At 37.9% G+C, this 139,741-nt stretch overlaps 17 protein-coding genes across 39 annotated transcripts; 5 read left to right on the forward strand and 12 right to left on the reverse strand.

Annotated features, from left to right (window-relative positions):
• Positions 1–7,544: 7,544 nt before the first annotated feature.
• LOC113775002 (protein TRANSPARENT TESTA 9-like) lies at positions 7,545–16,900 on the forward strand. Of its 20 annotated transcripts, none has more exons than XM_027319698.1 (20): positions 7,546–7,910; positions 8,415–8,466; positions 8,577–8,653; positions 8,748–8,881; positions 9,419–9,515; positions 9,621–9,678; positions 10,303–10,411; positions 10,514–10,634; positions 10,721–10,907; positions 11,548–11,882; positions 12,682–12,770; positions 12,849–12,895; positions 13,128–13,175; positions 13,381–13,521; positions 14,633–14,738; positions 14,935–15,012; positions 15,116–15,185; positions 15,382–15,425; positions 15,676–15,749; positions 15,856–15,947. In XM_027319698.1, exons 1-19 carry the CDS (start codon positions 7,858–7,860, stop codon positions 15,741–15,743), a joined length of 1,914 nt encoding a protein of 637 aa, XP_027175499.1. In that variant the 5' UTR covers positions 7,546–7,857; the 3' UTR covers positions 15,744–15,749; positions 15,856–15,947. The 20 variants fall into 20 exon arrangements, 19 of the variants coding, with proteins under 19 accessions (XP_027175498.1, XP_027175501.1, XP_027175499.1 ...); XM_027319691.1 differs by lacking the exon at positions 15,382–15,425 and adding an exon at positions 16,438–16,900 and having other exon boundaries at positions 7,559–7,910; positions 14,935–15,009; positions 15,136–15,185; positions 15,676–15,739; positions 15,856–16,022; XM_027319689.1 differs by lacking the exon at positions 15,382–15,425 and adding an exon at positions 16,438–16,900 and having other exon boundaries at positions 7,561–7,910; positions 15,856–16,022.
• A 5,472-nt stretch (positions 16,901–22,372) lies between these two features.
• On the forward strand, positions 22,373–25,971 carry LOC113773040 (protein SMAX1-LIKE 3). Its single transcript, XM_027317561.1, has 3 exons — positions 22,373–23,918; positions 24,303–24,516; positions 24,648–25,971. Exons 1-3 carry the CDS (start codon positions 22,720–22,722, stop codon positions 25,695–25,697), a joined length of 2,463 nt encoding a protein of 820 aa, XP_027173362.1. The 5' UTR covers positions 22,373–22,719; the 3' UTR covers positions 25,698–25,971.
• A 4,959-nt stretch (positions 25,972–30,930) lies between these two features.
• Positions 30,931–36,029, forward strand: LOC113772815 (U3 small nucleolar ribonucleoprotein protein IMP4). The gene is made up of 9 exons (XM_027317296.1): positions 30,931–31,098; positions 31,207–31,290; positions 32,184–32,293; positions 32,376–32,426; positions 33,300–33,443; positions 33,531–33,620; positions 34,215–34,321; positions 35,158–35,242; positions 35,505–36,029. The coding sequence occupies exons 1-9, from the start codon at positions 30,987–30,989 to the stop codon at positions 35,601–35,603; spliced, it is 882 nt and encodes a 293-aa protein (XP_027173097.1). The 5' UTR covers positions 30,931–30,986; the 3' UTR covers positions 35,604–36,029.
• A 1,570-nt stretch (positions 36,030–37,599) lies between these two features.
• On the forward strand, positions 37,600–38,747 carry LOC113776141. Its single transcript, XM_027321237.1, has one exon. It carries the CDS (start codon positions 37,701–37,703, stop codon positions 38,397–38,399), a length of 699 nt encoding a protein of 232 aa, XP_027177038.1. The 5' UTR covers positions 37,600–37,700; the 3' UTR covers positions 38,400–38,747.
• A 4,812-nt stretch (positions 38,748–43,559) lies between these two features.
• Positions 43,560–44,993, reverse strand: LOC113775098 (NDR1/HIN1-like protein 3). The gene has a single exon (XM_027319838.1). The coding sequence runs from the start codon at positions 44,571–44,573 to the stop codon at positions 43,872–43,874; it is 702 nt and encodes a 233-aa protein (XP_027175639.1). The 5' UTR covers positions 44,574–44,993; the 3' UTR covers positions 43,560–43,871.
• Positions 44,994–51,415: 6,422 nt separating this feature from the next.
• On the reverse strand, positions 51,416–52,500 carry LOC113775772 (NDR1/HIN1-like protein 1). Its single transcript, XM_027320781.1, has one exon. It carries the CDS (start codon positions 52,365–52,367, stop codon positions 51,741–51,743), a length of 627 nt encoding a protein of 208 aa, XP_027176582.1. The 5' UTR covers positions 52,368–52,500; the 3' UTR covers positions 51,416–51,740.
• Positions 52,501–58,763: 6,263 nt separating this feature from the next.
• On the reverse strand, positions 58,764–59,546 carry LOC113776394. The gene has a single exon (XM_027321537.1). It carries the CDS (start codon positions 59,544–59,546, stop codon positions 58,764–58,766), a length of 783 nt encoding a protein of 260 aa, XP_027177338.1.
• Positions 59,547–60,579: 1,033 nt separating this feature from the next.
• On the reverse strand, positions 60,580–62,574 carry LOC113775547. Its single transcript, XM_027320477.1, has 3 exons — positions 62,519–62,574; positions 61,318–62,204; positions 60,580–60,929 (listed from the first exon to the last, which is right to left on the reverse strand). The coding sequence occupies exon 2, from the start codon at positions 62,170–62,172 to the stop codon at positions 61,324–61,326; it is 849 nt and encodes a 282-aa protein (XP_027176278.1). The 5' UTR covers positions 62,173–62,204; positions 62,519–62,574; the 3' UTR covers positions 60,580–60,929; positions 61,318–61,323.
• A 1,183-nt stretch (positions 62,575–63,757) lies between these two features.
• Positions 63,758–71,837, reverse strand: LOC113776395 (exocyst complex component EXO70A1-like). The gene is made up of 12 exons (XM_027321539.1): positions 71,808–71,837; positions 69,259–69,459; positions 68,920–69,015; positions 68,370–68,575; positions 67,767–68,009; positions 66,356–66,494; positions 66,052–66,264; positions 65,219–65,424; positions 64,811–65,008; positions 64,635–64,734; positions 64,223–64,470; positions 63,758–64,077 (listed from the first exon to the last, which is right to left on the reverse strand). Exons 1-12 carry the CDS (start codon positions 71,835–71,837, stop codon positions 63,960–63,962), a joined length of 1,998 nt encoding a protein of 665 aa, XP_027177340.1. The 3' UTR covers positions 63,758–63,959.
• Positions 71,838–72,865: 1,028 nt separating this feature from the next.
• LOC113775741 lies at positions 72,866–75,402 on the reverse strand. Its single transcript, XM_027320736.1, has 4 exons — positions 75,050–75,402; positions 74,748–74,939; positions 74,396–74,639; positions 72,866–73,283 (listed from the first exon to the last, which is right to left on the reverse strand). The coding sequence occupies exons 1-4, from the start codon at positions 75,338–75,340 to the stop codon at positions 73,156–73,158; spliced, it is 855 nt and encodes a 284-aa protein (XP_027176537.1). The 5' UTR covers positions 75,341–75,402; the 3' UTR covers positions 72,866–73,155.
• A 4,152-nt stretch (positions 75,403–79,554) lies between these two features.
• On the reverse strand, positions 79,555–84,344 carry LOC113776320 (protein CHROMOSOME TRANSMISSION FIDELITY 7-like). 2 transcript variants are annotated; one of them, XM_027321451.1, is made up of 7 exons: positions 84,126–84,344; positions 83,280–83,538; positions 83,092–83,187; positions 82,926–82,994; positions 82,262–82,608; positions 80,665–80,828; positions 79,555–79,573 (listed from the first exon to the last, which is right to left on the reverse strand). In XM_027321451.1, the coding sequence occupies exons 1-6, from the start codon at positions 84,284–84,286 to the stop codon at positions 80,699–80,701; spliced, it is 1,062 nt and encodes a 353-aa protein (XP_027177252.1). In that variant the 5' UTR covers positions 84,287–84,344; the 3' UTR covers positions 79,555–79,573; positions 80,665–80,698. The 2 variants fall into 2 exon arrangements, with proteins under 2 accessions (XP_027177252.1, XP_027177250.1); XM_027321449.1 differs by lacking the exon at positions 79,555–79,573 and having other exon boundaries at positions 80,651–80,828.
• A 1,889-nt stretch (positions 84,345–86,233) lies between these two features.
• LOC113775449 (coatomer subunit beta-1) lies at positions 86,234–92,251 on the forward strand. Of its 2 annotated transcripts, none has more exons than XM_027320335.1 (6): positions 86,234–86,407; positions 86,957–89,154; positions 89,848–90,357; positions 90,920–91,005; positions 91,343–91,585; positions 91,890–92,251. In XM_027320335.1, exons 2-5 carry the CDS (start codon positions 87,109–87,111, stop codon positions 91,545–91,547), a joined length of 2,847 nt encoding a protein of 948 aa, XP_027176136.1. In that variant the 5' UTR covers positions 86,234–86,407; positions 86,957–87,108; the 3' UTR covers positions 91,548–91,585; positions 91,890–92,251. The 2 variants fall into 2 exon arrangements, with proteins under 2 accessions (XP_027176136.1, XP_027176135.1); XM_027320334.1 differs by having other exon boundaries at positions 87,091–89,154.
• A 567-nt stretch (positions 92,252–92,818) lies between these two features.
• Positions 92,819–105,901, reverse strand: LOC113775809 (testis-expressed protein 10). 2 transcript variants are annotated; one of them, XM_027320827.1, is made up of 20 exons: positions 105,714–105,901; positions 105,523–105,595; positions 105,038–105,160; positions 104,314–104,483; positions 103,571–103,720; positions 102,635–102,781; positions 101,984–102,044; positions 100,554–100,879; positions 100,221–100,352; positions 99,466–99,582; positions 99,177–99,263; positions 98,786–98,908; positions 98,526–98,646; positions 98,319–98,444; positions 97,458–97,592; positions 96,363–96,508; positions 96,046–96,186; positions 94,724–95,044; positions 94,296–94,428; positions 92,819–93,554 (listed from the first exon to the last, which is right to left on the reverse strand). In XM_027320827.1, the coding sequence occupies exons 1-19, from the start codon at positions 105,771–105,773 to the stop codon at positions 94,333–94,335; spliced, it is 2,655 nt and encodes an 884-aa protein (XP_027176628.1). In that variant the 5' UTR covers positions 105,774–105,901; the 3' UTR covers positions 92,819–93,554; positions 94,296–94,332. The 2 variants fall into 2 exon arrangements, with proteins under 2 accessions (XP_027176628.1, XP_027176629.1); XM_027320828.1 differs by lacking the exon at positions 92,819–93,554 and adding an exon at positions 93,569–94,169.
• A 3,879-nt stretch (positions 105,902–109,780) lies between these two features.
• LOC113776401 lies at positions 109,781–110,383 on the reverse strand. Its single transcript, XM_027321548.1, has one exon. The coding sequence runs from the start codon at positions 110,381–110,383 to the stop codon at positions 109,781–109,783; it is 603 nt and encodes a 200-aa protein (XP_027177349.1).
• A 1,984-nt stretch (positions 110,384–112,367) lies between these two features.
• On the reverse strand, positions 112,368–116,277 carry LOC113773294 (receptor protein kinase TMK1-like). The gene is made up of 2 exons (XM_027317906.1): positions 113,450–116,277; positions 112,368–113,034 (listed from the first exon to the last, which is right to left on the reverse strand). Exons 1-2 carry the CDS (start codon positions 115,788–115,790, stop codon positions 112,526–112,528), a joined length of 2,850 nt encoding a protein of 949 aa, XP_027173707.1. The 5' UTR covers positions 115,791–116,277; the 3' UTR covers positions 112,368–112,525.
• A 7,202-nt stretch (positions 116,278–123,479) lies between these two features.
• LOC113774563 lies at positions 123,480–125,645 on the reverse strand. The gene is made up of 3 exons (XM_027319107.1): positions 125,502–125,645; positions 125,301–125,374; positions 123,480–124,530 (listed from the first exon to the last, which is right to left on the reverse strand). The coding sequence occupies exons 1-3, from the start codon at positions 125,519–125,521 to the stop codon at positions 123,845–123,847; spliced, it is 780 nt and encodes a 259-aa protein (XP_027174908.1). The 5' UTR covers positions 125,522–125,645; the 3' UTR covers positions 123,480–123,844.
• A 4,411-nt stretch (positions 125,646–130,056) lies between these two features.
• On the reverse strand, positions 130,057–131,742 carry LOC113775219. Its single transcript, XM_027320003.1, has 3 exons — positions 131,591–131,742; positions 131,390–131,463; positions 130,057–130,619 (listed from the first exon to the last, which is right to left on the reverse strand). The coding sequence occupies exons 1-3, from the start codon at positions 131,608–131,610 to the stop codon at positions 130,057–130,059; spliced, it is 657 nt and encodes a 218-aa protein (XP_027175804.1). The 5' UTR covers positions 131,611–131,742.
• Between the last annotated feature and the right edge of the window lie 7,999 nt (positions 131,743–139,741).

Raw genomic sequence — 139,741 nt, forward strand, 5'->3', positions numbered from 1 at the left:
TAGTCATTAGTTAATTTTACACGTTGTCCTACTTTTCTATACGGTCCTCGGCAGAAAGTAACAATGATTAGCTCTAGAATCTACTCAGGCCCTTGTTTGATAATTTCATTTAGTACTTAAATTTGATGGATTCAGATCGTAACAAGTTCAGACGCGTTTGATAACAAAAAATTAAACATCTGAATTAATTAAATGACACTGAATTTCGTAATGAAAACTTGCTCTAAAAAATAAGTAATAAGCTACTCACTTATCACTGAATGTGATATACATTTAAATGTATTAGATTTAATACTTTACAATTCAATAATTTAATGGATTCAGATTTCAGTTTTAAATTGAGTGTGTTTGGATTGTAAATGATTTGAGATAATTTTGTGAAAAAAGTACTGTAATACTTTTTTGATAGGATGTATGTGAGATAAAAAAATGATTGAAAAGTATATTGATGATGCAAGCAAGTCAGTGTGTGTAAATAAGGTGTAAATAAAGTGTAATTTTTTATAATCCAAACACTTATTGTTTGGATTAGCTGTTTTTTTGGGTGATTTTGAAAAATTTTACTGTAGCAGAGTTTTTAGAGTATATTTTGGAATATTTTTTAAATATTTAAAAAAAATTAGACTACTTTTTTGAGTATCTTTTAGACTACTTTTTAGGGTACCTTTTAGAGTACTTTTTTAGACTAGTAACTAGTTTTTGAAAAACTCCTAGATCCAAACAGAGCGATAACGATTATTTAACAACAATAATTAGCCAAGATAGAAATATTCCCAATTGACAACTAGTTATTGGTTTGGAAACTTATAAATATCAAACCTTAATGATTTTGTATAGGTATTATTTAAGATAAGCTTGCAAAGAATAATCAAGCATAATAAAATTTTATTAATTTGACACACATTCCACATAATTATTGCCATGTCATTAAACATATAGATAAAGAGGGGAAGCCCCCTGCCACGTAGGATGGTTGTCCGCCCATGTGTGGCGTGGGGATTGGTCAGTGGTGATGATGTGGAGTTGAAGTTGGACCGGTTTGTCTCCTTTTTTTTTTTTTGCCCTTTGATCAACCAAACGGCGTCGTATGTGGATGAATCTTCAACCATTTTTTCCTCCGCTTTCTTTCTCTCTCTTTCATTCAAGTGCAGAAGCATTTGTCCATGTCAACAACTCTTGAAGACCAGTTCTTATTGCTATTATCCTCTGGACAAAATTCCCTCTTCTTTCTTTTTGTCTTTTATTCAAAACATAGCAACATCAATCAATATCAAGAGCACTTGAAGACCGGTTCCTGTATAAAACTCCATTTTTTCCATGAGACCCAGAGGTCTTCCCTCAATTTCTGGCATTTGATTGTACTTGGAAGAGATTGCAATCTCAATTGGAAGGTCTAGATTTTTTTCTTCTTCTGAGGAGTGGGTGCTTAGGATTTGATGGACGATGGGCTCGAGACAGAAAATGGCTGGTAATCTTCTTCCCCTTCCATTCCCGGTTCTCCCTCTTGTTCTTCTTCATCTTCCTCCCTCCCTCAAGTAGTCAGGGGTAATTTTTTCTGTTTTTCTGAAATTTTTCCTGATATTTCTATTTTCTTGGCTAAAACCAGCAAATCTTTTTTTTCCCATCTCCTTCGTGTCCTTTTGTGAAACAATGAGGAAGGCGAAGGTCAATATTTCATCTCTGCTATCTGGTGCGAATTTCTTGAATGCAGATATGGTACTTTTCTTCCCCTTTCTTTTCATGATTAATGTCTCCATTTCATTTCTGTTTTATAGTTGATTTTTTATTTTTAATTAGAAGAAAAACTTTTAATATGGTCTGTGATGATGAATAATTGATGATTAGCTGGCTTTTAGATATTTATTTACTTGGTGTTTTGTTGTTCCCTTTTTCGTTCTTGCCTTTCTTGGATTTTTCTGGAGTTGGGAGAAAAAATGGCCACCCGTGAAAAACAACTGGTAAGGAAAAACATAAGTTTTGTTGTATCATTCTAATTTAATTTTTTCCCTTCCACTCCCAATTTAGGATTTGATGGACGATTTTTTTTCCTTTTTTTTTTTGTTCTTTTGGTGTTACTTTTCTGAGTATATTATTAGTTGTTGTTACAGGAAGGAATACGAAGACTTGAAGTTGACATCTCTAAGAAGTAGTTAAAACTGGTAATATTTATTTGTGTTCTACTATTTATGCTATAAACCATAGTCTTTTTCTATAAACAGTTTCTCTCACCTAATTTAGCATTTTTTTGTTTATTGAGGTTTTTGTCAGAGAAAGGATAAAGGTAAAAGTGATTGGAAGAATCAGCAAATTTCTTCCAGTGTTTTGTGTTTTGGGGTTTATTGTCTTTGTCAGAGTAAATTAGATATGAGTATCTTTTTCTTCTCTATCTTCTTTTTTTTCCTTGGCTGGTGAACATGATGAATCTGTTATTTAAACTACCTGGTATTCTTGGTAATGCCAAGATTTGGGAAGTTGTATGATGAAACCTTTATTTCATAGTCGATTTTTCTGGTTTTGTGGTTTTAATGTGCAAAGTGAAATCATTATTATGACTAAATTCCTTGAAGATGTTTTCACCAGTTCATGATTCATGAGATACATAGTTATATGAATTAGGTAAATGATGTTTCAAAAGCAAAATCCATGTAATCTACTATGAAGATACTGTCTTTGCTCTTTTAAATTATTGAAGAAACTTGGCTTGATCTTTGGCTGGAAAAAATATGTTCAGAAAATAGTATCCCTGTGCTTCATAGTATTGACCTTTGATGTTGGACCCAATTTTGCATTTTTAGAAAAAAAGAAAAATTGAAAAATACTGCATAGAAACTTCTCTAGAATTTACTTCCATATGTATATACAGTATTTTGTTCCTTTTGGGAAAATTTCATCAGTGAGATTATTTTTATTGTTTGATTTTTGTTGGTAAGACTTGTTTTTATACTCTCTCAGTAGATTTCTTCTCTTGTTTCTGTTATTGCTATTTTTTTTTTATGAATTCTTCTTTCTTCTAAGCAACTTTAAAGGTTCTTTTCTCTATTTGAATATGTTATTATTGGGGTGCATCTAATCCTGATCCTATTTCTGTAGCAGGAAATAACCATACTTCGAGTTTTGTTACCGGTGGATCTGCTCAATTGCATGGTGCTACCTAGACAAGTGCCTCACCCTGCTCTTCAGTATCAATTAATGATATTTCCGCCAGCCCTAGGCGTGCCTTCAAATGCTGAATGGAATGGGTATCAGGTAGTTTGTTTCTGACATCACTTCTCTATTTTACACTGCATTTGTCTGCTTGATGGCATTTATTGTAAGATTCATGTGTTTAATGTCCATCTGATGTTCAAATTGTGGTGGTATCTGACAGATGGTGTTATCTTTGCTTGCTGAACACCGTATATGAATTTCATTTGATACATTAGATGTCACAAATGCATTTGAAAATCTGTCACTGTTTCCAATTTGTGCTTGTCAACGTGTAAGGTTTAACATATGGGGTAATAGTGTAGTGAACAAGTGCATTTTTAGTTATAAATGAGGTGAAGAAACTAATTTTTATCTTTTTGTGCCACGGAAGACTATCTTTTTACTCACCTCTACTGTGATGAAGATCTTCAGATGCTGTGTTTTTTTTTTTTTTCAGGACTTTGAAGTTAACAGTGATTGTTGTTCTCTGTATCTCTTTTGAAAATTGATAGGAGGCTCTCGTTCCCATACTGCATACAAAGTCATCGTTAACTGCTTTGTTGTTCCTTTTTTTTATTGGTATATATGCATAAGCAAGAAATAGTGCTTTTAAAGTGGATTTATTCCGGATGTATTTGATCTCCTTTAAAAAAATGTTCCTATGGCATGAAAAGAGAAATCTATCATTAAATAAAAGGGGCTTGCCGACGGTTAGCTCTGCATGCGCTCCGGAGGCCAGGTCTTGTCCCCTATTTGTAACTTGTGATTTGTGCTAATAATATTGAAGTATTGTTTTAAAAAAAAAGGGGTTTGCAGAAACGTTTCAAACAATTAGAGATTAATGTGGAGAGAGGTAAGAGAAAATTATTGAGCTCAATTTGCAAAGAGGAAATAAATCTTGATTTTTGTTTGAAACACGATGAACCTCAGATTATGTACATGCAACCAACCAAAAATAAATAAATACATAAAACAGAGAGAGAAAACAGTCAATAGATTCATAACTTTCATCATGCATGTGAAATTAGTTGGTAAAGTGAAGGTTTTAATTATTGCGCGAAGTATTTCCATTGTAAATATAAGCTGCTAGATGCTTGTTACTGCCTATGAAGCTCAAGTTTTTATATTTAGTTTTAGCTCTCTAGTACCAGTTTTTATTGCTTACTTCCTGTAATAATGTCCGCACTTGATTTTTTTTAAGACTGATGTTCCTCCAACATTATCTGGAGGGTTGTTTTAACTTCCTTGCAAGGATGTCTCTTGAAATGGATTATGTTTGGAATAGATGTGTTTCCATCTGTTTATATGAATATGTTATTATTAAGGTACATCCTATAGTGGTTTTTTTTCTCACAAAAAAAAACATGTTATATCTTTGTGTTTGTTTTCCTAAAAATTTTTCTAAACTTCTCAATCACTATACGGAATGCAAGTCATGGTTTTCTTTTCTTTTTTTATCTCTCTCTTATAAAGATTTAGCTGACTTTTTCAACATATTTTTTTAGTAGATTATGTTGGACTTGGAGAGATGGCTGTGTTTTTCATTTTCTTTCTTCAAGTGGAAGAAGATGAAGAAGAGTGAAGATTAAATGATTGTGATTTTAATGGATGTTCCAACATTATTTTATTCACGAAGTGATTATTAACTTAATAATTTTTTTACAGTTTCTTTTTTTTCCCTCTTCTAAAACTCGCTTCTTGTTTTAATGGCAGTTATGTGATAGAAGAATAATGAACAGAAACTATTGGTAGGTTTTTCCTTTTAGTTATTTCATGTCTTTTCTTCCATGCAAAATGTTTGTTAAACTCCTAGCTCACAAAGGGCATTTCTTATGGTTCCCTGGGTTTTTAAGAACTAGAGAAGTAAGCATTTTTCATGTTTGTTTCTTTCTTTTGTCTCTTGTGCTTCAATTATTTTTTTCCTAAACATCTGGTCAAGTAGAAAAAATGGAACAAGGCTTCCTTTTATGTGTATGTGCGGTTAAAAAGTAAATGATTATTTTGAGCAAGATAATGAACAAATGATAAATTGTGAGATTGGCATTTAATGGATGGGAAGATGTCTGGCTGGATTTATCTCATGTCAGAGTGTTCCAATCCTTTCTATCAAAAAAAAAAAAAAAACTATTCCCTCTTCTTTCTATGCAACAAACAATTTTTCCCTCTTTGCTGGTAGGTGAAATACAAATTCCTGTATCTGCAACAAAAAGGTTGGGCTCAATGTTGAGAAAACTAATTGATTCCCATTTAAAAATTTTTCCTAGCTCAATCCTCTCCTACTCGAGGCTTCTGTCTCAAAAAATCATTCTGTTCTTATCTTTCTTTCTTTCTCTCTAAAAATCACTAGATTCTCCATTCCTGTTTTATGTGTACTTTTTTCTCTTGATTAAATTTTCAACTATAATTTTCTACTACCTTTACCCCCATTCCATAGGTATTTCATAGGTAATTTTCTTTTATTTTTTTTGGATTTGGATCAACATTGTTTGATTCAATCCTGGAATGTCATGCTTGCTTTGCTAAGCATGCTATCTACAGAACTTATTCAATGCTTGGCTTAAAACCTTAGGTTGTTAACAGTTGAAGTAGTTAATTTCAAATCATGTGAAGTGTGTGAAGTATATCCCAATTAATCGTGATTAACAAACTAATACTGACTGTGACAATCAGGGAATAGTGTACTTGATGAATCTACTTTGAAACCGGTGTTCTTAATAATATTGAGATTAGCAAAACCTTATAACCAACATTGGACTAATTTTGAGATTTTACAAAAAAAAGATAAAATGGACAGCAACTCATAGAAACTTATTTATTATTTGCCTTCCCTATATATATATAGAGTTTTGCGTTCCTTTTCAGGGGTTTTTAATGGTCACATGTACTTGTGTTTTCTTTCTATGGGAATAGAACATATATCAAAAGTTTGGTTAAACAAGTTGTTGCAAAAGACTCAACAATCCATGCAAACCCTGTGAATATTGAATAGGAGCAATGTTGAAATTAATTGAAGACCAATTTTTTAGATGAATATTGCCTTTACTGTTTTTCTTTACACTTGTGAATATTGCCTTCACTATTTTTCTTTACACCTGAAAATTTTATAGATTCTTGATGCTGGAGTAATATGGACTTTATTGGAAATAAAAGCTGAATTACATGACCTTATTTAGAGTTGCATGTATTTTGGCTTTTGGGTTGGAGTATGTCATTAGAATATAAAGACATCCTCTCTGGTGAAGTTTCTGCTTCATTTTTACGTTTTAGGATCTTCCTAGCCTATTTGATTGCATGATCATTTTATTTCCTTTTTCACCTTATCTTCCATTGGCATTTTGTGTAAATTGCACAGCTTCATGGTCAAGTTGTAGAAAAGTTTACTTGCATACCATCTCCAGGGATCTAGCACATCTAATACTTTCACTTTGGTAAGAACTCAGGTTATCAAGCAAGACACTTTAGCTTACCTGTAAGAATCTTTTCATTTCTGGACTTTGACAACTACTGTACCCAAAACAAAGTACCCAAAAAAAAAAGAAAAGTTTCTTGCTTGTGAAATGGGTTGATAAATAGAAGGGGTAACGAATTTTGTACGAGACTATTAGTAACCAAAAGTGCAGATGTTTGTTGAATTTGTCCTGTCATTATTGGCATCATTCAAGGTTCTTGATTTATTTTGAACTTGGTTTTATAGCAGTAAACTAATTTTGATGGGTTATATCTTACTTTCTTTCTTGTTATAATACATGGCAGGTTCTCAGTAGTTTCTTTCAAAAGTTGCTCATTCACTTCTGGGACGAGTACAAATGACAGAAAGTTGTTATTTTTGATTAAGTTAAAATATGTATTTATCGGAATCATGGAAGTTAAAGTTCATGTTTCGAGATTCTACAATACTAATTTTAGTGTTTTATCTATTTATTATGAATTCCTTGACTGTGAACAAGTGTCAAAGTTTACATTGTTAGACAAATTGTAAATGCAACTTTTACAATTGCAATAATATTTTTTTCAATAGAAAATTTATCTTTAGAGCGCAATAATTAGGTAAGATTAAAATTTCTCACCGTTCAATTTTTTGATCCTTGGTTGCGTTACAGACATTTTGTAAAAAAGGCATAATTGGGCATGTAAATTTTAGAATTGTCTACTCATTAAAGATGCGTACATGTTATCACTCCACAAAGGCAGTGCTTACAAAAAAAAAAAAAGAAAAAAAGAAAAAAAAGAAGCAGCTGTCGGTTTATTGTGATGGGAGCAAAAGAGTACGATGCTTCCAAATTGGATTTCAACCGTCAACTCCAACTTCACTGGTCATATCATCCGTCCAGCATTCGAATTCGATCACCCAAATAAACCATCCGGTCCACCTTTTTAATTACAGTTATCATGAATGGGAATGAAGTTTAGAAAACAAAAAAAAAAGAAGAAGAATGATTGAAAGTTAGTTGAGGTTGCCAAAATTTTGCAAACCTACCAGACAAACAACCTCCACCTTCCAATTTAATTGTGGCGCCCCGCCCCGCCCAGCCCCCAATACGTATTGCTACTCCCTACAGCATTCTTGCTCCGGGACTATTTCCAAGTGCAGCGCGCACGCATTGTAAAACCCGTTCTTTCTTTCTTAATTCCGGGTATAGTAGTGCCTCAATACTGTTCCTGCTATCTACGATGTGGCGGTCACTTTGGCCTACAATCGACCGCTTCTCTCTTCACCACTTCAGGTTTGCTCCATTTTTTTTCGGTTACATTACTTTTTAACCTTTTTGTTTTTGTGGGAGCAAAAGTTTTTGTTCTAAAATCCTGAACTAATTACAAAATAACCCATTTACAGTCAAATTTCTTCTTTCTACTTTTTCCTTGGGCCCGGAGAGGGGGGGGGGGGGGCGGTGTTGGTTGTGAATCAGTGTACAGAGTGGAAGTGAAAATTTGTTGCAACGATGCAAATTAATCAGGGTTTAAAGCTTTGTCTTCATGGTGAAAATTTATCTTGTAGGTAGATTTTTATTACATGATACACAGAGGAAAATTATATCATAAGGCGGGGAAACATTTTTCTTTTTGATTAAGGCTGGCAGCATCCTCGACATGCATTTCAGCCATATAAAACTGCTGGCTTTAACATGACCTCCTTTTGGGTTGAAAATTTTTGTGTTTCTACTACATTTATTCTTGTTCTACTATCTCCCTTGTTTAACTGTCTTGTGTGATCCAATTTTGGAATTTAGATATATTGTAAACCAACTGCGGGAAATCAGAGTCGTTGACAAGCGCAACCGGGTATAGAATCAATTCATTTCCCACTTCGATTTATCAAATTTGCCTAATGATCTGTTTTCTGCGGTCTGATATCAGCAACCCTTCTCTCTTGCATGATCCTCTTCCTCCAGGAAGTAGTTTTGGATTTGCTTCAATCAATTGTGGAAATAGTTACCTATGGTGATCGGCATGATCCAGCGATTTTCGAGTTAGAAACATTGCATCGCCCTACTTTTCTAGATCCTCTTAATGTGAATATGTTGTGACACATCCAACTTGAGTTTCCTTTTCTCTTCTTATAGATGTTTCATGGAATTTCAAGTTTTAGCAGAGTTTGTTCGTATACTAAAGATTGGTGGGAATTCAGGAATTGAGGCAGCACTCTTGCAGTATTTGAGCATAATGATCCAGAACGTGGAAAATGAACATGCCATCTGTAAGCCTTTGAAACTCGCATCCGACACCAGATCAAAGATTGTATTACTTGTAATTTTTTATCCAAGGAAAGTTGAAGGATAGAGGCAAGACATCCAGCTGCCTTGCATGGGTTGGGATAGCATCTAAACAGTTCTAAATGTAGAATGGAATATGAAAACAATCACATGCTCAACAACGGCGAAGATTGATATTACTTCAAAGCTTAATGACCCCCAACTGTCATGTCAGTCACACATAGTTTCTATTACTAACGTCAGAAACATTAATGTGCTCTTGCCTGGCTCTCGTGTAGTGCTACAATAATGTGCCCTGGATCTTATCTTTTGTGAGAACATGATCATTCGAGCCTACATATGCATCTTATTGGGGGGTTTCAAATGTATGTGAATTCAAAAAGTCTTGTGTTAAGCCATAGGCTATTTTCACTTCTAAGTAACTGTATTTTCTTTTCTTTTCTAAAGCATTCTTTTGTGCTTACTTCTTCAAATGTTGCTTGTACAATTCTTTGGTGTCTTTTCTAATGTAAACGATGCAGACTATTGTTTCAGCAATGGCTATATCAACAGCGTAATATCACATCATTATGAGTTCGATGGGGGAGATCTAATTCCTTATTATGTATCCTTTCTGAGGTTGTGTGCCTTACTGTTCTTACTGTCAGTTATTTAGTCTCATTTTCCCTGGCTTAAGTTTATGCCCAAGTAATTAATTTTTATTTTTTGTGTAATTTGATCCAGAACAGTTAGTGGGAAAATAGGTAGAGACACAATCTGTCTTCTCGTAAAGGTTCACCAGGTAGATTGAAGCTTAAAATTTCAATGAACTTTATTAGAAAAGACTATCTTTATCCATTCCCTTTTTGTTTGTTCAAGTACTTTACCCTGATACTTTTGACCGAACTGGTCCAAAGCTCCTTGTTTCTTACAAGTATTTATTGCAAAAAGAAGTATGCATTTAGCCAGGCTGTATCCTGCTCTAAAAGAACTTGAAATGCTCAGAAATGAAACGGATTTTTTTTTTGGGCGTTGTTTGATAAAATTCCCTTATTTTATGAGTTGTTGAATGTTCACAGGACCTTAGCATTTAGGAATAAAAGCTCTTGCAGCTATCCATAACGATTTGCAGTTAACATGTTAACATAATGTTAGATTATTTAGATAACACCTGCCAATTTTATTTTGGAATTGGGAGACATTTGTTTTGAGGATAGAAATTTTAAATGATTGGTGCAGTCTAGACTAAGCTAATTGGGAAGAATTAGGTCTAACCAATGTCATCTAGTTCCACTAGGTCTGCCCTGTAATAATGCTGTTATTGTGCTCTACTATTGATAAAAATGTGTGTTGTCTTTATATAGATTACCTAGAATAATGTGCTTTTTGTTAGTTACTCTGTTTTGATTTTTACCCACTTTGACAGGACACTGCAATCTCATTGCCGTTGTATGATGAGGCTCTTAAATTTGCTAACCATGGGGAAAAGATGATACAGATAGCAGTTCGTGCACTGACCCTTAACATTTATAGTGGTACTCTACTATTATAAAATGTACTTTATTTTAAATATATTGTACTTTTAGTAGGTTGTATCCAAATAATAGTGATTCTAAGCTATTTATTCAATGATGCAGTTGCTGATGAGATGGTCTATCAATTTCTAACAACTCCGACTGCTTCTGCATACTTTTCTAGCTTGATTCTGAATTTAAAAAATAAGTGCTTGCATGTTGATGCTATCATCAATGGGGTAAAGTATGTTTCTGTTCCTTTAAATGTTCATTTGCTTTTTCCAACAGCAGTTATCCGCCTCTTGAGAGCTTGTCATAACTATGATGCAGGGAGAGTTTCCATGAAAAGAAAAGAGAACTTCTTTCAGAAACTGATAGAATTTTGGATGACTTCTATTACCTGAAGGACATACTGTGCATTCCTGAGCAGCGCTTGAACAAACTTGTTACAGAGAACATTGTTAACATGCTTATTTTGCCGATGTTGCTTACTCTACTAAACAATAGGCTAAGCAATGTGAGATATTATTCAGTTTGGCTTTGTTATTTTGATATTTTGTCTCCTCAATCTACTGGACTTCATCAGAGGTGCATTTTTTGGCTCATAATTTTTGGGGAAAACTATTTTCCAGAGGATCAATGTAGTTTCTAATAAATAATGAAGAGGATGAGCATATAAAGTCTCTCGCCACTGACATTGGTTAGAAGAAACACTTGAAGAATTTTAACTAGTAAGCAATTAAAGTTATGGAGGGATTGTAGTACTATTAGTTCTCTCTCTCTCTTTCTGGGTAAGTGGGAGGTCTTGAACTCAAGATCTCCTACTTACAATCCTTCCCACCTTATCACCCACCCAACCCTCCCCTCCGTAGTACTATTACCCGTTGTTATGCTTTTATGTAGCGAAAATAATTTATTATCATTCCATCCCAGCGCATGTTATTATTCTTGCAGATATTCATTTGCATTTCCTTCAGTGCTGTTCCTTCTGCACTCTATCTGAAACCATCAAAATCAATTTTCATCCAAACAAATATTTCTTTGTGGTTCAGAAAGGCATTTACAAACGTGGAGTCATTTGTATATGTGCACAATAAAGTTTGATATTTAAGTGTTTTACGAGAATAATATCTCAACCTTTTTCATTATTCCTTCAGGACACTGGTCTATCTGCAATCACTTGTCTCTATGTTCTTTGTCGTCTTCTTCAAGTTTTTGATGGAACGAATTTGGTTAATGTTATCGGCAGTGCTGTTCTATTTTCTTTTATGCCTCCAAATGTGACAGATGCTGCTGAGTCTGTTGTATCTGCTAGACTTGAGCAGGTGAATGGTCTTGCAGTCTGTTATCAGGAAGGGGAAGAAATGGTAGATCTTCAGCATGAGGGGGCAGAAAACTTCATGATGAACTATGTTCTTAAGCATTCATTGGAGTTCACAGAACTGAGCTCTTGTTTTGACAGTTCACCGCTGGAGAATTCGGAAAATGAATGGTTAGTGGTGGGTTTTAATGTGAATCCCTTTTTTTTTGCACTGTACATGGAATCATGTATTGGATTTTGAAAGTAATCTGTTAATCTTGATACCACCAGTTAAATTATTTATTTAAGGTGCATAATAAAATTAATTTAGAGCTTTAGAAAGCTTTCAAAAGGTCTAGAATAAAAAGGTGCAATTATTACAGCTGTTACAGATGCATGGCGTATCACCATATCTGGGCAAAAAGTTTGGTGGTCATAGAAGTGACAAACTAAGTGGCATCATTCACAAACATTTGGAAGCCATAATGATCAGCTGAATAGTAGATTATGAAGGACTTTGCATTTGTTCTTCTATCTGTGTGTAATACATAGTGTTTTATTTCTGCTGTTTGCTTCATATGCAAGTTCATTTTGATGCTTAAAATTGCCTCTACTTATTGATCTTATATTATATGTGAAACAAGGGGGCTTGCGGATCAGGTTTTCTTGAGATCCTGGATGGCTTTTATCCTTATCTATGTCGTTTTTCATTACTATATGTTTGGTACCTTCTCTCTTCTTTTCTATCTGTTTTGAGTTCTGTACAATAAAAGCGGCTCCTTGTGAAACTGAATAATATGATGCAAAATTCTTGGAGAGGATGACAATAGATGCGGTTAATTGCCTAATTTTAACAGTGAATAAGATGTTCAGTGCATTTCATTTTTTTTATCTGCAATTAATTTGAGCCTTATAATTATTTTTCTGATGCAGAAATTTCCATTAGGCTTGTCCTGACGGTAACAAGATTTGTATTTGGAACATTTTGCAGGGGTGGAATATTTAGTTGTATTTTCTCCCGTAATCACAGTCTAATGCTAGGTTCTTTGATGTTATTGTTTACAGTGGCTGACAGTAAAGGTAGTTTTATTTTTTCATCTTTTCTTATATGTATGACTGCTCTGCTAGTTTATTATTATTATTTTTCTTTTCCTGCAGATCTTCATTACCAGTTGGCTGCAAAGATAGGATTTTCTCAAGTAAAGGTAATGGTTTTATATTCCCTGTTACGGTTAGAGAACAAAAGTCATATGTTCCTGTTTTGTTTTATCATTTGCTTACTTTTAAGGAGGGCATGCCTCAATATTGGAGATTCTTTGTAGGTTTTGTGATCATGTGTGACATTGAATGTCATATCCCTATTATTTTGGCGTTTAGCAAAAAGTTGGATTGTAATATTTAGGGAATTGATTCCTTGCTTTTATATTTAATTCCCAGACTGCTTCAGAGATGATTGGAAGCACTGTTGCAGGACACATACAGAAGGTATTTTTTGCCCAAGTTGCATTTCACCAATCAGTTTAATATATTGTCCTGCTTGTGATAGTGAATTCCAAGAGCGCAGCAAGCTGTTGGATATGGGAAGTTTCTGCCTCATGATTTGCTAAATGCATGAACTTGCAATCTTCCTAATCAAGTTAGTTTCTCTTTGGCATCGCCCGCTATTATGATGCTTTTATTGATTGTGCAGATTGTGAATCAATTATTGAAGGTTTTGGCGAGTGAACCACCATTGTCAGTACCAATATTGTTGCATGCAGCTTGGTTTTTGCGAAAGTTGTTGGTTTTTCTGGACCAGAAGTTAGAGGACAATGATTGTCACCTCTTCAAGGTTTGGTTTGAATTTCTTGTAATGTTTCCTCAGTCTCTATCATATTACAGTTATTAGTTGGAAAACTTTTCCTTTTGAGATGTTCCTGAAATACTGGTACATATCTCGAGTTGGACGAACTAGGTAATCGCTAGTGTTTGTATACTGCAAGCCATATTGACAGTTGGTGAATGGAGTTTATAGGGAATAAATAGAGATTCTGCACCTCCACTCAGTTTGCAAAAGTTTCGTATTAATGGTGGTCAAAATTCATGTCTATTGGCGGTGAATAACAACATCAGCATGTTTATATATAATGTCCTGAGGCTTTTGCAACTGCTGGGTGATTAACTGGTTCTGTGCTCATAAATTTAGCATTTTGTGCCCCCCCCCCAAAAAAAAAAAACTACATCTATCTGTGAAATTTGCATTCCCGTGTAGTTTGAATAACTCATAGAAGATAATCAAATAATTTCAGTCCTTTGATCTGAATAATTCAACACAATTGGATGCAATAAAATTGTACAGTTATCTGAGATATTCAACTATTGGTTTGATATGACAAATAATGCTCAATCTAGTCTTATGGGTATTGAAAATGAGTATGTGCAGGATGCTAACTCTATAACTTGTTTTTTCTTGCAACTTAGGTGACAATTAATTGACGAGTAATTTGCACCTCAAGTAATCCAGGTCGTTAGGGCTTCTATGCTTTGGTTATCTCTAGGGGATGTTAAGTCACAATATTCTGTGATGAGGCAGGATTTATTTTCATCCATATTGCATTTTTTTTAAAGAATTCATGGATCATTATCACAGCTTCATTGCAAAGCTTTCTAATGACTGTAGACAAAAGTGAATGGAATTTAAGGATATAGTTTTTACCATGCACAAAAATTTGGGTAACAATTCAGGTTGGATGACCTGCATTCCTTGATGGACTAGCCCCTAGTTGCCTAACAGTCCCATGGAACTATAAGATTGAGACATTGTGTGATATGTAGTCATTGGTTGCATAATCATTGTATGATGAGGGAGACATTTCATTGCCTAAAATTCCTTGCAAATGTACGACTTATAATTTTATCTCAAACTTTCTAATGAGAATTTTGTTTCTGAGGTACGCTGACAGACCTCATATGAGGGCTCTTGTGGACGTCTTTATGAAGAATTTGATCGATGCTGGTTTGACTATATTCCAGATGTGTTAAAAAGCGAATGGGCCAACTGTAAAACAGGTATGCAGTGTTTGTTTCAAATTTTGCCAGCAAAGAAGAAAAGGCTTTCTGGAAATTTGGGTCATCATCCTGCCTTGTGATTTGTATCAAGGAATTTGATTTGGTCCTTCTGGTGGTGTACGATTTTACCATTTTGTTTTCTCATAATGGGCTATGTAATCTTTTTTGAGCATTTGTTTGCCTTGTGAGGCTACAGCACTCGAAGAATCATCACAGTCCAAGGATCCTTTCTTTCTTCTAGAACTTGCATCTATTCAAAATCCTCCCAGTGGTAGTATGGCGTTTCTTCTACTCTCTTCCTTCCTTCTTTTATTCATATTTCTTTTGTTTTATCTCTGCTGTCTGCTTTTAAAAAGTATAGTCTTACCACCTGCTAGTTTTCTATTTAACATCTCAGGCAATACCGGTCCTGCTTTTGATTGGCAACGGATGGTTGATTGTGTCAAGGTTAACAATTATCTTTTGAACTCTAATCATGGGAATTACCTAACAGATTTAATCCTTCACCATTATGGTGTTTGGTTTTCAGAGTATGTGAAATTGAATAGGTGATGTTTAATTTGGGAGGAAATGCCTGATAGTAATATTGATACAAGTACCTACCAAGGAGGCTAAATAATGATGACTGGTACTGTTTTTTCAGTGATTTCCGGACCTTGTGGGATGGGAAGTTCGATAGAACTTTAGGTACATGATATTCAGTCTCTTTATAGAGCCAAGTTTAGGAGTATGTCAGCCTTCTGTTTCATCTGTGCCATTTGGGTGTGAATCAGACAATTTTTTTTTGTGTCAGTTGTCACAGAAACCACAAAAATGATACTTGACTAATTTTCACTGGCTTGTAAACTTGATAGGTTTTTGTTCTCCATCTTCAACTGAAGCCATTTATTTTTGGGGGTGATCCTTTTGATAATCCTTTAGCAAATTTGAAAAACAGCTACTTGGCTCAATCGGGGAAAAGATATCCTTCGGATCTTTCATTGGCAAGCTTCGGTTCAGAGGTAGCTTTAGGTTGGTTATCCATCCTGTGGAGGTGTTACTTAGCATTCACTCAAATATGCATAATCATGTTCTTAATTGGAGTTTTTATCTTTATATTTTGCTTAAACATTCACAGGTTCTGGAATCCCCTGTAAAATTGCATTTTCTGGAGCTGGGACAAGAGATATTTATGTGATACCAATTGCAAGGGAAATATCTGGTAAATTGCTACTTGTGGAACGACATCCGTTACACTCTAGAAAAGGAGTTGTAATTGCCATTGCTCCATTGGCTGGATTGGATGTAAGTCCTTACCCCCACGTTATTTTGAAAGTCTCTTTCATCGTATTGACCTTTGGGCATCATATAAATGCTCAAAATGATTATAAAACTCGCTGAATCATTCAAAATTATGCCAAATGCGTAAATCTTCCGAGTTTCTCTGATCGAATTTTAATTACTGTTACTAAGATATTAATTGGTAGACACTTCTTGGATAATATATAACTGTAGCACATATCTCCGCTTAGAACCACTGCAGACCTGGCCTGTTGACATGAACAGGTCATTATGCGGGAACCCAGTGAGTATGATCTGGGAGATGTGCTGATGCAATGTGTGAAATGTCAATGTCATCTACTTGTTTTGTGGGTGACTTGGAAAGGTTGTTTGGTCCAAAATTTTCATCTAACACTCATTTCTTCCCCTGTTCGAATAGCCCAAGATAGACGAGGAGCATCCTACATGGTTGCTAGTGCATCTTAGAGACTTTGAGCCAAGACTCCGATCAGATGAAACCAAAACACTCGACTCCCATACATCACTCCCTGAACAAGGAAGATGGATACTTGGATTTTTGAGCGCCAAAGATTGCAAGGCTGCTTTCTCGGTGATACTCGAGGAAACTAGAAAACAGAGGTCCTTTGTGGAGAACTTGGTTGCTCCGGTACTGGAAGAGAAATTGTTCAAATAGTCGTCAACAAAATGCTAGGGCAGTTTGAATGCCGAGTAACAGCTCCTATAACCCACAACACATTAATAATACCCTGTACATCTCCTCCTTGTTCTTGTTGATGAAGCTAATTAGATTATAAGCACGCCTTGTGGTTTTCTATTCCCTCCATGTATTATATCTGCCTCTCTAGCAGCAATGACAAAAACAACACAACGTATTGATAAAAGCTACAGACTCTGCTACAGGATTTTATTTTTTATTTTTGGGGCAAATCATTAAATACCTCGGCTAGGTGACCCAATCATTTAAAGGAATGCATAGAGTCCGAAGAAAGGCAATTTGGTCATCTTTTGCAAGGACATCACGATGAGAATAGAAATATTTGCATCAACAGAACATAAAAATTGCATCATGATGCATATCATAGAAAAGATGACCTGCTCTTGTTTGCCACAAAATCTGGGTTATACAAGCATTCCAATCAAGATTTCTGGAAAAGAGCAAGAAATTATTTGAACATTATATGAAATGAATAGCAAAGAAGTTTAGTTCTATGTGCTCATAAATCCTAGTTAGCTGCCAATAAGAGCAAACGAGAATAAGGAGTTATGGGCTCATGTCAACCTTATCATTAGTAGTTAAAGAGCAGGGCGGGCTTACTTTTTTGTTCATACTAAAAGTGAAATGCTTGCATGTATACGAATATTCAGTTAAAATCAACAATGCTGTAAGTTCCTTGGGATGGGGAGTTGGACATTTTATTATCTAATAGTACTGAATCAGAGTGAACTTTTTTGCTTCGTTGATACAGATATATTAAACACCCAAAAAGAAAAAAAAGAAAAAGAAAAATTCTACTTGTCAATATGTAAACCTTGTTTTCTGTTGGTGTTTTTGCTCATGAGTTTCAGCATTTTTGCTGTACTTTAGATGGAACTCATCTGCCTTGGCATGTTGCGTTGAAAAAAGGACATGATATGATATAGAGCTTAATTCGGGGTACAAGGATAACTATCGCAGTTTATTTTCTCAAGTAGTAGTAGTTTGTAGTAAGTACTTTCGTAATTCTAATTCTCTAAGAAAATTGCATGGTCTGAAACAAACTTTTGCAAAAGGAGTATGTGGTACGCAGTGGCATCAGCTTTGACAAAGCTGTATCATGTCAAAATTAGAGCAACTTTTTCTCCTGCTACCTTTAAAAATCTTTGGCCCGCCAGCGAAATACTACTACTATTTAGTACTCTTTTTTTTTTTTTTTTTTTTTTGTCGACACGGGCTGTCCGGGTCAATCCTTACGGGGCCTGATTAATCCCCTGCGGGACTCGAACCCTGGACAAGCCAAGAAGGTCACCATACTCTAAGGAGGGGGAGCGGACCGCTCGAGCTACCCCGCGGGGGCAAAAACCAGTCACGTAGAGTGGCAAGTTGTGAGAGGCAGGGGTTGAATCCCTGAACTCCAGCATCCCCAAAGAAGGGGATGACCACCGGACCAAATGGCCAGTGGCTACTACTATTTATTACTCTCTGCTACGAGAAAGGAGGGGGAGGCTATTGTGAAAAAAAAAAAAAAAAAAGTGCTCTCTGCCTCTCAAAATTGCTTTCACCACATGGCCGTGTACAGACCAAAGACGTATATTCGAAGCCCAAGAGCATAAACGTAATACTATCAATCCTTTCTCATTTCAATTTAACTATGGGTTGCATGTTGCATGATAGTGTCTTTGCCTCGAGCAGAAAGAAAATTAATATGATTAAAAAAGCTACTCCGTCCGTTTGATAGTTCTGTTTTCCTTTTTCGTCTGTCCCAAATTGTAGTCTACTTTCTAATTGAAAAATGCAGTTATTTTTTAATTTATCTAAAATACCCTTATTCAATGTAGATTGTTATTAATATAAACTACCTTATTTAACATTGATTGTTAACCTACCCCATTTAATACATTTAGATTTTTCAAAACATATTGATATATGAAAAGCCAGCTTTGTTATTCTTTCAAGAAAAAAATGTGAAATAATATAAAATGAGGATTAATTCTTTCTTGATCATCAATTCAAGTTCCTATAAACCATCAATTCAAGTTTTCATGAATAATTATACTCTATTTAATGTAAGAGTATTTTAGAAAAATAGCAATATAAATTTATTGTTCCAACAAAGATAACTACTTTTTCTTAAATTATATGAAAAAAAAACTAGAACCGTCAAAATGGACAGGGGGAGTATTAATTATTAGACTCTTCCAATTAACGAGTTTTGGTCCCTCCAATGCTCAACAGACATCATATCAAAGAATTGGTTTCCATGCTGCTTTGTCAACTCGCATAATTATGTGCCTCTACATCTGTCATTAAACAACCACAGGGACTACTTGACACTATATAGGACCATAGTTTTCCGAACATCGAAATTAAATCTGGTGGGAGCAATGTCATAAATGACAAATAAGTTATTAATGGTGCGAAGTAAAATAAACCCCGACCAAACAAAACCTTATTAATTAGGGTTGATGCAGCCTAATAGCCGGAAAAATAGACCGTGCATATTAATGAACTAGATGGTAGTAAACAAACAAACAAGAAGGGATGGATAGCTACCGTAGCATTCGCAAGGAAGCAACTTGTTACAGAAAGGAAAAGATTAAAAAAAGAAAGAACAAACCAATTTAATCTTACGATGGCCCAAAAAAGAAAGTGAAAACAAACTGTCGTGCATGGTGGCTTTTTCAGCAGTTACCCGATTATACAACTTTAGCCGTTATAGGTGATGAAAAGAGTGCTACGTTAACAGTATGGGAAAGAATAATCCTCTGTTTGATTCAAACACTCACTTTTCCAATGTTGTAGAATAGTTTTACGTCAAATTATTTGTTTCTTTGGTATGTCTTTTTAGGCCATTAAAGATGGAAGAAGCTTTTTGACTGCAACTGATCAGAATACCAATGCTTTAATAAAAGGGACGTCTTTGTAATTTGTCGTGTATTTGTACTAGTATTTGGTGGATGGATGCAAGTCGCAGCTTGCCAATGCATGCACAAATATTTCTGCTCTTTCTTTCTTGAAAGTTCTCAGGCTTTTTTTTTTTTTTTTTTCCATCTGTGGTGGGGAGGGCAAGAATAAAGATAGTTGCTGATGGTAACGAAACCTAATATGTATGTTATCATATAAAGCAAGCTCGTAGAAATTATTGGGAATTGGGGGTCGGGACTTGTAGTACATTCCCAACCATGATGAGAAGGGCCCTGGTCATGTAATATTTACTCCTGTCATGAGCGATGTTATGACCATCAGCTTCTAGGGTGCCGTTAAAGAAACATTCTTAGGGTTTTTCTTTTTCGTGTCCACATGGTTCTTTTCTAGGACAGGGCCAAAACATAAGGGAAGAGCAAACAAAAAGAAATCAAATCGAAATGTCTTTTTTATGTTTTTCGCCCCCAAATTTGATTGGCAGATCTCCATATTTGGATAAATCTATGGCTAAGTTAGTTTGCTTTTCTTTTGAATCACTTTTAGTTCAAAGAGACAAAAGAGCTAAAGTGAGCTGAATAAACATTAGTAGTATGTCAGGGTTTTTGTGCAAATAAAAGCCAAATATGATTGAGGAATGAAAGGGAGATCTCTCGTTTGTTGTGTACAAGAATATTGTTTGCTTTGTCTATAGGGGTTTGATTCGGGGGTCGTTTGACTCCCAAGATAAGGTGGTGGTGGTGGTGGGCATTGGACAGTGAGTGGTGTTGTTCATTCGCTCTCCTTTCTATGCCAACATAAGCACGCTGATAAATATTGAGGCCACTAACTTCTTGCATGTCATGGGAGGGAAGGGAGAAAGCAAAGATAGCCCCCACAAATTCTTCTAAGAATCTGAGCCAAAAAAATGAAGAAGAAGAAGGAAAAAGAGAGAGAGGGAGGGGGTGGGGGGAAGCTTTGTTGCAGCTGTTCAATTTTCAAGGCATCGCATTTCAATTCTTTTGGTTTCGTCCAAGGCATTACATTTCAATTCTTTCTTCCATAGCTCATTGCCTTTTACTATGTGTTTTCAATTCTGTGAGGCACTTTCGTATTGTTTATTCAAGAAACGTAGCCTTGCGAGAAGATCGATCTAAATCATTATGCAACAAGAATCGCAACTACCGTTTAACATTTGTGGTTTTGATTTCTAGTTTCGGTAACAATGAAAGTCTAACTGCATGGCTACTGCTATCAATACCTAAATAATCTAATCTGTATTTGAAATTTATAGAATAGTATAAACCTTTCAAATTATTTAAAAGTAGATTTGCCACTTTAATTCGCAATATTTTTTTTCCATTTTGAAAACTTTAAAATCATCTGCGTGAACGTAATTAAGTCATCTTCTCAAATAATTATTTCAAAGTCACCATGTAAAATATAAAACTTGATAATTGATCCTTGCTAAATAGGTGAATGTCCAAATTTCCAACAGATACTTGCCAAGGGTAAACAGAAGCTCTTTACGTCAATGCAATAGAACAATACCAGCTCGGATACGCACGTCCTGATTTGTCCACATAACTTGAATAAACCAAGGACTGTTCAAAAGCTTCAACGTTGTGGGACAATATTCCAATATTCCGTATGCCTGCGGGGTGTCGGTGCGAGAGAGAAAGAGGAGGAGGTAGGGAGGGGAATGGATTGAGAATTTCAAAATCCCCATGCATAAAGCGCCTCTCACTCTGCCCGTATAATTAATTCATTGGACGTATATCCTAGTTGATGCATGTACGTCCGTGTAAACTGAAAAATGATCTATTATCTGCAATACTGTGTAGGAGCCGGAGCCATTTACCTTGTAATTTTGAGGCTGGAAGAAATCAAATAGCCACCCGCTCACAATTGAACAGATCAGGGCTTATATTTATATGAAATCGATTGTTTGAAACAATAAGCTTTGTTTTTTGTTTTTTCCTGCCCTAGCCACCTGCATTATTTTAGTTCTACCCATCGTTGCAGTTCTTGTTCTTGGCCCTTTGTATATATGTAGGAGTTCCTCTCGTCCACCTTCCTGTCTTCCTTCGTATTTGGAGGTAACCCATGCTTTACCTTCCAGCAACACAAAAGTTGGTCAAAAGCTCAAAATTGCCAATCCTTGACTGAAGCTGAACAATCTAAAATAAGTAAATAAATATAGACATACGCACACACACATACGCGCACATATACAGTGAACGGATAGGGAGGTCTTTTTAACTGGAGTTGCACCAGTGTAGCGAGTTCCACTTTTGTTCTTATGCTTTTTCCTTTTTCCTCTTCTTTTTAAAGAAATTAGCTAGGAGACTGTGGTTCTTGATTTGTTACATAAGTGATGGGTATCTGTGGTCGCCTTTGTGAATTAAATACGAGTAATTGCATGAAAGGCAGAGTCCCACTTCCACGTCCCGAACCCTGAATTCCTGATATATCTGCGGTGTGTATATTGAGAGAGCAAGGAAGAAAAAAGAGTAAAGCTGAGTTGCCTTTGGTGTATTCCTCATCCTTGTCAGCACATGCATTCCACTTTCTGCCACTGAAATCGACTTTGGACCCCAAATTTAACCTCACCTCCAAGAAAAGAACAGCCCACCTGATCCCTCCCCCCCTCCCACTCTCTATATTTCAATCACATCTCTTTCCACACGTTCCAAGCATAATCTACCCTAGATTTACAGGTTCAATAATACTCTTCTGTACCACACAGTACGTACATATTGATTTATAGGAAGGGATTTAACAAAGATTAATTCATAGACATCCCAGACCATATAAATCTCATACTAGCGTGTATATCTTGCTTCTTGTCTATCTCATCCGAAAAGAGCACCCTAGTGAGGTTTGTGTTTCCTGATTGTTCCAATCCTATCAATAAAACTTCCCGATCCTTTTTTCCATTTGATCGTTCACTCATTCAGAAATTAAACCAAGAGGTCCCTTTTTTTTTTCTGTCAAAGTCTTCATGAAACGATCATCCATACTAGAAATTTGAAACTTTTTACAAGATCCTTTTGGTGATACTCTTTTTGCTATAGAACTCACGAAATCTGTTCAAGAAGTATGAGAGCAGGAGGGTGCACAGTGCAGCAAACTCTGACAGTTGAGGCAGCAACGGTCGTAAAACAGGCGCTAGCACTAGCCAGAAGACGCGGTCATGCCCAGGTAACACCGCTTCATGTTGCAAACACCATGCTTTCAGCTTCCAATGGCCTACTCCGAACGGCTTGTCTCCAATCTCATGCTCACCCCCTCCAATGCAAAGCCCTAGAGCTTTGCTTCAACGTTGCACTCAATCGTCTCCCTGCTTCTTCATCTGGCCCCATGTTAGGTGCTCACTCTCAACACCCAACAATCTCCAATGCGCTCGTTGCTGCCTTCAAGCGAGCTCAAGCCCATCAAAGGCGTGGCTCTATAGAGAATCAGCAGCAACCCCTTCTAGCTGTGAAAATTGAGCTAGAGCAGCTTGTAATATCCATATTGGATGACCCTAGTGTCAGTAGAGTCATGAGAGAAGCAGGTTTTTCAAGTACTCAAGTGAAAAGCAATGTAGAACAAGCTGTTTCCCTGGAACTATGTTCTTCTCAATCTCAAGCCCCGCCATCGAGGAACAAGTCCAAAGGAAATGACCTTCTTGTCTTGTCCCAGCCGACTCCAAATGCAGACAGTGCACTGAAAGTAAGCAAACTTAGTGCATCTGGTACTCCTGTTAAGGATGAAGACGTGGCCTGTGTGTTTGAGAATTTAGTAAACAAAAGAAGAAAGAATTTTGTAATAGTAGGTGAATGTCTTGCCAGCTTAGAAGGGGTGGTTGGAGGAATGATGGATAAGATTGATAAAGGTGATGTTGTAGATGGGTTGAGGGAGGTGAAATTTGTAAGTGTTCCGCTGAACAGTTTTGTTAGTCTCCACAGGGAAGAGGTTGAACAGAAAATAGGGGAGTTGACCTGCTTGGTGAGAAGTCTTGTGGGGAAAGGAGTTGTATTATACTTGGGGGATCTAAAGTGGGTTGCTGATTACAGGGCTAATTCTGGTGAGCAAGGAAGAAATAATTACTATTGCCCCGTGGAGCACATGATCATGGAACTGGGGAGATTGCTTTGTGGGGTTATAGAAAATGGAAGGTGTTGGCTCGTGGGAATCGCTACCTTTCAAACATACATGAGATGCAGCAGTGGCTACCATTCGCTTGAAACTCTTTGGGGACTGTATCCGATTACACTGCCTGCGGGCAGTCTTGGTTTGAGTCTCAATACCGAGAGGTAAGACAAGGATTGTCCCTATTACTTACTAAACTAAATTACTTGATTATGAATCCTTTTAATTGCTTGTTTTAATAAGAAATGGTAGCTGCAGTATTTTCATACTGAGTTGAAAGTTATATTTACGTCTTTCTAGGTCTTTGATCTTGATGGTAATAGTTAACTTTTATGATCTTCCTGATTTAGTACTTCTAGTTCCTCTCGTGCACTTTTTCTTTAGTTTTAAATGCTTTTAGGACTTTCTCTTAGTTTCGAGTTTCTTTGGTTTCATTTTGAATGCTAAAAAGCGAGAGTGCGATTAAGAACCTTAATTAAACTAGCTTAGGATACTTTCTAAAGTTCTAATCTTGCTCTTGCATGGATCATCTTTTTCGCGTATCTCAGCGGCACTGGCTCAGAAAGCGAGTCAAGAAGCAAAAAAGCACAAAACGACTCATTTCAGTTCCTACTTGGGAACATGGAGGAGGGGCAGCTAACATGCTTTGCTGATGCCGAAGTTCAAAGTGTCAAAAGCAGCATCTCTAACAGTGAGGCTTCAATGTCAAGTCTACCTGCATGGCTCAAGGATGAAAGCAAAAGACTCAAAAACAATGATCAGGTTTTAATATAAGTAATTATTTTCCCCACAATCTAAAACAACTGGTTCGACAGTATTGCCTGTACCCTTATTATAGGTACCTAGAAAACTAACTTATCCTTTCTTTCCATGGTGCATGTCTTTTAATTCAGAACTGTGCTGCGCTAGTTAAATGGAACCCGATTTGGAGTCCAGTCCACAAACAGACCAAGCCACTCGAGAGAACATTAAGCTTCTCTCCATCATCCTCGCCTTCCTCTTCTACTTCCTTCTTCTCATATGATCAACAGCATATCGATTTACATGACAGCCCTTCGATGCTCTTTGAGCTTAGGCAATCCTTTAGGGTCGACCCTAAGCAAGCTATTTCACCTATTACTTCTTCTACTCCAAATTCTGCTTCTTCAAGCGACCTCATGGAGATGGAGTACATTCCAAGGTTTAAGGAGTTCAATGCTGAGAACCTGAATATCTTATGCAATGCGTTGGAGCAAAAGGTCCCATGGCAGAAACATGTTGTTCCCGATATTGCTGTGACTATCCTGCAATGCAGGTCTGGAATGTTGAGAAGAAAAGAAAAGATCACAAGTACTACTGGTCATGAGGTCAAAGAAGAGGCATGGCTATTCTTCCTAGGTCTTGACGTGCAAGCTAAAGAAAAGATTGCAAGGGAATTAGCTAAAGTTGTTTTTGGTTCTCACTCAAGCTTTTCATCTATTGCTTTAAGCAGTTTTTCATCGACAAGAGCTGATTCAACTGAAGATTTGAGAAATAAAAGGTCGAGAGATGAACAAAGCTGTAGTTACATTGGAAGACTTGCACAAGCAATTTCATTGAATCCTCATCGTGTTTTCTTAGTGGAAGATGTGGAGCAAGCTGACTTTAGCTCTCAGGTGGGCATAAAAAGGGCTGTTGAAAGAGGAAGCATCACAAACTCAAGTGGCGAACAAGTAAGTCTCAGCGATGCCATTATAATTTTGTCCTGTGAGAGTTTTAGCTCTAGATCAAGAGCCTGCTCTCCTTCTAAGCAGAAAATAGAAGAAAAAGGTGGCACCATGGACGAAACCCGAAGCCCTTGTGTCTCATTGGACTTGAATATTTCCTTTGATGATGACAGCGTTGAAGAAGATCAGTCCATTGATGATATAGGGATTCTTGAAAACGTGGATAGATGCATCGTCTTCAAAATCCAGGAACTGTAGGTGGAGTTAGTTTAAATAACTGTAATCTAATCTAATCCTCTGATTTTTCGTGTAATCAAGAGCTTTTCTTTTCTTTTGTCGGATAATAAATAGGTCAATAGGTCTCTGTAGACCCTTTCTGCGTTCACTTTAGCTCTGTAAATAGGAGAACCAGTAGACGACATCTTAGTCCCTAATTCCTCTTTTATCTGTTTCACTTTTAGATTTTTATTTGTCATCTCTTCTGACTTTCGCTTCATAAATTTTGACAAAAATTAATCTTCTTTCCCGTCAAGCCTAGACTGTGCGAATATTGGACTATTCTTTTTTGATAGTATAAAAACAAAAATTGGTAGTACATCCGCGGTTGCTAGTCACAACCTGGCTGTAAAAATTTGTTTTAGGAGTTCTCTTCTCACTTTTTATGATCAATTTTTAGTCTCTAGTTACTGTCATATTACACAAAACTGGATTCTGGTATGAATGAATGAGGAAGGATTTTTTTTTTTTTCTAGGCGTTATGCATGAGGAATTTGTCAATTTATCTGCATGAATTAAATATCAGTTTTGCTGTTTAAATCGCATTGTTGCAAGTTAACCATTCTGTAACCATATACAATTTGGATGATAAAATCTTTTTGAATGAAGGTTATTAACTATAATGACCTTTTAATTAGACGGCATGAATGATAAAATTTCTTGAGGACTTTTACAAATATTGGAGAAAGAGTAAATTAAATTGTTCTAACCACATAGCATATATAGTTCAAAGAATGGTTAGTTCATAATCAAACCCTTCCGGCCTGTCTTCCACTAAAAGCAAAAAGGCGAATTTGAAAAAAAATTTCCCCTTCTTTAAAATGAATCACAAAAGGTGGATTACTTGTTCTGTTCCTTTGCCTCCATTTCCGGCGTAGGAAATCGAAGATAGATAAAATAAAAGGTCGTCATTAACTAGAGTAGCCAGACAGTACATGAGATGAGCACAACTGCATTACAGTTTTAGCTGTGCATATATGACAGAAACAATCGTAATCAACAGTGCTGTATTACATAAATTGACAACACATTATCGTTCATCAAACCACAACTTAGACATTTGTAATACCTAAACTAGAGGCCCTTTTTTCACAGGTTAAGCTTTTGAACGGCCATTTTCCCTTTACTTCATTTTTAAGTAAACTTTATCTCATATGATCAACACACACTGATCATAAACACTATGGAAATGGCAATTTTTTGGGAAAGATTTGGAGGCATAAACGCGCTATGGCAACCAAAAACGCGGATCATTTTATCAAACTGAGTCAAATACTCCCATAAGATTTCTTTTACTAAGACAACGACAAAGTAATTAATCAGAGGTATGCTTGTTACTTACAAGACGTCCATTATCATGTAGGATGATCAATTTTCAGAGAGTCCTTGTTCAGATATTGAAAACTTGTTACCAAAAAAAAAATAAAATTGTATAAAAGAATATGGCAGATCCAATCAAGCGGAGCCTATATATCTCTTATTTGACAGTATGGAATATACCACCCCGCCTTGTTTTTTTGTTTTTGTGTTTGTTTTTTTCCCTTTCTTTCCTCCATGAAAGGGCGGATCAATCTTTAATTATGACAAACTAAGTTGAAGGTCATGCGATTTACATTACACACGAACATTGGAAATGGAATGATTATGGTGCTCGAGTGGATTAATTTGTAGGAGCCAATGGAGATCGCAAAGAATAATTGTTGCATTATGAAAACAAAAATAATTGTGTTGAGAGTAAAAGGAATGTCGGGGACGCATAAAGGAGTAATATAATTAAGGGATGATCCATAACGTAAGAGTTGTGCAAAGGAGAGGCAACTTTTCTGCTTTAGAAGAAGGAAAAAGTAAATCTTCCCTAAGAAATATCAAAAGAGCACTACTTTTAATGCTTTGTGATGCGTTTTTGTAAAAGAATAACTTTTTCTCCTTTGATTTTCGAAACCCAACATTCTTATCTCTAGAAAGCATGATAAAGTTGTAGAATAAGGGTTCCAAACACTTAACTTGGTAATCAAAGAAAATTAAGTACGACTAAAATAATAATTACTATTAATTGTATCACAAACCGTAGATGATAATTCAGAATCTCTCTTTAAACATTAAAGATGTTTTTACTTTAGAATCGCCAAAAGATCATAATTATCTTCGTCACTTTAAATTAAACCTCCAACCATAAGTAGGGAATTTGTCGTTTGTGTCTTTTGAAAAAGATCAGGAGTTTCGGGAAGTACTAGTGCAAATTTGAAAAGGAGAAAGAATGGAGTCTCATATGAAACTCTTCCCTTCTCTCCTCTTACTTTTCTTTTCCAGACACTTATCCAAATTCTTTTTAAACAGTCCTCTTTAATTTGCCCGTTCATATTATGGATCACATTTATTATACTAACAAATGTCCTTGACAAACTCTTTGCTTTATAGTAGCTAGTAGTGCTGTGCTTAATTTGGAATAAATGATTTTTATGGACTAATAATTAATTAGGGGCTAGCTAATTAATTAACGGGGAAGTTTTGGTTTTGCTGAAGTTATCAAAACTATGCATGCGTGGTAGGAGCCGGGGAAAATTTCTCTACTCTAAGGATCTTGTCTTACTTCTCCAACAAAATGTTTATTTCCCTTTACTACAACTTATTCAAAAGATATATATGAGGTTGTGCAGTAAGAATACATGGAATACATATATATATATAGCATAGAATTTCTCATTCTTTAAATACCTTTTCTGTCCTGTCTAACTACAGAATATGGCTATGCAAGAAAGCAAGGAAGAAGCCTCCATTCTAGACTGCCTTTACTTTATTTTCTGTATCTTTTCCATGTTTCCTTTTCACCACAATTTAAATCTGCTTGCCTCTCCTTCCACTGACTCTGGCCTGCTGCCACCTGGTTGAAACTTGAAAGCGAAAATCACTAGTGAAATTACTTAGTTGAGAAGTTTATTGACTGAGTTAGCATGCAGTATCAATATAGATCACGACTTCGACTACCGGGACAAGTGATCAATAGTGAAGGAAGACAATTATATTAGTCTTTGGTTTGATGGTAATATTCCTATGAATTTTTGTAGAGTACGTGTAAAAGTTCCTGTTCTTCGCATTACCCAGTCAATAGGATGAGAAACTAAAAACAGAAAGGAATAACACCAAACAGGGATGTGCTTGCAGGACAAAGCCCTCGATTAATCTGATGATATATAGAGAGAAAATCATCAAATTATACTGAAAAGCTAGCATATGGTCGCCATAATACTAATAATCATGGTCACCAGACAACTTACAGTTCTGCTTTCTTAACTGGAAGTTTATGATTTAATAAGATTTGCCGCTGAAAATGTTGTTTTTTTGTTTGAAGGATGTCACTGAAAATGTTCGTGCGTACATAGGAACGGTATAATTTTCTATTCTCATTAGCCTAACATTAATTGATTCTGATCTAAAAATGATCAAATCCAGCAAGAAACCGACGATAGCTTATTTTATTGACATGTGAAGACCTCGATGGAATCTGATTTCCCCCTCAAAAGCAGGAAGGAAAATAACTCCACCATGCATGCTGGGAGGGAAATTTTAATATAATGCTGAAAGTGGACAGCCCTTTTAACACAAAAAGTCATTCACTTTTTACGCTCTCCTCGTGCGTGGCTGATCATACAATTCATTTTACCTTTCTCTTTCTGAGAGTACTTTGATCCATCCACCTTTTTTGTACCTTTGGAACTTCACCTTTTCCATTATTGATCTTATATATACTCTCATCTCATCTCATCCTGGAAACACCTTTCTTTCTCTCTATTACAGTATATCGCAAAAATGCGTTCTGTATATGAAAGATGGAACATGACTTAATCTCCATCCCCACCCAATTAATTCTCAAACCGCGTACCATCATCTGATCGCTTTTTTTTTCCCCCCCTTTTCCTTTTCTTTTTATTTTATTTCATCAAACGAAGGAAATTTCCATCAGTCTTCCTACTAGAGTAGTGGCTGGTGATACCTGACCAGTGACGGACCTTTTCGGAGGTAATCTCAGATATTAGTGGACATCAGTATTATTGCTATATATATATATATCTAAGGATTATACGAAATGATTAATTTCCAGCCTGCGCCAGAATATCATGATCAAGGATTCGAGGGTTGATTAAATCAGCTGGCTCAGATATTGGTCGGAAAGTACAGAATCATCTCTCGACTATGCTTCATGCATACGTTGAAGGGGTATTAATTCCTCCCGATGACCAGCATATTATCAACAACAACTAGCTAGAATATTATACGACTAATTATTTATTCTACTATAAGGGTAAAGCAGGCATAGGTAATAATATACGATCCAATACAAATTAATTAAGTACGAGCATGAGCCTCCACCATGGATGCGGAATTGTAGGCTTGATTAGGGAGTTCTTATAAGCGAAGATTCCTCTTGAAATGGTGGCATATGCACCAAAATGACGGGGGATTTCAAATTATACACCATCTCCTAGTGCTGCTTGGTTATCCTTTCACCTCCGAATGAATTTGGTGTTTGTTGCAGATAACGTTGGACTTTTTGGTCATCTGTTAGGCCGAGGGACGGAGCTATATATGCGTCCCACTCAAAATTTTTAAAAATTCCTTTGTTACCCATTAAATATTATTTAGTCATGCTTTAAAGTAGTTATAATTTAGTTGCTTGCACCCCCTGAATCACAAAATTGAACCTTGCGCCCACCTCAGACACATCATTAAGAGTTAAATCAGTTGAAGCACACTGATTTATAAGAAAGAAGTTAAAGAGGAAATAATAAAATAAAATAATACCTTATATGTACGGTTCAGGGCACCCGTTGATATATATTTCAGGTGCTATATTTTTTAAATAATAAAATTAATTAAAAAAGTAAATAAATACACAGAAGGGTATGCAAGATTAAATAGAAAAAATATATAAATGCAAGAAAAAATAATAATTGTGAATTAAAATTCACGTGCAAAGCCAACAGATGAGCAGAAAGCGAAATGATTAAGGTCAAAGATTAAGAAGTGCTTGGGCTCTACATTTACGCTGGACTCCAACCTTTAGAATCTCTCACTGGCACCAAGTACACAAACTAGCTTCCGACTGTCACTCGATTTGGGCTAGACAAGCTCTGCCCACTAGCCCAAATTAAACTACGATGTCGTTTTACTGCTCGCGAGTCACGAGCGCCAAAAACCCTCAAAACCGTCGGCCCCGCACAACCTGTGCATTGTTAGGGTTTTGATTCGGGAGAATTTTGTCAGAAATTGAAAATGTTGAGAAGAAACGTGAGATTGAGGAGAGAGTATCTGTACAGGAAGAATTTGGAGGGTAAAGAGCGTTTGCTTTACGAGAAGAAGCGTAAAATTAAACAAGCTCTAGAAGGTAATTTTGGTTCTCATGTCTCATTAGTTATGATTACATATGCTTGTTTAAACGAGTTTTTTTTTTTTTTTTTAATCTTGGTTCATGAATTCATCGTGATTGTGGCAGAGGGAAAACCAATTCCTACCGAGCTCAGAAACGAAGAGGCAGCTCTTCGCCAAGAAATCGACCTCGAAGATGAATACACGGCTGGTATTCTGCATGCCTCTCTCTGTCTGTCTGATTGATGCTTAGAAATCAATGGTGATATGGTTTTTAGCGTTTTTTTTAGCTGTTACGCTTTTCTTAGCATATTCATTTGTCAAATCTTTGTCGTAATAAAATATGTTGGAGACCATAAGTTTACTGTTTTCCGTCTTTAGCTTGGAGCCATTTCTTTTCCCTCTAGGAGACTATTTATAGAGAAATGAAACAAGTGAAGAAGACAGTACTGAACGCTAATTCAGTCATTCTGAGTGAACTAATTTTGAGAGTGTTTTGATAGATGGTTTTTATGACATTTGATGGATGTATTGAGGTTAATTAAAGAGTTTCTTGGGGTGGTAACTCTTGTGAATGAGTCTCTGTCAAGGGGTGCTCTTTGTCTGTTGAAACATACCTAAGAGCACAGAGAGGGAATTCTGAGCTCTGTGTGTGTGTGTGTGTGTGATTTTTTTTCCCCAGCACGCAGTACAGAAACTAGTGTACCAGCTAGTACTGCAGCAGTTTTATGTCTCACAAAAAATGAGGGTTTGCTTAGGTGATGACTGATATTTACTGATACTGATGCTTGTGCGATCCAAATTGTGTGTCTAGTGTTCTGTTGCGCATATCGAGTCTTGAACTGAAGGCAGATTGGATATGATAGTCACATAAGGCAGCTAGTTGATGGCAATGTAGTGTATCCTTGCCTCTAAGCTAGTGAACCATTGGTGGAAGAAATGACAGAGATGTTGGGGGATGTTAGGTGAAGTCACCATATAAATATGGTACATTGTGTAATGCTTTTTATGTTGCATTCTTTGTGTCCTTTATCTAAAGGTATGATTTGGCAATTATGCAAAAAATTGACTGGTCGTTGGTGCCTTCTTGATGCTTGTTCATAGTACCCCGATCAACTATTGATGACGAATATGCTAATGCCACGGAACGAGATCCAAAGATTTTACTAACAACATCACGTGATCCAAGTGCTCCTCTTACACAATTTGTAAAGGTTGGTCTTATCCTCTATTTTGTCGTACATCTGTAAACTGCTTTCCGGAATTTTGTACCTGAAACAACTGTTTTCCATCCAGGAACTAAAATTTGTCTTTCCTAATACACAAAGAATGAATCGCGGTGGCCAGGTTCGTTTGTAGTTAACTTTTTTTTTAATAACTTTCCCTTTTTTTCTTTTGTTTTGCTCACCCCATTAAACTTTTCTCTGTTGCTTCCGTGGGGGTAATCTGGTTAAGGATCTCTGATGATGGATTTTGGGTGTTGTTGAATGTAGAAGAACATGAGGATAATGAGATATATTTCTGTTGCATGACATTTTCTGCATTATGTCCCTAAGAGATAGTTTAAGAAGCATACTTTTGTTAGTTCTGTAATAGCAAGAATCATTGTTTAGCAGGAAAAAGTGAAGACGATGAGTAGTGAGGGTAATAATGTTTGGGATATTATTGTAGTTATATGATGGCTGCTGTGGCAGAAACTGATAATATGGAGGTTCTTCATGGGTGCAAAATATTTTAATTATCTAAGGATTCGAGTCGTAGAAAGGTACTGAGTCTATTTGATGGCTGCTGTGGCAGAAACTGATAATATGGAGGTTCTTCATGGGAGCTAAATATTTTAATTATCTAAGGATTTGAGCCATAGAAAGGTGCTGAGTCTTAGTGAAGTGGTCGTTACACTATGGGATGCAGTAAGTTATGGTGGATTTCAAGTAGCTGATGTAACCTTCCAGTAGGAATTACATGATGGAGATGGTTAGCATTTATCAAGAAGATATTAAGAAGAGTGTTTTGCTGGCTTAGTACTGCTTAAGTTAATTATGATGGGATGGTTAAGTATTGATATTACATGAATGTTCAACTGCCACGAACATCAAATATTTGGGGGCAAGTAATTCTGAAAGCCAATTGAACAAATGTGCCTTTTTTGAGTTTTCATTTGTTTTATAGTTAACCTGTCTGTTATTTGGATTATTCATCAACATACTTTTATCTTTCTAGGTGATATCTGAAATAATTGAAACCTGCCGAGCTCATGATTTCACAGATGTCATATTGGTTCATGAGCATCGTGGCGTTCCTGATGGTCTTGTTATAAGCCATCTACCTTTTGGTCCAACTGCTTACTTTGGGTTGCTCAATGTGGTAAGTGTTTGGATCTTCCTTGTGTATAATCAGATCCTTCTTTGGGGTGCTAGTTCAGAAATTGAGAATCATTACATGCTTGTGTAGGTCACAAGACATGATATCAAGGACAAAAAAGCTATTGGAACCATGCCTGAGGCCTATCCACATTTGATTCTCGACAACTTCTCAACTAAGGTGATGTGTTGAATCTGTATAGCATTTTATGTTGCCCAAGAGATCCAACTGTGCTTGTAAAAGGTATAAGAATTGAGTGGGGTGTTCTTATAATACATTTTGTCAGAGCATCGAGTTTCCGTGATGTAATAGGTTTTTGGATCATATGAATGATTTGTTTTTTCTTTTCTGTCTTCTTTTCTTGAGAAAAATGCTGAGTCTTTGATGTGCTTTCTACTTTCTGTTCATGTTGATGAAATTCTTATGGAAGTTTTCATTGACAATGTAGATTATATTGCTGGTTAGAAATGGCATGATGACCTTTTCCTTAAATTGTAGAACCTTTGATGAAAGCTATTCTAAGATACAGAATTCCATTTAAATATTGATTTCTATGTGTCTTTTTGGGGTTTTAAATGGTTTGTATGATCCTTGGAACATTTAAGAGAGGATTTTCCTGTGCTTGTGCAAAACTGGATATGTTTATAAGAATGCGATGGTTTAAGTATTACCTCTCCTTCCCTATAAAGCTGAATTTGTGCACTTGTCCTCTGTGTCCTCATGCAATTTGTGCATTCTTCTAAAAAGTTGGTTTGATCTTTTTGTTGTTTGTAGCTCGGTGAAAGAACAGCAAATATTTTAAAGCATCTACTTCCAGTACCCAAGCCTGATACGAAACGAATTATCACTTTTGCTAATCAATCAGACTACATCTCATTCAGGTGTGTTTCTCATGCACCTTTCCTGATGGACGTGGTGATTCTGTTTTGTTAATTGCTAAAGGAGTTTTTAGGTGAAAAGGTTGTTTATATTTAGCTTCTAAGTGACAGTTTTGATAGTTGTTGGTGGCATTTTTAAGCTTTGATGAGTCTTTTCATACTGCACGTTAAGTATACATCAATCTTGTAATATTCATACTATTGCTTCCCATCTTTGTTGGATCTCATTAATTGATGGGAAAAAATATTGATGATTCAGCATTGCTCTTTCTTTTAAGGTGTTAGACAGGAGATATAGTTTTGATAAATGTGCCGCATTGCAAAATTGATAGATTGTGAGTACTTTTTTGCACCTGCGTAGGGTATATTTTTTCTATATTGAACCTTGAGTTACAAAGCTCTCTGGGATATGGTTTAAGACACAGTACAAGGCTTGCCTAATGCATTTTTCCTTGCAATATGGCATTTTATTCTGGTTTTGGGTTTAGTTTTCGTTCTTCAGTGCAAGCAAAAGCAGAGAGAGCCAGGAAGAGAGCAGAAAAGAAGTACAATGTGTATGCACCCCTTTGGAGAACATCGGATAATTTTGAGGGGGAGAGTTAGGTCTTTGCCTTATTATCAGATGTAGGAAATGTGATACATTGAATATTCATCTGTCAGGATTGGACAGGTAGATATATGAGATTGGAGAGTTTTGGAGTTAGGACTTAAAATATGACATATTCTTTCAAATTTTTATTTTTTAATTGGTGGTATAAATTTGGTTTTTCACTGGGTTAAATAATGCTTTAGTGTGGCTCTTTCTTTTTCTTTCTACGGATTTTGTACTCAATATGCAGGCATCATTTATATGAGAAACGTGGAGGTCCCAAGTCCATTGAACTGAAAGAGATTGGCCCCCGCTTTGAATTGAGACTTTACCAGGTAAAACTCCAGTTTAATAGGAACAGTAAATATGCTTATTACGGTGGCTATTTGGAGACTTGAAGTTTAGTAGAAGTCGTGAATCCAACAATTTATAGCTTTTTGTTTTTAGAAGGGAAGTTTGTGTGGTGGTTTTGAGTTTTTGTGATAGCTCATTGCGAGTTAATTGGACACAACTTTTGTACAGCCATCTCTCTCTCTGTCTCTCTCTTTCTCTCTCTCATGTGTTCATCATTAGTATTTGGGGTTCTTTCTCTTGCAGATCAAGTTAGGAACAATGGATCAAGATGAAGCTCAAACTGAATGGGTTTTGAGACCTTATATGAACACGTCCAAGAAGAGGAAGATGATCGGAGACTGACAGTAGTATTTAGAAAGATATTCTTGCAATGACTGTTTTCTGCAACAGTAGCATCGCTTTGGTTCCATACTTTTCCTGGTTGACCGTAACAGAAGCTGTATTTTGCTGTGGAGCATCAGTTTGGCTGGTTAGTAGGATGATTATAAAAGGTATATTTTGTCATTAATTGTTGGTTTTCCGACGCTTAGACCCAGTCACAGCACGGATTCTGTACCAATCTGACTGGAACAAGACCGAGGAGCTGTTATACCTACATTTTGGTAGTATTTGATCAATACTACAACCTGCAAAACAGTTGAGATGAAGAGTAGTAGGTGATCTGTATGCCTTTTTCTGCTTCTGTTTTTAAAATTACGAGTGATAGAACATGAATTTATTTATGAAACGGGAGGCTTGTCCCAAAGCAACAACTAATTGCGTTTTGTCCTCTAATTGTTATGTACCTTACTAGGGGGGAAATGCCTGCGCATCATGTGTAGGTGTTTGGTGCTTGGGATCAAAGAGGATTTTTCATTGGTCATATAATAATATATTCTGGAAAGAAATAATCATTAAATATGACAAAATTATTAATAGTATATTCTAATTATAGCATATGCTTTTACGTTTTACTTTATCAATGCTTTTATAATTTTACAATTATTAAACTATTTCTATAGATGTCAGTTGAAAATCGTTCAAGAGACGAAGTTGTTTCAAACAAAGGAATACCCTCTAATGGTTAGTTATAGCAACATGTTAACGTGTTAATTGCACAACGTGTTAATATGTCTTTGTGTTAATTGCACAATAAAGGTCATACTTCAATTAAATGTGTCTATAACATTATTTTAATAATTACACCAACACATAAACTTATATGAGTTGGACTTGATGTAAAAACAATTGCAAAATAATTTCATATTCCAGAAATATCCAGATGTTTCTATAAATAAAAAATTTAAATGTATCAAAAGGAGGGAATTGTGATAAATATATTTAAATACATGCTGCCCTCAATTGTATCAAAAGTTTTTAAAAAACTATACAACATTCCACGTTCTCAAAAAACTCCTATTCATGCAGTTGAAATTCAAACTTCTCTTTGACCAGAACTCATTCTTATATAGTATAAGAATTTTTGCGTCACTATACCCATTCCACCGTTAAGGATAAGGTTTTTTAATTTTTTTTCCCCCTCCCCCTCCTCCGGGGACAACTCAAACCACGTTTGGTTTTTAATTCGGCAATTTTATGTCTCTGATCCGTAAGTTGGTCGCCTAGATGCTAATATTCGTTAATAAAGCTGGGGATTTCATTTTTGGGACTGCTATCATGTAATTGGCTAAGAGAAAACGATAATAATTGCGCTGAGAAAGAAAAAAAAAAACTACTAATGCATCCAGAATTGAAGAATATTTGATGACATGGTACAAAAATTTGCAGTTTATTTCTGGTCTCCTTGCTGGATGAGGTATTGCATGAGTTTGGCATACAAGTAGCAGTGTATTTCAATTGGCAACTGCGCGCAAATGAACAAGAAGCTGATCCGCCGATAAAATCACAGAAGCTCAAGTAAAAGAAGGAAGCCACTGAATGGTCAATGGAGTACAAAATAAGAACTAAAAAGTGGGGGCGTAGTGATGCATTTAGCAGCGAATCCGAGAAAGGGAGGATCCTTTTTGGTTCTCCTACTCCCGTTTTTGTTTCGTCCGCCCTTGAAATTTGAAGTTCTCTCCCAGAGCCCGTGCACGCATCACCCGCACTCCTTCGTCCCTTCATTTCATTTTATGCACGTCCGCTCTAGCTTCTGTGGATCTTGCCCTTGCACAACTTCCGAGAATTTAATCCGTTACTCACTACCGGCAACCTGTTACTCCCAGTTTCCTCACTCCCACCAACTCCAGTGCCTAATGCTCCTCTTTTCTCTGGCTCACTTCCCTTCTAAAACCGGTAACTTCTTCCCCCTTCTTCACCACCACCAAAAATATCTCAAACAAAAAAAAAAAAAAAACAAGAAGAAGTCCCTGCTCTGCTTCACTGCATATGAGTCTATGACTCCTTCCACAGACAAAAACTGAACAACTTAAACAACGTTAGAACTCCGAATCGACAATCATGAGTGGTCTAAGCAAGCATGGCGCTGCCCTCACCATAATCTTCGTCCTCTCATTAGTGGCTCTCTTTGCCCAGCTCTTTTACTTTCTATGGCGCCGCCGCGTCTTCCAACCTCAAACTCCACCCCAGGCAGCTACTACCACAGCCCCCACCAACTCCCACACATTCTCCGACCCGTCCACTAACTTTGCCTCCTCATTGTCTTCCTCTTCCAAAGAGCTCCTCTGCTTCCTCTGTCTCAGCAGCTCGCGAGTCGAACCCACCTCGACTCCACCGAGTCTGAACTCAACCGCCCAGGGGGAGGATGACATGGAGGTGATCGACATTTTCAAACTCCGGAACCTGTACGGACCCTCGAGGGTTCTCTTTACCATTAAAGAAGAAGACAGCGAGAACGATGTGGAGCCTGAAAAGTCTGCAGTGTGCTCGTCAGCCACCACGAAGCCTAATACTACCGCTAAGCGGGTGAGCTTAGAGGAGTGTTTTAATGCGGCCGATGATGGGTCCATCGGCGAGGAGGCGGAGGCAGTAGTGGCACTGGCAATAGGAGGTGACCGTATCAACAATGCTGGTGATCAAAGTGGGGTGATGACGCCCATTTCAACGCCTTGTGAATCACCTTTGTATTTTACTCCGTCGGCATCACCGGTTGGCGGGGGAGCTGGTCAGATGCTAGATAAGTCATACGTGTCCCGATAGGCACGCTCTTAGTTGTGTATAAGCGGCGACGTCTATCTGTTTAAGCGGGTACGTACGAGTTTAAGCGGGGAAGGGAATTTTCCGGCTTCTTCTGCCCAGGACAAGTTTTGGGCTTTGGAGGCTGGAGCCAAGCCTGAGAATTGTTCTTAGTGGCCGGGCCCAAATTTTGTAACAACCACAAGTGTTATTGGCTTGTATAGTGGATTATAGCCCAGTGACCTACGTGCCCCGCTAGCAAGTTTTGGATGGCAAAGTCCACTTCAATTAGACCTCATGTTCGTTTGCCGTAACGTACAGTTGTCAAAAAAATTTGTATTTTCATATGTTTTCTTTACTACGAGCAGAGAACATCCCCAAGTTGTTGCAAACAGATCCTTGGTAATTTTAATTTGTTGCAAGGAAAATTTGCCCAGCGTCCATTTTCTTTTATAAGACAGTCAAATTGCAGGAAGTGTCGCTGCTGTTTCGTGCTCTTTGTAATAAGGTATTTGTGTAATTGATGATCACGAAATTCCTATGTAGGAAGTCAGAAGTCACGACTGATGATAGAATAGAAAAGTTGTTTTATATACAAAATTGCTACTTACTTTGTTTATGAAAAGTATTGCTGATGATTTTGCTTAGACTTTGTGGTGCCGTTTCTCAGTCAAATTTTGTTATAGTAGTAGTAAATTCTACTGTTTCACATTGTCCCCTGTAGCTGTACGAAGATGACTGAATAAAATAAGAGAGTTGTAGAGAAGTTCACTTGCTCGATGACTAGTGACCAGACGGTGAAAGGGTAGTTGATGCAACACACAGGTTCGATTGAGAAAAAGAAAGCGGAGCAGCCACCACGTTTTCACGACTTCAGTGTCCATTTTCATAAATCAATTCATCAAAGTCGTCGTCTGCTGTTGCGTAACTCCACGACTTTGAATGAAAAGCAAAATCATCAAATATATGATTATAGTAGTATCTTTCAAGTCCTGCACATGATAATTTTGAATAAATCGTCGCAGTACCTCTCTGAAGAGGTCAATAATGCAATTTAAGAGTGTGTTGGGTTGCATAATACTTTTCCCTCTTTCAGCTTACGCAATGAGAGAGGTAGCTTCCTCTCTGTTGTGTACCTTGAAACATTACGATTTATCAGCCTCTACAGATTAAAGACATTTTAGTAACTCGTAAAAGTACAGCAAAATAGGTTATTTGAACATATTTCAACAAGGTTGTTCTATCATGCGCAAATATGTCATAGAATATTACTAGCCAAAGGATACAAGAAGCACCCGAACCTGGCCAGCCACCCGCCCAGCAGTAATAATGACACATATAAGGATAAAAGAAATGGTTAATAACATTTTGCCTTTTAGGGATAAAATAAATGGTTAATGACACAAAATAGGTTATTTGAACATATTTCAACAAGGTTGTTCTATCATGCGCAAATATGTCATAGAATATTACTAGCCAAAGGATACAAGAAGCACCCGAACCTGGCCAGCCACCCGCCCAGCAGTAATAATGACACATATAAGGATAAAATAAATGGTTAATAACATTTTGCCTTTTAGGGATAGTCACATTTTACCACCTTCATTCTCACACGCGCGCATACACTATACCCCTCATAAAGGCTAGTTTTTTTTTTTTTTGTCGCAATGATTGGATTTCTATAACCTAATTTAGCTTAAATCTAAGGGGATGGGGGAGGGGGATTCAATGTAAGTACAGACTCTATCGAAAAGACCAATTAAGACCGCCACATATAGTGGCAAATTGGTGGGAAGCAAGGGTTGACCACCAAGACTTAAGTCTTTGGTGGTGACCACCAGACCAAAGGCCTAGTGGCTCCTCGTAAAGGCTAGTCGAATACAAACAAAGTGAGAACCACCAGCCTTTCCAAAGGCTGGTGGCCACCGCCAAAGCATTAAAGCTTGGTGGGGTAGGAGGCAAGGGTTCCGACCGTCCACTTGTTGTCCATCCAAAGCACCAATTGTCACATTAAAAAGTGGTTTTGCTTAAAAAAAAAATCAGGTGGATACATAGTGCATCCGTTTGGTTCGATGGTGGTTCAGTCTCCTTCGGATTACCCTTGAACCTCCTTGGGTCCGCCCCCTCCCTCTAGTGTAAAATAGATTAAGTTGTACAATAGTTATTGTTTCTGGGAAAAAAAAAAGAATACAAACAAAGTGATGCAATAATATTATTATAGAGTCCTCACACATTACCATCCACAACCTTATGCACACACATATACACTTTATCCCCATAAAGACTAGTCAAAGTTAGAAATAAAAAAAAGAAGATGCAATAATATTATTGCCCTTTTATGTATGAGATTACCTATAAATTACTATTTGTTTCCTTTCATTGCTAAAAGATATATATTTTCTCTAACGTATCAACTATACAAAAATATTAAATTGAAAAAAGCTAAAAAAATATTTACATTTAGGTTATATCCTTAAAATTCTTCTTGTTGGATTAATGTTCACCTTTATATGTGATTTGTTCAAATTACTAGACTTTATATTAAACAAAAGGGATAAATAGCAAAATGCTAAAAGCAAATACAGTTATAAAAATTTTGAACAAAAAAAGTAATACTAAACTTGTTTTTTTAAAATTTTTTTTTTGTTTATGTAAACTTCTATACTAATATTATTGTCATTTTTTTGTCAATTTAGTTAAATATTAAATTCTTAATATAATTTGTTGAAAATAGTTAATATGCCTTATTTTTAAACTTGGAGAAGGAAAATAGAGATCAAATCAAATAATTCATTTTTTGAGGAAAAAAGAATAATGGCAGTAAATTATAAATAATGTCAATAACATATGAGCCGTACTATGACAACACTCTCACTTTCTTTAATGGAGTTAAAATTTTCAAGTTTGGCTCATCTTTGAGGAGTGGTTAAATGCATATTTTTAAGGTTAAACTGTTAAAGGTGATCAAGTGTAACTACTCCCTAGGATAAATGAATAAAAAAAAAAATGTAACTCTTCTTATATAGTTTAGGGGAACAGAGTGTTACTATTAATATTTTAGTTAGTTTGAGAGTTTGGGAGAGAAAATAAAAGAAGAGAAAGTTTAAGTTAGAAAAGAAAAAAAAAGAAAAAAATAGAATGTAATATCTCTTCATGTTGTTTGGGAGTTTTTACAGAGAAAGATAATGAAGCAATTTTCTTTTATTTGGGAGTAAAGAGAAGTAAAAGGAAAAGATTCGAGTGTTTGGATAGCACACTATTATCTCAAATAATATTTCGCTTGTATCATAAACACATTTTCCAACCCACTTTTTTATATTCCCAATCACTTTTTTATCTCACATACATCACATTACAAAAAGTGTTACAGTAATTATTCCAAATAATATTTCAACTAATACCCTATCCAAACAACTATTTTACATTGATGTCCTTAAAGCTTGGAATTCACATAACATAAAGAAAACGTTGTATTATAGTCATTATAAGGGCAAAATTGATATATTAAAATATTTACTTTACATGCTTTCCTTTCTCGCGTTATCTGCCCAATTTTGGGCTGACGGGTTTTCCTCGCTTGAAAGGGGGTGTCGCATCCCTTCTTTTATTTCCATTTCTTCCCCATTAAAACGTTCAAATGCCAGAAGGATTTCACTTTCCTTCTAGTGCCATCTTTTCTCACCAAATCCGTCCTCCCAGACGGGCTAAAAAAGGGAGAGATGATACGTCATTAATTAAGGATTGACGGTCTGTGAATGACCATAGTACCCACCACCCGGGTTCAAATCGTCGGTCGCGCACATATTTTGTGTCACGTCACGTGTCTTTTGTTTCTCATCTTTTTTCCATAGAAAGTTAGAAAACTTTTGTCAGCAGTCTGGCTTCACCAATTCACGAACACCGTAAATCCGAAAAGCCATGACCCAAAATCCACCAGTACCTCAGCAGCACAAATCTTTTGTGGTACGCTTTAAAAGACAATAACCCAATTATTCTATTCTGCTACAATTACTACCACTACAACCACCACCACCATCCATGGAATTCAGAAACTAGAACCAAAAAATTACTCGCTCGAGTTTAATTTCCATTTATTTCTTCTGTGATTTCCTCACCCAACCATAGAATCCGACCGAGTTAAAAGAAATGTGTAAGGTTTAATACTTACAATTACATAGTAGTATTAATTTAGAGTTTTGGTGCAGAAAAGTTGAAAATAATCCTTAAATATCTTGGGCATCTATTTAAAATCCTATGGAATTGTTTGGTGGCGATGACAAGTGAAGAAGAAAGGGATCCAGGGCTGGAGCGGTTGTCAGAGCAACCGTTCCGGAAGGTGTAACACCATTTGCACACGGTGTAACATCATCTGGATAAGGTGTAACAATAAAACAACAGCGAGTAATACTAGAACAATATTTTTATGGGTCCCATACGACGTGAAAATTGAGTTACAAGGAGTGATATGAGCCGCACAATTTCTTTTGATCTAATCATGACCATGAACCTTCCGGAAGAGACGACCGTTCCAGCCCCTCCTCCAGAAGAAAGATGGTGGCAAGATGTTGTGCTAGACAGACCTGCACGGAGAACAAATAGGAGAAATTAGTACAACTCCGGAGTGTGTGCAACGTGTCTTCCTATAATTGGTTAGTCTGAATAGCGACCGCATCTATGCGACCGAGGATTGGTGGCCCCGCCACACCACACCACCCAGCCAGAGAGTGCGGCCAATTCAAAATTTGAATCTCTGGGATGAAAAGTAGTAGGGTCCACAAATTTGTCGTCTTCAAAAAGAGTAATGCTTAACGTACCACTTTGCCCGCTTCTTCTTTTTCGGTCCTCTCCTCAGTCCTCACCCATTCATGCTACTGCCATGAGAAGTTTAATGCGCGTTCGAATCAAATTTACGAGGCTCATCTAACCAATTATTACGCATATATTTAATACTAATAATCGGTTTCTGATCGATGAAAGAGTTTCGTGACAACACGTATAAAAAGTAATAAATATTCCGATCCGAGTACTAGTAGTAATAAAAGTCAATCTAGAGTCTTTAGATAATTGATTCCGATAACTTCAACCTCATCACTTCTCTCACAAATCCAAATAAACCAATCCATATCCATTATAGAAGATATTCAGGAAGGAAAAATAAAAACCAACAAAGAGGAAACTGAAAAATTACTAACGAAAAAAAAAATTCTCGTTATTTATTTACACCAACATGAAACAGTAGTGTGACTGCCGATGATCACACATCATATACTACTCCGAAACAACACGGGGAAAAAAACACAAAAAATATGCAGTAGAAGATGAATACGAACAACGCTGGGGAAAAAGGAATCGCAGCGGATCAAATTCTAAGTATAATAATGACAAAAAAGAATAGAGTAATACTACTACTGTGACCCTAAGAAGCGGGGGTGGCGTGGGTGGAAAAAAGAAGCACGTGTGTAGGCCATGAATCAATCAAGCACCGGGCGAAGAAGGCTACCAATCAAGACCGCAGCGTTTGGACTCGAATGTCCCGGACGCTGTGCCATTGGAGTTCAAAGGAATCTCCAAATCGCACTTGATCTTGGGCTTAAACTTCGGAGACTTCACCCAACCGAACTTCAATCTTATCCGCATATACAGCTCCACGTCGATATTATACGAGCCGGAATTCTTATCGTCCTTGTAGTTGGAAGCCTCGTCGCTTCCCAGCGTCACCAATTGCTGCCCCTGGAACACGGCGTGCAAGGAGCTAGTGTTCTTGTGAGGCTGGTAGAAGGAATCCAGTTCCACGTTCTTAAGCCTCTGGCCTTGGTAGAATGCACTGGCCTCGATCCTATCGTAGTAAATCCCGATCCTCTTGTTGGGGTTCCGGACGGTCATGTTGAGGGCCAGGTTGTAGTAGAGGGTGTTGTTGGTGCTGGACAGGTCGAACTGAGTCAACTCGGCGTCGTTTGCATAGAACTTGACCTTGTTGGGGCGGAAGATCAGCCACAGGACCAGGATGATTATGCCCAGGACGACGACGATGGTGCAGAGGATTTGGAAGATGCAACTGAGGATGCAGTTGCAGAGGCAGCCGCAGCAACAGCTGAAGGGGTTGCAACTGCCGCCGCCGCCGCGTCCGGGGCGGTGGTAGTGCTTTGGTGGTGGAATGGATGGGCCATAATAGGCTCCGTTCAAGTGTGGCTCAGGCATGCTCTTGCTGATTCAGACTATTCAGAGAGAGAGAAAGACAGAGGGAGAGAGAGAGAGAAGGAAACACAATTATATTGGAAAGATGTCAAAAGTGATGAAAAGGTGGGGGGGGGGGGGTTTACGGATGAAGATAAAAGATCGTAGGGTAGAAGGATATATATATATGTATATGTATATGCAAATTTGTGTGAGCAGCAGCAGTGGGAATGGCGGAATTGGTAAGCGACAGGCCGCGGGATTACTGAGGCAGACGAAATTTGGACGCGGCTACAACAAACAGAAGGTCGTGCGATGTAGGTTCCGGGATATTTAGGGTTGAGTTCACGCGGTTGCTTTTGGGATTGAGGGACTGCCTGCGGCAAACAAGTGTAATGTTTTTGTATTCGATGAGGAGAAGGGACATTTAGAAGAGAAGAGTAAGAAATAAGAAATGGTGATGATGCTTGGCAATTTCCTTTTAGGATAACATAGAAACCTCCCCTCATATTTCTCTTTATATCACCTTCCACTCTTAAAATTTTAAAAATATCACCTACCTCCCTTATTTTTGTTATTTATGTTTTAAAACCCCTAAAATACCCTTTTACTTGCTACATAGAAATATTTCTAAATCACTTTATTTACTTCAAGAAAATCATCACTTTTAAAAGCAATCTATATTAGTACTATCACATCATAATGCTATAGCCCATAAAAATATAAATTTGAAAAATACAAAATATATTTACAAAGAAATACACTTACACCAATTTAACTGTATATGCTAAAAACTAATTTCTTATTAACTTTATATTTTTTTTTCAATTTCTTTTTAACTCATGTCCAGGCCTTTAAATTGTACTGGTAATTATAAAAATCAACTCAATATAAGTAAATAAATCATACCTCACTCTATCGCGATCACAAAAGGTAAAAACTAAATAAAACTTAATTTATTATAATTTACAAATAAGATAGTGCATAGTCATCCAAAAAATGAGTAAGAGAGAATGTTGGAGAAAAAGGAAAAAGAAAAAAGTGACTTTCGTTCTTTGAACTTTTGAGCTTCATTTTATTTGGTATGTGAGTTATGCATCGAATGAGGATTAATATAATAGCTTTTTATAATTATTAAGGGGAGGTAAATGATATTTATAAAACTTTAGAAATACCAAGTGATATTAGAAGAAAGTTCAAGGGAGGGTTTTGATATTATCCCTTTCCTTTTAGATATATTTGGGTCGTTGACTTGGTTTATACTATACTACACGGTACAGGGTTAACAGATCCCATCCCAGGCTCAACCACCCCCACCGAGTGCGTGTTTGGACGGGAGACTATTTGAAATAATTATTTTTTTTATAATGTGATATATATAAAATAAAAATAAATAATTATAAAAATAAAAAAATTAATTAAAAAATATCTTTACGATGGAAGTAACAAATAATTTTTTTTGCAAATAACAAAAACTATTCAAACACATTGGGCTCCTGCAATTCAAAGCCCCTATTGGATCAGGATGCTTTGAATAGACAGACAACTAATACCAGAGGAGCAGTAAAATTTGAAGGAGCATAATAATTAATAAAACGGTTGGTTGAGCCTTTTTTTTTTTTTTTTTTTGTTTTCGTTACAAAATGCGAAGAGAGTGGGAATATTGGAGCGTAGCAATGGTCTCAACTCATGAGTCATTCATGCCCCACCCTAAGGCATGAAACCAAAAAAATGCCACAACCCTTTTTGCTCGTGGAGAATACCCTTTTTGCCGACGCCCTCACCGCGTCTAATTGTGTACATACATGTAGCTGGTCTTTGCCGAAGAACGAAGTATTTTTAACAAAAAAAGAAAAGAAAAGAAGAACGACTATTTCATCATCGTTATCTCATGCGAGCGACGCGAGCGACTCTTTTCTATCATTCTTTTTAATGTATGTGTGCGAACTGCAATGCAAAAATTGCAAAGGAGACTGTTGGTAAGTTGTACGTTAATTTTTTTTTTTTTGACCATTCATGGATTACTAGTATATCTTTTCCCTCATCCTTAAATAATGCAAATTCCACAAATAGTATGGATTGACATATTATTATTAATCTTATTCAGAGTTCAAAACCGGGGAATAAATAAACCTATATGGCCCCGTTTGGCAAGCGAATTTTTTGGGTGTTTGTCTAAAACTTTACTGTAACTCATTGTAGAAGTTTTTTAAAAAATTTTTTGAAGTTTTTAAATTTTTGAATATTTTGAAGTGGATAGTTTAAAAACTTTGAAAAGTTTTTTAAGGTTACTGTAGGTTAAGTTTTTAAAAAACTTGTAGCAAACAAACTTGGCAAAAAACTGGAGGGGCAAACAGGGCTATATTATAGGGCAGCGGAAACAAACAAACCAACAAGGATTGTCTTGGCTCCTGACAAACTTAATAATGGAGTAGTGCCGAAGATTAGAAACCAAGGAGTGATGGGACTTGAAGGCGACAATAGACATAGGTTAGGAGAGGCAATAACTACCTAGACATGAAACACACTCTATAGTATAATCAACATTCCCCGGTGCAGCTTTATTAGTTAACCAACTTAAGTGATTTCCCCACCTCACCTGTGCGTGCAAATACTTTCCCCTTTTTCTTTTCGCTTTTAATATGCTCCTCCATGAAGAAACTAACCCAATTAAGTGCAAAAAAAAAATTTTAAAAAGAGAGAGAAGGTTAACTACTCTCTTTTTCTTTTTCTTTTCTTTTTTCAAAATGAATGGTCAACTACCTTTCAGAACAATTATCTCTCTATCTATATGATTTATGTTGGTAAATGTTCTCACAGTACCTAATTAGCTGAAACCAGTAAACTACCTGCCTCCTTGCCTCTTAGCTTCAAACAGAGATGTCAGATATTTGAAACTGATAAGGAAGGATGGGCCAAACTCTGACCAAATTATTCATGAGACTTATCCATCCTTCTTTCTATACCCAGTTCGCTTCAATGCTGACGACCTTTTTCCCGTCAAATAATTAAATGCAAAACCATTAAGACAAAATTTATTGGTAACTAGCTATGAATTCAATTTTGTACCTTTCAAAACAACAACTTGCAAAAACAAAACAATTTTTTCACTTATTAAAATTTGTGCCCCCAAATTCAATCCTAAAAATCAAAATTTCAATCCATTGCATATATATTTTGTCAACAACTGCTCTCTGCCGTCACTCCTATGACAGCAAAAGATCTTGAACCCTGAAATAGCGACCTTCAAGAACAGAATCATGCATATTATCAGTTCCAACATGACCCCAAATATCTTCATAAGTGGATCCAGAAACGAAATTTCGATGTATTTTAGTTGATTGAATAAGTTTCTCTTTTTTGAAAAAAAAAAAAAAAGTGTTTTGAGCGTTTGAAATGGGCGGCCGGCCAGTGTTGTTTCTCCAAGTGTGTGTGCCCAATCCCAAGTTCGTTCCCATCAACGCGAATTTGAAAAACCAAATAAATGGATCGACATTCTCGCCGTGTCTAAGAGTTTCTCAGGCCCAGCCCAGTAACTGGCTCCCTTTTGAGTTTGTGCTATAGCCTGGAGAGACCAATTCCTTTTCCGTTCAGCGTGCTTGGCGGGGCGAAGACGAATCAAATGTTACTTACCAGAAGCGGAAATATTTCCAGATCTATAATCTGGATAAAATATTCAATTCTTCTCGGATTTTTCTGATCTCCAATCGTCTTAGTCTCCCAGGTCCAAGCCCATAATGAAGTGGCACATGTGATAAAAATCCAGAGCCTGGCCAGGGATACCACACCAAGGGGCCGCAGCTGACTTAACATCTGCGCAGTTGGAATACGTGACATATCAAAAGAATGCATGGATCTCATTGATTTATTTATTTATTTTTTTTTAAATTTATGCCACGTCTGATTGATCCTGCCATTCTTCACGAATCTGCAACCTCATACTAGCACGGTCTCATCGTTGTTCTGTAAATGGGTTTGCGTGATACAAACGCGAAAGGAATTAGAATCATCAATTTCTTTTATACACGAACACGACTGACTAGTCTACTACAAACAGCTATCAAGTCCATTATAAACCACAATCACTAGCATGGGAAATCTAGATGGTGGAGGATTTGTTCTTCCACGTGTCTCGCAGTCATTCAATTTCATCACCTCCATTTTGTATATATATGTAAACCGAAATCTCCTCACTAATAATATTATGAGTTGGGGTGTGCAAAATCGAAAAAATCCAATTTATCGATCGCATTCAAATTGAATTCAGAATTTGGAACTGAAATCGGGTTTTCTAATTTTGAATTATGCGAATTTGGTAATAAAATTTTTCAAATCGAAATTCAGAATTCCTATTTTGATTTCAAATTCGTTTTCCATATATATATGTATATAATAATTATACATATATATATATGTAATATAACATTTATATTGTAATAATAATTTTTATATTCCTAAATTTGATGATTTAGAGTTCCTATATATATATATATATATATATAATATTTTATATATATATGTAATATAACATTTATATAATAATAATAATTTTTATATTCCTGAATTCGGTGAAATCAAAATTTACAGTCGGAACGAACTCGAATTCGGAGTTTGTGAATTCGAAATTTCGAAATCAAATTCGGTAGAAAATTTCGATTTCAAAATTCCAAATTATGAATTTGCACTTATTAGTACATGTAGCACCCACCTATGGACACTCCTAGTTTACTTTCGCAACAATAATAATGTAGCACAAACTGATCATAAAAGCGAATGGTAGTGCTACTGCTCCCTATTAAACATGTGTTGGGTGGATTGAATTGTGAATAAATTATTTATGCAGGAGATAAAAGGAAATGTAACACAAATAATAAGTCCATCCAAGGCAAACCAACCTTAAATATAAAAAGGTCTCTTTCAATCCCACAATTATTAGAGGGTAGAGACGATGGAGGTCGAAAAGGACCTCCACGAAAACACCATGTGACTGTGAGAGAAGAAGTGAAAGAACCCCAATCCACCTCCCCCACTGCTCCTCAATTCATGCCATCTCATTCTTATATTGGGATGTTATGTAGTATAGTAAATCAGCAGTAATTACCTTAGCGGAAACTTTGTGGTGGATGAAGATGATGATAGAACGATGATTCACGATCGTTTATCCGCTTCAAAATTTGTTTGCTCCGCGACAATTAAATTGGGCCACCCTTATGTATTCCCTTCCTTTATGACCACATCAACTGATGAAATTTTCTGGCATACTATTAGGTCACACCAACTCTAAATTTAGTCGTTTCCAAGTCTTATTGAGTGAAAATGGAATTTGATTTTTGTCTCCAGAAGCTGCCGCCGACTTTCTGATCAGGACGGCTACACGCATTAGGCGCATAGTCCGGTATCTACCATAGCAGTATTAATTTTGCTAAAATGAAAGTGGATTTCACAAAGATGCATGTACAAGTTATTTTTTTTGAGGTTGGGTTTTCAAGCGCAAAAAATTGTGCACTTTACTTTATGGTGCAAGAGTCTTTAGTAGAGTTATGATGCTTGCACGGTATTGAACCCCCGTTTTGAGCACACAGTATTGTGCTTGAAACACAGTAGAGTATCTTCACAATAAGGGAAAAACAAACACAAAATAATTAATACTAAGAGAGTTTGGTCTTAATGAGCAGGTTAATAGTTACCCAAAACAAGATCAGACTGGAGGCATCTAGGGTTCGGAATATATTTTCCAAAAAAAAAAGAAAAAAGAAAGATACTTCGTGTATTGCTAAACGGGTCAATTTAACAAAATGATCAAACCAACTTCTGTCAAAATGAAAACCAGAATAGACTTTTTTAAAAAAAAAAAGGAAGCTTAACTATGGTATGGTATCACGCACTTGACACTCAGCAGGAAAAGCGGGTAGGATGTTGACATGTACCCCTTTCCCTGCATGAAAGTGGAATCGAATGCGTTAAAGCTCCGCCCAGCTAACCCCAAGAAAAGATTGGGGTTTCTTTATATATATATATATATATATATATATATATATTTTCCAAATTCTTTTAATATTTCGAAATTGTTGGCTTAATCCTGCTGATGCTAAACAATTATTAATTTTCCAAAGGAAAAGGTCCGTAACAGAATTTTCTACTCCTATGCTGGCTATATATATGCCGAGAATTCCACATTCGGCATTTCCTCGTACTGGTTAAATTCGTCACTGTTTATCGGAAAATGGGCAATGCTCAATTCTCAATAATAGTAGTAGTACGTTCTGTTCTCCTCTTTAAAACTTCAAATAAAACAAAAGAGTGCCTCCCACTTCGATCAAAGAAAACTCAAAAGAGAAACAGCATCCCCCAATTAGTCAAAGCAAGATCCGTTTGGAAGATCCCAATTTCTGGCCCATCTTTTAATCTAACCAAGAAAAGGCTGTAATATTTTTTGAGAGCCATCCTATAATTTAAGGAAAGGAAACCGAAAGAGTCAGCAAGCAAGCAACACTCAGAAGCAATACTTAAAATAAAAGTAGTTGTTCTATAGCACATGGCCTGCTCCAGCTATTCCATGGACTAATCAGAGAGAACAGCTCAGAATCATTCATGGACCAAACAAACCAAGAACCTCATGGTCCAAGATCAATCTACAGTATCCTTCTTTTTTTTTTTTTTCCGGAAACGATAGAACTACAATATCCTAATAATAATAATAATGGTTGAACCTCATGGTGTAAAAGAAGGAGGAGTAAACATGAAGCAAAGCTGAAAACAGAAATTAATGCTCAAATGGGACGTTGAAAGAAGAGGGATGGACGTGACAGGCCAACCTCCACCAGCAGAGTATTACGTCATTTGACTTTTCTAAAACTCCGAACCAATTATTGCACATTCTCTCCAACCCTCAATTCATTAAATTTATAATCACACTTATACAACAACAACATGTCGCAAGTTTTAAGCACTTGTAATTTTGCTAATTGTCACAACTTTGTCGTATTTTTATTCTTTAGCAAAATATACAATTTATGATCGACCTATTATAAATATATGCTCCGTGAAAATTATAAATTGATCAACTTTAAAAATGATTAGGAAGAAAGAAAGAGGCTTCTGATTGGAGAAAGCGAAAAATAAAAATACTGATAGTGGTACTGAGCCCTGCTGCCGTGGAACTGAATCAGCTGGCCTGTGGTGGTGGTGGTGTCACACACTAACCTTGCAACTCTGTGACAGCTGATACTTGATTCCGGTGCCGATGACAATTCCGGTGTTCTTGTTGCCGAAAGGTATATAAGCCGGGCAGGTGACGTGAAGATGATAACGTCCGGTGGTGACGGTCCCAACTTTCCATTTAACACGGCCATTCATCTTGATCATCAGCTGGACAGCGCCGTTGGATTGGTCCTGGGTAAGTGCTAGGCCGTTGTAGGGCGCAATAGGGACGTTGTTTCCATAAATAAACGGTGACCAAACATTAACATCTTTGTGGCCCTGGTACACCGGGGGTATGGCTGTGTAGTAGGTGATCTGTTGACTGTGGTAGGTGGCGTAGACGTCTAATTTGTCGTAGTAAATGCCGATTTGATCATTTGGGTTGCGGGAATAAACGGTGACTTGGATGTTAGCGGTGAGGATGTTGGGAGCTGAGACGTTGAAGATGAAAATGGTGGCGTCTTGGAGGATGAAGCGCGGTTTCTTTGGTTGTAGGACGGCCCATGTTATGAGGATGGCCAAAAGGATGATGAAGGCGAGTATAAGAAGTCCGGCACATAGCCGCTGGAGCATCTTCTTTCTCTTGTCCTTGTGGAGGGTGCACTCCTTTTCCGACATGGTTTCTCCGGGAACTGAACCGGCGGGGATGATGTCTGGGGAAGTGCGAAGTGTTTGATTTTTTTTTTTGGGTCTTCAAGGGAGTGAGTGAAAGTTGGACTAGCCTACTACTAGGAGAGGGGTGGTTCTGTGGACGGGTGAGTTGTCGATCTTTATAGACTTGAGGCCCTTTTTAGGCCTTTCCTTTCCTTTTTCTTTTTTGTGTGATTTAGACTACGACGTTCCACAAACGCCTAATTCATTTTTATGGTCGTTGCGCCTTTGTTGTGTTCTTGTTCGGAAGTCGAAAAAACGCACCCTATCATCACTACTTAAAAAAAAACTAGTACTACTACTATGGAATAGACTGCTTTAATTTTAAGGAAAACTTTTAAGTGGACTGATTTATGGTCTGTGTGATTGATATATTAACAGTCAATCATAATGCGACTAATAATATATAATTGCAGATGTTAAAAGAAAAAAAAAATTGACGGCAAGTGGTATATAATAATGCAAGTTATCGAATAACAAAAAACGGAGTGTAAATAATATATTTTTCAAAACAAAAATCCAAAACTTAATTAAATGTTTAAGTGAAGTTCTCATTTAAGCAAAACTTTAACCTTTCATTCGTGCTTGAGGTCACGATCCTCTTAATTATTTGCAAGTAATTACTGCATGCGAGAAGTTTTTATTGCGGGATGTATCCAAGTCGTCGGAAAAAGGAAAAGGACAAAAAAGCACACGCTTATACATACCTCACATGAAGAGAAAGAACTTCAAATAGATAATACTACTACTATTATACAAAATTTTTTAATATATTATGGCCAAAAAAAGAAAAGAGAAAGAAAAATGTTCTAGGTTTGGTACACAAGCATAAATTTGGGACAAAATTAAAATAGGACATTTTACTTTAGGGGGAAAAAGAAAAGTAGTTGGTATAGAGTACTGTGAAATTGCAGATTAGGTTATTGTGTTCTGTACGTTCAAATCCAATACTCCATATATCGACCCAGAGAGTAACAAATGTTTTAAGAGTCCTAGTAGTCGTTAGGTGGATGCGGAGAATTTTGAAATACAACGTTAAGAGGACTCAATTTCAATGGCCGTTGTTGACCTGGAAAAGAGAAGTACTACTGTTAAATTAAAAGCGGAGAAAGAGTGACCTGTCCCGAGAAAATTGCCAAATAGTAATACTACTTAAATTAAATCTCAGTAGTAATACACATTATTGCCTCTTATATCCAATTAATGAATATAATGCGGAACAGCTCCGTTTGGATTGGCTTATTTTTCAAAATAAGTTTTTTAAATACAACATTACAGTAATATAAAAATAAAAACAACTCAAAAAACATCTTATCTATACAATATATCAAATATTTCAAACAAAATCTATAGTAAATTTTTTTTTTTTATATACACACCGCTACAATAAAACTTTTTGATGTATGCATGCATGTTCCCTCTTAGACACGTTAGCACATTTCACAATCACAACCCGAAAAAAGAAAAAGAAGAAAAAAAAAAAAAAGGTGACGAAATCCTTCTCAATATCCCCTCATACATCACCAACCGACAGCCCATGTAATGGTTTCTTTTTCGCATTAACTAGAATCCTACACTTTGTTTATCCCTCTCTACGACATTTTGTTACTAGTTTATCGCTTGCATATTTGTTTTAGAAAGAAAGAAAAAAAGTATGTACTTGGAAGTTAAAATGCATTCAATGGTGATGCAAGTGTGTTCTAATAACAAAGTATTGTAGACATATTTTCTAATTATTTTTGTTGTATTGCAATCCATTCAATTGTTGGTCCCTTCTAAGCAAAAAAAAAAAAAAAAAAATTGTGAGATTAGCACTTGATCCATGCACGAGTTGGGTCATGCATAAATTTTACCCCGGACAACAATAATGTCTAGCGCTTGTGTGGCTGTGTATGATTGGGAGTTGGATTAGGTTGGACGAGTGGGTTGATTATTGAACCGTGCAGGTTAGACCGATTAGGGGGAGTGGGCCCACTTTATCGCGACAGTTGGGAAGCTCCCGGCGGCCAGCTCAGCAAAACCACCGACGCCTGCCAGCGCTTCTGTTTCTTCCTTAGTGTGTTTTCCTACTTAGACAGGATATACTCTGTGGGGAAATTAAGCCCCCAAAGTCAAATCAAGGGAAGAAAAGGATCAGGTAAAATATACTCCACCATGCACGTACCGTCTAAATTCTGAGGTAGGCAACACGCACGCGAAAGCAGATTACGGTTCTGGCCTCTAATGAGGGAATAAAAGAACGGCCAAGCCAATACATGGCTGAATAAAGTGCTTTGTTGGCTCAATAATCAGAATGATTAATGCACTAATAATCCATCCGACCAAATTCCCGAATAACTGCTTGATAGAATTACTACTAGTTAATCCTTGACTAATAAAATACAAGGATCCAACCATCTTATTATTTGGATTACGTTTAATGCGGTACAATTTTATTTTGATATTTTCTTTGGTCAAAGACCAGAGAATTACTAATAGACTTGACAAATAATTGGTTCGGACCGGAGTAGTAATACTTTCAAGCATTTTGTGATGAATGCTCCACTAAATAAAATCAAATATGAGTAAGTTGAACACAAACCCAAAGTAACTAATTAATGCTACTCTCTCCGTCCCACTTTGATAGTCCTAATTCTTTTTTCACACAGTTTAATAAAAAGTAGTTAACTTTGTTGGAACAATCAATTTAGGTAGCTATTTTCCTAAAATACCCTCGCATTAATTAGAGTACAACTTTATGGGAACTTGAATTGATGGTAAAAAAAGAATCAACTCTTATTAAATGGGGTAAGTTTATAGTAACAACAACTTACATTGAATAAGGGTATTTTAGAAAAATTAAAATACAATTACATTCTTCAATCGGAAAGTGTACTATAATTTGGGACAGACGAAAAAGAAAAACATGACTATCAAAGTGGAACGGAGGAAGTATTTTGTAGTTGAGAGGACATTCCAACTGGAAAGTAGGGAACATGATGTTTGTATTTGCGACTTGAAGTCGACTTCTCTTTTTCTCTTGTAATTAATTTTGTGCCTTCTATTTTTCTCTTGTAATTAATTTTGTGCCTTCCATACAGCAGAAAACAAAAAAAAAAAAAGAAAAAAGTTTTGACAAAAGGTTTCATGCGGGTGCAATGTAACCCATCGCATAATATGGTGGTCATCAAGACAGACGTCTACTGGTGATTGGTGACCTCCATATTAATATTGGTGGAGCGAGACTCTGAAAAGGCCTGTTATGGTGACAATTAAAGGGGAAAATCATTATGTCAATTGATGGATAACGATGAAAGGGTTTGTCAATTTGTGAACTGTGATAACGAAAGAACTCAAAGGGAAAGGAGGGCGGAAAAAGAAGCATCCGAAAGTTTCTAGTTAATCATTATGGGAAATTGCAAACAAGATGATTAGCTTTCTAATTTCACACACACCACCACTTCTTCAGTGGCTTTCAATGGCTTATATATATATATTACCTACCGTATGGTATTAATATTTGATTTTGGTGATGATCTATCGTACCTACCGCTGTTCTACTAAGACAGCAACTGTGCTAGGTCCATCTCTCTCTCTCTCTCTGAACCACTCAAATGCCACCCGAACAGTACATAATTTTGTTCTTCACATTTAACAATAGCCGCCTGTACTATAGTCCAGGGTCTACCAAAGACTTTAACTTCAAATTGAAGTGCTTCGCCTAATGTTTTGGAAATTCTTCACGCTCTCACATGTAGAACACTGTTTCCGTCCAAACGACTTCCTCTGCCTCTGTCGGTTTTATATTTATGGTCCAAAGTAGAGCCACGTTTTGGACAATTTGATCATCCTATAGAGTGTGAACATGGAAATTCATGAGAAATCAGAAGGTGGAGGAAATTTTTTCCAGTTTGAGACCATTAATGGAATTGCCAAAGGAGACGAGGGAAAAGTTATTGAAGACGTCTGCAGCATTAGCGATTTTTATTCGAACGCAATCCAAAGCATTGGGTTTTGCACGGAGTCCCGGAAGAGCAGGAGGAAATGCTCACCAATAATTCCACCCACCAAAAAAAAGGGGAGAAGAGAGAAAAAAAAAGAAGGGGCAATCCACTGGAAGAATCCATCTGTATTCTGTTTGTGACCACAGGCATGTGCTGGCCTTTTACCCCCAGATTCCTGTACTCTCTGTACAGAGATCCCAAAAAGGTCTTACTACTTTCTCTGCACTGACAATAATGCTGATTCTTGGCACCCCCGCCCCGCCGGCGGTTACCGGTTCTGACAGGGTCCCTACACCATCTTTATTGGGATTCGAGTGCCGTTAAACCCCTGAGCTATTCTAGAATGTACACACGCGCACAAAATTCTCTCTCTTTCTCTTTCTTGTTTCTGCAATCTAAAGTACGTACTACAACAGTTTTTACCCCCTCCCCTGCGGTAGGGCGTGCTGCTGGCCATAGTTAGTTGCTGTGACCGATGAGATTGGGGTAGGTGGACTAATGGAATCTGGTGGGGGCCTTGAAATGCCATCCTTTCTAGCATTGTTGTTTTTCTCGAGAGAAACTTTTTTATCATCTTCTTCTTTTCTCTTTGAGCATGTGGCTCGTTTGAACTGGATGTTTGTGCTTCGTAGAAGAGACAAAATGGGAAAAGTCAAGGAATGAAGTGGGTGGCGTGGTCGAGACACTGCTGATGGGAAACTAGTCCAATAGCAGAGAATCAAGTTGGAATGTGGACCAAAGAAGGAACCCATGCTCTGGCTCCCCAGTTTTTTGTTTTTGAAAGCCAAAAATTAATAATGCCCATCTAACTTGTACCTTTGGACCCATGCTCCAGTCTCAAGATCTAAATGGAACATATAATTTTCATATGAACTGAAGATTAAACCACTTTATTCGCATAGTTTTCGAACTCATGGGTGGTCCTGACAAGCTTTTAGGCCAACAGCTGAAAATCTCTATATCCGTCTCTGAAGCTAGAAGATAACTGGATCAAAAACAAACCTTGTAGCTTAAAAATTTTTTAGTTCCAGATCTGACCCCATTTCATTCATACAGATACTGTTCTTCAGGGACACATACAAGGAATTTGTCGACCGCATCGCCTTAAAACTTGGCTTGACACTTTTGTTTATTTATTGCTTTCCATCTTTGCATATCAAACCGGGCATTAATCTGCTTATTTACATACTTATGGATAAATCTTTTATGCACTCTAACTATATATACACCAAATGCATGTCACATATGCAAAGTTTGATACTTTAAATACAAAGTGAAATTATATAACATGCATTTAATCCCATAAATGTATATATTCACTGAGCAAAAAAGATTTATTCTTTCTTTTTTAGGTCAGAAAAGATTAATCCTACGCTCATTCCATCTTTACAGATCAAACAGGGCGGGCTTTGCAAGGAATTGTCATGTTCCTAGTCCATTTACAAGTATGAGTGAGACCTTGATGTCCGGGCCTGACTCTCGAGCCTTTTAACCCAAAACGGATCGGCCGAAAAACCAAATCCCTCTTTAAGGCCTCCATGACGTCGTTCCCTCCATTGGCGTCGGAGATTTCCATCCTGGCATGCAGAACGGTGTCGTTTTTCTTGGGCATTGCAGACTGCCATTTTTCGGGGTTGATGGACAACAGGAGCTCCAAGCCGTCGTAAACAAATAACTCTGAGGATGAGAGAGGCGCTGGAGGGGGTTGTGAGGGTGGCGGAGGCCCAGGTGGAGACAATAAATTGATTGGTCAGAATTTGATCTTTATAGTTTCCTCTATATCTATTTTGATATATAGATTGCAGAATGTAATCTAAAGCCTGCAGGGGAGTCGATTAAGCGTATGCATTGCGCAATTAAGCTGTGATGACAGAAATTCTTGTCCAGCGGAAGCAAAATCGTGCATGGACTCTGTCTAGGGAGGAACGTCATAAAAGAGTGATTTTTTCGGAGTCCTTTCGGTCGAAAAGGTCTCCCTTGGGGTGAGGAACAGTTTTCACACGTAGTTTCGTTGAGTACAGCGTTGGATTCTAGAGGTAGAAACAAAACACTAGGATCTGCAGAACAAGCACCTTCGGGTGATGTATATAAACAAACTAGCGAGGTTTGGATTTGTTTTGGACTAAAACACTAGGATCTGCTGAACAAGGCCCGCGTACGTACCATTCGAGGACAATGTTCATTATATCCAATTCAGGAACCTAAACCCATTGTTCATTATGTCCTACGTATCTTAATGTACTAGAAGCAGATTCCACGCTGAACAAATACGCATGGCCTATGCAGGGTGAAAATATACAAGAATTGACAGCTATCAAAGAAGGCGCAATAGTCTCCTCCAAAAGCAGAGAAGGAAATGAAACGGCTTGTTAAGTTAACATCAATAGTAAGTTGAACATTCCCCACTGGTACCGTTCCACGTTCCACCTCCAATTGGAGCTGGGAAATTCACCCATAGATCCCCACAAATGACTCTGAGCATCGTTTCTCTGCTCCAGTATGAGCCAGAGACGTATGTTGCTCTCATATCTAATCTCAAATAAAAATCCAAAATCCCAATTTTTCGTCCTTCACCCATTGCATCCACCACCGAAGCTTCGGGGAGATTTCCCCTAGGATCCGGGAGAGAAAAATTAGCTCTCAGACTGGCTTCAGTCTTGCCCTCCAGGTGCAACGGATCAATCATGGCGGCATCCACGAGTCGATTTCTGTAAACCAGGTATCCTTGAATGTGCGGAAAGGAGATTCTTGATTTCTGGTTCGTACTCTTGACAGTTATATTCGTCTCCCACCTGGCCTTCAATGTTGAATTGGCGATGTCGAAATAAGGCACGTTAAATGACTCCACCTTAAAGTCGGGGACGCCGGAGCCAAAAAATAGCCAAGTGAATAAGCTGAACGTTATTGTGCAAACCATTAGAACAATCATGATGATAAGCGCGAGGCGAGCAAACTGATAACCTTTGGATGGCTGGGGAGAAATGTTGGGTAATTGAGCAGATGAGTAATAGACCGTGCCCGGCGGTGGTCCTGCGCCATTGTAGTAGTTAGGATAGGCGGTGTAGGGGTGACCATAATAGCCTTGTTGCGGTGGAGGGAAGGGCTGGGGACAGCCTACGGGAGCATATCCCATTACAGGTCTTGTGGTTTCATCATTCGACATATCCCTCTCCCTCTCTCTCTCTGCACGCTGCAGGGCAGGAACGGGAGGAAGAGAGAGAGAGAGGAAGCAAAGCAGCTACCTGAATAGGAGAGAAAGGGGGAGACAGAGAATATGGAGATCAAATTAAGGAGATCTCCAAGGTGTTCAATAGATATCCGCGCTATAGATAGAGATATCCCATTAAGAGAGGACGAGACTAATTTGTATGGAAACCACCAAAATGTTACTCTGACCAATATGTGGCTAGAGAATTAGTTAAATTTATTTTTGATAGATCAGTGTGGGTTAAAATTGTGGACGTGCATGTTTGATTTATGATTTTATGGATGAGCAAGTATTAGCATATTTAGGATTCGTATACATCGATTTTCTGGTGCCCTCCATCCTCCCTCCATCTTTTGATACAATCATCACAATCATAGTTCATGGAGATCAATTCTTCCTTCTGCACCACCACGATTTGCAGGTCACTCGTTCGAAACACTTCTTGGGTGACAGTGCTAGAAAAGTGGACATGACGTTTTTCAGAACAGAAGTCACATGCTTCTATCCAGTGATAGAAGCTTCTTTTGAATGGTTAAAGTTTGTCCTTGTACAAACATTTGTAGAAAGTTTATTACATACGAGTCTGGTCGTTAATAAATATGTTTTAAGGGAGATGCTTGTATCATTAGTATCCTCGAATCAACGTGTCTTAGCTTGTCCCATGTATTACCAGGTGGATGAGTTTATCCTTTTTCTTGGTTGCTTGTCCTCTGTTGACAAGTTCATTAGAAAACTTGGCGAAGGTTCTTTGTTCCAGTTTCGCTAGACTCGGTAGATTCTGATTTTTTTTTTTTCTCACCATTATGTTTTGCGTAAAAGATTGCAGAATCTGCAGAATCATTATGTTTTTTCTCACCATTCAGGAGCGGGGCTTGACAGTCGAGGGAGAATCATCATTTTCCATCAAGCAAATATAAGATGGTTTTATCAAGAGCTGGTGCAACAATAGGAAGAGGGTCTCATTAAAATTACGTAACTAGCATATATGTTCATTTTGACCCAGAATCGAAAAAAAAAACAAGGGGAGTTACACATACGAACTATACAAGCGATTGATAAAGAACTTTGTACATGAAAAACCATTGTCTATGGTTCGGTTGGATAAAAAGAAAATCATACCTGATTTTTACAATTCCGAACGATTTATGTCATATCCAATAATCTTTACAAAATTTCACTAGGACCACTACTAGATGATTACTTAACCACCGGCAAATGTAGGCCTCTTCGCCTCCGCCACTCACATCCGGAAAGATTGCCGGCAGCAAGCTAGGCAAGAAAGCAAGGTGCAGAGGCACCATTCAAATTTTTGGTCGTCATCATACCTCCAATAAGTACCTAGACAAGCATACAAACGGTACATGAACGAATGGAATTACAACGAAGCGTGGAAAATTTCTGCTACAAATCAAAGCACCATCACTGCCTTGAGGGGTTTACTAAGGGTAACAAAAGAAAGGGAAGAGGTATTTATTAAAAAAAAAAAAGCACCTACGCCTCTGAAGAATGAAGGAGATCTCTAATCAGAAAATTAAACAGCCATTGTGATCGCATAAGAACCATTAAACGGCTTAAATTTGCACACAACTTGATGCTGTGCATAAAATTTCTCTCAAACTAAGGATTGATACAGGATCTATCAATCAAAGAAGAGAATTTCCGGATCAAAAGCTAGATGGAGCAAGCTCAAAACAGGTAGTCGCGGAATTAATGTCACAGAACTCACCAAAAATCAAGTAAATATTAGACATTCCGTCTGCGAATCTTCTGCTAACGTCCCATCTCCTCCGGCGGGTGAAAAGTTGATCTTTAGATCTTCACAAAACACTCTTAAGGTTTCCTTCCTCCAAACGGAGCCGGATTGAAATTTAGCCTCCATTCTCAACCTCACGCTAACAAACAACATACCTCCGTTTTTATTTTCAATGATTTCTCCAGCTAGAAAAGGTTTGCCGGGGGCCGTGGCATTATCCATTCTAATTTGAAGACTAAGGAGACGATTCCCGTGCGAATAAAAAGGCTCAACGGCAGCGGCAGCCAAGGGATAATTCTTGTAGAAGATGGAAGCCTTGACGGAATCAAAATCAACTCTGAGATCGGTGTCAGGTTTGAAGACAGTAATGTTAACATCCCAATTGGCCGTAATTACGGAATCGTTTCCATTGAGATTGGATACAGCGAGCGATGAAACATCGAACTCTGGGATTTGTGTACCGAATAGGAACCAAATCACCAAGCTTACCATGCACATGCTAACAATCAAAGTCACCATGGTCACCAGCATCACTCGGCCAAATCTTTTGCTACTGTCGTCTTCAGGGAGGGCCCAACCCGATGGCCCGTAATTCCTCGAGTTGTACCACACGTTGAAAGATGGAGAAACCTGCTTTTTAGATTCGGTGGGGGCGCCGGGGTAGCCAAAATACGGGGGCTGTGGAGGAGGAGGAGGAGGATAAGCTCCCTGCAGGACGTACCCCGGTACTGGTGGTGGTGGTGCTTGTGAATACTTATTACCGTCGTTATTCATGGAGGGGTACCCCATTACAAATCGGTTATCAGACATTGAAGAAGCCATGGCCATAGGTATCTAAGATCCCCCTCCCCCTCTCCTTGCTTGCAGGAGAGAAACATTTAATTTAGAGCAAGTAAGGCGAAAGGGAGAAGGAAACAGGAGAAACAAAGATCAAGATTCTAAAGTGCATTGGTGGTGATATGAGTAGTTAAGAAAACGCGAAACCAAAGAAGCATTAGATAAGATGAGAGGTTATGGTTATATGGGGTGCATTAGTAGTAACAAGTGGCAGAATTTTGGTAAAAGCAGCCACGCATCAAGGTAAGATGACTAGACTTTGGTCCCAGCATTTCGGGCCTGAAAATCACAATTCATAGATAGTCCACCATTTCTACACCAAATGGCCTTGTCTTACCTGAGGTGAGCAGGACTGGAATGCTTGGAGAGGAGAGAAAGACGGGAAGTTGCAGCCTGATATTTCTTTCTTCATGGCAATTGGCATCCATCATCTCATGATGATAATTATGTCACTTCATCTCTTGATGTATTTATTATATCATCCGGTTTCCACACACATGCGAGAGAAAACAACAGAGATTAGCTCAACGAGTACTAAAAGGAGTACTCTAGTGAAGTAGTAAGTAGTACATTATTTAACAAAAAAAAAAAAAACAAAGCATCGAATGCTCAGACAACTTTACATAATCGAATGATCCACAGACAGAGGTGCAACCTGCAGATTCCTTTTTTCCGTCAACCTAAAACAGCAAGGCAGCTAGGCTTGATGTATTCGTCACAGACAGATGTGTACAAGTTCATCATATTCGTCATAGATACTTGGAACTACGATGAGTTTCTAAAGACAATCTGGTAATTCTAACTGAAGTCCATTTCTGTCAGAAGGATTTGCGCCATCTCTTTGAATCTCTGGTATCTCTTCAGGGACAAGCACGTCCAAGAGATTGTGTAGCTCCTTGCTATAGTCTTGTCATATCTTTTGAAGCATTAATTAGGATACTGTGTTGAACTGCTATGGAGTTGATCTCCACATTACGTATAAATAGACAAGCATGATGCCTGATGGTGAGCATGGGCGCAAAGCCTCGATCCTAAAGCTAAGATAAGAGAATTCCCGTAATCTAACTCAAAGGGGATCGCCTATGTATGAAACATTTCGCATATGCACTTGGGAGTTAGGGCTGAAGAAAATACATTTCCACGGGGCAACCTGGTCTTATGACGCGAACTATGAATAGACAATTCCCCGCGATAGTGATTGGGAGTGGCGGCAGCAAAAGAAAAAGGGTGGGTTTGGATGGAGAAGGAGAAGGGAGCAGTCGGCAGTGGAGTAGATTTTGTGAGGAAGGCTTGGAGAGAGCGTAAAGATACTGGATAGAACAAGAAAGGCGAAGGCGTCGGAGAAGAAAGAAGAAGGAATCCTGGACTTTGACTGAACTCGTTTGAGACCTGAAAAAAGCAGCGTCGACAGCCCAGCAAAGTAGACATCACATTGTTTGTTTATGGTTTAGGATTACAGTTATAAATATCTATTTAATTTTATTTTTAAAAATGTCAATAATTTGCATTAATAACCATAAACTTATTTCTGGTTTAAAATACTGGAAAATAACTTGCGATTTTACAATATTATAAGTCCAATTGATCGAGGAAGGAGAACCCCTGGGAGCAGCTGATTATTATCAATTTATTTCTGAATATCTAAAATCATGCTTACAAGAAATGATACAAAATTGATGAGGAAAACGATTCACCACCCTCTTTCTCTTGCATGTTCTTGTTGTTAGCTTACAACTGACAAAATCCAGAGAGGAAAGCTGATTTCCTGGTCATTTAATTTATCGTCTTGGATCATTCCAGGTTTTCCCTTCAAAGAACTCGGCTAGCATTCTTTCAAGATCCTCGGGATTGTATCTGATGTACTTCTGGGGATTTTTGCCATTTTGAATCATGGGCCTGAGAATCCATCATATTCACAATCTCAGCCAGAGAGAACAACGCAAAAAACACACAAGAAACAAGAGGAGAGGGGAAACAAGAAAAAAGAGGCATGGAGAAGAAAGGAGCAGTGAAGTCGTATAGAATTCAGAGACAGCAGTACCCAAAACGTTTAATGAAAGATCTATAGGCAGGCAAAAGGACTTCAGCAACCGCCAGCCTCAAAGATTCACGTAGCTCACTGTCTGGCACCGTCCATTGAGATTGCCTTTGATGAAGTTCCTCAAATAGCAGATTGAATGTCTTAAACCTGTCTTTCACCATTGACCTTGACACTGCACTGTTGCTATTGCCACCATCAGCTCCAAAGGAACCACTCCCAGCTCCCTGAATGGAGAGACACTGGAGAATCTGGGGACGAAAACTATCAATTTACTGCATCTTCATAAAATTTGGTTAAAGAAATTTAAAACCGAGCTTGAAGACATATGGTAGTCACAATTGCATTCATAAGCTCTTTTCCTTTTTTTTGTTATGTATTGCATTGATAAGAAATCCTTGAGATGAGTTTAAACCTTGGACCAAGAAATCCTTTTGTATTGATTGGCATGCTGCTGGACAACCCTTCTCTGTATCTGTACCCAGTCATCTCCTAACATATCCTTTGCCTCTGACCTATAAATAACTAAACCATGTACCAGTGACTGAAAACTCGAAGAGTATACCCTCACATATGAAGAACATAGCATACCTTCGCACAGATCTTACTATGTAGTGCATGTTGTTCATCAAAAATAATTGAGTCAAAGCAGGATCTTTATACTGCTTAGATTTCCCATCCAGGTTACTCTGAAGAGCCTGCATTATACGAGTTGTTAAAGATGCCAACTTCTCCTCCACATCATCATCACCAAACTCTTGGAAAAGTAGCTTCAGTGTCGACTGATAGCTGCAAACAATTAGTTCACAATGTCAGTTTTTTTTTCTTCCTTTTTCCTAGCCCAACACACTGAATAAACCAATAATCAAGCATGGAAAGATCCAAGTGACTAGCATGCATCTAATTAGAGGCCTAAATAGAAAAGTTACCAGTGGTCCACAATATGAAGCAACCGAAAAAAAAAGAAGCAAGGGAACGGAATTAAGTCTGAAGACTTACTCAAACAAAAATTTCACATAGTTAATCACGTAGCTAGTCAATGGATGCACAGTTCCATCAAGAACAGTAGTTTTTGTTGCATCTTTTTCAACAGCTTCTTCGAAATCTACAAAAGTCTCTTGAGCAGTCTGAGCTAGACGCTTGCTTAAGACTGCAGCAGCTTCTCGCACTTCACCACAATATTTACTTCCAAAGATTATATCAATCTACCATTGAAAAAAGAAGTTGTCATTACAAGAAATTTTTGTTTATGGTCTATGAGAATTTAATGCTGGTTTTGCCAATGTAGGACAATCAGGGATACCTAAAACTAATCCAAGTTTAGCAGAGATTGATGCAATAGTAGTTGTAAGAGTTAGTGCTTGCTACACTAGATATTTGCTCAAGTTGCTTGAGTGAAGGAAAAGAAAAGTCTTAACAAGAATAAGATAGTTTTCTTATAGGCTAACTGAGGAAACAACCAAACACATAAGAGAAAAGTTGCAATGCACCATTTCTACTTCATAGATAACCATTATGAAACAACCAAACAAATGCAAGAAAATATTTAAGAGAAAAAGATGCAATGCACCATTTCTACTTCATAAATAACTATTATGAAACAACCAAACAAATGCAAGAAATATTTAAGAGAAAAGTTGCAATGCACCATATCTACATTCTTGATAACCATTATGAAAATGAAGGACAATGGAAAGAGTAATAAGGCATAGAGAAAATGAGTAAACAAGAAGGCATATAGAAAATGAGTAAACAAGAAAGCAGGACAGATGAGCTAGAAAGATATTTTGGTCACTAAAATACGTGGCCAAAAAACTGGTAATACATCACACCTCTGGCTTAAGTTCTCTCATTATCTCATACATATCCAGAAGAACAAATAGCTTTTCAGGAGATCTTTTGCTTTTGGCAACAGCCTCTCCAAAACTTAGGAGCATGCCTACACTATTTGTGGTAGCCTCTGCAAAACATTGATCCCTGAGTGAATCATGACCCTCATAAATCTGATCACAAATTTTCTTTTCTGCATGAAATAAAAGTTTGACCTGAAACAGATATTATAATTGGTTTAGTACAACAGTGATCAACTGTTTGAAAGAAGCATTTAGGAATATGAAATCATATGCATAGCCTTACAGCAATCCGCATAAAATGAATCCAATTTCCGATTTTTGCTTCTAGGACTTCCCATTGCATCTTTTGTACATCATCCTTAGTTAGTCTCTCCACTCCTAGTTTCCTTAGGCTCTGTTCCATGACAAAGGATCGGGCTTCACTGGTAACAGACATAGGAGGCCAGATTAACAAAGCAGCAAAGGAAAGTCAGCTTGTAAATAGATCAATCAAAAAAAATTTTAAATAATGCAACACATAAAATAGTAAGAGTACAAAGAACAAAAGAAACAAAATTTGCTCTAATTTGTGGTGGCACAATAGTCACTGTTGCTGCACTTAAGCTCTGGCCAAGCTTAATTACGATAGAGAGTCTTTTTGTAGCTAAATATAATGTGTTTTTAAATCCAAAGACCAAATCCCTAATCATGTAACTAACTGAACTTGTAAACTGTAGTGCAAACATGAAGCATGAGTAAGCAAGGAAAAGCACAGAACTATTGCATTATTGATCTACTCTTTCATTCCTCATACATAAGAATGTTAAACAAGATACAACATCAGTATTCAAGATGAGATCACAAATCTCACAGAGAATCTGATTGGTAATTGCCATAACCTATCAGGTTCTCTAAGATATTCTTCCCAAACTCATTTGTCATCCTATGAAGTTCAAACACCCTCACTGTAGCTGCTACAGTGACATAAAGCAGGATTGCGGGAAATAAGAATAGCAGCTTGTGTTAAAAAAAAAAAAAAATCCTTTCTTATGGTCTGTTAGAATCTAGAATAAGACTTTACAACTGATATGTTGTCTGTTTTTTACCGAACCTTCTACAGTTGTAGCTAGTATTGATCTCATATTTTCAGCCGCAAATCTGTTTTTTTCAAATTATCTCCATATTCTCAATAAAATAGATAAGGAAACATATGTCCACTGCACAATGCAACAGATGAAGAAGTTTGGGATCCAAATGATTGAAGAAAGTAAAGAAATATTGCTTAAGCACCTTTATAAAAGAATTTTGATTCTTATCTTGTTGGCAAGTAGTAATCCATTTCTCTATTGGCCCACAAAAATAAAAAAGGGTTATCCATTTCTCAAGGTGAATCAGGTTTGTTGTAATGGCTGTAGATGGAAAAATAATAAGGTGAATCATCATTGTTAAAGTGATTATTCAGGTTTTAGACTCCCACGAGTTCCTTTCTTTCAAAGGAGAGTGTCTAGAAAGTTATTTGTGGACATCACTACATCAGTACCATGTCTCATTCGTGTACCAGTTCTATGCAAGAGTATGTTTTCCTTGTTCTCTGGGCTCTCTAAAAAGATATTCCCGGGAACATGATGCTATATGATTCATTGTTTTGAGTAGTTAAATGACCAATAATAATCAAGAGAATGACAAAGTACAAGACAAAATTCTAAAGTTTTTACCTGTGTATATTAAACAATTGCTGGTGATGGCCACCTTCAACCAATTGAAAGGCTAAGTCATGTAGCAGAGGTAGTATTCTTGGTGGAATGAGAGTTGGAGGATGGTAAACAACAGGTTCTAGACTCTTTTTGTGGTGCTCTGATGATTTTAAGCCACTACCATCGCCTTGAGCAGGCGATCCAGTTGATGGTCGCAAAGTATTAGGTAGGCAGTCAAACAGAAGATCAGGTTCCACAGGCTTGCTGAAATCCAGATAAACATGATTTACAAGAAATAGCTACAAGCAAGAAATTTAAGCTATGTCTTTATAATAAATTTGAATTACTAAGCAGTGCATTAGAAACAGCTACAAAAGAATGATCAAAGTTGTAAGTAGAGAATAATATTGCTAAGAAATCAAAATCTACTCAATATTATCAAAAGATTCCACTTCCAAGGCCAAATTAAAAGAACCTCAAAAGAGGATGTTTCTGAAATTTACAATTTATAAATTTGATCAAGAAAGGTGGAAGAGCCAAGTTTGTAACACAGAATGTCAGACAACTCCAGTCAACAAGGAAATTAAGCAATTCAAAAGGAAAAAATAAAAAATAAAAACGAACCTGTAAGAGTTTAAAAGCTGACGGTATTCTTCTTCTAGCTTCAAGATAGATTTTCCGAGTAAATTATTGGCATGGTTGACCACTCCAACACTACTCTGAAGGTTCTTGTTACCACCAAAAAACTTAATGATGCTCCTCAACTGATCAACTGCATCTAAGTAGCTTTCCAGATCCTCGTGCGGCCCCCTCAATATCTTAGCCTCGGCCTGGGAAGTTTCGAAGTAAAATCAACTGAAAAACCACTGTAATAGACACACGCACAGAGATGGAGGGAGGGAAAATGCCGTGGTGCCATGAAGTATTCCCAGTAAGTTTCATTTGATTAGAGAGAATTTGTTTTGTAGAATAACAAATTTTGTAATTCTAATGGTATGTTGTAGCAAATAATTACCAAAAGCTAGTTTTAGCGTAATTATGAAAAACTGAAATTTTCTACCTACAATTCCAGAAAATTTACTACTAGCTGTATGATAGAACTTAGGAATAATGGCAGAGCATTGTCGGAGAGAGGATAGGGAGGCACAAGAAGAAAAATGAAAAAAGATGGAACCTGGCGAGAGAGATCGAACTGAGCCAAAATACGCTCGGCAACCTTTAATGTTTTGTCGATGTTTTCGTGCGCCCTCCTCATGGAATGCGTTTTCAACTATCATCACATCATTACACAACCGACATACATGATCATGTTTCCAGATTCTCTCCACATACATTACACAAATACATCAAATCATCCGGGTGGATTGTTTTAATTGATGGATTGATCGATAAATTGGGGTGGGTTCATAAACGCTTTCTTTTTTTTTTTTTTTGGGTCAAACGAAATGAATACTAGCTACCGGTACATATATGTACATATGGGGTGGCTAAGATGATAAAGACTACTACTTGCCTGAGTGGGGCGCATGGCTGTTTCCAGGGCAGATAGACGGCGATCAAAGGACCCCAGAATGGAAACCATGGAATCGGTCACGGACTGCGCCTTCTGCATAGACTCTCTAATCAATGCGGCCCTCTCGCTCAACGTTTCCATGGCAGCTGCGTATCCCAGTATTCTCTGCTCTGCTCTATGTTGTGTATCCCATAATAGACGCTTTTCGCATAATTGGAGAAGATTCACTGATTCAGGTTATTGTTCTTTGGAATGGGCTGAGGATTTTTGGTAGGGGTAACCCAAAAAAAAAAAAATTGGATTAAATTTGATGTGGCGATCTTTGGGGGTGGCCGTTATTGCCATTTTATATTTACGTTTTAGGTAGGCTGCGTAGCTGGCTGGCGGATTTGCATATTTGCGTAATTGCATGGTGGTAGTAATTAGTAGGTACTAGGTAGAAATAGGAAGGTGTGATTCATTAAGAAGACGGAGTTATGCGAAGATAAGGGTTATTATCACTTTACCCCCCTTAACGTTTGGTGACACTATCAATTTCCCCCTTAACGTTATCTTTTAGTCGTTTTACCCCCAAAACTAATGGTTAAACTTAACGGAGTTTGTTAATTAAAGTAAAAATACAAGTTTAGCCCATAAAGTTATCATTATTTTATCCCATAAACTATAATCTCAATATCAATTTACCCTATAGAGTTATTTTTTAAGTAATTTATCCCACCATTAAATCAATTTAACAAGTAAAAAACTTTAGACGAAAGTACCATCTTCTTTGTATAATAAAAACAATAAAAAATTTAGAGTCACTCTTCTCTTCTTTAGTATCAAGAAAAAAAATCAAAGTATTAATTTCTTTCTTCTTAGCAATTTTATTAATATTAAAAAAGTAGAAAGATTGGAAAGGGGAGGGAGAGTGGGAGAGAGAGAGAGAGCTCAATTTCTTTTTTTAGAAAATACAAATAAGAAAGAATTAAATACTTTTATTATTTTAAAATTATTTCACTTTACTATTTACCACTAGATTTCAATTCTGATCCCAACAACCTTAAATTAATACGATAATATTAGACACTTTTTTTTTTTGCAAAATCTAATTTTTTGTCTCCTTCTTCCTATTTCTTTTTCTTTTCATAATATTAATAAGTGTGAAGTTTTTTTTTGAGAAAATCCTTTTATTTTTATATTTTTGGATCTCTTAAAGTGAAAAAAAAAAGAATAATAATCATTCTAAATTTTTATTTTTAATTTTATATATAAGGGTAAATATATTTAAAAAATTTTTACCATAGTAGTTAGATTAACAATGAAGTAAAATACCAAAAAAATAATGTTAGGAATTAAATCTATTATATCACTATAATTTAAAGGAATAAAGTAATAATAACAGTGTAGTAATGCTATAGAATAAAAGGGTATTTTTGTCCAAAATTTCTTAACATGTTAAATTGAATTATTTATGGGGGTGAAGTGACTAAAAGATAACGTTAGGGGGTAAACTGACAGTAGTGATATAGTTTAATGGGATAAAGTGATAATAACCCCGACAATAATTACCTTTCTCGCTTGTCAAAATTTTACTACTATCAATTAAACATCTGATGCGGCCTATAATCTGTTTATCTTACCAAACATTCATGTACCTGTTTGGGTTCGGGGAATAAAACATAGGTTGCCATTAGCTCTAATTGCTCGCAATTTTTCTATAATAAACTACAAAGGTTTTTTTTTTTTTTTTGGCTCGCCACTCGTCAATCCATTCAAATCACGCTAACCTACCATGTAATTGCGCGCCCACACATAAACAAACAATTATTATCCTTTCTTACATTTATACGCTTTCTTAATTTAAATATACTTCTCGGAAAAATTAACACCTCAACTCCGTTTGTTTTTATTTTTTAATTATTGTTTTGTTTAGTTAAAATAGTGTTTAGTAATTAGTGGCCTGGCTTGACGTTTGAAGAGATCCAAGTGAAATAAAAGTAGGACATGTTTCCTCTTGATTTGGAATATAACCAAATCGTCCTTGTTTATGTCACTTGAAACAAGTTGGTGAACAGTATATGCAAATTCCTCAGCATTTCCCTTCAAAACGGGGCCTAAAAGTGCTTGATTATACTCCAAATCAAAATTGCTGAAGTTTATAACGAAAGTTTGTTGCAAAGAAGTTGAATTGATCAATTGAAGGAGCATGAGTAAAATCAAGCTGTGAAGGGGCTGTCAATCATTTGATCATGAATTAGTAAACATGCAAGTTTCAGTACATTGATTTTAGATACTAACAATCTGATGTAAATATCTGCTAAAGCCCATGCATGTCTAAAACTATGTCGTTTTCGAGATTGATAGCAAATGATTAATTACATGGTGGTGCTTCACCATCACCATGCACGGTAGGCGTGGTGGGATCCGGGTTCTCAACCGCAGGGAACTTTTAAAGGATTCAACAGCTGAAATCGACTCTTTTCCGGCATGGCGAAGCATCCATGGTGGGAAGACAAGTACTATTTCTTTTTCTCATTTAAATGACCTTCAATCAAACAGGCACCTACTGGCTTTGTGCTCCTGATCTTTACTGGCATTTCTGGTGAAATCGGATGAAATTTTTGGGCCGCATCATTTGCTCGAGCCCTACAAGCGGTAACGTGCAATGATGTTCGGTGGTATTAGATGAGATCTAAGGAGTGAACCTATCAAATCAAACAAACTCAAAAAATGGAGAACTTTTAGGGCCCACTAGAATTGCAATTTTCGAGAGGTTTTGAATTTTTTTTTTCAAAAAACAATAATATGTTCTCTTTTAAGAGTATAATGTGTATAAATTATAGAGATTGTAATAAAAATATTTCAAAAAAAATTAGACTATGAATTTTTATACACGATTTTTTTTTACACAAACAGATTTAGATCATACCACATAATGTAACATATTTGAAGTTTAGATCATGCTATACATGTGATACACATTCAAAATTGCTATAGCGTCGGTGTACATAAAAAGTTAATCAAAAAATTATCCCATAATACTAGTAAAATCCAAATATCCCTTGAGATTACAAGTCCACTCAACCTCATCCATCCAAGTTACTTTTCCAAAACTGCCTTCTTGAATAAATTAAAGATTTTATTAATGGATGCCACATTAATACATTTAGACACGCTTCTTTAACAAACCAACGCTTGAAACATCCCTTAATGAGTACATGTTAAACACCTCATAGCCAAATCAATAAATTAAATAAATAAGATTTTGAAATTTCGACAAAATTGATATATTAAATAAACAAGGAGATTTAGGGAATTCGAGGCATACGGCTGCAGGATCACAATAAACACAGATAGACCCATAGCTTTGCAAAGGCCATAAATTGATCTAAGGAACGTAAATTTTCTTTTTTTCTCCTCAAATTCTCTTTCCAAAAGTTGCAATTTTGTTTCCCAAGGTGAAGCTTTCCATTTCCATGCAACAAAACATTGGAGCCAGGAACCGAGACAAAAGATGCCTGAAATCTCTCTACATACAATGGACATGAGTACCATGACCTCTCAGCTTTCAAATTCCGACTCCTCACCAAACGTCTAATCAAAGATCTAGCATCACAATCGATAATTCAGACCACGCTCCTAACTCATGTTAAAATTGTTAAAAAAATATATTTGTTACATTACTCGCCCCCAAATATGAAGCTTGGTCAAGACCAACCAAAAAGACAACTTCAGATCAGGCGAACAAGAGACAAAAGTTAAAAAGAGGTTGGACCAGTCCTTGAGCTGCTACTACTACTTTCTATATTCTCTACTTTGCTAGGAACGAACAGGAAAGAAGGGCCATCATCCATCAATCCCTTCTTCTTTGACTGTGCACCCTGGGGTGCATTGATGGCTGAGGAAGAGAGATACTCAATAGGTCCATTCCGCAGGCAAGCCCATATCAGGAGAAACTTCTTGCTTTTTCATTTGAGCCATATTCATGAAACTGTTCCTCGGAGGTAGAATCTGAGCCTCCTCTCCATGTCTGCTCCTGGCACCTGCCAACATATTGTAGACAACTCATAATAGCGTCCGTTTGCTTTCCGGGTAAAAGGTGGGGATTTCAAATGCATACAGAAGAGAGTTTTGAATCAAGAACAAGTGGAGTACCAGTAGTACTACTCAAAAGAAGGAAGGGTTGTATTATGAATAGCGAAGAGACCCTCTAGTTTTAGCAAACGTATGAAGGGTCGGGTCCATCCAATAACGTGCAGCTTCTTTTTCCATCATTAATTAATTATATAGATAACGTTGTTATTGCTGAGGCCTCTATTTATTGCTAACATCTAAAGACTGAACCCCGTATTTATTTAATATACGGATTTCTAGATCAAGTATTTAGGCACTCCTAAGTGTGACCCATGCCATTAGTGCTTCATCTAAACTCACTTAGCTGTTATGTAGACTACATATCGTCTAATTTAACAGAAAGCAGAGGCGCCTGTTCAATAATTGATTTTTCCCTCTCCAATTTTTTACCCTCACCAGGGGGAGAGAAAGTCACCAAATACAAATTTCCCCATCATTTATCATAAATTAGTTCCTCTTGAGATAATTAAAAAAAAAAAACGAGTTACTAAAAGCAATCCTCATCCTTGATCTACAGCCTTTTTACGCGCAGTAATTTCTTGGTGTAAGCCTCGCTAGCTAGTAGCTTTCATGTTACCTTGGAAAGCCACCAAAACCAAAGAGCAAAGGAAAACTAGCAGCAGTTTAAAACCGTAAACTCCAAAAAATAAGCAGGTACCAAAACTGCTGGCTGCTATCTCTCATCCCCAGCTCCCCCCCCCCCCCCCTTTTTTTTTTCATCCTATTATTGTTTGTATTCCTGTCACTCTAACCTCAGGTGATCTTGTTTGGATTGTGATTTTTTGCAAAAAAAATATTACGTGAACAAATTTCTCAATTTTTTTTAATTTATATATATCAAATCCCTATAATTTTTGAACTCGCATGCATCAAATCGCTACTACGTTTCATTTAAAAAAAAAAAAAAAAACAATCTAGAGGGTCAAAATGCATATGTCTGCGTGTCTATAGAAAAGAAAAACAATTAAGGGGAAAATAAAAACCAAGACCATTACAAATTAGAGAAAACGTGGTGGCTTACCCTGTCTTCTCTTGGGATGATCATTCATACGGTCAGCTGAAGTTGCGGAACTGCTGTTGGCTGGTATGCGAGGTAGAAAAACCCCCGTCCCCCCATAATCTCCTGTCCCGTGACCAATCCTATTTCCCCCACAACCGCCTGAAAATGGAACAAACCGGTTCTCCACTACCCGATTCGCAGTAGACCGCCTCTGCCGCTCCAGAAAACTCCTTATTAGTCTTTGTTGTTCAATAAAGCGTTCTGACTGCAAAGTGCAAGACCCATCATCATCACCCAAAAAGCTGAAAAAGCAGAACCCACAAAAAGAGGACACCGAAAATGAAGGTACGACATAAAACCCGGTTCAACGTACCAGAGAAAGAACCGGGTTTGGATTGGAATTCATAAAGTGACAGGGGTAAACCGGTAGATCACCGGTCGAAAAAGCTTCATTTCTGAACCCAGTACGGACATGGTTAGTTCCAGACAGACATCCATCGCACACAAGGCACCGGACGGGTAATGAACCGGCACGGCAAACGCACTGAACCGCCGGTCTAAACCGCTGCAATAGACAACGATGAAGGAAATCCAGAAGGAACATGCAGTTACTAAACAATTTTAACCTTGGGAAAAAAAAGAAAAAAGACACTGCATGCAGGAGAAATAATTTACTCGCAAGTTTGGAGGAGGTGTGACGAAGCCATGTGATGGTGGGCTGAGTCCAGAATCTTGAGAAAAAGAGAGAGCAGCTAAGCTTTGAGAAAGGCGGTCTTCAAAGCCCATGCATGAAAGCTGCTGCTGAGCAAGAGAGTAGTTGTAGTGGTTATAGCAGGAGTAGGTTGGATGGTTAAGGTTGGAAGAGGTAATTTGATGATCAAAAGGGAAAATATCAGAGGGGAGAAGTTTCCAGAGCTCTCCATCACCATCCAATTCTTGCGGGTTTATTTGGAAATAATCGGCCATTGCTACTCTCTCCAGATGTTAGATGGTCGGAATAGCAAGAGCGCGGATAGAAACGGGTTTTGGGCGACGGGAGGGAGTGAAGAGACTACCGATCGAGTGGTGGAGAGAGTTATAAAAAAAAAAAAAAAAAAAAAATGAAGAGAGCTGCGGTTTTAAAAACTGACGTTACATAAAGCCCTTTCCTGCTTTTGGCAGAAAGAGGAACGAAGGACGCTTCTGGTGTCGGACCATTGGCATGCTGCATTCAATATTGGAGATCAAATGAAAAAAAAAATGAAAAATGAGAAACGATTATGAAACGCTGTACAAAATGAGTCACGTGACCGCCCACTCACAGCCACCCTCACTGGGACTAAGGTGCCGTTTGGAATTAATTGGAAAAATGCATTTATAATAATATGTAAACGAATAATTTTTTAAGATAAAATGTTATATCCAAGCAAACCCAAGGAACCATTGGATGGAAAGACCTGGTACGTGTTGGGATGCGAATGCAATTTGGCAATTCCGAAATGAAATAATAAATTTATGCATGATAATGATCTGATATAATTTGCGTGATCTTTGTCTATTCATCCCCACAAGACCAACAAGTTTAAAAATACTAACTAAAATTACCATTCTCGATAGATAATTACTGCCCCTTTTGATTGATGGTAAAAGCACTTAAGTCTGATTTTTCGCGTGATAAACCTTAAAAAAAAAAGGTAAAAAATACAAAAGCCCCTGTGGTAAACCTAATACACAGAAAAGCCCCCCGTGGTTTCAAAATATACAACACGACTCCTCATATTTTGAACTAAATTGTAAAGGTGACGGAATCCGTTAAACTTAACGGAAATGGTCAAAATGCCCAAAATACCCTGATATAATTAAGCAAAAGACAGCTCAAAAAAATCATTTATTTTATTTTCTAAATAGAGAGAATTGAGGGTTAAGGGGTAGAATTGGTATATTTGATAAAAAATAGGTATAAAAAATTTTTTTTAGGTTCCAATAAGTCATTTCCATTAAGTTTAACGGATTCCGTCACTTTTACAATTTAGTTCAAAGCATGAGATGTCGTATTGTATATTTTGAAACTATAGGGGATTTTTCTGTGTATTAGGCTTATCACAGGGGACTTTTTTGTTTTTAACCCAAAAAAAAAAAAAATTTCTTCCTCGTCGCTTTGAAGAGAGAGGGGGGATACAAACGCTGAATTTAAGACGGTAAAGGAAACCAACAAAAGAAAGGTTGAAACAAAACGTCCCAATAAAGAGAAGCAAATAATTATCAGACGGAGGGAAATGCTGTCACACCTGACCAATTCGACATAATTGCCGTGGCTACGCCAAGCGAAAGAGTAATATCAATAATGTAAGGCATCCAAAAATAGAAAAAGGGGAAAAATAAAAATGTACAATTCGCCCAAATCACGAGCGGGGCCCCACAGGGGACCCACAACAATACAAATCCAAAACCTTGGCCCTTGCCCTTCCTCCTTAAAGGGCATATCTGTCAATATAAAGCCACCAACTACACTCTGCTTCTCAGATTACTAATGGCCGCCAGAGCAGCTTCTAAACTACCATCTCCTCTAGAGTTTCAACGCACCTTTGGTTAAACCATATCGATGGTAATGGTACACGTTCGTTACTGCGTACCATCACAGAGCCAATGAATGAAAACCTCCTGTTCAATTCTATAGTCTATACACAAACAAAAGCCACTCGCAATTACAAAAAAGAAAAAAGGGGGAAAAAAAAATATCCAGTTCTTGCCAGAAGCTTCCCCAACAATACATTACTCACTTATCCACCATTTATTTAACTTTATTTAAATATGGAACCTTCACCGGGGAGATTTGACGGGCCTAGCAATCGGGCCGGCCCGAGTCAAGAACCGCGGAATTAGCGGGTCGTTTACACAAGGATGGAAGGGTGCGGTGCAGCCAGCCTTCTTGGCGTTCACGCATTCCTCGCAGGCTACTTTATTACTGGCACTAGTACTACTACTTTCTTTCACGTTTCTCGTCATCGTCTCTTGGATCCTTGGAAATGAACCCGGGTCCAAACTCGGGTTCAAGTTGGGCGGCATCGGCCTCGGAGCCAAACTGGGGCCGCTGAAATTCACGGGTTGCGGCGCAGGTATGCCGTATTTCTCCCTCTGCACCTTCAAATTTTGCAGCCGATCATTTAAACCCGCCAGCTGGACCTGGGTAATCTGATCGTAGAACGGCTTGCCGAAACAATTAACTTGCAGACCGTTCATATTCACCTCCGCCTGGTTTCGCCGGAGGAGAACCACATTCTCCGGCGGAGGAGACGGCAGGAAATCATTATCCGACAAGTAGTCGCAGAAATCAACGCTGTTGGGCCTCAACTTCCGGTTCCTAGACTTTCTTGACCTCTTCAAGACGACAAGAAAGAAGCAGTCCTTCTGGCGAATGATCAAGGCGAAATTCACTTTCCCCGTGATGGGGGTCTTCCGGCGTTCCTCAGCCAGGGAACTGTGGTGGACGAGATAGATGGAGATTTGGTTGGGGGAGATTCCGATCTTCTGGCTGATCATCATCTGGAATGTCTTGAATTCCAACATTGGTTGGACACGGATGTCTCCAATGTTGATTTCCCGCTCTCCATCGTAGAATATCACCGGAAACGCAGCTCCGCCACCGCCGTCCAACATTTTTCCCCAAGGAAACCCTGTAAAATCGCAACAATTAGCTTCAAATACCAGTGGGCCGCCAAGGCCGAGGCATAAATTCCGATGCGATGTAATATGGTACTCAGAGAGACAGGAGAGATTGAGGTGAGAGAGGAAAGCCTGAGGTGACCAGGGTGGAGGGTTTTATATCGAAATCCGTAAGTACGGGGTTTTAGGGGTATTAAAGGAAATGGAATTTAAGGCGGTCGGGGCAATCTGGGAATCAGATTTATCGCAGTAGTAGAGATCTGGGACTGTGGGGCTGGGGCGCGTGAAGTAGATGATTAGATTTTTGGAAGGTAGCATAGTGTGGGTTCGAGATGGAGGAGAGAGATTGAATGTGTCATTGGTGTTTTGCTTGGGCGCCAAGTAAAAATTATGTGTCAGAGTCTGACGCGTAACAATATTCACTTTTTTGGGGGTCTTTTTGTTCCGGCTTCATGAATAAATGCCATGTCTTACCTTCACCATCTTGAATTTGCTCTAAATCCTACTTTTTTTTTGCTCTAAATCCTACTTGCTGCACCTTTTCTTCCATGAGTTCAAATAACTGAAATTTAAGAGCCTAATTGGATTGTTATTTTCTGAAGTTTTAATAGAAAAATATATTGTAAAGATTCAATATATGTAAGATAAAAAGATGATTAAAAAATATATTTACATAAAATATAGCTCTATTTGAATTCCTCAATTTTTAAAAAATAAGTTTTTTATATACAATATTATAGTAATACACAAACGAAAACAACTCCAAAAATACCACATTCAAATAAAAAATTTTTATATACACAATTACAGCAAAATTTTTGAAAAATACTTCAAAAAACAACTAATTCAAATAGAGTCAAAATTTTTTGGAGAGAAACTGCAATTTATTTTTAAGGAAAATAAAGCCCCTATTTGGATAGGAGATTATTTGAAATAATTATTGTAACAATTTTTGTATGTGTGAGATAAGAAGGTGTGTTGAAAATTATGTTTGTGATGCAAGCAAATAATTTTTTACTATCCACATCCTAATCAAAATTTAAATTAAATCTCAATAAAAATTTAGATTAAACAAAACGTTACAATCTAGAAGCATTTTATGCTGGGGATAATGTACAAAAGCTCAAAAATTATTTTAATCAATGATTAAATTGAAAAGATGATTATATATATATTTTTTTTTTTTATCAAGACGATAGGATTTTCATTAACTATCATCAAAGTATGCAAAGTGAGTAAAGGCTCGATCCGATATCACTTTACAACTCATGCATTTCGCATGAGTAGTTGGGATATACCCATTCCTTGTCATAATGATTGCCCGATGCTTGAGCTGCTACATCAAAACAAGGATCACTACTCTTTTCCTATTCTTAGTTGCCAAAAGCAGTACATACAAAACAATTTACTTATAGCCTGAGTATCCTCAATGATTGTACCAATCCAGTTGTTTCTGACCCCTTTGCCATGTAGCAATTGCAGCAACTCCATCATGTTTGCTATTTCGATTTCTATGGCTGACTTTTGGCAAAAGATGGCTGTTTATAGATAAGATTGCTGATAAAAAAAAATTACCGAAAAGAATGAGGAGTACGGCAAGCAAAATGCTTTCAAATTTTACAAAAAAGATCTTTATGACTCGATCAGAGGATAGTTGACTCATTAAAATAATGAACAGATTTTGTGAACAGATTTTCTAGTCTTGGCATAGTCTTTGGTTAGGATACTGGTTTATGGATGAAATACCCATGAATGTCTCATTATTAACTAATAAAAAAGCACAAACAAGTCCTCAATTTCGGCCCTAATATCTGGCACGGGAACTCAATTTCCCCAACCCCCCCCCCCCCCCCCCCCCCTCCCCAAAAAAAAAAAGAAAAAGGATTAAAAAAAAACGATTTCCATCTTCGCTAAATTCTCATTTTCCAATTTTAATCTTCTAAATTAATTGTTTCAGATGGTATTCACTGCATCATCTTATTAGGAATAAAGATAGATATATATGAAATAAAGAAAACAATGGTAGGAAAATCTCGCATCCGCATCCGAACAAATATTTTTCTTTCCCACCCCAACAAACACCACTCCCCGGCCCCAAAAAAATAAAATAAACAAAAGATTAATTTGACAGATTCTTGTCTTAGGAGTATTTGGCTTGCCGGTAAAATTGAAATTTGGGATGCTGACAAAATTTGGAGTATCTCTTTAGTATTGTCCTACTGGTAATTGTGTGATGGGACTGCCCGAGGTCGATACAATATGATGTATTTTAGCAAGACGACAACCAGTTAAAAACCAAAGAGAATTCTGCGGCAGCTAAGCTTTTCCAATTCCTAAAGCAGCTTTAAATGGAATGGGTCTTCAGTCAACAGATGGCCGAGGGGCAAAATATTTAGCATGTTCGGTTTCTTGGCATTATTACTACATGCAAGCTGGTAAAATTTAGAACTTTGCGTCTTCTTCTTGATTTGTTTTTGGATGAGAACTCCAAATTTCTCTTCTGCTTCTCCAAGGTTCTAAGTACCTAATGTTACATTGTGACCATAAATTCTAATACTACTACCTATTGGCTATTACTAACGAACGCTTGAAATAGATCAACAGTAGTAGTACATTCATTCTAGATTATATCATATAAACTTACTAACCTTAGATGGAATTGCGAATGTTTCTTACTCAAAATCACGAAGTTGTGTAGAGCAAGAATGCATTTCCGCCAATGTAATTGGATATTAGGGCCCTTCCAGCAGAGGTTGGTTGAGAAAATGCCAAATCGGTACAATTCAGAATTCGGCCATTGCAGAAGCTGCCCCTGCATTTGTGGCAAAATAAATAAATAAATAAACATCGACGTGGCATCGGAGAAGACCGTCGATTCCTTTTCTTTAGGGAGAGAGTAATTGATTCGACGAGAGGGATAGTGACAGTAGTACATCCCCTTGCGTCAACTCAGGCAGGCCAAATTCCAGTTTCATTCTTTTAAATCAGATCACTAGTTTCAATTTTGTCCATCATGTCGCGTTTTCTTATTCCCTACCAACTCAAAATTCCAGTTTTTCTTATTCCCTGCCAACTTTGCCCCCATCCCACACTTCTGTATCATTACTGCTGATGATAAATTATGGCAAATACCAGCCTACCAGGGGCCCAAGGTGTGAAAGTCAAAGCATGAGAGATTAAAAGGAAAATGGTCTAAATCTTAAGAGACTAATTAAAATTGCAATTTTCCCATCAGACATTCAAAGCAAACTATTCTTTGTTACTATCTTGAGGAATGGATCCCATAAATTGGTATACAAAGACGTATTAACAGCCACGTATCAAGTATAAGCATCTACCGTTTTTCCAAATTCCTATTCACAGTTTTAGAAAATCCTAATTTCATCCGAAGGTCATTAACAAAAGTATTCCACTTTTCTATAGACACGGCATCGGCAAATTTAGCTTCCTTTTCAAGGCAATGTGCAACAAAAAAGCCACAATCTTTTGAAATATATTCACCGCAAATTCTGTGCATTGACATACTGGAAGTTGACTTCGTAATTGCACATGTAATTCGACAGAGGTATCTTATTAACATTAATTACTTCCAAGGTCTCCATATTTTATCCCTACAGACAAATTTCCACTCTCCTCTGCCGACTCGAGTGAAATGGATCCAAGTCCATTCATCCAATTTTTAGCAGCTTTCCAATTTGAACCTAAACTGCCCAGAAGAAGGTCTTTTCAATCCTTGCCTTGAACAACATATCAGGATACAAGTTGGCCAAGCTGGAGTCGTTGAAGTGGGCAGGTAAAAATGAAGTACAAGTGAACCAATTTATGATATAGCATTGCAAGGATCACGCAAGCATTGCAGAAGTATGAATGCTTTACCTAAATATAGTAACAATACTAAATTCTCTAAACTTCTAGATCAACTTGTTTCGACAACTGAGGCAAACAGGACACCGTTCTTGCACAGTCAAAAGACAAATTGAGTTCCATTCAAAGCAACGTGCACACTGATTTGTTCAATTAATATGTTCAGCTAGATGTTAGTCTATTTATTTGTTGCATGGAAATGTGGAAGATATATAGGAAATTTTCTTCACCTAGTCCTACTCAGCTGATTTTATATTCCAGACAACCATTTCGATTGATTTAGTCATCTTGTTTGCCGTGAGCAATTGCCACAGACTCCCAATAAAAGGACCAGAATGAAGAGAAATTTTTTATTGGCCAGACATGCATTCATTGTCTTACCTCACAGCATCCAGCAAGTGACTCGCGATGTGCTTCCTTCTGTTGGAAGGAGTAACCCAAATGGCCCTTATACCACAACTAGCAGGTACAGCTTCCTTCTCACATAAGATCTCTCCAGTGACTGAATCACACATTTCCTTGCCTTTGGCAGAGTTATTCTTTCTCACTATTTCTCTTTGGAAGCTCACTTCACCAAATTGGAGAACCACTGAATTCTCTCTTCCTCCTTTTCCATTTTGATCCTGAGACTTTTTTCCTGTTGAGCTTGAAACAATCCGATAGGCCTTCTCTATTGGTTCTGCAACTAGACAGCCAGTAACTCTTCCAGAAGATACAAACAGATACACCTGTTGGCAGTAGGAAATGCAGTAAGAAGCAAGACCAAATATGTAAAAGAAATTGAACTGAAAATGTGATGCAAAGATGTGATTTACTATTCCGTCTCTACAAAGTGAATTTTACTGAGTAATCTCTGAGCCATAGTAAGTAGTATCTGAGCAGAAAACCCATGTATAGAATATCTGTTGTTGGTCCACCATGAGTTTGTAAATACACATATTTTCTAACGGAAAGAGTAATCTGTAGAAAATTGGAAAGCTAGAAGAGCAGATATGTAGACTACACTGTAAGTAATCTGCAACTAAGTAACGAGTGTTCTGAACACCTTGCAGTGCTGATGAAATATCCACCCATCCCCAAGATCCATCTCCATCATCTTAACAACATCCTGAACCTGCCACCCACAAAGTCATCTCGTTAGTGTGATTGAGTAACTAGCAACCGAGTAGTTTCTATCAAAACCAACAGAAACTCAAAGTATTGATGTTAACCTTGCTTCTTTGAGCAGGAGGGTCATCGCTTAACACTATGATAACACGCCCAGTGTCAAGCGAAGGAACGTATATAACTCTTTCATTTCGCCACCCCTGAAAATCATAGTAATGGATGTCAGTAGATACTAATCCAAGCCAACTTCGATAAACCTAAGTTGAGTTCTAAGTTGTAAATCCGAATTCACCTTAAACTGAATGCCGTGAGTGTAATTCTTGTGAAATGTTTTGTGAACCTTTTCATCCCCTTCATCACCTTTGGCATACTTAAATCCACAAATTGTACAAGCGTGCAGCAGAAAATCAGACTGACCTAATTCCAAATAAAACTGTGCGTATTTTCTCTTTTTATTAAGAACTTTTCCAGACTTGGGCACCTCCAGTTTTGCTACCATATCCACCTCACCAAGTCTGTTTGTTGCTCCAGCTGAATCGGCATCACTCTCACTGCAGTTTGGACTCGAAATTAATCCAAAAACATCAGTATCTGTGCATAGTAAACAACGACTAAATAGATACTTTTTTGCCTTTGCTCTTTATCTGGGTTGGAATCCTTTATTCTATTATCACCATTTTCAGCTACATGGCTACAGTCAAAAGCACCCAAAAAAAAAACTCAAAATTCAACGATTTAAATACTTATCCACTTGAGAAACATAAGCTAGTTGTCTCTAACTATTACATTTTAAAAATTCCTCATACATCAGTATCACAATCTTACAAACAAGAGTAAACCCCCAAAAAAAAAGAAAAGGAAAATTGCAGTTATCACCAGAATATTCCCGGATTTTCGTAAAAGCAGCTACGATGTCTACAACATTAAGATCAATAGCGTAAAATATATATGGACAAGGAAAAGTAAAACCTCAAAACATAGAATCCGATCAAACATTGGGTATAATCGAATATTATTAATTCAGGGAGATGGCCCAGTTGGGGTGTTCGGCAGAAGATCATAAATTAAATTAAAGCTCAATAGCTCAACGAAATTAAAAAAAAAAAAAAAAAGGACTAAAACAATAAGAATGCAATACCTGCCTGGGTTTCTAGCTCTGCGCTTGTAAGTAACAGTTATTTCTGGGTCTTCACAGATCTCGGCTTCGTTGGCGAATATAATAGCAGAAATCGGAGATGCGACTTTAATTTTGGCCGTAGCTGGAGAGGGCTTGAAAAATGAACTGATCTTTGATTGCATTCTTTCAGTTTTTAAATTTTTACTCTTTTTTTTACTTCTACGCTCAGATTTGTTTTGGAAACGACGGTTTCGATGAGCCTTCTGCCCTTAACGACAGGAGCTCTGTTCCTCTGCTCTGGGGTTGGGGATTCGCTTGAATTTTTATTTATTTTTTTTTTTTTAACCAAAATTTCCCGCCATTTCACAAGGAAAAGGGTTGCTTGAGGGGTTGAGCGTCCAGGGCCCAATCTTTGAATTCATGGGCTGCTCTCATGGCCCAATCCAGTATAAATGTTTACTCCTAACACTAAAACATTCTTTTTATTAACATCTCTTAACATTACTGCATTTGTAATGCAATGTGCAGTGTTCCTTCAGCAATGATACTTATGGTGATTTGAGTCAGTACAAGTATCGAGGGCAATAGCGGAATTTTCAGATCAAGTTTTAGTTAAACTTCGTAAATATTTGGAAGTGAAAAGAAATTTGTCCCAGATAGGAGTGTTCGAATTTCAGAAAAAAAAAACTGCAAATTTGGTCGATCCAACCTAGATTGGATTTCGAAATTTGGTAAAACGAAATTCGGTAAAATCAAAATATATCCAATTTTAGTGTTTGGTAAAACTGTTGAATTTTTTAAATTTTTACAATATGTATGTGTGTGTGTATATATATTATTTATATCCATACATATTACTAAATACTAATTAGTAGTAAATAGCAACTAATAATTACTTAACTACTAACCGATGACTATATAGTACTACTGACAAACTTATTGATTAGTTTAACTATTGACTATGAGTATTTGATTATTGAGTACTAACTACTATGGCTCACTGCATTACTGAATGGTTGGAGTTTGGACAGTAGAAATGGCAAGATACAATTGGATGTGTTTGGATTAACAAGATTTGAAATAAAATAATTTACTTCACAACTTCCAATCATCTTTTTACTTTCCCAATCACTTATTTATCTCGCATGCATCACATCACAAATAGTGCTACAGTAATTATCTCAAATAAATCATCCAAATAAACTCCTATCCTAATCATCCAAATGTTCACTTGTTGTTCTTTGTTTATTTAAAGTGACGATGAGTTGATAACCGATGTGCTCGTTTTTTTTTAAAATTTGTTGGAAAAAATATGGAATATTATTTTAGAGCAATAATTTTTTTAGAGAAAATTTTAAATATTTTAACTTATTATTGACATTTCGAATTTCAGATATTACCGCATTACCGATTATGTAGTGAAAATCCAATTACCAATACACAAGATATTAAATAACTTTAACCTAATTAAGGTTCTATTTGATAATTCAATTTAGCACTTAAACTTAATGGATTCAGATTTTAATATATTCAGACCATTTGATAACCAAAAATTGAATATTTGAATTAATTAAATAGTACTGATTTTTTTGATAAAACTTGCTCCCAAAATTAAGGAATAAACTATTCACTTATTGCTGAATGTGATATGCATTCAAATATATTAGATTTTATATTTAACAGTTCAATAACTCAATGCATTCAAATTTTGAGATTTCAATTTTATCAAACGCATCCTAAGACTCTACTCACTAATTCTACAAATCCAGCACACACCGATGCACAACCAAAATAAATTTAATTTAAACTAGTTATGTTTAGATTCATTTTAAAACATTGTATACTTATACATCATAAGTCATAATACTATTAACGTTAAAAAAGGGGGAAAAAAGAAGAAAAAAGTAGCTAACAAATTAAGTTATTTTTTAAATCTAAAATTTCCTAATTACAATCCCTTTCACCTCCAACCCAACCTTCCAAACTTGGTTTCTTAATTACTTGTTTAGCGTCATTCTTTATTCACTTAAAAATAATAATAAGAAAGAAGAATAATAATAATAATAAAAACTTGGGGGAGGTAAATTGTACTACATGTAGTAGTATAACTGTCTTGAGATTAAAGAGCAGTAGGGAGGATTACAATAAAACTCTAACTCAGCGCCTGCGGATCGCAGATCTGACCACAGCGCCTAATTCCGAAGGCCTTCCCCTCTTCCACCAAAACATTTGTACTTTCGTCGATTTAATTCGAAAATAGGTTTCATCCGATTTTCAGCAGTGGACGCCGCATATTTTATCCGGTAGGTGCATCACACTTCCCTTCTAATTCGTTTCGATCCACAAGATCTGTGTTCCCCCCCAATGCAATTCGCCCATATGTTTTTTGAGGTCTCTGGTTGTGGCTGGACTGGGGGTTGTTATCTATATGGAATTGACCCCTAGGGTTACTGAAATTTTGACCTATGCTATATATTATGCCAAGCCTTTTGGACTTTCAATTGAAGTCTTGAGTGGAAATTTTAGATTATTGTTGCTTCTTTAGGTGTATATCAATTCGTTATTGATATAGAAGTTTAGCTTTGAATCTGTTGCTTCTGTTCATCGACTAGTATTTTGTTATTTTTCTCGATCTAGCTCCACATCATAGCAATTTATTCGTTTCGAGTTCATTAGTTTCTTGTTATTAGATGTATACATAAATGTCTTCAGGCTTCTTATTCCAATCACATTGATCTACTTGATATGTTTATTATTGCTAGCACAAATCATGCTAAATACTGACCAAGGAATTAAAAAAGAAACCATACTAACGAGTTCAGTTTGTAATCGTTCTTTCGTCTTATGATTAGGATACATTGACCAGCTCAACACAACGCACTGGTCAAATTGGTCCCGATTTCTTTCATTCTGGACTCGCCTTGATTGTCTGCAAATCGTGAATCTGTAACCTTGAAGGATATCTTGAATTCTGGCTTGTTTTCAGGTATAATTTGAGCTAGCAATGGAGAAATCATGTTCTTTGTTGGTACACTTTGATAAGGGTACACCGGCCCTCGCGAATGAGATTAAGGAAGCCCTTGAAGGGAATGATGTTCCAGCAAAGGTTGATGCCATGAAAAAGGCTGTAATGCTTTTATTGAATGGGGAGACCCTTCCCCAGCTATTCATTACTATTATCCGGTACGTGTTGCCCTCAGAAGATCACACTATTCAGAAATTGCTGCTTCTCTATCTGGAGATCATTGACAAGACCGATGCTAAGGGGCGACTTCTACCTGAGATGATCTTGATCTGTCAGAACCTGAGGAACAATCTTCAGCATCCCAATGAGTACATTCGGGGGGTCACGCTGAGATTCCTATGCCGCCTGAATGAGGTGGAAATCATTGAGCCTTTGATCCCTTCTGTTCTGTCAAATTTGGAGCACCGACATCCATTTATCAGAAGGAATGCTATTCTTGCTGTGATGTCAATTTACAAGCTCCCGCAAGGAGAGCAGCTCTTGGCAGATGCTCCTGAGATGATTGAAAAGGTTCTCACATCCGAACAGGACCAATCGGCCAAGAGGAATGCATTTCTGATGCTGTTCAATTGTGCCCAGGATCGTGCAATTAATTACCTTTTGACTCATGTTGACAGAGTACCAGACTGGGGAGAGTTGCTTCAGATGGTAGTCCTGGAATTGGTCAGGAAAGTCTGTAGAACGAACAAGGCAGAGAAAGGGAAGTACATTAAGATTATTATCTCTCTGCTAAACGCCCCTTCTGCTGCTGTTATTTATGAATGTGCTGGAACTCTTGTTTCTTTGTCTTCTGCTCCTACAGCTATCAGGGCTGCTGCCAATACCTACTGCCAGCTTCTTCTGTCTCAGAGTGACAACAATGTCAAACTTATTGTGCTTGATCGTCTGAATGAACTGAAATCATCTCACAGGGACATTATGTTTGATTTGATAATGGATGTTCTTAGGGCACTTTCAAGCCCGAACCTTGACATTCGGAGGAAAACACTTGATATAGTTCTTGATTTGATCATGCCACGAAATGTCAATGAGGTTGTTCTCACTCTTAAGAAAGAAGTTGTGAAAACTCAAAGTGGCGAGCTGGAGAAGAATGGGGAGTACCGTCAAATGCTCATTCAAGCCATTCATTCCTGTGCTATAAAATTCCCAGAAGTTGCAAGCACTGTGGTCCACCTATTGATGGATTTCTTGGGTGACAGCAACGTTGCTTCTGCAATGGATGTGGTTGTTTTTGTGCGAGAAATTATTGAAACAAACCCAAAATTAAGGGTTTCCATAGTCACCAGGCTGCTTGACACGTTCTACCAGATTCGAGCTGCACGGGTTTGTTCTTGCGCTCTTTGGATTATTGGAGAATACTGCTTGTCCCTTTCTGAAGTCGAGAGCGGCATTGCAACCATTAAGCAGTGTCTTGGGGACTTACCCTTTTACTCTATTTCTGAAGAAGGGGATGCTGCTGATCCAGCAAAGAAATCTCAGCAGGTAACTTCCATCACCGTTTCATCCAGACGACCAGCTATCCTTGCTGATGGGACGTATGCCACTCAAAGTGCTGCTTCTGAAACTGCTTTCTCCCCTCCAACTGTTGTCCAAGGATCATTAACTACTGGAAATCTGAGATCTCTCCTCCTCACTGGTGATTTTTTCCTTGGGGCTGTGATTGCCTGCACACTGACAAAGCTTGTGCTGAGACTGGAAGAGGTTCAGCCTTCCAGGGTTGAAGTCAATAAAGCATCTACAAATGTACTGTTGATCATGGTTTCAATGCTACAGCTAGGGCAGTCTTCGGTTCTTCCTCATCCAATTGATAATGATTCTTATGATAGGATAGTTCTTTGCATAAGACTGCTGTGTAACACAGGGGATGAGGTCAGGAAGATATGGTTGAAGTCTTGCCGTGAGAGTTTTGTTAAGATGCTTTCTGATAAACAGCTACGCGAAACAGAGGAAATTAAAGCAAAAGCTCAGATTTCCCATTCACAGCCAGATGATCTGATTGACTTCTACCACTTGAAGAGTAGAAGGGTAAGCATTTTGCATTTGATTCTAATTGTGCTTTTGAAGAATGCAATTAGTTCAATTGCTTTGCTATCTTCATCAGATTTTCTCTCAATTTTGAGCACTTTATAGTTGTATACAGGGTTAGGTGATCTTGTTATACCTTTAGTAGATTCTTGATGAGAAAGTATTGCCTATTTTCAACTTTTTCTTTGTTAAGCCAAGTTTGCCCTAATGTCAAATGTTTGTGGCTTAAGACTGCCCATGGGATTAGAGCTTGGGTGATGATGTTATGGATGGGAGTGCTGGTTTTGTTGATTGGTCAAACTAAGCAGCATTTTGATTTTGGATCTATCCTGTCTAAATTTCAGGGTAATGTATTGTTATTGTGCAGAAGTCATATTTTCAATTCCTTAAACATCATCATGGGAATTGAACTTAATACTTGCTGGAACTATGGTGCATCTTTTTTTAACAATTTGAGGGATCTTTCTTAAATAAGAAGTCACTTGTTTATGTGTAGCTTTCTTGGGTTCTGAAGGGCAACTTTCATCGTTTTGGTGGCTAGTTTCAATTACTTTCAGGGAATGCATTTTGGAAGATTACTTGGTGTTTGGTCCCTCATTGGTTTCTCTTTTCCAACATAAGTTTTGAAGGTACATTAGAGCTCCCTTAGTAGGGATTGAAGTGTATTTTGACACAGTGTTAGCCATATTTCAGGGCATGAGCCAGCTGGAGTTGGAAGATGAGGTCCAAGATGATCTAAAACGTGCCACAGGGGAATTCATTAAGGATGGAGATGATGCAAACAAGCTTAACCGTATTCTTCAGCTTACAGGTTTTAGCGATCCTGTGTATGCTGAAGCATATGTGACAGTTCACCACTATGATATCGTCCTGGATGTTACAGTCATTAATAGAACTAAGGAAACTCTGCAGAATTTGTGTTTGGAGTTGGCAACAATGGGAGATCTTAAACTAGTTGAGCGGCCACAGAACTACACTCTGGCTCCTGAATCAAGCAAGCAGATCAAAGCAAATATTAAGGTGTCCTCCACAGAGACGGGTGTCATATTTGGGAACATAGTCTATGAGACTTCGAATGTGCTTGAACGAACTGTCGTTGTCCTCAATGACATACACATTGACATCATGGACTACATCTCTCCTGCAGTGTGCAGTGATGCTGCTTTCAGAACTATGTGGGCAGAATTTGAATGGGAGAACAAGGTATCTTCATATTCACAAGGAATTTTTTTTTTTTTACACTTATTCCTAGCTTTGATGTTGAATTATATTTGTTATATCCCCAGTTTTTCGTGCTGTTGCATTACCTAAAAATGTCTCAAGGTGAATTAGTTAAGAATGTTAGAAAGGGTGACGAAGTGACAATAATTGAAGATTGCTTGAGTTGTCTGCTATATGGAACTGGAGTATTGTAATTTATACATGCTAAGGCATTTTGTTGTTTTGGGTATTGCAAGGTGGTTGCTTTCTCCAAAATCATTTTGCTTTTCAACCTAGAGCAAGGATGAGTAACAAAGTTAGGAATTCTACTAGCAATTTGTCAACCACTTTTACATTTTCAACTAGCAATTGGTCAATCACTTTGACAATTTCAAATCACAAAGAAGAATATTCATAAATATCCCAACAACACTCTCTCTATTCTCTATTTGTTGAATACATGCCACAAACTGGATGACTCTCAACAGAAGTTTACCGGTAAACCCTGTGTATTTTTTCTCAAGTGTTTACACGATTATCTCTGACAAAGTGTTGTCTGTGGCAGGTTGCTGTAAATACTGTTATTGAAGATGAGAAGGAATTCCTTGACCATATTATTAAGTCAACCAACATGAAATGCCTGACTGCGCAGTGAGTTTCAGTCACTCCAATACATGATTCTTTTGATAAAGCTATTGTGGGTTGAGATTTGGCATGTGTGAGGACAATGGTCAATCCCTGTGATGTGCCCTCTGTCTCTGCATTTTGTAGTTGGTTCTTTTGTCATTCTTCATGAAGATGATGTACTTTGCTTGTCTAATCATCATGCACAGAATAAATCACCAGAGCCTTCGTCTTGCTTGTATCTTACTGTGTGATGACATAGTTCAATTTTGTTGTAATTTGTAAAACAGCTTTTGGAATTGGTTGATCTACATCAATCCTATGATGTCACTACCTTATTATGAATTTTGGATGCTTCTTTCAGGTCAGCTTTGGAAGGTGAGTGTGGATTCCTTGCCGCTAACCTTTATGCAAAGAGTGTGTTTGGAGAGGACGCTTTGGTGAATGTCAGCATTGAGAAACAGGCAGATGGTAAGTTGAGTGGTTATATTAGAATAAGAAGCAAGACTCAAGGAATTGCTCTCAGCCTGGGGGACAAAATCACTCTTAAGCAGAAGGGAGGTAGCTGAATTCTGGATGCACTGTTAGTCTTAGTGCCGTAATAGTGGTATGTAACTATCTATGGCCAACCCCCCCCCCCCTCCTCCTCCTTCCTCCAACACAAAAAAAAAATAAAAAAATCCTTCTTTCCTTCTTTTCCCTCTCCCCTTCCAGTCCCCCTTTTAGTATTTCTTTATGAATGTTAGTGCATCTTCTTTTTTTCAGTTTTTTGTAGTGTGTACCTTGGAGAATATGAAGGGGAAAGAGTAGAACTGTTCTTCTGTGTCATTTCATGTTGGCAAGGAATGCCTTGAAACCATAATGAAAAAGTCACGGGATTATCTTTTAATTTGTGGCTGTACAATCTTCAGGTTCACAAGTTTGGATGAAATCATTGGGGCTCTTTCAACACATTTCCTGGCTGCTGCAAAGAGTAAACGCAGAATATCAGTGTCAGTGTTCTTGCATTGAGTCCTTCAAATGCTCGAAACCGTATTAGATTGCATCTATTTTTGTAGAGTATATTGGAGAGAAGAAAGAATGGCGGACTTTGCTACCTTGACTCATCTAGAGAATTCATTGTCAATTTTCTTTTTACGCTTTGAGATCGGATTGGATTCAGGAATTCTTATCTTTTTCCCCTTCTTTTTTACTTAAATTGTATTTTTTGTCTTTTGGGCGGAATGAATTTGTTACTTTTGTTATGAATACCATGGTACGATACATCTCTATTTCCATATGAAGCAAAACTTTGTCAGAAACAAGAAGTAAATGGTTCTTATTGCTTAAAAAAGTGGCCTGTTTGTGTGGTCGAATTAGGCCTGCAATCAAAGGTCTAATTGTCAGACTTTAGTCTTGCGCCTTCTGTTTTGGTTTTCAGCTTGTGTTAAAATTGACCGCAGCACGCTGATGGACGTCAATCAATGATCAACAACAAGGTACAATCAAGTTTTTCTATAATTTATAAGCCCACAGTATCCTGTAGTATTCATGGTAAATGTAGATCGAGCAACACGGCACGCCATAAGAGCATTTTATTGATCTACCCTTTATAAAGCAATTAAACTCTTTAGACGTTTCTGTGCACATACTAAATCAACAGCGTCTACGTGACCAAAAATGAAATACGCTTTCCCTGTTAAAATCTGACATGAATGCTGCTTATTGTCGGCTGGGAACCCATGGCTTTGTTTACAACACTTTTAGCCATACGATGTCTCTTCTAATTAGTTAGTAGAAAAGCACGAGGAGAGTGTTACTGATTTGGTTCTCTTTATGCAGACAGGAAAAGCTTCAAAAATGAAAACTTAACCCCCATCACATACAACATTTCATTTGATGATCTCATTGCCTTCCCTTCCCATGCAAGAAAGGAAAGAAAAGGAATTGAAAATGGGGAACAATGTAAGATCAACCGCAGAAGATAAATATGCGGTGGTGTCTACTGTCTATAAGTCCATGAATTATGACCTGCCAAACCAGATCATGCTAGTGTGCTAACAAATTTATAACATCTACTTGCGGTATAGTACAGCGGTGTATCAAGTACTTCTTCGATGACATTAATAAAATGTAGCTTTTGTAAGGTGCATCAGACTCTAATATACTCTTTATAGATGTCAGATTTATTGTAATGCAGGAGATAAAGCTCCAGTCTTCTGGCTTCCCATTCCAGTTACGCAATTAACAAGAAAGAAAGACCTCATGCAGTACATCCTTTGCCATATTTCTCACATCCTGCCCTTGATCCCAACCAGAAGTTCCACCACCTTGACTCTTGGAGTCAAATAAAACAGCTCAGTGATAATGCTTGTCAACAGCATGAGAGAGATAAAGAGCATGACCTATGGGGCCATTATGACAGGTTCATCCACTAGAAAGAAGTTTCTGCTCATCCAAAATTTTTCCTTCCCGAGTTCCCCCATCCAAGCAGATATAAGAATTCAGCCATTGCCACATTGCAACTCCTATCACTTTGCAAGCAGTAATCTAAACTGCTGGCATCATAAAGCCTTCCCCATCCATCCTGAATGCAACTGCACACCCATCACAGAAAACACAAATTTCAGCAACAATCATCCCCCTCCCCTGGCCCCTTTTATCATCCAGAATAGCAGCAAAAGAATCAACCAGTTGTATGCTTTTAGGAAATAACAGCAATTCAATTCTTATAATATTCTGAAGCTTGAGATATCAAATTTGGTTTGTTCTTTTGGAACAGTTTACTCAAAGTTATTCCATAAATTGTAGGAAAACGACTTATAACTTCACATACACTTCATGACCCTATGAATAGGAGAGTCCGAGAAGTTTCAATAGCAAGGAATTGAAATAAGAGGATCTTGAAATTCAAATACCCAAACAACAAAAAAGCCTCTAATTTCATGTCTACAGGATACCCCCGGTTCATGCATCCAGTTCACCCGTTTTTGCCAAAAGAATGTCTGAAATGAGGTCCAATAACAAGTAATCAGCTTGAATTCAAGCCTTGGTATCCCTCATCCCTACCCATTGTGACAGGTGCTAAAATACACAGCAGAGCCAAACCAAAAGGTTTGGCTGAACAAAACTAAGTGTGGCGAACTCCATACAGAATGCAGCATGAAGTGACGTACAAACTCTGGAACTCATCTCTATATAATTACCTAATGCTGAAAAGAAAAAATCATATTTGAAAACAAATATGCTTAAACTCAACCACAGCAACTGAAGCATGTGTGTTACATTTTAAGATCCCAACTTCATGATTTTGCCAAGTCTACAAAAGGAAGACTCACATTGCTGTCCTCTTCTAGGTTAAGAGGTATCCTATCATCAGCCACTCAACGATCTACCAATGGCAGCTTTCAGTTGATCACACGTGCTTTGCATCTTATGCCTTTCTTCTATAGTCGTGTTAGTTTCCTCTGACTGCAACCACAATTAAAATAACTTATTTCCCAGATACTACAAGATTAAAAAGTATCAATAAATCTTGTTGGCTTTGTACATTCTTGAACTAGTATACCCTTCATAAAGTAAATTTTAGAAAAGCAAACACTAAAAGTAAACTTGTACTGGGTAAGCAAAGCATACAGAGAACAGAAAACTAAAACGTTTCTTGGGGCCGATTCTTTTTTTCGCACCCAAAATTTAGCAAGGAAAGCAAAGTTGCTTGAAAGGGGAACAGAAACGGACACACAAATTATTAGAATCAAGGTGACACCTGAACTTTGAGCACCATCTCCAACATGCTCTCAATCTGTGACTTGTGTGGCAAAAGAATTTGGTGCATCTTAACATCTCCATGCATTAGTAGTAACACAGTAACAATAACATTCGACCTACTTGATTGGCTGATTTTGGAGGTACTATGATGAGGGGACAATAATAATGAGGTATTGTCTGTTATCAGTGATCTCATTGAAGTTAAAAAAAGATCTAACAGTTTGGTACTCCTATCAAACAGGAAAAAACAAGGTAGGAGGTAGTAGTGGCTCTTGTTTGTGCTCAAGTAGACTTTGGATTCACCATCATGTTGCTTACTCTGCATAAGTAAACCAAAACAGAAGATATCAGAGAACTCAGACCATAACTGAAGGGTGCATATTAAGAAAATTCAAACATGAGAGAATCCAAAAAGAAAAAAAAAGATTGTTATAGTTTCTCAACATAAACATAGCCCAACATGTTTGAATTTGGCCTTAATGTAGCTTAGAAGTCTTAGATGCTATGGCTAGGGATAAGATTTAACTACTACATACAGTAGTGATCTTGTTGCAACTGATTCAGTGAAGAGTTTAACTGAGTGTTTACTGTTCTGTGTGTGTAAGACTCAGCTTAATTGACATATACAATATCATCTGCTTTCTAATACCTTAAGCTTTTGGACGAGGTGATGCTTCAACATGCTGGAAAATGAGACAAAGATCCAGGCCCAATTTTACATACCACCCATTATGATATATGCATGTGTGCATTCACCAAAAACCCTAGTCGAGTTTTGAGTTTAGTTTGAGAGTTGAACTAAGAACAACCATGGAAAGAACACATGACACTGATCGTATCGTATGTAGCCAACGTCATGTAGAACCAAGAATTATCCCTGTTTGCGCTGATTAATCATGTTTAATATGGATGATGTTTGTTAAATTACAGCTTATGTATGTATTGCATTTCATGTATCATTACACTATAACTTGTGTGACAAATAAAATAAGTTGGAATTCTGTGTGTATTCTATTTCATGCATAATAAGAGATTATTCTAATTAACTTATTCAGCATAACTAAGGAAGTTGTCTCTCTTCAGTAAGTATTTAACCAACGTCTTCCAGCAGATTATCCAGGGAAGCACTCCAAAGAAGTCTGAAATTCACTAAGATAGACTATGTCTGTTTTGAAGGTTTGACAAGCACAAGAATTAACAAACAAGAATGTTTTACAAAGGACGAATTAAACATCTTCAGGTACTCATAAACAGGGAAGAACTGAAAAGTTTTCTTATAAAACAATCAAGAACAAGAATCAAAAACAGAATATCACTTACAGATGCAACATTTATCAAGTATTTACAGAGGACATTGCTTAATTTGATAACACTCCATTCAGAGAGCCTTGTGGGTTTGGTGTCCAAGGTGACGAGCACCCTGAGAAATGCACAGATGTTGTCTAATGGCAGTTTCAGTGACTGAAAAAAGGGAGCAAAAAAATCAATGACAGTTGTATAGATCAACTAAGTTTCACAAAAAATGCCAGAGAACAATAAGAACAGCTGAGCTTAAACCAAAGTAATTAAACAAATGCAAGTTAAAAGATGAGACATACAGAGAATCAAATTCATCATATAAAATTTAGCCTGATTACCATCTCATCAAGAATTTTTTTTTCCAAAGTTTGGAGAACAAGATGGTCATCCCCAATTTGAGATAGACAAGAGCAAATAACTCTGGTAATTGTTCTAAAGGTAGCATGATTTGAGATTCCTTCATATCCCAGAGAAGAACAGTTTTCTGTAAAAGGAACACAAGTTTCAGTTATCAAGTAAGACAAACAAGAGATTAGTCAGCATTGACCTTGAACTATTGACAATAACATCCTAAAAAGAACCTATGTAAAACACACAAAAAAAAAAAGCAGAGGCACACTAAAGAATTTTACGAAACCCTACTTCAGGAAAAAAGGGAAAAAACAGAGAGAGAGAGAGAAAGAGAGAGACTTCAAGAAGATAGTGGAAACAAAAAGGGCCTACTCTCCCATCCCAAGAAACATTACTAAAGAAAGTAGAATTCTTTTTCCAACCTTTAAAAAAAAGTGAGAGGGGAGTCACATACACAGAAACAATGAGTACAAGAGTGAAACAAACATACAGAAGGATCATGGTCAAAATCAGCTAATGTGATAGCACCAAAGAGTTAATCATCCTGATCCTGAAAAGTGACTATTTGATGTGAATCTATAGAAGGCACTTTTGAAATGTCAATCCGGACGGTTATCTTGATATTATCGCCTAAAATGGGTCACAGTGGTTGAAACAGTAGGTTATGTTGAATATTCCAATTGACAGCAAACATTAATTTAGTATGGCCAGAAAACATTAAGAACATGGCCACAAAGGCAAAGTCTCAGGATTGTCAATGTTTTTTGTCCAGGTTTACATATCTCTGAAAATGCACCAAGCAGGGTTCGTATTTGCCAACAAGATAACGAGTAAGGGTTGGTCAAAATAAATAAAAGAGCTAAACAATACTAGCATTTCTACTTTGGAATCATGGAAACACTTTTTGCAACCAAAAGATCAAACCAGGAGAGAAAATTGTAAGAGCAAAAGCACCATGGCATATGGACAAGCAGCAAACAATTGAAAGATCAAAGAAACAGAAATCCTACAACATAGAGATGAAGGATCTGGTTTCTCTTGCAAAGACTAGTAAAAGAAGAAGCAATAAATTCAAAAGATACCTGGTGAGACTCTGAAACGTGAAAGTAAAGTGATGAGGAAACTAATATAATCTGCACTCGAGATATTTCCAGCTTTGCAGACTGAGCGGAGAACCTCTATTATCCGAAAAAGTAAAAATGGCTCCATATTTTGACCTGCAGTAATGTGGTGTAGTTGGAGCTAACAACTACGTCATTTTGAAGAGAAGAATAGCAACAGATAGCAGCCAGTGGAAACATCAACAACAACATATTTCAGTTCAAAGTTTCTCTAGCTCAATTGATATTCCACTTCTTCCTCCTCTTTTTAATGTTTTATTTTTTGGGCAAATGAGTAAAGCTAAGTACTTTAGCTGTCTCATTCTGCACATGGTCTCAATATTTGTCCAAGGTGATTAATCCATGAAAACTTTACAGAAGCAACATAAGTGTGGTCTATAACAATGATTGGTGGGATTCTGTACTTAAAATACAGTACTCACAATAGAAAACCGTAACTTAGCGACTTATTGTACACTCCTAAATTGTATGATTTCTGTATTCTGCAATTATCTCCCTTAAAAGTTTCACCAAATATTTCGAGAACCTAGATACTGATATCTCAAAGAACCTCAAGAGCATATATCCCTATTTGAAGATTCAGAACCAAAGCTATAAAATATTAATCAGAGGAAGTATCCCGATTGAACAGTAGATTACAACTGTGACAATGTTATACTAAATAGGGAGTCTAAACCTTGCAGCAAAGCACAACCCCATGTTTAACTGTAAATTTGAGTTTAATATTAGCTAGAAGCCTTTGTAGCAAGGATGGACATCAAGAGATTCACACACACACAAAAACAAAAACCATCGCCAAGTATCAGACATTATCTTACTTACTTAAGCAACACAATACCAATGACTGAAGCAGCATTGGTTTCAGGGAGGAGAAGTAATACAGACAACACAGAGAAAGTTCCTGGATATCCTGAGGTAGACTCGTGAATGGCCCATAGAATATACTTCCTGCAATAGAACAAAGATGTTGATCTATGGATGTTTAAAATGGAGGAAAGAGAGAACCAGAACAAGAAATTTAATCCTTACCATCATCTAAGTGTGTGCTATAAAAAACTGCAAGTTTGCATTGCATTTGATCATACTCCTGACTGAACGAAAAGCTCAATTTAGCAGCCTTTCCTATAAGTAGCAGAAGTCGCAACACAGCCTGCAAGAATATATCTTAGTGGTAAAAGTTAAAGTTGAAAATCAGTACATATTATACAATTGAAGAATGGATGATGAGACTTTGATAGCTCTCGAACAGCTTAAAGCAAGAAAAGAAAGCATAAACTACAAAAATATACCTTTGAACATAAGGGGTTCTTATCACCTAAGACCAATAGCAGTTGAGGAAGCTCCCTAATCCAAATAAGCTGATAGTCTAGCAATTCAGGATCTCCTGCAACCAAGTATAGCCAGCCCTTTTCCTATCAATCAGCATAACATTTATGTCAGTGGAATTTGATGTAGAGCCATAAAAAAATCTGCCAATTCAACAATAGTGCCCCCCTCGCCCCCCCCCCCAGGGAGGGGGGGTGTTGGATCAGGTGCCCAAGTTGAAACTCCAACTTGACTCCAAGGTTAGAAGTAGAAATGAAAAATTACAAAAAAGGACAGAGAAGAGGAGCTATATTAATATGATCTGAACTCAAGAATGACAAATATTTTCCAAAAAGCAAAATATTGAAATCTTACAGGATCAACCACATCTCCAAGTGCAGAAAGGCAAGCCAATTTCATAGAAGACTCTGGCCCACAGTTCTTAAAAACCTCAGTGAATGCCTGCAAAAAACAGTGCCGGATGTTAAAACCAACAATTAAGGACATTCTGCTTTTTTAAAGATCAGTGCTGTCCACAATAACTACAGTTCACAAAAGCTCAAAGAGAGTAGTTTATTAAGATAGAGAACTGAAGTGAAGGTAAGTTGTGAATATGCACTTTCTCAGTCATACTAACTAAAGGTTTCAAACGAAATCTGCAAACCTGTAAAATACGAGATCGCCATGCACCTGAAACTTGCATAAAAATCTTTGGAATGAACGGTACAAGCGGAAGCAAGTGCTTCTCACGGAACACACTCGATTGTGGGCAATTGGATAACTGCAGGGAAACACATCGTACATCAAATACAGCATAATCAAATACTATTGATTCCAAACACAACCAGCAACATCCATTACGATTTCAACTCTAATTTATTAAAGAATTCAATACAACGAAAATATGAATAAAACCCAAAAACTCTTAGAGTGCATATAAAAGGATGGAAGTGAAGAAACATGATATCCCACAGATAGTGTGATAGCTACAGCTATAAGCAGAGTACTGAAACACAGGGTCTTCAAGAATGTCTTCCTATTCAATCCATAATTGAATCTTCTGATAAGTAAATCAATAAAAAGATTATGCATGGGGATATGCTATTCAATCAGTATACAATACATAAGGCTAATTGCCAAAGCCGATTATGTTTCACTTTAGAAATTACATTTATTAACCTACAAAATCAAAGACAGCCAGCGGAACTATTTCATGGCATACTTCAGATAAAAGCTTTTTTTGCTTTTAAAAAAAAGTTGATATAATTACAAGGATAAGAAGTGAAAAAGTAACAATAGATGAACTTGATTGTAGTATTCAGCTTGACTTCATCTCAGTCGTGATGGCACAATCAAAACATGCAAATGTCATGTGGAAAACATCAAACAGATTATATAAGAAAAGTCCAAGCAAAGGACCTTTTCAATTAAAGAACTTTCAATGAACCCCAGGAACTTCTCCAACAAAGAAGGAGGAGGATAACTCCACTCCCTTAGCTGCAAAAATATGTCGCTAATTATGGCATTTAGTGCAAGATATCGGTCATCATCCTGCAGTAAGAAAACTCAACATGTGAGAGTAATTATGCCATGCAAAAAATTTTAGGCTAAAAGCGCAAAACCTATGCATGCTCTAACATCTAGGAGAAACTAACTAGGAAAAGCAACAAGAACACTATAAATCCAGGTCAGGAAATCAACTCTACAAACTACAATGTATAAGGGATGACGGACACCAGAGAGAAATCACACCTTATCTGAATTGCGATGAATTAGATTTAGAGGGAACAACTCCCACAACTTCTTAAATATTGCAGGTGACATAAAGTGATCTAATATGTCTGCATCAGGTCCTCTTTCATAAAGAGAAGGAACATACTGCCAACTTTTTTCGCCTTTGTTCATTTCAAAAGCAAAGAATTTGACCACAATATCTATGCTTTGAAGAATGAATAGCACACAATCAAAGGATTGCACATCCAATAATTGCATAGTATTGTTCGATGACATGAAATCCACGAAACAACTAACTAGAATTGGGAGAATATCTTTCAACTTCTCAATAATGCCCGAACGACCTAAAAATAATAGATAAAACAGAGGATCGTGTAAACAATCTCCTCATAACATTGAGATATAATCAGAATATTTGAAAACGACAAAGGAAAGGAGAATACAATTTGTTAAAATTGTATGAAATATGAATTGGATCAGAAGAGTACTGGTTGTGCTTTGCCTCCATGCCTTTATAACAACTTTTATTTTTAGAACAACTTAAATCAACAGTAAGATAACATTTACAATATTTAAAATAAAATATCTTGCCTGGTGGCGTGCACAAAACATGGCTAGGCAGGGATTACACAAGTGTAATGGCATATGCCACTGAAGTATCAAAGCTTTATGCTCTAGTTTTTCTCCTCAAAGTTGAGCAAGGTCAACTTAAAAAAACAAAGAGTTAATATCAAGATTTATTTGGAATTGAAAAACTTTATAGGATGACAGAAAACATGACATCTTTTCATGGGCAATATATTAATAAAACAAAAGGACTTTTCTGAGGGAGGAAGTAAAAAGAAGGTATTGTTGTCATACTGGCATCAACCTAGAAAAGCGAATACTCAAAGTCCTTGTGTGCATTTTTGTTGATTACAGTCTAAAGAGTATAGTAACACATTTTCCCTTCTCCTAAATCTTGTTCTTTATCTAAGAAATTTGTCCTTTGAAAGCATGAGCTTGTGTAACCATTTCAAAAATTTAGTGACTTCCAGAAACCTTTGCTTTCAAGAATTTCAACAATCTAGGCACCAACTATAGTTTTTCTGTAAATAACACTTCGACATTACTCTTGAGATGACCCAAAGAGCTTATAGTTTCTATGCAGGTTTATCACAAGCATCAATATAACCAATATGCAACAGGTTCCATCACATGCCATTAGAGCCTTTCAAGTTTTAGATCATACGTTCAAAAAACTTTAAGCCTTTAACCTCCAGAATTGCATGCCTATAAGTTTTGAATAATACATAATTAGTGCTCTTCTTAAGGACACACCACAACCAGTAAAACTTTTTAGTACTGTTTCTTAACATTTTGATGGTAAACAAAAGGTCAATCTCCAAGCCAAAGGCCACACACACTTTATAAAGGCTAAACATCAAGAAAAATAACATTCCACTTACCAGAACAATCCTCAACCAAATCAGGCTCCAATGCATGCAGAATCCCATGGGAATGAACTTCCTGCAAGATTTAAGTGTAGAAAAACAATTGATGAGCACTTACTTCAAGCAAAAGTTTTTACTGCAGGATATGTAGGTACAAAGAACAACGGATAATGCCTAGAAGAAAAATGAAAAATAGCTAAGAGCACAAAAAGCCGGAGAGGATGGCAACTCTTCATCAATGCAAATCCTAATTGATGAAAATTTCTTCACTGTCTACATGGGAGTGATCAAAATTGAAGAAGCTTTTTAATAAACCATCTGTTGTTTCAGTGACAATTTTCATTTTTACTCTTCTAACATATGAAGAATCCACTACAAACAAATAGAAACCTATAAGTGAGGTGGTTGTTCTGAATAAGAGCTTTCTCATCTCAATTTAGATACGTGCTTTGTGACACAAAATTCTTATGCACTCATCTGTTGGAGACTATAACATGCCAATTTTCCAGAATCCAAAATACATTTAAAATATATGGAAGTAAAGGTTGAAAACCATAAGGAACGTAAATCTGATAACCTGATGAAAACACACTATCCTAAGTCAAACTAGAAGACAAATTATAAATAAGCACAAAATAATACTCCTGGCAATAATAGAAAGGATACATTTTTCACACATGAGTCATCATCTTTCTCACTACGTGGCAACAGTGTCAAGCAGTGAACTAAACCACCAAGGATGGTTTTTAGCTTGCTCTTATCCTGTAAATGAAATTGGCTCCTCTGCAGAATATCCTGATAATTCTGGAGAATCTGCAAATGAAAATACAGTTAAAGAATAGCTAAAAACAGCCCTCATAGATGAAGCACAAAAACAACAACAAAAAAAAAAAGCTAAGGTACCAGAACAAAGTAAAAAAAAAGGGTAACTGTTAAAAAGGAATTGAAGTAGAACCATTTTTATAATCCACAGGCAATGATGGAAAACTAAATCAGATAAGGAAGTTACATCCTTCAACATCCATTTATGTAACTGCTGAATGAACAAAGATATGTTTCATCTGTTCCAGAAATCTGGACAGTATTTTACATCACTTTAGGGCAAAGAAAAAGCTAAAAGAATAGTCAGCACATAATAATGAAGAAAAACTTCCAACTTCAAACGTGGTAATAACAAACATCACATAAAAATATAGCAATACATAGGCATAAAAGCAATATTCACTCAAGGAAGGACAGAATAAATATCATGGACAATATTATTGGAGGGAGATTTCTTCAAGCAGCACCAGGAAAAAGTAACAAGAGACAACCACCAATGGTCAACTTTTAATTATGAACGTACTTGCCATTCCAGACAGGGAGAAATGAGTACAAGTAAGATTTCTTAGAACCTCTATCTTTCAAGGTCCTAACAATAAGAATTATATATAATTTGTGAAATATACAAGTGGTAAAAGTGAATTTACTTCAGGAATGACAGAATTTCTGTTATGGCTATGCTTATAAAACAAAGGTTTCTTTACGTAGCACAAGGAAAATAACTAAGAGGCAACCACCAATATCACCGAAAGTGACTGACTTAAAGCCATACATACCCACCTTCTCAGCATAAAGAGAAAATGAAGATGGATGATGCTGGATAACGAGGTCAAAGAATCTGAAAGCCATCAAGCGCACATCTATAGCCAAGTGCGTCATTGAATTGAAAATATAAGCCATCATCAAGGAAATGAATGGCCCTTGATTATCCTGTACAGAAAAAGAACGTGGACATATATTTTTAAAAATTCATAAGCTGCAACCATCACTTGAAAATACATGCGCCTTTAATATACGACTTAGACATACTGCAACAAAATTTTCCAATCTCATTATTGTTAATCATGTGTGAAATCAAAAGCATATCAGAGATTTGGAAAGAATGGCAGATAGGAGAACAAAGAGTTGGTGCAACAAATTTGAAGTTTAACAAGGGAGATTCAGAAAACATTCCCCAGCCTGCAATAGAGGACAATATAATTGGCAGATAGGAGAACAAAGAGTTGGTGCAACAAATTTGAAGTTAAACAAGGGAGATTCAAAAAACATTCCCCAGCCTGCAATAGAGGACAATATAATTGACTTGCCTAACAAGGCCTATGCAACCAAAAAGAAAAATAAAAAGAGATGAGCCGATTTACCCAAAACATCAACTATGAAAAGAAGCTGTAGAGGGGGGAGGACTCTGACTTTAATATAATAGTGAACCTGAAAGTATAATATGAAAGCTACTTATAGGTTCACTAAATATCCTTAATAATAGCATGACAAACAATTTCAAGAACCAGCGTCACAAAATTTACCTGCTTACAGTTGGGCAATATCACTGACTTAAATAATTGGTAAAGTGTTTCTCGGACAATTTTATCATCATCACTGATGCGTTCACGCAGTTTCTCTATAGTAGCAAGCTTGTGGAGCTTCAACTCAGCAGGATATTTAAGAAATATATCCCTAATACCAATCAATGCATCTGGAGAGGTTAAAAAACGGAGATCAAAAACTCCTTGTTAATTGTAACCGTTACTTCTCAAGAAGATGTAGAGATTATACAAGACAAATAAGTGCATAACTGGCATTTAACACACTGTTTCACTTGGGGAATATTTAGCAACTACATAGCCCCAGAACAGGGTAGGAGGGAGACTTTGAAAAATGCAATCCAGGGCGCATGCATGACAAAACCAAGTTTGATATACTTAGTTGAACCAAATACATATCATCCTTACAAGGATGCGAGATTTCTGTTAAAGCACACGAATAAGACTAAAACAGATTGCAATAACAGGATGATCCCATAAAAACTCAACAGCAAGTATTATCCCCATTGCACATGGATCTCCTAATGCCAACTATAATTTTCATTTCTGTACCTTCTACACATGTTATCCTCTTTTCACATTTCTCTTGAATCAATAACCTTTTTTGCCTAAATATCCTCCAATTTTCCACTCCAAAAGTTTCAACCGCAACCTTTTTTTTTTTTAACAACCCTGTTGATTCAGGTTATATTAACAAAGAAATCACCTTTACGAACTTTTGCATTGTGATGACTTGTTTGTTGCAGAAGCTCCTTCAAAGTCAAACCCTTTTTACTCACAGCTAAACCTGCCTTATCTGACACTACACTCTGCTCCGGAAGAATAATCGCTGCTCATCAAAGAAACCAACAGCTAAGTCATCAACATTAGGTCCGCATCACAATGACATCATGAAATTAGCTAAAAATATGAAAGGAGAAGCTTTTCGAACTAAAAAGTTATTATTCACATACCAAAAGCAAAACCCAATAAAACAAATAGTTTCTCAAAACCGAGTAAATTTTAATCATATATTTAACATGAACTCAACCGATTTAGTTCCAGTAACAATGGACCATTTTTGCTACAAACGCCAAGTACATAACCGCATAAAAAATTGTATTACAAACCATGGAAGCAACAACAAATACATTCGAGAGCTAAAGAGAAGCATTGGATTGAAAAACCGGGGTATTGTTCTTTGTGCTATACCTTTAGACTTGATTTCTGTATTGGTTGCATTTTTGGGCGGCGGCAATTTTCGACCAACTTTTCTTTTTATTTTCTACAAAAAAAAAAAATGGATGAATGAAATGAGCGTGTCGAAATTTCACATGCATCAATACTTTTCCTCAATTATTATGTACAAGAATTTACCAGCAATAGAAGATTAAATTAGCTACCTTGAAGTCTATTCCCCCACGCTTTTGCTGTTTTTTGGATTGAGCCTTGTGCTTCACCATCTTCTTTTTTCCCTTCTGTTTCTAGTTCCAAAAACTCTTCAAATCTTGCATGACCATTAATGGGTTATGTCTAGGGTTTAAGCATCACTGCATCACAAGGCGGGTTTTGTTGATAAAAGTTTCTTGATTTTTTTTATTTTTTATTTTTCTATCAGGAAGGTTTCTTGAATCCTGAAGACTTGAACGCTCCTATAGCTGATGTTGGTCGGGAGCACTTTAAAGTCCAATCCATAATGCTGATGGGTTTTCTCCTTTCACTTTTTGTCCGAACTGGCCCAATCTACGATCGAAATCGACTATTGGGCTTTAGAGAAGAGTGGTGGACCCTATTTTCCTGAGGACTGATACAATTTTGTTCAAGATGGTCAAGAACCGAGAATTGAGACACAGACAGCGGGCTTTGACAGAAGATTTTTTTTTTTAAGTATATATATATATATAATAATATTATTATTATAACACTTTGACGATGTGATATATATATGATATGAAAAAGTAATTGATAAACAAAAAATGTAATTAAAAGATATATTTATAATACAAGTAAAAAATATTTATAAATAATTACTATCCAAACACACCTACTAGTATATATAGTGGCTAAGAAAATTTGGGTGGCTCAAGCAGAGATGACTTATTCCTTTTGTTTTCTTCTAGTTCTTTACCATATTGCCCATTCTGGGATGGGTTGGAATAGAATTTCCTAAATTTTTACTTGGAAGAGACTGATGGCACCAATCCATGTACAGTAAATATTGGGAAATTTGCCAAATTGGTTCATAACATTTTCACAAAAAACTTTTTTAGTCCCTAACATTTAAAATCAGTCAGAATAGTTCCTAACATATAAATTATGATCCAATTTGATCTTAACGCTTGTCTTTGCTCTTTTTTTCGACTAAAAATAGCACACTTGCATAATTTTAATAGCAAAATTGGAAACATTCGTTAATCCATAATTTTACATCCCTCAAACTCTTCTACCACTTATTCAATTGGTTCTCAACCTCCTGCAACTAGGATGGAGAATTAACAAGAAAAATTGAATGAAAGACAGAAATATCAAAGACACAAGAAAAAGTTTCAATCTTGAACAGAAGATTAATGGGAAATCTACTAACGTGGCCATAGGCTATGACAGCAGGGTCAATCATGAGTTGTCCAGAAAGAGGACATTTAAATTCCGGAGGTGGAAGAGTAGGCAAAAGGCTTTGTGGGTTGGAAATAGGGTTGCAAACGAGTCGAGCCGAGTCGAGCTTTGAGCTAATCGAGCCGAGTCTCGACTAAATTTTACCAAGCTCGAGCTCGACGAGCCGGCAAATTTCGAGCTCGAGCTCGACTCGAATCAAGTCGAGCCGAGCTCGAGCTCGAGCTCAAGTTCGAAAAAAAATAAAAAATAATTATTTTATTTAAAAAATAAAATAAAATAATATTTTTTTCTTAATAAATAATAAAATATTAAGGATATATACGTAATTTTACTATGAAAATAAAAAATAAAAAATATATATATATATAATATACGTAATTTTATTATTAAATAAAAATAAAAATATATATATATATATATATACCCAAGCTCGCGAGCTAACGAGCTTAATATTCTGAGATCGAGCTCGAGCTTGACTCGAGCCGCTCGCGAGCGGCTCGCGAACGGCTCGATTTGTTTACAGCCCTAGTTGGAAAGTCAAACTCGAGCTCGACTCGAGCTTGACTCGAGCCGCTCGCGAGTGGCTCGCGAACGGCTCGATTCGTTTGCAGCTCTAGTTGGAAAGCTCCAGCTTCAATTCTTTCAAACAAGACAGAGCCTGCATGGCACGGTCAGCGCCTTCCAATGCATAATCATCTCCTTCCACAATACTCTGTGCCAATATTTGCAGTTCCCTCGAGTTGTTCCACTATAGTTTTTGCATCCAAAACTGCCCCTTTTATGTTGTTGTCTTGGCCATCTTTTCTACACCACCACAAAATATGAAAATACAAATTGGAAACTGGGATTTAAGAAAAAAGAATAATGGAAACTGCAGTTGGAATTCAAGAATAAACAAGAAGAAGAAATTATGAAGTAGCAGTAGGCTGAGAACCAATTGAAGAAGCGGTGGAAGAGTTTGAGGGATGCAAAATTATGGATTAACGAATGTTTTCGATTTTACCCTTGAAATTATGCCATTGTGCTATTTTTAGCCGAAAAAAAGAGCAAATAGAAGCATTAGAACCAAACTAGCTCATAAATTATATGTTAGGAACTATTTTGATTGATTTTAAATATTAGGGACTAAGAAAGTTTTTTGTGAAAATATTAGGACCCAGTTTGGCAAATTTCCCGTAAATATTTGTACCAATTATTTACAAGCAAGCTCGTGTGACTTCGTAATTATCATCAATGGAGCTGGTTTTGCTCAATGCTCATTGTGCTTTCTTTTCTTAACGGACGGCTTCTTGCATTGGTACATTGTAATCTTCACTTTTCTACCAAGGCACACTTTTCTTGCATTGTGCCTTCACTCATTACTAACGGCGGAGACTATTGTCATACATTATTATTAGGGGTGTAAATGAATTTAATCAAATCAAACACCGTCAAAACTTGTCTGATTATTTTAACAAAATTAAAATTTTGTTTAGGTTTAACTTGTTTATTTACTGAATCAAACTTAAAGGTTTAGCTTTTTGTTCAAGTTATATGTATGTATATATGTACATACATAAGTATATATTATTCTATATATAATTAATTGAATAACTGGAACCTACACTAATGAATTAATGGACATTAAATTTGAATGATCTTAAATGGATACCCAATTAAAATCTATTTAATTGGTAGGTAGTGAGTTGACTCGACTCACTCATTTATACCTATTTAAAAAGAAATATAAATTTAAACTCAACTTTTAGTAACTGTTAAGCAAATAAATTTGAATTTCTTACCAATCTAATAATAATAAAATAATGTTATTACTTGTCAAACAACATGCAAATTTTTTTTTAAGTAGAATTTTAAGTGACTTATTAGTAGATGAGTAATTGGGTATAACCATATCCATTTATTAAATGGGTATAAATGAGTACCTATTTAATACATGAATATAATTAAATTGACCCAATTATAGTATTATACCCATTATCCGATAATGAGTACCTAATTATGATCCGTCTGAATTATCCATTTTGACATTCAACTTATCAAACATATAGTCACGGTATTTTGAAGTGCACTAGAAAACTAGTGGAGGATGATGAAGCAATTTCCACGTCCCATACTTTTAATTAGATGAGTGACGCTTGCTTTTTTAAGTTTTTAACTAACAGATAAATAGGCCATTCATTTACATTTGGAGGAAGTCAATGATGTGAGGCCATTGTTTCATTATAAAATCACAAGGATTATCATAAAATTAAGGGCGACGACTTAAATTGAATGCTAGTCATGTGTGGCCTGTGAAACTTAAACAAGGATTATATTTGCCATGCGATGGTGACGTCCACGTTCTCCTGGGTAACTACCCCGACATAGACACGACTGTGAACATCTAATCTAAGATTAAGATATGAAAACTAAAATTCAATTGTCAAACTGATGCTCATGTTGGCTAACTTCAGATGATGTTTTTTACAATACTTCATTTTAGAGTCTGTCTTTGTAATATCGATAAAATGAAGAATTAACTTTTTTATACATTGACAATGTTGTGAATTTTTTACAATAATAACTACAGATATTATATTACATGTGCATGATTCAAATTTTAAATTTTAAATTATATTATATAGGGAAATTTGCCAAATTGGTCCCTAACATTTACCAAAAACACTTTTTTAGTCCTTAACATAAAAAATCAGCCAAAATGATCCTTCACATTTAAATTATGAGCCAATTTGGTCCTATTGCTCGTTTTTGCTCATTTCTCCGGCTAAAAATAGCACCCCCCCCTCACGTGGTCATATTTTTAGGGGCAAAACTGGAAAACACATTTCATTACCGGTCAAAAGAAGCCATCTTTCCTTCATTTAATCACCGCCGGAGTTTGAATTAGGTACATAGGAGGAGGCTCGGTTCCCCCAACCCCAACTCCAACTCCAACTCCAACCCCAGCTGGAAAAGGCCCTTGTCTTTCCTGCCAATACGTCGCCGGAGTTGTCACCGGCGCAACCTGCTCCGCCTGAGGAGCCTGGGGTGGAGGTTTTTGCTGGTAAAACTCATCGACTTTCCTCCTGTACATATCTTGATCATGGCCTGAAATTTGCATCTTCTGCAACTCATGCATCTGCCGTTGAATCTCCGCCGCCGGAGGAACCACGGGCTCGCCTATCACCTGCCGAACCATAACCGTAGGGGCCACTGGCGGAGGATCCTGCAACTTCGCCGGCGTGGGATGACCCTTTTCCAAACCAAACAAAAAATCAGGGCTCCTCGCCGGCTCCTCCACCCCAGAAACCGCCACAGACTGCGGAGAAGAGCCCTCCAAATTCTGATTAATCTGCGCAGCATTCAACGCATCAACAAACCACTGCCTCTCAGCCTTGGAATCATCCGACTCAAAACTACTCACGGACGGCGGTGGGTTGGCATTCAACGGAAATATAAACAGCCTCAGCCTTGCCGGCATAGCTGAAGACCGATGAAGACGGTCATATTCAATGAAATGTGTTTTCCGGTTTTGCCCCTAAAAATATGACCACGTGAGGGGGGGTGCTATTTTTAGCCGGAGAAATGAGCAAAAACGAGCAATAGGACCAAATTGGCTCATAATTTAAATGTGAAGGATCATTTTGGCTGATTTTTTATGTTAAGGACTAAAAAAGTGTTTTTGGTAAATGTTAGGGACCAATTTGGCAAATTTCCCTATTATATAACATGATCTAAATCTATTAATGTTAATAAAAAAAAAGATAGGGACCGTATATAAAAAACTTACCCTAAAATAAAAGAAGAGTCTTGCCGGTCGCATTAAAAGGTACTATCCTCACCACAGCTAATTTTGAAGTAGGCCTGTTAATCGGGTCTAATGAGTCGGGTTTTCATAAGTTCAAATTCAACTCATTTAATTTGAAACATTTTCGGGTTTCGGGTTCATAAATGTGAAGCTCATACTCACCTCACATAATATTCGGGTCGTCAGCCTTAATCGGGTTTAGCCCAAACTCACTTATTACTCCTTAATTTTCTTAATATAATTACTATAACTATTAAGTTGTAAAACTAATTAACATTTACAAAACTATAATATTAAAACTAAACATAAACAAATAATAGTTCTTAAAAAGTATATAAACCAAAATGTTTTCAACAATATTTATATTTAATTCGTTCAAAATGCATGAAAAATAGTAATAAAACATGCGATCATAACTCATAAGCCAATACATCTTTAAAAGTTGAAACTTTTTTTATAATCTTGTGATTTGAATCCAAACATGCTTGATGATTGTATTTGTAGATAAAAAAGAAATCAATCAATATTATGTCAACACAAAAATTTATTCAACCAATAAGAAAAGTTAGAGATTCAGTTATGCATCACAAATATTGGCTCTCAAGAAAGCTCATAGAAGAGTTTTTAGATGTATTTTAATATTTTGTAATATATATATTTAATATTTAATAATAATATATTTGGATATATACTTATACATAATATCAAAATATAAAGGCCTTGTTTGGATTGCAATTTTCCGTCGAAAAATTACGTCGTTTTCCGTGATCACATTTCCCTATTATTTTTTTTCCTCACATACATCAAATCGCTACAGTAATTTTTTCATGAAAAATCATGGAAAATGCAATCCAAACACAAATATTATATATATATATATATATACAGATAATTAAAGGGCCGGGCTTATATCAAATTTTAGCTTAATAGGACCCAAGCTCGGCTCATATTTAATTCAGGTTTAATTTTTAGGTTCAATCTCAGACCGACTCACTAAAATATCGAGTTTATCGGACTTTTTATCTGACCGAACGAGCGGAGCTCGGATTGGCCCAGCGGCCTCAACCCCATTGACAGTCCTATTTTGAAGGTATCCCCGGAATCCGATTATCCTTTATGTAAAGCTGTTTATGTGTATCTCATCCAAAGTCATCGAGTGTCAAAAGTCTGTTTTCTCCTTCCATTCTTTTTCCGTTTACCATTTTGACAAAATTGCTTTACCATCTCGATATATATCTTTCTTTCTTTCTTTCTTTTTTGGTAAATTACTTGTCACAACTTGTTGAATTAACTACTAATTGTAAAGTTAGAATTATTTGGCCATTTCCCTTTACACTTACATCTAAATTGACATATTATTATTTTCAGAAGATTGAAACTTTAAATAGTGTGATACCAATATGAACAGATATACTTGGCTGTTAATCATAATTTGTCTCACTTGTAACGAAATAAATTGTATATCTCGTTTGTCTTGTGTAGTTATAATGCCAGTATAGCCAGTTGAGAAACTACAATCCAAAAAAAAAAAAATGTAGATTTTTTTCTTTTCAACTAAAATGCAAACTACCATATCTCAGACTGACTACCATTTATTTATACGAGTGTAGCTTTTACTAAAATCAATCAAAACAGAAGTACGGGGACCACCAAAAGATAAACTGGAAAGATAACTAATTCTACTTCAATTCTGTATATCAACATCTCACAAAAGGGGAACTGTAGAGTTACATAATTCGTTACACAGAATTAACAGGAGTAGTAAAACATAGTACTATCTACATCTATCAAACAAATATTTAGAACAAAAAGCAACTACCTGCCATCAGCTGAAGTAAAAGACTCGGCAAATCCACCAGGCCTTGATGGTATGCTACCCTTGCTGTCCTCCACGTCCAAATAACTGAGATCCTTTCCTTCAGCCTCTTGCCACCCCTTAACCATTTGATTCAGAGGAAGACTGTAATCAATTCCACAGTATTCCTCTGTATCATCATCAAGTGGTTTCCATTTCTCAACAAGAGAAGCCAGGACATTTACAACATGGCCCATATCAGGACGCTGGTTCGGCTCTCTAGCGGTACAATGACCAGCAAGTTCAGCGATAATTGAGATGCTCTCGAATTTTTCCTCTTTCATATCTAGAGCAGGGTCAATGGCTGCCATTAGCTTCTCTTCACTAGACTTGATATGCCAGAACCATGCAGCCAAGTACTGGCTTTCCTCAGGTCTGTCCTCATCAAGTGCCACCAATCCCGTTAGCAACTCCATTAGCACGACCCCATAGCTGAAGACATCCGCTTTTGTCGTGATTTTGCCGGTCACTGATCATTTAAGGTAGAATATTGTACAGCATCACAAGAAGTTAGACCATCGTTATAAGAATTATTATCAATGGTAGAAAATGACGATGTTAAAAATCGGAAAAAGAAGATAAATGTCCTGCTCAACTACACATATTGTGGTAAACCAAAATTATTTCCTCTTTTAAGTAAGTTCAATAGCTCAATGGATTTATCAGCAAACAAATTTTACAAGGAGGAAATGGCATGTTAAATGCTACAAGCCATTGCAGAACAATAGAACTATGTCGTCAACTAGTAATTTGAAGCACCAAATTTCAAAACCAGTCCTGCTAATCAAACTAGTAAACAATCTTCATTACCACAGCTTGATAGGGAGTGATGGCATTAAAACAATTAGTAATTTCATTTAAGGGACCAAGGAAGATTGACTTACCAGCATACTCAGGCGCTAGATATCCAAAAGTTCCAGCTAGCCTAGTCACCACAGACTTCTCTCCATCAGGTGCGAGTTTCACCAATCCAAAATCAGATACTTTTGCTCTAAAGTCATCACCGAGCAGGATATTTGAAGATTTAAGATCTCTATGTATGAAGCTCTGATGAGCTAGACTGTGAAGATATTCCATTCCTCTAGCAACATCTAACGCAATATTTAGCCTTCTTTTCCATGATAAAGGTTCTAATTTCAAGCTCTTCCAGTGGAAAAGATGCTTGCTGAGAGCCCCTTCGGGCATATACTCGTATACCAAAATTCTTTCATTTCCTTCAATAGAATATCCCAAAAGTGACACCAAATGCCGATGACGGACCTTAGAAAGGACGGCAATCTCGGCTTGAAATTCATCCAGAGCCTTGCTACTAAGTACTCCAGCTTCCATTCTCTTAACTGCAATCTTTGTTCCATCATCCAACTCTCCTTTGTAAACTACTCCAAAGCCACCACGCCCAAGTTCATTTTCTGGAGCAAAATTTTTTGTCACGTTTCGAAGAACTTGGACCGATATGGTTAAGTTTCCAGCCTCGATAGTATGAGAATCGCCACTGTTCCTACTGGCAGAACCACTTCCTGTCAATGTAGAAACGCTTCTATTGGTATTGTCTGCAACGGCAATCTTCACCAAATTGTCGGGATCGGATGAATCTCTTGGATGAATTACAATAGAACTAGGAGCTTGGCATGTATCTTTTCTCTTTTTACAGTAACAAAGAAGTAGGGGCACAACCAAACAGACCACAAGTGCAAAAGTTGCAACAGGGGCTAAGACTGCAACTAACTTGGACTCACTCGGATGTCCTCCTTGGTTAGAATTTTTGGCAGGGTTACTAGAACTAGAATTTGATCCTTTTGTTGATGGAGAAGAGGGAATTGAGGTTTGCGAACCTTCTGGCGATGGGGTACTACTTGAAGGACTAGGACTTAGCGGTAAATTTCCCTTCAGGTTAAGGTGTACAGTGGTACTAAAGTTTGGCCAAGGAGGGGAAAGATGGTTGTTACTCAAATCCAACAACATCAAGGCTTTTAGTTCAGTCCAATTTGAAGGAATTTCTCCTGAAAGATTATTCGACCCCAGATATATATGAGTGAGAGAATCAAGACTTGCAATTGAAGGACTCAAGTTTCCAGAAAGGTTGGACTTGGCCAAATTCAAGACATCGACCTTTTTATCGAAATTGCAGCTCAATCCCAACCATGGCCCTTCACATGGGTTATTTCCTGACCACAATTGAACAAGCCTAGGCGGGTAATTCACCCCATCGAGAAATTCTAAGAGTGCCATGACTTCAGGAGCACAGGAAACGCCCGCACTTGTTTGGCAAAATGGATTGGCTGAATAACTAGCATTAACAGCTTTGAACTTTGGAATTGGACCCATGAAATGATTATTATTCAAATCCAGATTATTGAGTGGCATACTTGCCAAGCTATCAGGAACTAATCCAACAAGATCATTAGTATTGAGATTGAGATCTTGCAAATAAGTTAAATTGTTGATGTCCTTGGGAATTTTACCTGAAAAATGGTTCCCATGAAGCCACAGACTAACAAGTGATCCCATTGTTGCAACTATATCAATTGGACCCGTCATCCCCTCGCCAGACTGTTGATTTAGCCAAAGAACCTTCAGGGTAGAGTCCTTGAAACTAGCCGGAATACCGCCAGTAATCCGATTTTGAGACAGTCTCAACACCTGTAAGGACGACATACTTCCCAAGAATTCAGGCAAAGGACCAGCCAAATTACAGCTCATCAAAGTAAGATTAGTCAATTGAGCTGAACTTTGCAAGTCAGAAGGCAGTGACCAGCCAGTTGAGGCATTAAGAGGATTATAGTCCAATGCCATCACTTGTAAACTCACGAGCCCATTGAAGAAATCAGAAGGAATAGTGTCAAACTGGTTGAAATCCAAATACGCGTATCTCAACTCGGACAACCCGCTGAAAGACGGCAACTTTCCACTGAATTCGTTCTGCTGTAGGCCTAAATTTGACAGCTTGGACAGCTGATTGAAATTTTGGGGTAAGGTACCCTTCAAGCCTAAGCCCCTAACTTGAATTTGCGAAACTCTGTTGCCGGAACAAAATACGTGCGGCCAATTTGGAGTACCGCATGGGTCGTTGCCGTTAGCAGGCCAATTCAACAGCTGAGGATTCTTCAACCCATCTCTGAACTGGTTGAGTATAGCAAGGTCGCCGGGGTCTGTCACGCTAAAAGCAAGTGTAACAATACAGAGAAATAGCGCCAATCCAAGCCTTTTCTTCTCAGCAGCCACCATTGTTGAGCTCTGAAACACGGCTCCACATGCATTGAGCCCTAGATGAAAAGCTTGTTATAACTTCTAATGGTGGTTCCTTGAAGAACCCATCTCAAATGTCGCAAGGGAAGCTTAGAGATAACATGCGTTTGGGAACACAAAAACTCTCAGACAGAGTGAGAGAGAAGCAGAGAAAGGGACAACAGAGGGAGGGAAGGAGGGATGACTGGAGTGAGAAACACTACTACTGGCAGAGTGGTGTGGCGTATAATGCAGAGCATATGTTGCAAAGCAGAAATCACAAGTACATCTGCTGAAGCTTGATTAGTACGTGATCACCCTAAAAAGTGGATCTGTAATCGGAAACTTTCAAGACTTCCGATTAGAATACTGGGGGAAAAAAACTCTGGCTTGAAATTTGACTGGAATTTCTCTGGCTTTTCTGCAATGTCACGTACTCTGCTCTCGATGTCAAACTCAAAGGGTAGAAAACATTTAAGAGCGAGTATACGTTTGTTGTTGACTGTTATATGCTCACAGCTAGTTTGGGAGTTGAGGATAGAAAAGAAAGGAAGAGAAAGTTTTCTTAAAAAAAAAAAATGACGAGGGTATATTTGTCTTTTAATGGTGTGATCGACGTATTAACTTAACGGCATTATTTCGGGTTAGCGTAGTGGACAAGCAATTTACAGTAATTAAATTCAACATTCATTGGTGTCCAGTCCCCTGTGGAAAAAGTTTAATATCCGGTGATCACTCCGTTCCCCAAGTTCCAGATTCTTGTCAGTTGCATTCGTTTTCCCTCTGGCCCTCGCCCTTTTTCTTCTTATTCTTCTTTCTTTCTTTCTTTCTTTTTTCCATGGGAAATTGTGTGATTTTTTGGGTCTTGTATATTGTATATTCAATACTACTGCTCCAAAAATTTTTTTAAAAAATGAAATAAAACTTCGTATGTTGAGAGAGCTCGCTTGTTGGTTGATTATTTTGAAATTGAAGCATGCCGATGAATTTTCGTACCATTTACTAGTTTTGTAGTCGATGAAACCCTTGCCTTTCTCATATACATGATACATACAGCTTGGGGCGGCGATAATGATGACAAGTGCACAAACTGTAATCATATGTGCATTAATCTCAAAAAAGTAGAAATCATAGGAAGTGACAAAATCCCGATTGTGATTTACACAATGACAAAACATCATGTCTTCTTCCAATTGGTCAACATGTCTCCATCTGGTTTTAGAACCATGAAGTCCGACTAACGCAGAAAAGAAAATGAAGAGGGCAACTAAATAAATACAACCAGTCATAAGCTAAGTCAGACATGTGGAGTGGTTGTTGCGTGATGTTTTGAAATACAGAAGTAAATGGTGGTGATTAGCCAATCTTTTGTATACATGTGCTGAAACTTAATAAATATCCATAGGTTAGTCTCTGGATTGCACGTAATTATGTATCTTAATTAATTTCATGGATAGTTGAGTCATCAACTTCTTTGGCACGTAAAGTATGTAAAATAATCATCTTTCTATTCCTCTTGTGTTTAAAGGTTGTATGCAAACCGAATTTCAGGTTGGAAGCCCTCTGGAATTTTGATGATTGATGATTAATGCTCTCGGATATAACTTCTTCCTAAGCTTTTGTAATGGATAATTGGGTTACCTAATTCATTTTTTGACTTACCCATATAATAAAATGAGTAAAAATGGGTTGACTCACTTATACCCATTATCCATTTTACCCAACCCAAACCCGTCCAAGTCGCCCATTTTAACACCTCTAAATTGAATCGACTGAAATAAACGGATCCTTTTACATTTTTCTCGCAACAGGATGAAAGTTTAACAAATAAAGAATTCCAATTTCCATAAATTAATTGGTGAGAAAGCACTTATCATCTGTGGCAATTGTATTGAGCTGCCAAAAATAATCTAAACAATTAAAAGATTAAAGAAGAACAAGTTCCTTTAAAAAGAAAAAATTTAACAGTCTCCTGTATGAAACCAGGATCCTCCACGAACAAGCAACCTAGTAGTTTGCCTGTAAAAACACGTACAAGAGCACAAAGCAAGACCGTATGTTCTTGCTTTAACATATTATTGATTAAGTCCCGCTTTTTTTTTTTTTTTGAAAAAAATTAAGTCCCGCATTCATATCCCAACATTCCATCGTTATTATTCATTCCTCAGTAGTAAAAGGATACTAATAAGATAGGAGGTTTTGATGATAGCACAAAAGGGGCTTGTACTTGGGAGAAATTGGTTTTGCTCTCTCTCTCTCTCTCTCTCTCTCTCTGGCTCGATTGTGTTATTATTATTATTATCGGGCAAAAATGGATCACAGTCCTGAAATTTAATAGAAAAGTTTTTTTCAACTACTTTATTCTTTTAATATCTCCGTTACATTACACAGAGGCGTAATTGGATTAGCGACATGGATGAACAGTGTAACATTCTTTTTATCATGCATAGTGTTCACATAAATGGTACTCCCTCCGTCCCACTTTGATAGTCCTGTTTCTTTTTTCACACTGTTTAAAAAAAAAAATAGTTAACTTTGTTAGAAAAGTAAATTTAGTTTGCTATTTTCCTAAAATACCCGCACATTAAATATGGTACAATTTTACGGGAACTTGAATTGATGGTAAAAAAAGAATCAAATCTCATTAAAAAGAATCAACTTTATGCAAATGGATCATTTAGAATTAGAAAACGTCCACGACGGTTAATCTGCCCCATCTAACGTTTCCGGAAAAAAAAAAAAAAAAAGTTAATCTGCCCCACATCCGGCGTAAAGCTAGTGGCTAGCAAAAGGCAACCATATCCGGCCACCAATTGGTAAGCGTGATAAAGATACTCTTCAAAATAGATTTGACTTGAGTTCAACGTCGCTGTAGCTGATCCCGATTTCCGACGCGTTAACTTTTGTCACCCTTTTTCTTTTGGGATAATTTCACAAACTTGCCTGAGGTATACAACACTTGCAGGCAACCCTCCAGGTTTTTAAAAAGCACCTATCTCCCCTGATGGTTAAAAACAAAAAGTTTAACCTTCATGAATTTTTAAATTTAACATCTCCATGAGGTGAAATAATGCATCTTAAATTAAATTTAACAAATCACTAATAAAATAGAAAAAACAAAGAGGAGCAATGGATTCTATCTTGTCCTTACCAACCAAATTACTTCAACCCAATCTTACTCTCAATATTGTAGTAATTTGGAGGGAAAAAAAAAACTTTAGATTTCTTCTAACATAAGTACCTACTCAACTCATATATATGATTTTTTTTTTCCTTTTAAGAGTAGTAGGTATGTGTATTTTTGTTATTATTATTTAAAAGGAAGAGGAATGGATTTGATATATAACTTTCTTAAAGTATATGAATAATATTTTTAGTTCAAAATAACTAAGGAATTCTATGTAATGTTATAAAGCAAAGTCACCTAAGGGCGGTTCAGGACCATCAATAAAGATACTTTGCTTACATCAGCAAAGACCCAAATAAATTTTTTAGGGAGGCTTCTATGACTCTTAAAATTTGAAGGATATGTGTGTTTGGATAGGAGATTACTGGGGATAATTTTTTTTAAAAAATGTTGTAGTACGTTTTTAATGTAATGTATATAAGTTAAAAAAGTAATTAAAAAATATAACGAGGATGCAAGAAAATCATTATATGCAAATAAGGTGCAATTCAAACATCGCAATAATATTGTCATAAACCTCAGGGGAGGTTTGTGAAATTATCCCATATCATTGACATGAAAGCAAAAATCTTGGCCTCACTGCATATGTGACCAAGTATGATGAATTGCCCAACGAAGATCCCGTAAATTAGTAATATGGCCCGATGGCGATCCCACAAAATAATTTGTTGTCCATTTGAGTGCTTTTATTATTGAGTTATTGTCCTGTTGGGCTTGCATCATTCTTGTCTTATTTTATGTTAATACCTTTCGGCCTTTTTGGCAAAATAGTCTCAGACCCAATCAATTAATGAAGTCGGTAACTTGGAGAGGCCAGGCGGTGCAAAGGTGGCTTTTGGTGCCGTATATGGAAGGCAGTTGAGGTCCCATATCTAAAGAGAGAGCTTTTTGTCTAGTGTAAAAAAGAGGTGAAGCTGAGTCCAAAGAATCAAAAGTTATAGGGCCCTTCCGTCACTTTCATTGTGCACTATGCCTAGACTTGATATATTTTTTATGTTCTTTATTTTGTTTTTAAAATAATTTTTAACATTCATCATAAGATATCAGATATGTTTCATTAGATTTCCTTGTATTATTTGTTTATGATGATGGTCGCAACGTTACCTAGAGTTTAGGGTTCGGCATCTTAACGAATCTCAACTTTCAGTATATTGTTCGATGCTTGATATATCCTTATTTTATGATACGCTTTTAAACATATCCTTTTTTTTGGGGAGTGTAGGCGCAATTTCTTCGGTTCTTTGTAATATTTACCTCTGTTTTCAAACTCGGACCGGACCGGCCTGTCGAACCGGCCAGGTAGCCGGTCCGAGTCACATTGAAAAACCGGAAATTTAAGACCCGGTCAAAGCCGGTCAAAAACCGGATTTGACCGGGTTTGACCGGGAAAAAACCGGTTTTTCCGGTTCAACAGTACTTTTTTTTAAAAAAAAATTCAAACTTTTTAATATTATGTTTTGGCCCCCTAAATTGTTAAAACTTATTGATATACCTCAAATATTTGATACTTTATAAATATTGTCCTAAAATTTGATGTTATTTTTCAATTAAATTCATAATTTTAATTCTAAACTTGTTAATATTTATTAAATAATATAAATTGCTACTTGATTGTTCTAATTTCTTTGTATTTTCTTGTTAAATATATTTGAAACATCAAATATATATGAATATACCTTTATTAATATCAATATATTATTAGATATTATATATATAATATTTTAATTTTTAAATAATTTTTATTTATAACGTCATCCGGTTTGACCCCTATCGACCCCCGGTCGAACCCATTGACCCCTGACCCTTGACCTCGGCCGAGTCGCTATCCGGTCCGGTTCTGAAAACATAGATATTTACGAGAGAGAGAGAGAGAGAGGAAACTGAAAACGCTCCAATGTTTAATTTCTACATTATGGAGATGATAATAAGAGGAGACCATATGCCAAGATGTTATCAAGAAATTAACCCAGCGACTGAACTTTCATCTTGGAATCTAATAATAAGTAAGGGTGATTTGAGTTTTATAAGTAACGTTAGAAATTATTTCCCTCTTCTTTTTTTTTTTCTTTGATGTGCTTTTACACCGAGGTTGGTGAAGAAAATGGTGGTATTACGAGATTGAGATTCGAGGCTAAAGATGCTCTTCTTTTCTTGTTCTCTTGCTCCCCACGGAGCCATGCTATCACGCTCTACCCTCCAAACGTGGAAGGGGAGCAAAGCAGAGACATGGAGGAAGAGGTCCAGTTTGCATTGATATGCTCCATGTCAATAATACAATTCCTTATCAATGTGAAAATAGATTCCCATTTAAAGTGGCCACTTGTTCATCAATAATTGAAGACATATCTGATACAACTAGGGCCTCATCCAGATAATATATTGCCAGCATATTGTTTTTGGCTACTTTAGTTTTCCTCCTCATTTCCTCAGGAGTCCCCCCATTGATAGGAATGATATGTTGGCTTCCAGCTATATGATCTGCGCTAGAAACAAATACTAGAAGCTACCAAGCCAAAGTGAACCTGCATCCAGTGATTCTTGTGCATGAAGGTGACCGCCCTTGACTGACGGCTAAGCAGTCAATACCCCGTCCCATGCGGCGTCTGGAGAGAGATTATTGACCCGCTTGAAAACCTATCTCCCAGTTATATTATTAGTTTCTGCGTGCGTTGAATTATAAGTAAAAGAAAAAAGATTTTTTATTTTCATTTTTGGACAACCAGGCATGAGCCCACTTATGACGTTCCAAAATCGACAAGGGACACCAGTAAGAAGTCAGAACTAGAATTGCGCTTGTGCAAAAGGCCTAACATAAGTTCTAGTTTCCAAATTTTGGTTTTGTGCCTTTTTTTTTTCTGGTCCCATTTTGATGCCTCTTTAGTCTCTCCACATAGTGACATATTTTACACCATCTCGTGGAAATACTCCTCTCCGTTATTGCTTCTCGCGGAGAAAGATGCCTTCTAATGGCGTTCAGTGAGTTGATAGGGTATGGGCTCAATAATTTTGACAAACGTAATTTTAAGGGAAAATCGTTATAAATGTCTCTCACATATTGTTAAATGATTTTAATTTTTTTTTTTGCTTTTAAAATATTAATTTTGCATTGCTTACAAATTCCAGTTAGTAAAATTTCGTTCTAACCTATGTTTCCGACCAATTTTTAGCTTAAATTCACCAAGTGATCCATATATAGTAATAATTTTTTATATACAAAAACGTTAGATCCTACATTCTTAGTGACAAAAATGAATATGAATTAGATTTGATCCTATTCCTTTTTTTTTTAATTAATATGATTCAGAACAGATTCTATTTTTTTAGGGACAAAAATAGATATGAATCACTTAATTTGTTTAACTACAAATGGGATCTAACTTTTTTTTTTTCAAAAATAAATAATCATGTATGAGTCATGTGATGGGTTTAAGGTGAAAAGTAGTCAAATATCTAAGTTGATACCAAATTTTATAGATTTGATTTTTTAAATGATATAAAGTTGTCGTTTTAAAAGTAAAAAATAAAAAAAAATTATTTTGACGACATGTAAAGACCTTCCTTTAATGAGGTGATATGAACAAATGTTGGTCTACCCTAGTAACGGGCCGACGTGTACTATTAGTCCAAACCATTCGTCCCAACGCTCATGCCCGTGGGATTGCCAATGGGCTGCCTTTACCAGATGCGCCTCAAACTCAACAAAGACCGGACCAGCCCTCCTCGCTCCTATAGAAGGCCACGAAAACCAGGTTTATTGTCTTTTTGCTGCATTTTAGGTGAATGTTCAGTGAAGATTTACATGGGACGGGACTATCGTTTGTGGTTTCCTCCTCCTCTTCTCCACTTGTCTCACTTCTGGTGAAATTTGATTTTGGCTTTAGAATATCTGCTGCTTGTCTTCAGCATTGTCTTGTAGGAAAATAAGCTCAAGTAACAAGTGAGATCAGTTCTCCTTGTCTAGCAACCGCAAATCAGCCCAAGACCCCTGATCCAATCTCGTACAAGGAGGGGCATGTAGTGCCATTCCGACTAGTGAGCTTGCAAGTCTGTTGGAAAATCGAAGATTAAACCCGGCTCCCTGAAAAGAAAGTAGTAAGCTTTTTCCAGTAATTTGGTGCAGGTTTAGTTATAGACACCAAATGTATTTCATGAGAATGATACGGTGCTGCAAAACACGCATTGCGAGTGAAATGTATTGCAGCTGTCTGAAGTCTGAACTGGCAGTTGTATGATATTTCCTCTCCTTTTGCTGATTCTTCCGCTCTCCCCATTGTTTATCGTCTCGATTTGGCTTTTCTTTGTGCTAGGGTGCTAGTAATGCGGTGTGACCGGAAGAGCAGGAGCCAATTGAGTTTTGAAATATGTTCTCCTCTCGGATTTGTGCGTCGCATCTGAATTCTCAAATAAGAGAAGATGGTTTGCAATCAGTCAATGGCAGCCGTCAGGGGCTTCAGCCTGACTAGTAAATTGTGCGCTCATAGTAACTGACAGGGTGCGAGGCAAAAGAACATCAAATCTCAAATTTCCTACAGATCCCAAGAAGTTTTCGAGCAAATCACCACCCGCTTGGAAATAAAGTAGGTATAGAGCATAACTGATAAGTGATAACACGAACTCGAAGTCCACCTAAATACAATCCTAAAGAAAAAATCCATCAAAGCATACCCATGTAAACGCCAGCATCAAGTTATGTATCAAACAAGCCTGGCTCACATCTAAATCAAAAGAAAATAAAAATTGACTGCAATGATTTCAACACATTCATGAATAGCCATCCACGTGTGTTTGGTAGATTGGAAGTATTTTGAGCACAAAACATGGCACTTAAACAGACATTGCATAATCCGTTGATATCAAACCCAGTATGCTAGCTGACAGGCGTTGATGGCAAAGCTGGAAGACTTGGTATAGCGACCCCCAATGATCCTGTTTCTAGTCTCTGCGTAAGATCTTCCACGGGCATCATCACCACGTCGCTTCTCATCCCAATATCAGTGGCATAGCGGCTAGCACAATAAACCCCAACAGCAGTTGCTGCCATCCCATATACATTGGTAGTGACAAGACGCAGCGGCGTTGATAAAACAGCAGCAAGAGGACCGCCAATAATGGACACTGCTTGTCCGCTTTGCCCCATTGTACTATGATCCAAGACAAGTAATCCTGTCTTGCAGTAGATAGCAAAGTCTTCACAGTTACTTTTGAACACATTATAACATCTAAAACCATTATTAAGAAGGTAGTTTGCACGATGGACAACAATGTCATCAGGGTCTGAAACTGCAAGAGTACAAGTTCCTCCGCGTGCTTTTGCAAGAAAGAGAGCAGGGTTAACAGCATACTCGAAGCGATAGAGAACACCGCCAGCAAGGAAGCACTTCAAACATGTCGAAACAACTCCATGACTTTCTTCAGTCAAAGTGCAGGTTGTGCATGGAACATGACCTCGGCTTGGTCCTGAACTCACCAAAACGAAATCCAATATGGTCCCTGTTCCTACTTCTTGACCCCGTCTGGTGAAATGAATTACTTTGTCATCCCCAACATAGATGCCTGCACATTTGAGTAAATGCAGTTAAAATCCTAAATCTACCAAGAAAAAATGATAGCGTTAACAATTTAAAAAAAAAAAAACTTAAAAAGATAAGCAGCACATGTAAGATCGATCAAGTTATTAAGAGATGTTGACCCAATTTGCTTCCCCCCAACCACTCTGAGTTTCTCTATGAGAAGAATATTAATTTTAGCATATTACAAAGATCAAAGTAACACCATCAACATCTGAGCATAGGGAAAGTCGTCCCCTTTTCCCCTTTCTCGTGTCCAAATGGCTCATGAACGCCGAAAGCAACCCAATAAAATATCTACGCTCCCAGCTTCCTTATTAGTCCACCAGAAAATGGAAACGCATTAAGCAAAATTGACATCAATTCTCTAACTGGTGCTATAACATGTTTTTCCCGAAAAAAGTCGAGTATTGAATCAATTAAACATAGTTTGTAAACAACATCCTAAACCTTGATACGAAAATAAATTTCGATTCCAACAATTAGAAAAATCATGGAATCAGGGGATGGTCGAAAACATAATTCTAGATTTTTCACAATTCAACCCCAAATCGTTATACTACCGTTATTAGCAGCACCCACGGCCCAAAAAATACGTGATTTGTGCTTTTACTGAATCCATACTCTTATTTGCCCTTGCCCGAAAATATGGCAAAAAAAATAAATGTGAACAACATACAAATAATATAAATTCTGACCAAAAAGAAGAAGAAAAAAAAGGATAGAAAGGAGGAAAAAGGGGGTTGCAATCCTGACCATGGTGAGCATAAATATAAGCAGTACGCCAGGAATAAATATGATCCCCTGGTTTGAGGCTGCCTCTGTCAATTCTGTTCACATCTCCATTCATCAAGATACAAGTTCAAAACTTTAATTACTGTATTTCGTCGGTATTAATCCAAAACTGCCAACAGACAAAAAGAAAAAAAAAAGATTACAATGATCCAGCAATCACACCTGTTAGAGAGCAGCCCCATTGGTTGTTATTGGCTAGAATTGAAATGATCCGGCAACTGAAGGGAACCAGGAGAGGATGCGATCGGATTCAGACGAGTTTGATTTTACTTTCCCAACTTCGAAGGTTATATTGAGAACCGAAAAGGTGACGCTAAGTTGTTGCTGAAGACAACCGCTTGGGTTCGCTTTGCCTTCAAGATGTTGAATTTACGAGAATACCCGTTGGTTTCGTTATTTTAAATACTTCGTCATCAAGGAAATTATTAGGGTAAATTCCATTTTATCCCCTCAAACTATGCCCAAAATCTCACTTCAGTCCCTAAACTTCAAAATGGAACATTTAAATCCTTAAACTATATAATCCGTCCCACTTTACTCCAAATTTTGACGAAATGCACAAAACCTAACAGAATAGTTGCCAATTCATTTAGGTTATAATTATAATTTAATTTAATCAAATCTAATTGGGACATAAATGTAATTTCATGAGACCCAATATAAAAAAAAAAACAAAGAGTCAGAGAGATAAAGATAATTTTACCTTTTTAATTAATAATAATTAAAGTTTTGAGATAAAGATAATTTTACCTTTTTAATTAATAATAATTAAAGTTTTTTCCCTTTTTTAAACAAAAAAGCCATTTTTTTAAACTTTCCTTTTCTTTTATTTTTTCCACCTTTTTTTCTATTTTCCTTTCATTTCCTTTTCTATTTTTTCCTTTCTTTCTTCATTGCCTTCTTCCTCCATTACCGCACATCAACCACTGCTACACCATCATCTCCCTTTTCTCCTGCCATCATCGTCCGCCACGCTTTACTACTTCATTCTCCTCCCGGTAATGAATCCAAAAATATGATGTTTATCACATAAGACATCACAAAATGTTTGCCATACCAATACATCACCTTTTGTACTTATCACAACCTGTAACTTGTTTCCTGTCTCCTTTTTTGAATAGCCGCCCCACCCAATTTCTTATCCCCTCTTCTTCATTCACCCAATTTTGTATCACAATGTTGTAGGAGCATTTTTTTTTTATGTTATAACAGAAATAATGTAAATGATTTGTTCAAGAAAATAATACTGCAAACAAATTTGAGATTTCTTGAAAACCAATTTTACAAGTACCAACTGAATTTAAAACCAAAAATCTAGAAACATATTTTGAGAAAAATGGGGGGAAAAGAAAATAACGAAAGACCACTGAGAAAATGGGTCAATCTTGTTTGATTTGTTTCCCACCAACCAAATCACGGAATACAAATTTCCTCAAGAGGAAAGTAGTGAGATAAAGAAAATGGTATTCTCCTCCAACTCATTAGCTCTGAGCATACCCGACCCGGCTTTTGAGTTTTGGCTCCGGGACAAAGGCTACCTCAAATCCTTGACCAACGCACCTCCGACCTCTACCGATTTTCCACCTTCACTTCCGCAGCCGCCGCCGCCGCACGATCCACCCCCTCTTCCTCTTCTTCCAACACCACCTCCACCACCATCCCTTATGGCGTCGTTATCTCCCTCTTTTCCCACTTGAAAATTTTTGTTGATATTGATTTGGTTTCTGATATTTAATTTTTTTTTTTGTGTGATTAGGTTACAAGAACTAACAAATGGAGGGCTGCGAGTCAAGGGTAGGATCAGAGCTTCTGGTGGCAAACAGTGGTAGTGGGTGGCATGGGCGGTGTGTGGCTGGGATGAAGGAAGAGATGGGGAGGAAGAGAAAGAAGGTGAATGAATAATTTTTAAAAATTTTGAGTGTATCAAAAGCTTTGGATCTCATGAAATTACACTTATGTCCTTGTTGGATTTGGTTAACTTTAATTATAATAATAACTAACAGAATTGGCAACTATTCCGTTTGGGTTTGTGCATTCTGTTAAAAATTGGAGTAAAGCGGGACATGTTTTATAGTTTAATGATTTAAATGTTTCATTTTGAAATTTAGGGATTGAAATGGGATCCTGCTTATAATTTGAGGGGACAAAGTGGAATTTACCAAAATTATTATGCACCCCCAATTTGTCCACTTGTACATGCCTTAATCCCTGGTCATTCCGGAAAATTGCAATATATATATATTTTTTTATTTTTCACCCTTTTATACCAATTTTTTAAAAACTTTCGTGAAAATAATAATAAGAAATAAAAATGCATTTTGCTATTTTTCAAGTGAAAAATAATACTGCAGCTTAATTCCCATCCTTATATGCGTATGCCAAGTTTATATTTATAGATAGTCATGTTAGCCCATTGGGACAGATTAGTATCCTATCCAGCTATTCAAAAAATATCTTGACAAAATGATTTACTCACAAATATTTTAACTTTTTGCTTTTATGTAGATTTCGTAACATCCCCGTTGACGTAAAGCTTCTCTTACCAAAATTTGTGTTTCAATTTCCAAAAGAAAATATCATTTATATTTAAATGTGTTATGATATGAAAACATTGAAAAGAACATGAACAAAATGTTGTTAAAGAGTATGGAGATTTTCTATTCTGGTACTGTAGTGGGGCAAATCCGCGCATGACATGTGTCAGGTCGGTAGACCACACGCGGCAGGTCGGCAGTAGGTACCTCGAGGCTGGCATAGGCCAGCTCGGCCTAAGAAAGCCAGCTCGGCATGTCGAAGGTCTCCTATGATGGGCTTAATGGGCCGCCGTCTCCGAACATTTAGGGGCCGCCGCGGGAAACCCTAGGAAGACTCCGAACCCTAAGGGAACTTTGACTCCCATAAGGAAACTACAACTCGAACGGTCCTATATATACTCCGCTATCAAGACTACGCAAGGTACGCTCACAAGTATTCTCTACTATTACTATATCCTTCTACGGCCAAACTAACTTGACCGTCGGAGTTATCCCAGGGACATCAGTCCCACCTCCGTTCTTTCTTCTCAGGTCACCTAGCACGATCCCAGCTCGATTGTTCCAATCAGGTCGGCCCCATCAGCTCGGACACGGTTTTTGGCAGTCGCATCAATTGGCGCCGTCTGTGGGAAACATGTTACACTTCATTGCGAGTCATGCCGAAGACTAGGTCGCAGAGGAACGCTGGCGGGTCCAAGGGGACCGAGCGTGGTGGCTCCCAAAACCCCTCTCGGGGTCCAACACCCGGAGAAGGAGGGGCAGGGCCCTCACGAATCCCGCCTGAACAACTGGTTCAGACAGTGGCCCAAAACTTGCCCACCTTCGAGGCAATCATGAACTACCTCAAAGAGCAGTCGGGAGGTCATCAGGACAAGGAGCCCAAGGTTCAGGGAGCAGATCCGTCAGAATCCCGAACTGGGAGTCCCACCAAAACTGGGGCCAAGCGAGCACACCGGGAAGTCACGCGTGAGCAAGTCGAGGTCATGGAACCTTCTCACAAGAACTCCCGGACTGAACACCCGGAGCCCGTCCGGAGGCTCCCCAGGGAAAACCTCTCCCCCCGAAGAGAGAGACAGCAGGTGCGGGACGAACTGGACCTACTTCTGGACCCAGAAGCGGACAGGTACATTGCTTCCCCCTTTGTGCTCGATATCGAGGAGTTTCAACTGCCCGCGAAATTCAAAATCCCGAACATGAAGCCTTACGACGCAACTACGGATCCGGAAGACCACCTGTTTGTGTTCATGACGCAGATGCGTTTACAAACAGCCGCGGATGCGGTCAGGTGCAAGACCTTCCCAATGTTCCTAGAAGGAAGGGCTCGGCAGTGGTTCCAGGGGCTTCCCCCTAGATCGATCAGTTCTTTCACTCAGCTCGCACGGCAGTTCTCAGCACAGTTCGTTTCTTCACGAGCTTATTCTAAAAGCACCGCGCACCTCATGACTATCCAACAGAAGGCCGAGGAGTCCTTGCGCGAGTACATGGTGCGCTTCAATAATGAGTCCCTTCAGGTTCGAGATCGCGACGACAAGGTGGTCATGACCGCCTTCATCAATGGGCTGCGCAAGCAAAAGCTGTACACCGAGCTGGTGGAGAGACCTCCCAAGACAGTTCGGGAGATGTTAGATCGAGCCCATGAGAAGGCCAACGCGGAGGAAGCCAATCGCCTTAAGAGTGCACAAGAAAAATTGAGGGATGACAAGCGCAGGAAGGGCGCCGACCAAGTGAGGGCACGGCCTGACCAGGGAAGGAGGAGTGCTTATGACCGCCTCCCCAGGAGTCGCCCGATGGGAGGGGACAAGTCCTGGACTGGCCTCACGGCACCCAGAGCTCGAGTGCTCGCAGTAATGGAGCAGGAGGGGCTATCCCGACCTCCTCGACCTTTGGTTGGGGACAAAAGTAGACGGGATCAAGGTCTGTATTGCGCTTATCATCGGGATGTGGGGCACGATACGGAGGACTGTCGTCACCTCAAGAAAGACATTGAAAAGCTCATCAAACGAGGTCATCTGGGGCAGTTTGTACGAGAGGAACGAGCTGACCAGCAACGGGGAAGGCCCAGGTCGGAACGCCCGAGCTACCTGGAAGACTTGGGGTTATAGCGACCCCACAATAATCCTGTTTCTAGTCTCTGCGTGAGATCTCCACGGGCATCTTCACCACGTCGCTTTCTTGCATCAATATCAAGTGGCATAGCGGCTAGCACAATAAACCCCAACAGCAGTTGCTGCCATCCCATATACATTGGTAGTGACAAGACGCAGCGGCGTTGATAAAACAGCAGCAAGAGGACCGCCAATAATGGACACTGCTTGTCCGCTTTGCCCCATTGTACTATGATCCAAGACAAGTAATCCTGTCTTGCAGTAGATAGCAAAGTCTTCACAGTTACTTTTGAACACATTATAACATCTAAAACCATTATTAAGAAGGTAGCTTGCACGATGGACGACAATGTCATCAGGGTCTGAAACTGCAAGAGTACAAGTTCCTCCGCGTGCTTTTGCAAGAAAGAGAGCAGGGTTAACAGCATACTCGAAGCGATAGAGAACACCGCCAGCAAGGAAGCAGTTCAAACATGTCGAAACAACTCCATGACTTTCTTCAGTCAAAGTGCAGGTTGTGCATGGAACATGACCTCGGCTTGGTCCTGAACTCACCAAAACGAAATCCAATATGGTCCCTGTTCCTACTTCTTGACCACGTCTAGTGAAATGAATTACCTTGTCATCCCCAACATAGATGCCTGCACATTTGAGTAAATGCAGTTAAAATCCTAAATCTACAAAGAAAAAATGATAGCTTTAACAACTAAAAAAAAAAAACTTAAAAAGATGAGCAGCACATGTAAGATCGATCAAGTTATTAAGAGATGTTGACCCAATTTGTTTCCCCCCAACCACTCTGATTTTCTCTATGAGAAGAATATTTAATTTTAGCATATTATAAAGATCAAAGCAACACCATCAACATCTGAGCATAGGGAAAGTCGTCCCCTTTTCCCCTTTCGTGTGTCCAAATGGCTCATGAACGCCGAAAGCAACCCAATAAAATATCTATGCTCCCAGCTTCCCTATTAGTCCACCAGAAAAAGGAAACGCATTAAGCAAAATTGACATCAATTCTCTAACTGGTGCTACAACATGTTTTTCCCCAAAAAAAGTCGAGTATTGAATCAATTAAATATGGTTTGTAAACAACATCCTAAACCTTGATACGAAAATAAATTTCGATTCCAACAATTAGAAAAATCATGTAAGCAGGGGATGGTCGAAAACATAATTCTAGATTTTTCACAATTCAAACCCAAATTGTTATACCACCGTTATTAGCAGCACCCACGGCCCAAAAAATACGTGATTTGTGCTTTTACTGAATCCATACTCTTATTTGCCCTTGCCCGAAAATATGGCAAAAAAAATAAATGTGAACAACATACAAATAATATAAATTCTGACCAAAAAGAAGAAGAAAAAAAAGGATAGAAAGGAGGAAAAAGGGGGTTGCAATCCTGACCATGGTGAGCATAAATATAAGCAGTACGCCAGGAATAAATATGATCCCCTGGTTTGAGGCTGCCTCTGTCAATTCTGTTCACATCTCCATTCATCAAGATACAAGTTCAAAACTTTAATTACTGTATTTCGTCGGTATTAATCCAAAACTGCCAACAGACAAAAAGAAAAAAAAAAGATTACAATGATCCAGCAATCACACCTGTTAGAGAGCAGCCCCATTGGTTGTTATTGGCTAGAATTGAAATGATCCGGCAACTGAAGGGAACCAGGAGAGGATGCGATCGGATTCAGACGAGTTTGATTTTACTTTCCCAACTTCGAAGGTTATATTGAGAACCGAAAAGGTGACGCTAAGTTGTTGCTGAAGACAACCGCTTGGGTTCGCTTTGCCTTCAAGATGTTGAATTTACGAGAATACCCGTTGGTTTCGTTATTTTAAATACTTCGTCATCAAGGAAATTATTAGGGTAAATTCCATTTTATCCCCTCAAACTATGCCCAAAATCTCACTTCAGTCCCTAAACTTCAAAATGGAACATTTAAATCCTTAAACTATATAATCCGTCCCACTTTACTCCAAATTTTGACGAAATGCACAAAACCTAACAGAATAGTTGCCAATTCATTTAGGTTATAATTATAATTTAATTTAATCAAATCTAATTGGGACATAAATGTAATTTCATGAGACCCAATATAAAAAAAAAAACAAAGAGTCAGAGAGATAAAGATAATTTTACCTTTTTAATTAATAATAATTAAAGTTTTGAGATAAAGATAATTTTACCTTTTTAATTAATAATAATTAAAGTTTTTTCCCTTTTTTAAACAAAAAAGCCATTTTTTTAAACTTTCCTTTTCTTTTATTTTTTCCACCTTTTTTTCTATTTTCCTTTCATTTCCTTTTCTATTTTTTCCTTTCTTTCTTCATTGCCTTCTTCCTCCATTACCGCACATCAACCACTGCTACACCATCATCTCCCTTTTCTCCTGCCATCATCGTCCGCCACGCTTTACTACTTCATTCTCCTCCCGGTAATGAATCCAAAAATATGATGTTTATCACATAAGACATCACAAAATGTTTGCCATACCAATACATCACCTTTTGTACTTATCACAACCTGTAACTTGTTTCCTGTCTCCTTTTTTGAATAGCCGCCCCACCCAATTTCTTATCCCCTCTTCTTCATTCACCCAATTTTGTATCACAATGTTGTAGGAGCATTTTTTTTTTATGTTATAACAGAAATAATGTAAATGATTTGTTCAAGAAAATAATACTGCAAACAAATTTGAGATTTCTTGAAAACCAATTTTACAAGTACCAACTGAATTTAAAACCAAAAATCTAGAAACATATTTTGAGAAAAATGGGGGGAAAAGAAAATAACGAAAGACCACTGAGAAAATGGGTCAATCTTGTTTGATTTGTTTCCCACCAACCAAATCACGGAATACAAATTTCCTCAAGAGGAAAGTAGTGAGATAAAGAAAATGGTATTCTCCTCCAACTCATTAGCTCTGAGCATACCCGACCCGGCTTTTGAGTTTTGGCTCCGGGACAAAGGCTACCTCAAATCCTTGACCAACGCACCTCCGACCTCTACCGATTTTCCACCTTCACTTCCGCAGCCGCCGCCGCCGCACGATCCACCCCCTCTTCCTCTTCTTCCAACACCACCTCCACCACCATCCCTTATGGCGTCGTTATCTCCCTCTTTTCCCACTTGAAAATTTTTGTTGATATTGATTTGGTTTCTGATATTTAATTTTTTTTTTTGTGTGATTAGGTTACAAGAACTAACAAATGGAGGGCTGCGAGTCAAGGGTAGGATCAGAGCTTCTGGTGGCAAACAGTGGTAGTGGGTGGCATGGGCGGTGTGTGGCTGGGATGAAGGAAGAGATGGGGAGGAAGAGAAAGAAGGTGAATGAATAATTTTTAAAAATTTTGAGTGTATCAAAAGCTTTGGATCTCATGAAATTACACTTATGTCCTTGTTGGATTTGGTTAACTTTAATTATAATAATAACTAACAGAATTGGCAACTATTCCGTTTGGGTTTGTGCATTCTGTTAAAAATTGGAGTAAAGCGGGACATGTTTTATAGTTTAATGATTTAAATGTTTCATTTTGAAATTTAGGGATTGAAATGGGATCCTGCTTATAATTTGAGGGGACAAAGTGGAATTTACCAAAATTATTATGCACCCCCAATTTGTCCACTTGTACATGCCTTAATCCCTGGTCATTCCGGAAAATTGCAATATATATATATTTTTTTATTTTTCACCCTTTTATACCAATTTTTTAAAAACTTTCGTGAAAATAATAATAAGAAATAAAAATGCATTTTGCTATTTTTCAAGTGAAAAATAATACTGCAGCTTAATTCCCATCCTTATATGCGTATGCCAAGTTTATATTTATAGATAGTCATGTTAGCCCATTGGGACAGATTAGTATCCTATCCAGCTATTCAAAAAATATCTTGACAAAATGATTTACTCACAAATATTTTAACTTTTTGCTTTTATGTAGATTTCGTAACATCCCCGTTGACGTAAAGCTTCTCTTACCAAAATTTGTGTTTCAATTTCCAAAAGAAAATATCATTTATATTTAAATGTGTTATGATATGAAAACATTGAAAAGAACATGAACAAAATGTTGTTAAAGAGTATGGAGATTTTCTATTCTGGTACTGTAGTGGGGCAAATCCGCGCATGACATGTGTCAGGTCGGTAGACCACACGCGGCAGGTCGGCAGTAGGTACCTCGAGGCTGGCATAGGCCAGCTCGGCCTAAGAAAGCCAGCTCGGCATGTCGAAGGTCTCCTATGATGGGCTTAATGGGCCGCCGTCTCCGAACATTTAGGGGCCGCCGCGGGAAACCCTAGGAAGACTCCGAACCCTAAGGGAACTTTGACTCCCATAAGGAAACTACAACTCGAACGGTCCTATATATACTCCGCTATCAAGACTACGCAAGGTACGCTCACAAGTATTCTCTACTATTACTATATCCTTCTACGGCCAAACTAACTTGACCGTCGGAGTTATCCCAGGGACATCAGTCCCACCTCCGTTCTTTCTTCTCAGGTCACCTAGCACGATCCCAGCTCGATTGTTCCAATCAGGTCGGCCCCATCAGCTCGGACACGGTTTTTGGCAGTCGCATCAATTGGCGCCGTCTGTGGGAAACATGTTACACTTCATTGCGAGTCATGCCGAAGACTAGGTCGCAGAGGAACGCTGGCGGGTCCAAGGGGACCGAGCGTGGTGGCTCCCAAAACCCCTCTCGGGGTCCAACACCCGGAGAAGGAGGGGCAGGGCCCTCACGAATCCCGCCTGAACAACTGGTTCAGACAGTGGCCGAAAACCTGCCCACCTTCGAGGCAATCATGAACTATCTCAAAGAGCAGTCGGGAGGTCATCAGGACAAGGAGCCCAAGATTCAGGGAGCAGATCCGTCAGAATCCCGAACTGGGAGTCCCACCAAAACTGGGGCCAAGCGAGCACACCGGGAAGTCACGCGTGAGCAAGTCGAGGTCATGGAGCCTTCTCACAAGAACTCCCGGACTGAACACCCGGAGCCCGTCCGGAGGCTCCCCAGGGAAGACCTCTCCCCCCGGAGAGAGAGACAGCAGGTGCGGGACGAATTGGACCTACTTCTGGACCCAGAAGCGGACAGGTACATTGCTTCCCCCTTTGTGCTCGATATCGAGGAGTTTCAACTGCCCGCGAAATTCAAAATTCCGAACATGAAGCCTTACGACGCAACTACGGATCCGGAAGACCACCTGTTTGTGTTCATGACACAGATGCGTTTACAAACGGCCGCGGATGCGGTCAGGTGCAAGACCTTCCCAATGTTCCTAGAAGGAAGGGCTCGGCAGTGGTTCCAGGGGCTTCCCCCTAGATCGATCAGTTCTTTCACTCAGCTCGCACGGCAGTTCTCGGCACAGTTCGTTTCTTCACGAGCTTATTCTAAAAGCACCGCGCACCTCATGACTATCCAACAGAAGGCCGAGGAGTCCTTGCGCGAGTACATGGTGCGCTTCAATAATGAGTCCCTTCAGGTTCGAGATCGCGACGACAAGGTGGTCATGGCCGCCTTCATCAACGGGCTGCGCAAGCAAAAGCTGTACACCGAGCTGGTGGAGAGACCTCCCAAGACAGTTCGGGAGATGTTAGATCGAGCCCATGAGAAGGCCAACGCGGAGGAAGCCAATCGCCTTAAGAGTGCACAAGAAAAATTGAGGGATGACAAGCGCAGGAAGGGCGCCGACCTAGTGAGGGCACGGCCTGACCAGGGAAGGAGGGGTGCTTATGACCGCCTCCCCAGGAGTCGCCCGATGGGAGGGGACAAGTCCTGGACTGGCCTCACGGCACCCAGAGCTCGAGTGCTCGCAGTAATGGAGCAGGAGGGGCTATCCCGACCTCCTCGACCTTTGGTTGGGGACAAAAGCAGACGGGATCAAGGTCTGTATTGCGCTTATCATCGGGATGTGGGACACGATACGGAGGACTGTCGTCACCTCAAGAAAGACATTGAAAAGCTCATCAAACGAGGTCATCTGGGGCAGTTTGTACGAGAGGAACGAGCTGACCCGCAACGGGGAAGGCCCAGGTCGGAACGCCCGAGCTACCCGCGGGACCGGCCTCAGGGGCCCCGCGGCCGAACTCCCGAGCAGGAAATACAGAACCTGGCGGGGGTGATTAACACCATCGCCGGAGGACCTGCGGGTGGAGATAGTCATGCAGCTCGGCGGCATAACCGTCCCCCTCCCACGGGGGAGAGCTCGGCCAAGCGTTTGAAGATGTATGAGGAAATAATCTATGGACCTGAAGACGCAGTCCCTTTGGCCTCTAATAACCATGAAGCCATTGTGATAGAAGTCATCACCTGTAACTTCAAGGTGAGGAAGGTGTATATAGACAACGGAAGCGCCATAGACGTGCTGTATTATAAGACCTTCAAGGAGCTGCAGCTGGAGGATAGACAGCTCGTACCGGTCCGAACTCCGTTGATCGGCTTTGCTGGTCCTCCGGTGAGGCCGGAAGGGATGATCACTCTCCAGGTCACGGTGGGGGTGTCCCCGAAGTGCCGAACGATTCCGGTAAACTTTGCGGTGGTTAAGGAGCCGTCCTCCTACAACATGATCCTGGGACGTCCCACGTTGAATGCCCTCCGAGCTGTTTGCTCCACCTTGCACCTCAGTATGAAATTCCCTACTTCTGATGGGGTGGCTGAGGTGCTGGGAGATCCAGAGGTGGCAAGGGCGTGTTACATTGCCACCCTTAAGGGCAAAGAAAAATTGGTAGCTCAGACGATTTGTCTGGAATCCTGGGAACCCCTGGAGAGGGGGGAAAGATTGGAGACAGATGAGGGATTGGTCGAGCTACCCGTCCAGCCCGACCGACCCGAGCACACGGTGAAGGTCGGCGCCGGCCTGGGTGAGCAGATCCGAAGTTCTTTGGAATCTCTCTTGGAAGAGTATGCTGAGATTTTTGCTTGGAGCGCTGATGATATGCCCGGAATACCCACCGAGTTGGCAGTCCACAGACTACATGTAGATCCCAACGTCCGACCAGTGAAGCAGAAGAAGAGGAATTTCGCTCCTGAGCGAAAGGAGGTCGTTAAGAGCGAGGTGGGTAAGTTACTGGAGGCTAAGATCGTTAAGGAAGTCTATTATCCTACCAGGCTAGCCAACCCGGTGCTGGTCAAGAAGGAGGAGAAAGCCTGGAGAATGTGTGTGGATTTCACTGACCTGAATAAGGCTTGCCCGAAAGACTGTTACCCACTCCCACGGATTGATCAGCTCGTGGACTCGACAACGGGCTACGAGATCTTCTGTTTTTTGGACGCCTTCAAGGGGTACCATCAGATAGCTTTGGATGAGGGGGATCAGGAGAAGACCTCGTTCATCACTGAGGACGGGACCTACTGTTACGTTACCATGCCATTCGGACTGAAGAATGCAGGCGCAACCTACCAGAGGTTGGTGAACAAGCTGTTCAGAAATCAGATCGGCCGGAACCTAGAGGTTTATGTGGATGATATGTTAGTGAAAAGCCGAACCCAGGAGCAGTTCGTCTCCGACCTGAGGGAGATCTTCGAGGTCCTTCGGAGCTCGCGAATGCGGCTAAACCCCAAGAAGTGTACTTTCGGGGTCAGGTCGGGCAAATTCCTGGGCTACATGATCTCTAAAGAGGGGGTCAGAGCTAACCCAGACAAAATCAAGGCTATCACGGACATGGCTCCTCCCCGAAATATAAAGGAGGTACAACGATTGACAGGGAGGATGGCAGCCTTGAACAGGTTCCTATCCAAATCGTCAGTTCGGGGAGCGCCCTTCTTCAAGGTCCTGAAAGCTAATCGGCAGTTCGAATGGAGCCTGGAGTGCCAAAGGGCATTCGATGAGCTGAAAGCCCACCTCGCACGGTTGCCGGCCCTGACCTCTCCAGAGTTGGGGGAGACCCTGTTCATCTACTTAGCTGCGGGAGAGGGGGCCATTAGTGCAGTATTGGTGCGAGAGGAAGAAAGAACGCAGAAGCCGGTGTATTACGTTAGCCGCGCCCTGCAGGGGGCCGAGGCAAGGTACTCGGCGGTAGAACGCTATGTTCTGGCATTGGTACATGCAGCTCGGAAGCTTAGGACGTACTTCCAAGCTCATCCTGTAGTGGTCATAACGGACCAGCCCTTGAAGCAGATCCTTTCCAAACCCGAGTCCTCGGGACGGATGGTAAAGTGGGCTGTGGAGCTGTCGGAGTATGACTTGGGCTACCAGCCCCGGACCTCCATCAAAGCCCAAGCATTGGCAGACTTCATAGCAGATGGTGTATCCTTTGGATCGCCTGAAGCGGAGGTCAAGCAGGCCAGTGACATGCAGGCTATGAGGAACAGGGGAGTTGGTAAGGAGGTACCTGCCGGGCAAGCAGCTAAGGCTTTACCGACTCACGAGGCTACCAAGGCCGTCCAGGCCCAAGAAGCAGCAGAGGTTTTACAGGCCGAAGATGCTGCCGAGGTCACCCAGGTCACACAGGTAGCGGAGGGAGGACCGTCCGGAGAAGCAGCTGAGGCCCGGCAGGCCGAAGAAGCTGCCGAGGACAGACCGTCCAGAGGAGCGGATGAGACTCAGCAGGTCAAAAAAGCCGTCAAGGATAGGCAGGCCGGAAAAGCAGTGGAGGCCGAGCAGACCCAGGGAACTGCCAAGGCCGGAGAGGCCGAGGAGGCAGCTAAGGTCGGACAGGCCGCCGATGCTGACGAGGCCGGGCATCTTGGAAAAGCAGACAAGGCTAAACTGGCAGGGGATACTATCCAGGCTAGGAAGGACGCAGAGGCGGTGGAACGAGCAGGTCCCACCTGGACATTGTACGTGGATGGTGCGTCGAGCAAAGAGGGGTGCGGAGCAGGTCTCCTCCTTATTAGCCCTATGGGGGAAGAACTGCCCTATGCACTAAGATTCGACTTCAGAGCCTCTAATAATGAATCAGAGTACGAGGCTTTGATTGCAGGGATGGAGATAGCCCGGAAGTTAGGGGCCAGGTCGATAAAAATCTATAGTGACTCACAGCTGATAGTGAACCAGGTGTGGGGAAGCTACGAAGTCAAAGAGGGGACGCTTAGAAGGTACGTAGCGAAGGCACACGAATTGAAGGGTTTGTTCGAGCAGTTTGCGCTTGAGCAGATACCGCGGAGCCAAAATAGGAGAGCTGACGCCTTATCCAAACTGGCCTCCACCTCGGCAGGAGGCATAGGTCGGGAAATACTGGTGGAGATGGTTAAAAGCCGAGCATATGACCAAGTCAGCACGGCGGTCATTCAGGTAGTGAGCTCCTGGATGGATCCTGTCATTCAGTATTTAGCTCAGGGAGAGCTTCAACCAGACAGGACAGAGGCCCGCAAGATCCTCCTCAAGTCACAGAGGTATGTACTCACACAAGGGATTTTATACAGGAAATCTTACTTACAGCCCTGGTTGAGGTGTGTGACGCCTGAGGAAGGTAATTACGTCTTACGCGAGCTGCATGAGGGCATCTGCGGCAACCACGTCGGCCCGAGAGTATTAGCCAAGAAGGGGATGTTGGCGGGGTACTATTGGCCCACCATCTTTAGAGATTCAGCCGAGCTGGTAGCCAGGTGTAGGTCTTGCCAGCTACATGCCCCGATCCATCACGCCCCCACTCAGGAATTGATTCCTCTCAGCAGCCCGTGGCCATTCTTCCAGTGGGGAATTGATCTGTTGGGGCCGTTTCCCCGAGCTCCAGGGGGTTGTGAGCACTTGGTGATAGCCATTGATTACTTCACCAAGTGGATAGAGGCCGAGCCCCTTAACACGATAAG

Source organism: Coffea eugenioides, chromosome 6, assembly GCF_003713205.1.
Source record: "Coffea eugenioides isolate CCC68of chromosome 6, Ceug_1.0, whole genome shotgun sequence".
In the NCBI taxonomy this organism is placed as follows: domain Eukaryota; kingdom Viridiplantae; phylum Streptophyta; class Magnoliopsida; order Gentianales; family Rubiaceae; genus Coffea; species Coffea eugenioides.

Excerpts from the sequence above, each read along its gene's own strand:
- LOC113775002 (XM_027319685.1), top strand. The coding sequence starts at position 7,858 with ATGTGGCGGTCACTTTGGCCTACAATCGACCGCTTCTCTCTTCACCAC. Across the intron at positions 13,176-13,380 it reads TTGCAGGACACATACAGAAG|ATTGTGAATCAATTATTGAA; the intron begins GTATTTTTTGCC and ends TTGATTGTGCAG. Across the intron at positions 14,739-14,934 it reads ATGGGCCAACTGTAAAACAG|CACTCGAAGAATCATCACAG; the intron begins GTATGCAGTGTT and ends GTGAGGCTACAG.
- LOC113773040 (XM_027317561.1), top strand. The coding sequence starts at position 22,720 with ATGAGAGCAGGAGGGTGCACAGTGCAGCAAACTCTGACAGTTGAGGCA. Across the intron at positions 23,919-24,302 it reads TTGAGTCTCAATACCGAGAG|CGGCACTGGCTCAGAAAGCG; the intron begins GTAAGACAAGGA and ends CGCGTATCTCAG. Across the intron at positions 24,517-24,647 it reads GACTCAAAAACAATGATCAG|AACTGTGCTGCGCTAGTTAA; the intron begins GTTTTAATATAA and ends CTTTTAATTCAG.
- LOC113772815 (XM_027317296.1), top strand. The coding sequence starts at position 30,987 with ATGTTGAGAAGAAACGTGAGATTGAGGAGAGAGTATCTGTACAGGAAG. Across the intron at positions 31,099-31,206 it reads AATTAAACAAGCTCTAGAAG|AGGGAAAACCAATTCCTACC; the intron begins GTAATTTTGGTT and ends TGATTGTGGCAG. Across the intron at positions 35,243-35,504 it reads TTGAATTGAGACTTTACCAG|ATCAAGTTAGGAACAATGGA; the intron begins GTAAAACTCCAG and ends TTTCTCTTGCAG.
- LOC113776141 (XM_027321237.1), top strand. The coding sequence starts at position 37,701 with ATGAGTGGTCTAAGCAAGCATGGCGCTGCCCTCACCATAATCTTCGTC.
- LOC113775098 (XM_027319838.1), bottom strand. The coding sequence starts at position 44,573 with ATGCCTGAGCCACACTTGAACGGAGCCTATTATGGCCCATCCATTCCA.
- LOC113775772 (XM_027320781.1), bottom strand. The coding sequence starts at position 52,367 with ATGTCGGAAAAGGAGTGCACCCTCCACAAGGACAAGAGAAAGAAGATG.
- LOC113776394 (XM_027321537.1), bottom strand. The coding sequence starts at position 59,546 with ATGTCGAATGATGAAACCACAAGACCTGTAATGGGATATGCTCCCGTA.
- LOC113775547 (XM_027320477.1), bottom strand. The coding sequence starts at position 62,172 with ATGGCCATGGCTTCTTCAATGTCTGATAACCGATTTGTAATGGGGTAC.
- LOC113776395 (XM_027321539.1), bottom strand. The coding sequence starts at position 71,837 with ATGCCAGTAAAGATCAGGAGCACAAAGCCA. Across the intron at positions 66,265-66,355 it reads TTCATTTTATGCGGATTGCT|GTCAAACTTTTATTTCATGC; the intron begins GTAAGGCTATGC and ends TATCTGTTTCAG. Across the intron at positions 65,425-66,051 it reads TGAGAGAACTTAAGCCAGAG|ATTGATATAATCTTTGGAAG; the intron begins GTGTGATGTATT and ends TTTCAATGGTAG.
- LOC113775741 (XM_027320736.1), bottom strand. The coding sequence starts at position 75,340 with ATGGCCGATTATTTCCAAATAAACCCGCAAGAATTGGATGGTGATGGA. Across the intron at positions 74,940-75,049 it reads CACCTCCTCCAAACTTGCGA|CGGTTTAGACCGGCGGTTCA; the intron begins GTAAATTATTTC and ends TGTCTATTGCAG. Across the intron at positions 74,640-74,747 it reads CAAACCCGGTTCTTTCTCTG|TCAGAACGCTTTATTGAACA; the intron begins GTACGTTGAACC and ends TGCACTTTGCAG.
- LOC113776320 (XM_027321451.1), bottom strand. The coding sequence starts at position 84,286 with ATGCAATCAAAGATCAGTTCATTTTTCAAGCCCTCTCCAGCTACGGCC. Across the intron at positions 83,539-84,125 it reads AGAGCTAGAAACCCAGGCAG|TGAGAGTGATGCCGATTCAG; the intron begins GTATTGCATTCT and ends TCCAAACTGCAG. Across the intron at positions 82,609-82,925 it reads TATTTCATCAGCACTGCAAG|GTGTATCTGTTTGTATCTTC; the intron begins GTGTTCAGAACA and ends TACTGCCAACAG.
- LOC113775449 (XM_027320335.1), top strand. The coding sequence starts at position 87,109 with ATGGAGAAATCATGTTCTTTGTTGGTACACTTTGATAAGGGTACACCG. Across the intron at positions 90,358-90,919 it reads AATTTGAATGGGAGAACAAG|GTTGCTGTAAATACTGTTAT; the intron begins GTATCTTCATAT and ends TGTCTGTGGCAG. Across the intron at positions 91,006-91,342 it reads ATGAAATGCCTGACTGCGCA|GTCAGCTTTGGAAGGTGAGT; the intron begins GTGAGTTTCAGT and ends TGCTTCTTTCAG.
- LOC113775809 (XM_027320827.1), bottom strand. The coding sequence starts at position 105,773 with ATGGTGAAGCACAAGGCTCAATCCAAAAAACAGCAAAAGCGTGGGGGA. Across the intron at positions 98,647-98,785 it reads AGAACCCCTTATGTTCAAAG|GCTGTGTTGCGACTTCTGCT; the intron begins GTATATTTTTGT and ends ATATTCTTGCAG. Across the intron at positions 97,593-98,318 it reads ATTGGTATTGTGTTGCTTAA|GTCAAAATATGGAGCCATTT; the intron begins GTAAGTAAGATA and ends ACATTACTGCAG.
- LOC113776401 (XM_027321548.1), bottom strand. The coding sequence starts at position 110,383 with ATGCCGGCAAGGCTGAGGCTGTTTATATTTCCGTTGAATGCCAACCCA.
- LOC113773294 (XM_027317906.1), bottom strand. The coding sequence starts at position 115,790 with ATGGTGGCTGCTGAGAAGAAAAGGCTTGGATTGGCGCTATTTCTCTGT. Across the intron at positions 113,035-113,449 it reads TCTAGCGCCTGAGTATGCTG|TGACCGGCAAAATCACGACA; the intron begins GTAAGTCAATCT and ends TTAAATGATCAG.
- LOC113774563 (XM_027319107.1), bottom strand. The coding sequence starts at position 125,521 with ATGGGGCTGCTCTCTAACAG. Across the intron at positions 125,375-125,501 it reads ATGGGGCTGCTCTCTAACAG|AATTGACAGAGGCAGCCTCA; the intron begins GTGTGATTGCTG and ends AGATGTGAACAG. Across the intron at positions 124,531-125,300 it reads TTATATTTATGCTCACCATG|GCATCTATGTTGGGGATGAC; the intron begins GTCAGGATTGCA and ends TCAAATGTGCAG.
- LOC113775219 (XM_027320003.1), bottom strand. The coding sequence starts at position 131,610 with ATGGGGCTGCTCTCTAACAG. Across the intron at positions 131,464-131,590 it reads ATGGGGCTGCTCTCTAACAG|AATTGACAGAGGCAGCCTCA; the intron begins GTGTGATTGCTG and ends AGATGTGAACAG. Across the intron at positions 130,620-131,389 it reads TTATATTTATGCTCACCATG|GCATCTATGTTGGGGATGAC; the intron begins GTCAGGATTGCA and ends TCAAATGTGCAG.